Source organism: Oreochromis niloticus, linkage group LG1 (assembly GCF_001858045.2).
Source record: "Oreochromis niloticus isolate F11D_XX linkage group LG1, O_niloticus_UMD_NMBU, whole genome shotgun sequence".
Taxonomy (NCBI): Eukaryota; Metazoa; Chordata; class Actinopteri; order Cichliformes; family Cichlidae; genus Oreochromis; species Oreochromis niloticus.
Window position 1 is genome coordinate 19328586 of NC_031965.2, and position 114813 is coordinate 19443398.

The 114813-nt window shown below is 39.8% G+C and overlaps 6 protein-coding genes and 1 long non-coding RNA gene across 13 annotated transcripts; 3 read left to right on the plus strand and 4 right to left on the minus strand.

Moving 5' to 3' along the window:
• Positions 1–289: 289 nt before the first annotated feature.
• On the minus strand, positions 290–6308 carry sdhaf2 (succinate dehydrogenase complex assembly factor 2). 2 transcript variants are annotated; one of them, XR_268973.4, is made up of 5 exons: positions 6170–6308; positions 3177–3400; positions 2771–2880; positions 523–706; positions 290–418 (listed from the first exon to the last, which is right to left on the minus strand). XR_268973.4 is itself a non-coding variant. In XM_003442301.5 (4 exons), the coding sequence occupies exons 1-4, from the start codon at positions 6194–6196 to the stop codon at positions 576–578; spliced, it is 492 nt and encodes a 163-aa protein (XP_003442349.1). In that variant the 5' UTR covers positions 6197–6308; the 3' UTR covers positions 290–575. The 2 variants fall into 2 exon arrangements, 1 of the variants encoding a protein (XP_003442349.1); XM_003442301.5 differs by having other exon boundaries at positions 290–706.
• On the plus strand, positions 6258–12696 carry LOC100697134 (cleavage and polyadenylation specificity factor subunit 7). Of its 5 annotated transcripts, none has more exons than XM_005466969.4 (10): positions 6258–6390; positions 6840–7010; positions 7467–7670; positions 7997–8100; positions 8191–8336; positions 8448–8784; positions 8996–9099; positions 10472–10616; positions 10755–11081; positions 12298–12696. In XM_005466969.4, exons 2-10 carry the CDS (start codon positions 6921–6923, stop codon positions 12314–12316), a joined length of 1476 nt encoding a protein of 491 aa, XP_005467026.1. In that variant the 5' UTR covers positions 6258–6390; positions 6840–6920; the 3' UTR covers positions 12317–12696. The 5 variants fall into 5 exon arrangements, with proteins under 5 accessions (XP_005467026.1, XP_005467029.1, XP_005467028.1 ...); XM_005466972.4 differs by having other exon boundaries at positions 6300–6376; XM_005466971.4 differs by lacking the exon at positions 6258–6390 and adding an exon at positions 6491–6624.
• Positions 12697–12768: 72 nt separating this feature from the next.
• polr2l (RNA polymerase II, I and III subunit L) lies at positions 12769–13998 on the minus strand. The gene is made up of 3 exons (XM_013269680.3): positions 13847–13998; positions 13291–13395; positions 12769–12991 (listed from the first exon to the last, which is right to left on the minus strand). The coding sequence occupies exons 2-3, from the start codon at positions 13383–13385 to the stop codon at positions 12883–12885; spliced, it is 204 nt and encodes a 67-aa protein (XP_013125134.1). The 5' UTR covers positions 13386–13395; positions 13847–13998; the 3' UTR covers positions 12769–12882.
• A 1332-nt stretch (positions 13999–15330) lies between these two features.
• LOC102076016 (uncharacterized) lies at positions 15331–18417 on the minus strand. Its single transcript, XR_268974.4, has 2 exons — positions 18243–18417; positions 15331–17497 (listed from the first exon to the last, which is right to left on the minus strand). It is a non-coding gene; the product is annotated as an uncharacterized LOC102076016 (long non-coding RNA).
• A 1478-nt stretch (positions 18418–19895) lies between these two features.
• On the plus strand, positions 19896–63269 carry dagla (diacylglycerol lipase, alpha). 2 transcript variants are annotated; one of them, XM_025906062.1, is made up of 21 exons: positions 19896–20792; positions 40336–40437; positions 40595–40806; positions 40964–41065; positions 41151–41289; positions 41449–41536; positions 42210–42344; positions 42440–42517; positions 44147–44271; positions 44614–44764; positions 46653–46736; positions 48279–48356; positions 48627–48707; positions 48975–49117; positions 52958–53026; positions 53112–53184; positions 53460–53668; positions 54015–54141; positions 58143–58309; positions 58570–58587; positions 59683–63269. In XM_025906062.1, exons 2-21 carry the CDS (start codon positions 40343–40345, stop codon positions 60785–60787), a joined length of 3279 nt encoding a protein of 1092 aa, XP_025761847.1. In that variant the 5' UTR covers positions 19896–20792; positions 40336–40342; the 3' UTR covers positions 60788–63269. The 2 variants fall into 2 exon arrangements, with proteins under 2 accessions (XP_025761847.1, XP_019213778.1); XM_019358233.2 differs by lacking the exon at positions 58570–58587.
• Positions 63270–66460: 3191 nt separating this feature from the next.
• On the plus strand, positions 66461–84964 carry ext2 (exostosin glycosyltransferase 2). The gene is made up of 15 exons (XM_003442299.5): positions 66461–66624; positions 67086–67427; positions 67516–67739; positions 68362–68451; positions 69354–69470; positions 69562–69757; positions 69905–70044; positions 70137–70230; positions 74937–75068; positions 78548–78737; positions 81079–81245; positions 81902–82045; positions 82576–82704; positions 83324–83406; positions 83756–84964. The coding sequence occupies exons 2-15, from the start codon at positions 67113–67115 to the stop codon at positions 83892–83894; spliced, it is 2160 nt and encodes a 719-aa protein (XP_003442347.1). The 5' UTR covers positions 66461–66624; positions 67086–67112; the 3' UTR covers positions 83895–84964.
• On the minus strand, positions 83982–105138 carry alx4a (ALX homeobox 4a). Its single transcript, XM_005466978.4, has 5 exons — positions 105003–105138; positions 104442–104795; positions 94122–94441; positions 90071–90199; positions 83982–89379 (listed from the first exon to the last, which is right to left on the minus strand). The coding sequence occupies exons 2-5, from the start codon at positions 104791–104793 to the stop codon at positions 89059–89061; spliced, it is 1122 nt and encodes a 373-aa protein (XP_005467035.1). The 5' UTR covers positions 104794–104795; positions 105003–105138; the 3' UTR covers positions 83982–89058.
• Positions 105139–114813: the final 9675 nt, after the last annotated feature.

A 114813-nucleotide genomic window follows, 5' to 3' on the forward strand; every position in this document is an offset into this window, starting at 1 on the left:
AGCTTATATTTTCACATTGCATCCTGCATTAAAAATAAGGTATGTGAGCTATATGTGTGGTTTCAGGTGAGCCATTCGCCACAGAGATACTAAAATCAGCCGGAGCTTGAATTTGATACTGAAACTGAAGGGATCTGCTTCCCTCTGGTGTCTGTAAACCCACACTGCAGGCTGCACAACCTTCATTATGTAACAATAGTGTCTATACTGCCAGTCATGGCTTCCTGCAGTCACGTGATCCAATACCGTGGCATTATAGGCACAATCACAGTCATGAATGACACAGCAATGCAAAGAGACGAGCATTAACATTTATTAAATAACCCACAATGTCAATAATAGGCACAGTAAAATTGATTTACATATCATCTTGCAGCCATTAGTCAAAGGTGTCTTCTGTAATAAGCCTCTAGCACACCTAGGAATTTGAATATACATCACTGAATCACACATTTATAATACAATATATTCAGAGCAAGTTTCAACTTCTGAAGCATTTCTGTGAAGATTTATCACACTCACATTCACTCTGAGACACACTGAGTCTCTAAAAAAGGCCTGGCAGGCCAAAGACCTCACTGGTTTTCTTTCTCCAAGTACTCCAAGCTGGGCGCATCCAGCCTCTGTTCATGATTGCGGTTTTTTGTGAACTCCTTCAGCATATCCATGACCTCTCCTTGGTAGACGTCAGGGGTGGGCTGAGCCTCTGTAAGTATAAAAAAAACCCAGGATCCATTATTTTCAGCTTTCAACATATTCTTTTAAAGTCTTAATTGAGGGAAAATTAAAAGTGGAAATCCAGATTTATTTCATGCAAATAGCAGTCAGCACACAGACGGATGCTCTTATGATATCACCTCAGTCGATTTTAGAACAATATAGGAGCATAAAATTGAAACTGATGTAGCTTGATGGAACATTTTGCCTCAGTGATAATAAGAAGATGCACAACTGGCATCAACTGAAACTAGATCACTCCCTCTTCATCCCAAAAGTACATCTATGTCACTTAGAAATTAATGGACAGAATTTTCAAAATAAAAAACAAAGGCATTTCAATTAATCGCTTAGTAACAGCTTTGTAATTATTTGTCCCAGTCATGTCAGACTGCCTGCAACAGTTTATTTGTCTAGAGATGCTGCCAGTTTGGTATGCTCAGGCTGTTCTCACAGTGATTTTATTTTCAGCTGTCATACACACACAAAAAGACAAATAACCGAAACAAATTAGAGTAAATTACAAGAGTAAAAAGCCAAGTTATCCAGGAAAAGTAAATGAGTTCCAAGGATAAAGCTCAAAAACAGTAAGTGAAGTGTAGATCAAACCAAAATATTTAAACAAATCAATAATTATAGCCACTGGAGTTTTACACATTTTGTTGTTAGAAGGTGAAAACAAAGTGACTTTTGCTGTTTTCTTTGTTGCTACAAACAAGTCAAAAGCTTTTTAGAGATCTGTAATTGGGGATAAATATTGTTGCAAAGCAGATTTTGCTTAATTAGTTTTTAAGTGTGACGGTAAAGCAAGAAGTATATCTAAGGTATCTGGCCCCAAACTTCCATCTTCTGCTAACTCACTACCTTTTGAATGTCTTTAGTGCTTTAATGTGCACGTTTATTTATCTGTGTAGCACTTTTTCTACAATCTCATTCATTGCTCATCTGGACTCAAACATCCTGCAACATAATAATAAGTAACAATAAAAGAAAAATCAATAATAATAAATGTTACTATGTTACTACAGTTGCCACTATTCTATTTTTTACCATTTTATTTATCCTCGTTTTGCAGCCATTTAGTTGAATTAATATTCTTGATATTTAAATTGAGCTATTTGTATAGATATTAGAGCTTTTTCTTATATTTTGTAAACTTTGTAATATATTGCATAATTTAATTAGTTCAGTCTGTTACTGTTATTGTCTTGGAGCGACTGTAACCCACATAATTTCCTTAGGGATTATTAAAGTATTCTGATTCTGACTGGCAACAGGTCAGTAGCATGATTGAGTATAAAAAGAGCATCTTAGAGAGGCAGATGATGAGCAGAGGTTCCTGAATCCGCACTAAACTGTGGAACATTTTCAGAATAATGTTCCTCAACTTAAAATTGTGAAGACTTGGAATATTTCATCATCTCCAGCATGGCTTTGGAGCAGAAGAGCCCAGGTGCTTAGAGCATCGTGAAATGTAAAATATAACAAAAAAGAGCCAGGACTGTTAAACGTCTAAATCCTAAATAGGACAAGAATGGGACAAGATTCCAGTCCTGAAAGTTCCCCAATGTTCTTCAAAGAAGAGAAAAAAAATGTTGCTGCCAAATCAAATTCAAAAAAAGCCTTATTTATGTTCTTCTTCGGAGTTTAAACATTTTAAATGTTTTCTATGGTTTACTCTGAATAAAACGTGGAGTAATGAGATTTGAAATCTGTTTTAGCTTTATATTTCACACAGCATTCCAGCTTTTTTGGATTTGGGTAAGTGCTATTTGGTTTTACAAATACATGTGGAGGGAGGTAACTGAAGGTGAGTTTGTAAAGACAGCCATTTTTTTAATGCTGGACAGCATTCACAACATTGTCATGGGTTTTAAGAGCAGCTGTGGGGAGGTGTTGGAGGACTTAATGAAGAGAGCTGAGTTTTGGTAAGACATTTGCAAAGCCTTAGAAAAAATTAAAATCATTTCCAAAACAACTAAGAGCTAGAACAGAGACAAAACATGAAAATGAGTCTGCAAAAGTAAAAAGAAAAACACGACTTGGCTCTCACCTGTTGCCCAATAGTAGATGTCCCAGTCGTTACTTGGTTCATTAATCAGCCTGTCATACTGCTTTAGCTGGTTCTCAGTCATTGTGTTCAGGTATCGCTTTGCAAAAAGGCTACAAGACAGAAAATTTATCAGAATCTGAAGCTTCCTTCCTGTTTTCTGAGAAAAAAAATCATTCACAATGGTAAACAAAAACTTAAAACAGCTCTAATGATTGAAAATGCTCAAAATATAGACAGTGATATCAGTCACTGATCACATTTACACTGGATTTGATTAAGGAAGGAGTGATCATGCAGCATGGATCAATGGTAGGCAAACTTACAACTGTGCTTAAAAAAAAATACTGGATGTAAACACAGGCTTGAACAACGCAGGTCACAGACAAAATCAGTACAATTCAGCAACCTTAGCAATATGCAGTTCTCCAACATGCCCCTCTTGCGGCTTTCGTAGAGAAGGCGGCGTTTCTTGATGTCGATGGGCTCGTTTGGATTTTCCTTCCAAGGGGGCAAAGGGATCTCAATCAGGTCAACCTTGGTGTCTTCGGGAGAGTCCCCGCGGTAACCACGAGACGACACCAGCCCTGTGATTGCTGGTCTCCAAGCAGCCTGGCACATCCCGGTTACCAGCTGATGGGACAAGCACACATTAAAAGACAGGTAAAATAATCCACTGTGGCTTCTGAAAATGCTGAGTCAGTACATCAGATTATTGTAGTTACTAACAAATATTGTCTTTGGGCAAGATTGTGGTAGCAATTATTATCTAAAAGCTAATACAGGCATTAGATCTACATGTTAAACTGCCAGTACAGCTTTAGTAAGTTCAAGTTGCATGAGGAACAATTTAGAGACTGTGTTCAGCTGTTTGTATTTTTCAGCTGACGTTGCGTCACTGATAATTGTGAGTGATGCTGAGACTAAATATTCTTAAGTATTTTATGTTCAGGTATCAGCATCCAACTTTATTTACCATTTTCTCATTTTATGATCTAGATCTGTTTAATTTAAATTGGCTTTCAGTCTTCCAATTTAAGTGTTATTGTTTCAAATATTTCATTATTCATTTTATTTATATTTTTACATAGTAGTGTTAGGCATTATAATACAAACACAATATCCTTCATTTACTCACAGGTAGACACATCACAATAAACATGTTCCATGCTTCCTTGTGCTTTTTGACAAATACGAACAAAATGACTAAAAAAAAGATCATCCCACATTTCTTTATCTATTGCTAGTTTAGTGGGAAAGGTGTGCAGTTATTTATGAAAATATGTGGAAATATACATTAAAATACAGGATATAAAAAAATAGAACTAGTACAGTTCTAACAAACCTGGAGGTCAAAACTTGGTAGGACCACCTATATTCATTAGCAGAGCCTGCAGTGTTGAAGAATGACTGATGGTGTTTGTTAGGTCTAATTGTTGAATGTTGCCATTGTGTTTCTTAAATTTGTACAGTCTTAGTTCAAGCAGTATTATCAAAGCTATTCCTTTGATCCTGAGCACCTCTAACCACTTTGTGTTGGGGGAGGTTTTATAGCAGATACATCCTATCTGGAAGATCTACTTCCTTTGATGTAAGCTTCCTGCGTTTACGACCCTTTGGTCAGCAGGAGGACACACACACACACACACACCTGCATGCATATACATACAGTGCCTTGTCTTTGTAACCAAAGGGGGTTGCGAGGGGAGGTGTTTTGTAAACTATTGTTTGAAGTTTGTCAATAAAAGCCAGCGAGAGGAGGCCCTCATCGGGGTCACTTCCATGCTGGACATAGACGAGGCCTCCCTTGCGCAAGTAATCGATCGATCGCTGACTGTCTTGTTTTCATTCATGATGAATAAGTCTCTAGAATTAGCGGGGTTTGTGGGAACAGACCCAACAGTGTTCAGTGAGTATGTGTGTGTGTTTGTTTTAATCAGCTATGCTTATACTGCACTGACAATGTGTTTGGGTTCATTGTCATGATGAAAAATTAAGCTGCCGTCAATCAGACACTTTCCAGATGTTCAATCTTTAAAAAGTTTTTGAGTTTTTAAGGCACTTTATGAGGGGGGGTTGTCCTGGGGGTTATTCAATCCAACTAACTATTCATCAAAGCCTGAAAAATACACAATCAAAATTACGTGGGGAATCACAGTCTGACAGTTCTTTTCTGCTTTCATAATTCCATCAGTTTTGACAAGATCTCCAACACCACTGGCTGAAATGCAGCCCCAGACATGGCATAAGACCTGTTGCCGCCGATCTTCAGTTCAGTCCTTGTGTAACTTGGCAAACTTCAGCCTTTTCTCACGTTTTCCCTTCTTTAACGATGGCTTCTTGACAGCCACCCTTCCACATTCCTGATGAGGCTTCAGTGAATAGTAAATGTGTCAACTGAAGGACCGGATGCATCTCCTGAATCGGGTCTTTGCTGGATTTTTTTCCTGCTTTTCTTAAGGACAGAACTTTCAGACACTGTTCACCTGTTGCGTTTTTTTTTGTTTTGTTTTTTTTTTACCTTTTAGAATTTGCTCAAATTTTGTTTTTAAGGATACACTTGATATCACACTGAGATATGTTAAGTTTTCAGCTAAAAGCTCTCTAGAAATCAACTTGTCATTAGAAAAATACAATTTTATGCCTGTCAAACTGTACTTTCATCAGTTTAACTGAAGAAATAGGACCAAATTATGCGTTTTTGCGTCGGGCTCCTTGATTTAGGTGTATATTTTATGCTTGAATGAATGGTAAGTAAGTATTAAGCGGCTTAGGAAAACAGGTAAAAAGACTGGAGTGAAAATGAGTGGGGTGGGGAATGTTTAAAAAAAAAAAAATGGAAAGACTTCCAAAAAGCTTGGAGAACTATTCCTGACGTCTTCTGACTCTATGGAAGCAAATTATAAAGAAGTGAGGGTTGGTTCAAGGCTTTTTGCACAGTATAGTATATACCAATGCAAATCATATAATATAAAACGTTTCTTTCTCCCCAGTTTCAGTTTTCGCTTTTAGTTATTTATAATAATATTATAATAATAACTATGATGGCTTGGAATCCTAAACATTTGCTGCTAAACTAAAAGACAGAAAGCAGAGGGGAATTGCATAATCTGAGACTCTCGATGCACTGTTGTACAACTGCCCTCCAAGAGGACAACCTCTCTGCATCAGAGCTACATCAACCCTGACAATAATAATGCTACACCATCAGGAAACACTGAACAGTTTGTTTAATACTATTAAGTCTGTTACTGCGTCCTATTATTGAACATTAAACGTACTAGACAGATTTATTAACGCTAAAAATGTTTAGAATTGAACGGCGAGCTCTGACGTTACGACGGCCACGGATTCAGATTTCAAGCAACAAACACACAAATTATTAATTACTCGCTAGCTCACCCTTTTCGCGACAATAGAAGACAACATTTTAACCCAACTTCTTCTAAGGTCCACAAATTTGACGAAGCTCCGTCTCCCCCGTCGAAATGTTTCTGCTGTCTGACAGAAATTACACAAGTACGGTCACAGGAAACTACCGGAGGGAGGGCTGTACACAGCCCACACGTGTCTGTGTTTAACTGCGGGAAAACGCAGCTGGCGTCACAGGTGGACCTTTAGAGGTTATATAGTTAATCTGTGTATTATTATTTTTTTCTTACTCAAAGACAAATGCATTAGCTAAATACATGCTTGACCCTATACCAAAAAGTAAACCAATTTGACTACAGGAACAAAAAGTCGATTGTTGTTTTCAGCCGGTGAATATGTCAGCTGCACCAATTGCCAGAGTAGCAACATTAGCTTTAGCTGAGCAGAAAACGAATGAGAAGTAAACTGGTCGCGCGTGCTAATGTGTATGAAATACCTTGTATGTTTTTGAAAGTTTTCATCAAAATTCAGTTTTCTTATAATTTATTTCCGCAGACTGTATTTTCGGTTTGTCACACTCAGTTTTAGCCACAGTATGCTTATTTTAACAAGTCCAGCGGAACAATAACGTTAGCTAACAAAATAAGGAAAAGAGAAATTTTTGAATTCTAAAAGTGCATCTTTTGTGTTAACTTCTAAGGTGTGCATGTGCGAGCTGCACTTAAAACAAATAATAATTACTAGCTGGATTGCAAGTAATTAATTATCTTCGGCCCACGGGATGGCTGCTGCAGGACCACAACCTGCAACTGGACCAAGCATCGATAACAAGGATATAGATCTATATAGTGACCTGAATCAAAACGATGAGGTGAGTCTGACATTAAAATCAATGCAAAAAAAAAGTCAGTGTATGAAACGATCGCACATAATGTTTAATGAAACTTAAGATGCAGTAGGCACAGAATAAGCAATCAGTCAAAATAAAACTGGGGTACTTATCTTAATAGAAGGAAGGTGCCACATCCTTTAATTTTTTTTAATTTTACGTTATCTAATACTGGAATATATGTTAGCAAGTTTTTGAGCTACTTAACACTCACCTATGACATGAAAAAATACTTAACTAAAAGGATGAAACTTAAAGAACCGATTTGGAATAGTTTCTTTGGGCTTTAGTTGTATATTTTAGTATATTTCTTTAGTTAAATATTTTTTAAAAGACAAAATTAACAGAGTTTGTGTGTTGAAAAGTAAAGGTGGTCATATGCAGCATTGACAAGACTTTTGCCCAGTACTGTAATTATTCTTTTTCTATACTTCACAGGATTTGGATAGAATTGCAGAAGCAAATGAACTTTTTGATGCCGTGCTAACCGGTTCTGTTAATCAAGACAAGAATGTAGCTACCAAGGAGTCCTTACGTAAGGAGACATCAGCTAAAGAAGAGGATAAATCAACAGCAGCAAATACCCCAAAAGGAGCAAACTATCTAAGGAGACTTTCTGTATATGTTGGGCATTTCCCATGGGTGAGTTGAGTTTTGCATTACCAATACATTTTCATCCATTATAGAAACACTGTTAATACCAAAACATTACTGGAAAAATAAATAATAATCTGATTTTAGGTTCTTTATATAATGCCAAGACAGATAGCACACTATACCATGCTTGCCATTTGTTTACACAGTTGGCATTACTTTAGTATGTTATCAGTTTTTGTGACGATATTAAATATTCCAGTACAGCAAATGGCTACATAGATACAGTAGATGATCTGTTATACCTATAAAGCTGAATGACTTTCCCCCTACCAGTTTTTTTTTCTTTTTTACAAACCTTCTCATCCTTGCAGTGGGTAACTGACAAGGACCTAATATCTATGGCCAAAGGGTTGGGTGTGAAGAACATCACAGACATCAAGTTTGCTGAGGACAGAAGTAATGGTGTGTCAAGAGGGTGAGTATTGTGTAAAATATAGAGAAACCTTTACAAAATAAAGCATTTTTGTATTTTCTTTTAAATTTTATCTCCTACTCTGTGATGCAGCTTTGCAGAAGTGGTGATAACGTCAGACGAGTCACTAAAACTAATGTTGGAAAAAGCACCACAGTGTAAAATCAACGGGGAAAGGATAGACTGTCGCTATGCCACTTGTCAGAACCTTGCTTTTTTTGAAGAAGAAGCAAACAAACGTAAGGGGAAGACGACTCTGAAAACCCCCCACTGATATTTAGTTTGTATTACTAAATGTCAGGATAACTATCATTTTTCATGGAGATGTATTTTGTTTTTGGTTTTTTCAGGTGTACCCTTGCGAGCTAACAAAGAAACCAAGGAATCTGAGTCGTCAGATGAGATTCTCTCAGTATTATTAGCACAGAAGACCACCCCGTCTGCTATACCGCCACTTTTTCCATCACATCCACTTGCCAACAGCTTTCCTCCATTACCCGGCCCTTCTTTTGGTCATCCACCTCCCCTGTTTCCACATATGCCACAAACAATCGCTCCGCTCATGGCAACCCCGCTGTTCCCTCCTCATCCAGTCCCTGTCCCAAGCCACCCGCCTCTTGGTATGCATCCCACATACTTCAGCCCAGCACAGGATGGGCACAGCAGCAAAGCTTACAGCCAACAAAAGTGAGAACACATTATTTAATTTTTATAGCCACTGACACACTAAAGGCATTTACAGAGAGATGAGATTAAACCTCCAGTGGAAAGTGAACCAATGAGCAGGATACAGAGAGGCATAAATGAGAATAGAGATTACTTATGACTAGAAGTTACAAAAAAGAAAAGAAAACATTAAAACAATAGTTACTTTTACTAATAACTGTATATTTTACAGAAACACACCTAAAAGTTCCGATCGAGATTTGGAGGAGCTTATGAATAGAAACAGAACCATTGCCAGCAGTGCCATCACAAAAGCTGTGAGTGGTGCAACAGCTGGTAAGTATACATTCATATGGGATACAGTTTTTTATGCTTATTATCTATGATTAACAGACAGTTGGAGAAACACTCAAAATGTAAAGTTGTTCAACACAACTTGCACTTGAATTAAGAAGCACACACATATCATAGTATATTTTTGTCTTAGATATAATTTGAATACATTTTTTTACTAGTGATAAAAAACTAAATACTATGTTGTGTACATAAGTCATTACAGACTTTATTCATTATTTGAAAGGCTCTGAAAATGCTGTTTTAATGCTAATCAGTCTGATCTCTGCAACAAAAAGTACTGTGTATGTTAAAGCATTGAGCCACCCATCATTGTGTGCGGTTTGTTTTGTTTTTTTGTTGTTGGTTTTTTTTTTACAATGTTATCCTTCTAGTGCATTAAAAATTGAAGCCTTTACCTGTTGGATGCTTTCCAGATGGTATTGCATGGTGGATCAAAATCTGATGATACTCATAATTCCATCAGCACTGATTAAAATCCCGACACCTCTGGCAGAAATGAAGCCCCAAATCATGATGGAGCCTCCACCATGTTTTACAGATGGCTGTAGACACTGTGTTCTAGTTCTTTGGTAGATTATTCCTATTTCTTAAGGACATGACTTTTTATAGATAGTTTTTTTTTGGGGGGGGGCTGCCAGTTATTTTTTTTTTTGTTCTCCACTTGTTCAGTTTATTGAAAATACTGCAGTTGCAAAAATTACAAGAAAGACTGGCTCCTTTGAAGAAAAATACAAAGAATAACGAGCGACTCAAGAATTTAGCATATTTGTGGCAAAATAAGAAGAAAATTAAATTAAAAATCTGGAAATAATCATCTTTATTATCAGGACTGTTTGGTTGTGGTTTAATCAGATTTGATTGTCAGTGCTCTTACAACACAACGGGTGTCTTCGGGGCCTTTAGGTTTTTGGTTATGGTTTTTCTAGCTTTGCACACTTTTAATTTCTACTTTCTTCATACATTTTGTTACTTCCTCTAGGTGTATCAGAGTGAAATAAGAGCCTTTCTTAGTTCTAACAATTTCTACTGGAGTTTAAGATGAAGCTTCGGCTGGCACATTTAACAACATGCAGAGATTTATCCCAAAGCCCTCTCAGCCTTGTGTTGGCTGCGTGCTCTGGGTCTCTGTATACACATAGGTGAATCATCACCTCAGGCCAGGTTTTATGTCTTCTCACTCAACAAGCCTCCCTGCTGCTTCTGTTCCGAGATACTTTCCTATCTTTAATGTATTTTGTAGTAACTGTCGCCCATTTTCAAAAACTTTTTATTAAACCTAACCCTAGGAACTTTAAAGTGCTTCGTTACTAAAAAACAAATGCTTCTAATATCTCCTAAATTTCTACATCAGGAGACCTGCAGGTGGCCATGGAAACGCTATTAACTGCCATTGCCATCATTAAGCAGTCCAGAGTGTATGGAGATGAGCGATGCCAGACGCTGGTCACGTCACTCAAGGATTGTCTAGTCTCTATCCAGGGCAACTATGGCTACAGGTTTGTATAACTGCCTATCAAAACGCTATCGTTGTTGTCCGTATATGAACGTATATATACGCATGTATATGAACTAATACTGAGGTTGGACCTAGCATTAGATTTCTTACTTTGTTACAAAACCATATTTCCTTTCAGTGAACAAAGTCGCTCTGGAGAAAGAGACCGGGACAGAAGTCGGGACAGAGAGCGAGAGCGGGACAGAGACAGGGAATGGAGCCGTGACCGAGACCGTGAAAGAGACCTGAAACGGAGTCGAGAGCGTAATAGAGACCGGGAACGGAGTCGTGGCAGAGAGCGTGATAGAGACTGGGACAGGAGTCGTGACAGAGAGCGTGATAGGGACTATTCTTCTGTTTGTGAAGGTGCAGGAATGTCTCGAAGACACCTGGAGCGTTCCTGGAGTGGAGAAAGGGAAAAGGCGTATTCACGGGAACGGGAAAGACACAGAGATCACAGAGACAGGTACCACTAATTAGGTAAGTTTTTCACTAATATTAATTTGTACACTACAATTATATTTTACCATCAGTCGGTTTCACGTTTTTGGAATATCTACTATTTTTCCAGTAAACATTTTGACTTTTGATGGAAGGAAAGCCCAGGTGTGTTCCACATAGGTTGCATCCCAATATTGCTAACTCACTGGAACAACTTACTAGAATAAATGAGCCATTTTTTATTTCACCTTTTGTTTTTCTTGTGGTGACAAGAAAAAACACACGTGGCCTGCTCTCAAGAAGTTCTGTCGTGTTAGGTTTCTTATTACACAGTAATAAGTACAAAAAACTTAAAAAAAGACTTGCAACATCTTTTAGTTTGTTCAGTAAACCTGATAATGCAGATTTATTAATGTAGAGCACAATAACTGTGCTTTACTTCCTTCAACCTTCAACAATTTGTTCAGGAACTCAGCAGCACTTTGTCCTGTGATGTAATAGTAGCTCATTATTTAGTGTCAGTTTTTTCATTTTGGTTTATAAATGTATAAAAGCTTCTTATAGCCAATATCTTCTCATATTAGAAGTACTTTTCATCAGATCTGAGGCATGTACTATGAAAAGAGGTAACTTCAGCAGTAAAGTTCACATCTGTCACTTATGGTTTAATATGAACTTATGAAGATGGTTAAGTGTTACCTGAGTGTATGTTGTCCTGAGAGCAGGAGCTCAGTTACATTTCATAAATGTTTGTAGAAGCAGTCTGCATGACTAGGTGCTTGATTTCATACATCTGTGGCCATGGAAGTGATTGAATATCTGAATTCAATTACGGTATTTGGATCGGTGACTGAATCCTTCTGGCAGTTTACTGTATTATGTATGTGTATATGGTTCATAAAGTGAAACTCGCTAAATTTACTACTATAAATTTACTATATTATAATTTATTAAATCTGCCTGCACCGTGACACTGACAGAGCACGGCTATATTTGATCAAGTAAAATGAATACATTTTACTTGATCAAATGCAGAACTTTTAGTCAAGATATATGTAAGGGGTTAGCACAAATATGCATACTGCTGTGTGAAACGCCACAGGATGCATCCTAAAATGACAGAACTCAGTTAGGAAATGTATTTCTGAAAACATACAAACACTTACTTTTAAGTTCAGTATAGTGTAGATCTGATTTGTAAAATTTGTGGATTTCAAAATGTATTATTTTCCCATCCCTAGACTGAAGTCCTGTGACTGAAGCAGAGCAAAGACAGGCCTTTTTTTGGGGGGACAAAAGTAGAAGAATTCCAGATTAAACTACGGATATGCATCTTCTAAAGTCCAAGGTGTACTTTTTTCTTTTTTAAGTTCTCCAGGATCTGTAATTTTAGATAAAGACTGTAGAATCGTTGCTTCGTTCAAAGCTTGCATGCACAGAAGCGCCTCCTAATTTATGTAACTGTAACATTTATCACTTTTTGTATTAAATGTACAAAAAAAACAAATCCATAAACATAAATCCAAGTTGTTGTTTTATCTGCTTACTGGGGACCACAAAAATCATTTAAACTGCCTGTGTTTGGACTACTGTTAACACATTAAAATGTAAAACTACTGAAAGTCTCTCTACAAGATTTATCATGCTGCTTTGTTTTAATGCATAGAACAAGTGTGGGGACTAAGCTTTGCAACTAGACAAGACAGCAAAGGTATAAGCACATGTAACAATGCCATCAACAGCTTTATTTAGAAAAATGCATCACATTAATAACACAAACTCTCAAAACTTCAGCCTGCACAAAGTCCAAACAGTTCTTCTAGTTTTCATTTCTCCAATGGCGCATAATTCAGCAATTTCTCAATAAGATCCACATGAGAAAGAAGCATCCTCCTGCAGCAGTACCTCTTCAGTCCCAGGGCATCCAGGGCGTCACTTGAGAAGGAAGAAGGAAAAAGTAATGTCAGAGCTAATGTATTATATCCTGAATGAATAAGTACATGGACATTACTGAACACACTGAGGAAAATGGTCTAAATAGCCTCATGCAATTATGATTCACTTAATCCATCAACTCATTTTCAAGTTGACTTCAAACCACTTAACCTCTACAAACGAAAAAAATTCAATGTGCAGCGACTGCACTGCTACTAAGTTGTGTTGCCATAATACAACAGTTATTTACAATTTAAGAGGCAATGTCAGTGGAACAAAACAGAATGTGTTAGTCTTACCCCTCTGTGTACTCGGCTTGAAGAAGACCAAGGTATGCTTCCCATTTGTTACCAACAATCTTGCCACACGTGAAGCAGCGTACAGGGATGATCATGTTTACACACCTGTGAATAGAGACCTGGTTTTTAACTTACCCAATAAAATTACGTATCAAACACCTATGTGATGTTAACGACCCAATTTTGTTTTCATCGATCTACGAAAAACGGCGATAAGTTTAACTTGAAAGTATTAGTAGGTGCCCGGCTAATTCCGAGCTAGCTAGCGTCAATATTATGCTAATACTGTATCTTTGATGTGTAGCTAAGACAACTATAAATTATGCAAGGTGATAAACCCAAACAGTGTTTACCTGTGCGTTGTTTATTGTTATTTTTTGTATCTGTGCGTGTTTTTTCAGGAGCAGTTATCAAATTAATTGAACAAAACACCTAGCTAGCCATTTCAGCATGCGTAACCACGCGCTTAGCATAAATGTAGCTGCTTTAACATGTTGCGAATCGCAGTGTTGGTTGTTTACCACAAAAAGCAGAAGGTCACGTTTTATTTACTCACCGTTGCCACTACCGTTCGCTAAAGCACACAAGTTATGGTCTTCTGAGAGAAACAAACACCGGAGAAGTTGTAACTGCTAGCTTCGCTTTCTCCAGCCGCAACAACAAGAAGACTTCCTGTTAGAATCTTTCAAAATAAACGACTACTTCGGCCTCACTTTTTGTCATCAAGATCCGGAAAAAAAAAATCATCCAGACAAATTTCACGACACTTCTCGGAGAGATGTAGCATGGGTAAAGGTGACTATACGGTTAACTACATTTAGAATCATCTCTAACTTATAAATTTAAAAAAGCCTAAAGTGTATGGACTTTATATTTATATCTATGAACACGTGATGTGGTAAATATCTTGTGCAAATAAGAGAATTTACTTCATGTGTGGAAATGTGTTGTTTCCCTGCTGATGGTTATCCTTTGTTCATCTGCAACAGCGGAGTGAATTTAATTTTATGACGTTTAGAGGTAAAACGAAAAGCTTGATTAGGTGTTTCTTTTCATTATAACGCGTCTTTGTACGCATAAAATTAGACATGCATATCACTTTTCTAGTAAATTATCTTGTACACACACATTAATAAGAGAAACTTATGGGGATATTAGGGGAGAATTCAGTTTCTATGTACCCTTATAGCTTCCATATTACTAATAATATATGTAAATTGTTCATTGGCAAAATGATAGAAAAGCAGCAGCCAAGCTATGAAAATCTCACATATAGCATTGGCATCACATAAGTACAGCTCTAAAAATGACCATAAAGTTGACTCAGCAGACAACAAGCTGCCACCCTAACTATAGAGCAAACTGCAGATGCCTTAAAAACAGACACAATACTTCTCTGCGGTATAACTACATCCTATGTCACATTAAAGAAACATCCTTCTGGGAGGACGTGCTGAGCAAAGTAGACCTGACCACAATAATGGTTTCTGTGAGCCAGCATAGATATTGATTTTGGAGTAAAAATGAATTACATAACAATACACCCTGACCCCAACAATACACCCTAACTAATACTTTACATGAAATGTGCCTTAAATGGGGTAATAAAAGAGTGATTAAAGACGTTCCTGGACACCTGATGCAATCTGATACATTCATGGTGAACTATAAACTTTGTTGTCACAAATAACTGAATAAAATTGAAATGATAATAAAATTCCCAAATAATAAATTATAGTAGTAAATATCACAAATCACAGAATACAGAAAGTAAAATTAAGTCAACCAGAAGTTGATAGATATAGATATAGATATATGTGTGTGTGTGTGTGTATATATATATATATATATATATATATATATATATATATATATATATGAAAAAAAAAAAAAAAAAAACAAGAAAAAGGTTCAACTCTGCCAACATCAATAAACAATTTTTTTTTTAAATAGACATGTAAATATAAAGTTCAGATGAAACTGAGTATCATTTATAATCCATTTAAAGCTGAAGTTGCGATTAAAGACATACTCACTTGGGTTGGTTCACTGCCTTTAATAAAGTTGGGTTTCACTTTCTTTTTACACATTAAGAAGTTTGGGAGCTAAGGGGAGGGTGCATAAGGTAAATATGTTATAAATATATAAAAAATATATCATAACCATCAATACTATCATTACAGCCACCATACTATACCACAGCATACCATCACCCTCATTATCATCATATGTAACATCGCCATCATTTCCATCACTAACATCACACATTATGACAATGTTTATATAATTTAACTTGCTACCGCACGTGTGCTAAATGAGGAGTCCTATCTGAATTATTGCATTTATACGCTGTTGAGATTATGAAAATAGGAATTTTCTTCTTCTTCTTCTTTTTTTTTGGTACACTGTATTGTACAATGTAAGGTGAAGTTTGTTTCAGTGTTGGCGTAGGCCATCTATGTTTTGGACATGCTTGGGGTGCTAAGTGTAGTGATGAGTGCTGAGTGTTAGCACAATGTTAATGGCCAGTAATGTGTAAAATGTATACATATCCTTAAAGTTAAATATGTGTTAGAACTGTCTTATGCATCTACTTATGGAACGGGGGACAATCCCCCCCATGAGCTTTGCAATGTGAGTTGGAAATAATGTGTACAGCTGTACAAGTTAATGAGTGCAGGAACGAAAACCGAGACTGCTTTTTTCCCTTTTGATTAAACTATAGTTCTATCCAACTATAGAACAATAGTTCATGTACACCACACTTTCATTGTATAAGAGTATTCAGGATGCTCTCATTACTAATTCCTAAATGAGGTTGACAAGGTTTAGAAAACATAAGAGGGGCAGAGGGAGGACAGAAAAAACTATCATGTTTTGGCAGCAGGCTTTCAACCTGATACACAACACTAATGGCTGTTCAGCCTGCTACAGCTAAACATCTACTGTAAGATGTAAACAGATTGAAACAGCATGACTGCGGCTGCTGTGTAAGACACGAAAGGTTATTGATTTGTGATATAATTTGACAGTAAAATAAATCTGCTTATTCTACAATAATAAATAACTGCACTATTATACTCTGGTCCACAGTATACATATTTTACATCCAACGACCCTTCACGTGCCATTCCTCGACCCCTGCATACTTATGTGTTCTCTCTGAATTTTTATTGTGTTGTACTTGCTTGTGTTCGCCAGTTCGATGTCTCATACGCTCTATACTTATAGAGGAACTCAGTACCTTCAATTAGGCAATCAATGATTTAGCCAGAGTATTTTCAATACACCACAGTGCACAATCCCAGCTATTCTCTGCTCTTCTCTTCCAACTGTCTCATTTTAAAGTAAAGTAAAAACCTAGAACTCTGATAGCTGCTATTCATATTTCAAAGGTTCAACATTATGATTTCAGGCTTCACGTGTTTCTTTTAGCAAAGTGAACCAAGCTCATTTCTGGTGCAAGAATGTACAAATATTTAAACATTTTTGTCAATATTTGTTCAAATTAGATTAAACCAGACAAAGCAGCTGAATAAGCTACCTTTAAGAGTTCAGGTTTTTAGCTTGGCTTAAGATTTTTTTTTTGTGAGTTTTTTTTTATAATTATATAATTACACTTCAGATGCAGTATTGTAGCAACTTCATGCATATAATATGTGTAATTATGCTCCATATACAGCCTTGATCGAAAATCAAATGACTTGATTCACTACAAGTGAAAGCAGGGCAAAAAAAAAAAAAGAAAAAGTCCCCAATCTTTATCATGATAGTCTGTGAACCAATCAGCAGCGACCATCTAAGTCATCAACCAATAAATACCCTAACTTCAGATAATGATTTGGTTTTAATTTCTCCTTGCCAGTAGCAATACTCCGAGCAAGATGGCTCCCGCAGCAATAACGGCCCCACCAATGAGAAAGGGCTTCAGGTGTTCCAGAGAGTCTGTGCCGGAGGCTGCAGCTTCGTCACCTGCTGCTGCTGTCTCTGTTTCCGCTGCTCCATCCTGCGCAGGAGGGCGATGCTCCGGCTCAGGAGCTGCAGGGGCAGGGTCAGACTTGCGTGGGGCAGCCGGCTCCTTTTTCTCCACTTTAGGTGCTGCCTTTGGAGCTGAAGCCCCAGGCTTGCCTTTGGCTTCCATCGGCTCTGAGACAGAGGTGTGGTCTGGTCACAGGATACTTTATAAGGTCAGCTCTGTGCTGCTTCACTGAGGAAAAAAAAAAGACAGCAAACAGACATAGCCAGATTATCCCTCTAAATTAGGCTCAGACATCATGTCATATGCTCTGTTGAGTGTAAAGCCACTGGCATATGAAAGAGCACCTGATAATCATGGATTCACCTTACAGCAGTGAGCCAGTCGTGAGGCGGTAGGGCCTTAAATGTGACCTTGGAAATATGACATTGATAGGAATACTCCGGTGCTCATAGGGACTTGAAATTGTTTATTTTGATGACAGCTCCTGTGACACGATCTCCCACTGAAGGAAAAAGAAGCCACAGAAGCGTCCTATGTTAATGTTTTTCATGGGACAATCTTCTAGCTTTATAATGGAGGCAAGGGGGGGAGGAAAGCATTGCATCTGCAGAGCTGATGTCAGGCTTAATCTTTACTTCTTTGACCGTGAGAAGAGCCTATAGTGGAAATGCAACATGAAGATTTTATCTTTTTCCCCCTCCTTGTTCTCTATTCTGTAAAGCCTGCATGAGTCATTTGTGCTATAAATGTAGGACAAGATGGAGGAAAGAAATAAGGAGTACAGTCACTGCAACAGAGGAAATCAGGGAAAATGCTAATTAGAACAAACGAAGAGGAATAAATACAAGCCAAGACTAAAAGAACGCATTATTCAGCTTCAATATTACAAAATGCATGTTGGACACAGCTTAACAAAAAAAAGTCCCCTGTTATACAGGAAATATCTAATAGAGGGAATATAGTTTTCACCTACCTATCCAGCAGCACTGTAGATATTACAGGGATAACGGATGGTACAGAAAACACGGCAAAAGTTGAATGTCCTTAATGCAGGAAGGTGGGAGACAGCGGAGAGATGGAGGACACAGAAAGCAGACGGCAGGAAAATAAGAGGGAGAGGACGAGAAACTGGGATGTACCATCAGGTGCTCAAATTAGGGGGAGTCGACTCCTGGATCACGTCTTTTTGAGATTATTGCGCAAGCACAGTCCCGCTGTCTTGTTGTCGGCTAAATAAATGGGATTTCCTTCATTATTTTAATCGAGTTTATATTACTGTGATCATTAAACTAGTCAAATACAGGCTAATACATTTTAACCCTGATACTAAAATTGCCTCTTAAAATAACTTGTTTTTTCGTTTAGAAGCATTAACATTTTTTATTATCTGTCGATAATCAGACACGGCGAACTGCAAATAAAACAGTTTCTGTGGATAAAAGGAGCTGACTTTAATCTTAGAGGATTTTGGGGGGTGTATTGGTATGTCGTTGACAGTATGGCCATCAATTATTAACCCTTTACCCAACCTATAAGACGTAAGAGTGGAGTGACGTAGGCTAGAGACGCTATTCATAACGTAAAGGCAACATCCTCCATAAAGCGGAAAATCAAGGCTTTAGCGTCACTGGGTACATGAACAATAAATAAATTAACAAATAATTACAATAATAAAAGAAATTATATAAATATACATTTATTAAAATGTATAACATATTTATTTAAAAAATTCTAAATATCTCTAATTTATTTTGGTTACATCATAGTTACATCATGGATAATAATAACACTGTGGACAAACGTTTGCATGTGTGTGTGTGCAGATATAGATTTTGAAGTTGAAACAAAAAGAAAAAAATCTATTTTTTTTCTAAAAGCTTCTATTTTTAGATGTTTGCTTAATAACCCCCAGTCCCAGAGCTCAGCTCTTGGTTCACTTTTCGATGTGAAAGTGAAGTCCTGTGGCTGCACTGGCTCTGTGTTCTCACGAGGATTTTCGCTATTATTTCCTCTTTTCAAGACCACGGCAAGCAAAAATGTGCGGATCTTTGGACACAGAGCAGAGGCCCCGACGCCCTTTATACGTCGATCCAAAGACCAAAGTGATATGTCAAGATAGTGACGGGCAAATTAAGAGGCTACCGGTCCGTACCAGCTGACGACACACGCGCACAAATCAAAATGAACCCGAAATACCTGAGACTCGAGACTTGACACATATTATTACATATCAATATACATACATAATACATAATATGGATTTGATTTATTATCTGCAAGGAGCACGTCATATGAGGGGAAAAAGCAGAGATGGGGGAATTGACTTGGGTCATGATGTGATGCAAAATAAATTATTAACGGTGTTTTATGGATTTTTTAGAATGAGGATTAAATACCCAGTGACATTTCTGATCGTGTTCAAACATGGTTATTGTAGGCAAAATCTGTGCAACCCACGGGGAACATGAGGTGTTTAAACTGTCTATAGTACGAGTTTATCCATGTATCCCAGTGTCGTCACTGAGTGTGAGAAAGTGTTCATGCGCAGAACAACCGCTCCCACTTCAGTAAGTTGACGTTTTTGTTGTTTCTTGCTGTGAATCGCGCGCAGAGCTGAAAAGCTTGCTCAAACTATGAACTGAGCGAAGAAAACAAAACAGAAGAAAAAAAAAAAAATCAGTGTCAGATCTCCCCCTGGGTCTTTCTGGATGACATCACAAAGGGGAGCGGCAACCTCTCGGGAAAAAAAAAAAAGCACCGCTCTCTTTGAAAACGTTTGCCGATAATTCACAAACCACCGGTGGCGCCCTTTCTCCACAGCACCTCCACGGAGTCTGTGGTCTGCCATTAACGGGGGGGAACGAGTCAGGTGTGCGTAAACCTAACGCTGCCCTGGGTTTGCGCAGCCAAACACGGAAGGGGAATAGCCAATTCGTACGCGTTTTTCGGTGGGAAAATATCCTAGGGGATGGGCTAAATTCTCGGGAACTGCTGCCGTCCGTGTCGGGATTCGGGAGTTGTCCGGCTGTTGGCACATACACACACAAGCTACAAACAACAACGTGAAACCCGAAGGGCTCGACATGTTCGCCAATCCCAGGGGACTGTAATTCTCTTTCATGGATCGAAATAGTCATGCAGAGCTCGGACGTGAAAACGACCGCCACAGCCGACGACGTGTTGCAATTAAGCGGAGAGCCGAGCCGCCAGTTTCCAGCGCTTTCAAAACGGCCGTGTGATTAATTACAGCTTCGACTGTGCGTCTCAGGATTGCCTGACAGCCGGGAGGTAACCGAGGAAGCTCCCGGTCTTTGATGTCTCCGGGTCCATTCATCTTTCTGTTGTAATGACGTCTGCACGGTTATTTTAATTCCATCGGTGAGGCGTTTGAGTGTTCATCCAGCCCCCAACCCTCAACCGGTGTCGGGGACGACGAGCCTGAGGCGGGTCGACAGTCGCAAGGATATGGGAAAGAGAGCAGAACCGATGCAGTGGGTCTTGGCAAGGCATCGTCAAAACACAGGTGAGCAGTAGCAGCAAACGGATGAGACTTCACTGTAAAGCTGCCTTTAGTTATGTGCACACGCAGGGGCAGCAAAGCCCGCCAGCGCACGGCCAGCGTGACCCGGCTTTTAAATCCACGTCTTAGCGTTGTTTGAGGCACATTTCTTAGGCCGTATCCTCTTTTGCTGGGGCGGCAGGATGTCACCGCAAGCAGCTGTCCTGATTGCATGAGACTGGGTACTACTGCCACTGATGGTGATCGACTTGTTGGAATAACACGTTAAGGTGCTGGAGCAAAATACAAACAACAGCTAACAGCGGTGTGAGTGCTTTTTATTCTTGTGTGTTTCACCTTTATTTGTTAGAAATCACACAGGAAAATCATAGCAGTTTTTTTTTTCACAAGTTACAAGAATAAGTAGAGCAGAAGACCTCTTTACTCTGTGGTGTTTGTTTCCTCATTTAGTAGGTAACTCATCAATCCCCTGTTCTTTAACATTACTACAGAGGAGACTTTCCAACAAGGCTTTAAAGCCTGACCAGTACATTATCCAGACTTTATGCTTGCACGCTTCCCTGCAAAAAAAAAGGGACCTGGCACAGTGACAGTAATGGGGACTGTCACACCTCTTTATCATTCACACTGAATATTTCACAGCTAATTTGGGCCCTTCTTTTCTCACGACTTCCAGTTGTGGATCCATGCTTTTCTCTTTTCTATCTATATTTTCATGCCCACTCAAAGTGCTCTGCCTTTATGAAGCCACGATGGATGAGAGATGACCGCAGGGTGTAAGGAGAATGTCAGGCTGTCCCAAAGTGGATAACAAATGCCTGAAAAATAGCAATATGCTGGTTTAAGAGAATGACACAGTATTTGAACAAAACAAGAGATGAGAGCAGGAAATGTTGGTTATTACTCATACAGTGGCACTCACTGTTGTCAAGATCTGTTGTGGTCTTTGGTTTTATATTAAGGTGTTTAATATGTTGTTTATGAGCTGCAGCGAGGCATGTTTATGACACACAGATAAGTACTGGACTATACCCATGTGTACATATCTCATTTCTTTTATGATTTCTGCACAGGAAACTGCATAGAGGAATTTTTGGCACCCTCCTTCAAAAAAGCTTTTAGCCATCCCCAAAGGAAGTTTCACCCAGCTCTTTCCAGTAATACAATAAAATATATATTTTTTAAACCGCATTTGTTAATTAGGATTTCATCTGCTCCAGCTTAATTGTATAATGTGTCCGAAATAAAAACAAAATGCCCAAATTTCCCTCTAATAGCTAACAGACTTGTTGCCTTTAGTGTGCTATTCAGTCAACCTCTGAAGGCCCATTCTGAGCCAGAAAATCCCTGACCGGGTTCTCTAGGGCAGCGGTCCCCAACCCCCGGGCCTCGGACCGGTACCGGTCCGTGAGTCGTTTGGTACCTGGCCGCGAGAGTTGAGGCTCGGGTGTGAAATGTATGGTTTTCAGGGTTTTTATCGGTTTTCAGCGTTATTTTGTTATCGTTTTTATCGTTAACTCGGTTTTCCTGGGTCTTTTCACGTGTGTTATGAATAAATCTTGTTTTTTTCGGTACCGGTACTAGTTTTATTTTGTTGTATTTATCCGCGACACCTTAAAGGCCGGTCCGTGAAAATATTGTCGGGCATAAACCGGTCCGTGGTGCAAAAAAGGTTGGGGACCGCTGCTCTAGGGTCCTACATTACACCTATAACTTGCATATCCTTTATGTATTTAATCAAATGTAAATTAAGCCATGACAGATTAAAATCTTGCCCATCGATACTATAGTCCACATCCCCACCTTAACCCTCCATGCACACATACATGATTGTAAAGGGTGTGGAAAAGCTTCACACAAACAGGAAAGGAGGGAAAAAACCCAATTAATTTAGGTAGTGCGTGATCTTGTAAGAGTGAAGATTTTTTATTTTTCTTCTCATTCATTTTTAAGCTCATTGCTAGTTTTCCTGAGATCAACTACAGCTAAGTGTTTTTGCAAAATAAGTCAGTCAGGTCATTGCTGGCTATGTCAGGCTGCATCAACACCAGTGTAAACACTTGATTCACTGGTGTCCCTGTGAGGCTTCTCTCCTAATGAAAACCAAGTGCCTCCAGCAGAGTCCTGGTGGATGTGTTGTCTCTTTGTTTTCCCCATCAGTTTTTGCGAGAGTTTCTGTTACGTCACCTCTTCTTGTGCTAGAAAACTGCCTGGCTTCTCGTCTTCACTCTAGACTTATTAATTTAATCTGATGTAACAGGCCTAATTCTGGTGTTTGGTTTTTCACAGCAAGTTAAAGAGTCAAAAGGCTTTTAGATAAAGCAAAGTAGAACATTTGGCAGTGTTTATGGAAGTGACGATAACAAAAAGCATTAATGATGGACCGCATCAATGATCTTTTTGCAGGGGTGTAGATATATTGTTACTCGTTTATGCTTTCTGATTTGGACTTCTGTCTTTAAGAGTTTATGAAATCATACTGGGATGGCTACAGTTTAGACGAAGGGTGGTAAATATATTTCAAGAACTAATTCAGCACCTGCAAATAGAGGCATTGTGTTAATTCAATTCAGTTTTGTTTATATAGCGACAAATCACAACAGCAGTCACTTCAAGCGGGTTTGTATTGTAAGGTGAAGACCATAAAATAATAAAGAGAAAACCCCAACATTCAAATGACCCCTTTGAGCAAGCACTTGGCGACAGTGGGAAGGAAAAAGTCCCTTTTAACAGGAAGAACCCTCTAGCAAAACCAGGCTCAGGGAGGGACAGCCATCTCCCGTGACTGGTAGAGGGTGAGGGGAGGAAGACAGGACAAATGTTACAGTGCAAGGGAGAGGAGGAGGATGAGAACATGCAGTTGACATTTACAGTAATACATTTTATTTTTGGAGTTTACAGTAGGAATGCAAACAGTGTAATGGTAACCAAAGCAGCTGACCGTAATATACTGCAACGTTTATGTTCTGTACAGAGCAGTGCTATACAGTTTGTTACCATTAGGGATTATAGTAGGCAGACTGCAAACACTTGTAATACCGACAAGTCTAGCTGCCAAATCCATCCATCCATTCATCTTCAGACAGGGTACACCCTGGACAGGTTGCCAGTCTGTCGCAGGGCTAAAGCTTGAGTTAAACTTCTGCGGGAAAGCTGCGTCCTAACTGACAATGTAACTGGAAACTCAGTATTGTAACCATCCACGCCATTCAAGTCATTGTGCTACGCATCGACCCAACATGTAGTTACATTTATTGGGACATGCATGTCAGGTTACATAGAAGATAAAAGACTTAAGGTTAAAAGTGGGATCCAGTTATGACGTAAGTTATGGCATGAATGGGACGCAGAAGTATAATTCATGTGTAACACGAAGAGACCATTCGCACACATTCACACCGAAAGGCAATTTAGGATCACCAGTTAACTGTATGTCTTTTAACTGGTATTCAATTTTAATGGTTTTAAACAGAGTTACAAAGATCAAGGTACTGTTATTGATAAGTAGACAGTAAAGTCATAGAGTTAATGTCCTTGGAAGTTGTAAGTTGCTGATGAAATATACATGCATCTTTGAGTGTAAAAATCCGGGGCTTTTAAAAAAAAAAACTAAACTTTTTTAGACTGTCTTGATTAATTTTCAATTTTTGTTTTTTGAAATTCTTATAAGTTTGGCTTTTCATAAATAACTTGTTCATGTGCATGAGTCAGAAGCCAGTAGCTGTGGCTGAGCTGTGATAAACACCTTGTATAAAAGGAAGACTGAGTGGAAGTTTTTTGGATTTACAACGCGTGAAATTTTACGTTTAAACAAGACTTCTGCCGAGTTCTCCAAATCACCTAAACTGAGAAATTATATGAGGGCAACAGAACAGTTTTAGTTAAGCTGTAAATATTCAGCTCAAAATGATAATGCCATAGGCCCTTGAAATTGAGTTTCATTTTCCCATGTGTGTCAAGAGTCCATTTCAGCATTAAAGGGTACTTATTTTCCTGTTAGGCTGCATCATGCTACAAGGCAGGATTTTAATAGTGAATACTTTTCTTTGAAATGAGCTGAAACTTGCAGTAGTTCACAACAGGGTGGAAATGTGTTCCAGTGACCGCTGTGTATTTGCCTGACATGGCGTTGGAAGTGCAAATTCACAAATGATCCAGCACAATTAAGATTTTCAAATCTGCTATTTTAAGTCCCTGTTATCGCCATTATATATGTAAGACTTTGCATGTGCCTGAATTTTAGGTTTTATCTTCTTCACTGTGAATCGTTGGCGATCCAAATAACCCATAAATAAAAGGGAATCATTCACACATAAATGAGCTAGTACTGATTATCTGGCAGGTGTTGTTTGTCGGTGTCCCCTCCCAAACAGACGTGTATGCTTTCCAAAATCTGCAAGCCGCACCCGTGATCAGACAGCTGTTCAGTGGAAGTACGTGGAAGAACGTCTATTTGATGTTCCCCAAGAAATGCAACATTGCTATGGCTGCAGTAGAGTGTTGCATGGGGAGAATTGATGAAGTCACTATATGATCGCATATGATGAAAAACACATTCGTATATAGTATGTGGCAGCATGCCACAGACAGGTTGGCAGACCACATATGTTACCAGCCGAACACACAAACACATAAAAGCATCATCATGTATACACAAACACACGCATGCAATCTGCGGCGCACATACTATCACATCAAGTGGAAGAAGAGAAAATGGAGTGGGAAGAGGTGAAAGGGATTGAGTGGGCGGCGGTGGGAGAAAAAGATGGAGAAAGAGGCAGAGGGAGAGTAGGAGTGAGTGGCACATGGCTTTTCAGTCTAAAAAAAGATGAGCAACGCGAAACCAAAACCAGAATCTGGATTAGCTTGATAAGGAAGAGGAGGGGGGGGTGTTTGCGAAGGGGAGGGCCGGAGGAGAAAATGTAGGTTTCCTCTGCACCGAAAATGGTGCAGATGCACACGCTCACTATCACGCTCATAAATGTCCTCTAAAATATGAATACTGAATGAGTGTGTGGGTAGGAGAGAGCATGAAGATGGGGAGATGAGAAAGAGAGAGGGTGAGATTCTTTAGGATGGACAGAGTGGTGCTGTCGTGTGACAGAACAGGGAGAGACGGGATCATTAGAGACAGCAGAGTCGGGGATGTGACAAATGCTGGAGAGAATCTTGATCTGAGCAGAGTGTAACACTGACCCAGGCAGAAAAAGAGAGAGACTGGAGCAGATGGATGTATGACAGCGAGCAGAGGAGACGGAGAGATTTGGTTATGTGCCGCAGTCACATAGTCATGCCAACCCAGCATAACCTCAGCATTTTCTGTAGACATTCTTAGTAGCCTGTCTCTCCAGAACTGTGCCCAACACCTCACTACATGCCAAACTCTCTTCAGCCTGCCATGTCTGTCTCGTCAAGTAAATATATATATTTTCTCCTTTCTATCTCATTCCCATTGATTTTGAAGACATAACAAGCTACCTGCTGCATGCCTCTATGCCCAACTGTGTGCCCGCAGAGCTTCTCTTTAATTATAGATCACCCTTTAATGGTGCACTAGTTAAATAACCCTTTCACACATAACCCCAGAAATATCACACAACATTAACGTGAGTCAGTCCGGTCTAGAAAGCAATTCCACTACATAATGTCTTATGGAAGAAATTCCATAATTTATACTTGGCACACAAATGTCACAGATGTTATACCTGTACATTTTGTTTGTACAGTCACAATTTCAGACACACTTGTGTGAATGTACAAAATTTACCTACTTCAAAGATATACATTTTTAATTCAGAAACTGAAGGGGCCACATGAATATTTACATCCTATGTATGAGGATTTGCTGCAGAAACTGTGTGTGTGCTACAGAGAATTTCAGATACCTAGAGGATGCATTTATTGTGCATATTCCCTGCCAGTCCCGAAAGCTGGAATCTCTTTTGGATACACATTAGATCCTCTCCTCTCTCCCACGTCCCACCAAAAGCTAATAGGTAAACTTTTCAAGCAACCCCAGTGGCGTTACCTAATTCTGTTCAAAAGATGTCATGTGAATATATGAAAAGTGGACTGATTAGTTTAGCTTAGTTTAGTAGCAGGCTAAACTTGGATAAAAATTAGATACTATGTTTATCACTCAAAAGTGTGTATTTACTGTCTGTCGCCGTTTTGGATGGACACCCACAAAAACAAACATGTTTCAGACTGGCATCGAGTAGTGTCACCCACTTGACAAAGCATAAATGGAACAATGTTCCATCTTTGTCTCGTGTTATGATGTAAAATACACAGATTACTACACCTGCAAAGCTTCCCAATTTCCCGTCATTCTTTGTAGTGTTAGACTAAAGAAAGGTGTAAACCTGTAAAAGCTCACTTGCTTGTTGTAATCTCATAGGTTTACCCAAAATCTGCTTTTGCTCTGTTGGTTCAAATGTTACCTGTTACTAAGGATCTACTGGTGTTCACACCACAAAGTATCACAGTGTCTGTGAATAGGTAAACCTTTAAGCAGAAGCTATTTCTGTTCTGTCCATGACCGGCTCAGTATGGTGTATTTAAACACTAATTGGAGGCATTGAAAACATGCACTGCTGTAACTATGGAAAAATGAGAAAAGTCAAGTTGCATAAAAACAGCAAAACAAAAACTTTTTACAGTCACCTTTTAAGCACACGGTGTATGATTGCAGAATATGTCAGTGTCAGTTTTCAGGTTTTCATATTTATTAGGGGTGGGAGAAAAAAATCAATACAGCATAGTATCACAATCCATGCAAGGACACCAAATATCAATTTCTTATTAAATAAAGTAACAAAGTAGGGCTCGTTTCACCTGATAGGTGCAAGCAATCACATCTGACTTGGAATCACTGCAGTCACTCTCAGAGAGATTGTCAGAGGTTTGCAAATAATTACTGGCTAATTTGTAAATGCAGACAGATTACCAACACATGACCCCTTTGAGTCACAGACTGACTGCAGACGGATTCTTATGTCAACATTTATGGCAGGTTTTAGTGACGGTGTCGGTATGTGTGACAGTGTCATTTAGTGGCACAAAAGTAACTGCAATGAAATAAAATTATTCTATTGGTTAAAACTTTGAGAATGTAATTTGGTGTTGAAAAGACGTAACAAATTACAATATATCTTATTTCAGTACTCCAGCTATGTTAAAAATGTTAAAAATCACAGTAATATTGTGTCGTAGGGTGCCTGGTGATTCCCACTTCTAATATTTATTATTGTAAAAAAAGAGTGAGTGGTGTTAGAAATGTTTGGTTCAGAGCAGGGAATTGTATTCCTGATCATAATGGATTAATATTTCTCAGCTGTTTGTTTTCAAACCACTCAGTAAGTCCTGCTCTCATCCCTCTGTGTGAGGAGACGCTTGCCTGACGAACTAAATGTTCTTGAGCTTGGTTAGAGTGTTGATAGATGGGGAGGTTGCGCAGGGAGAGGGTGTGATAGAAAATAAAGGGCCTCTAACCAGCGGGCTGTGGGCCACAACTTGGCTTGATGCTGCTGCAGCAGCAGGCTCACTTTGAGGGAGAGGAAGAGTAGGATACTAAAACACCTGCTGCTAGTCATACCAACCAGCAACTTGCTCTCTGTAAAACAAAGAACAGGCAGCGGTGCTCGATTCAGATATGGGGTGTTGTGGTTGCTGTGTGTGCAGATTTTAGATTCAGGTCCAGTATTCGTGACTCACCCAGTGGTGTAGTGTATTGATACGTCAGCAGTGCTCTGGGTAATTATTTCAGCAGTAGGACCTGGTGAGTTGTAACGTTTCCCTTTTTGTTAGCAACAGCTCATTTATGTGTTGAGATGGGAAAACAACTGTAGTTTTTCAAAACATGTACAGGCAATGTCTAAGTCGAGAATGGGGATTTCATTAGGGCTTTGCTTGTAGATAAGATGCATCGTGCAGTTCACACAGAATCAGTCTCTGTGAAGCATTTCAGAGGCTGTGCTGCGCCTATTTAACTTGTTTGTCCTAGTCAAAGACAAAGGCATAGTGACGAAAAGGGAACCCTGTCATTGTTGCTACATCATTGTCATTGCATCGCATGGGTGTGGGCCTAGCCGCGGGGAGCACAAAAGCATTGCTCACATGCATCGATACATTGTCGTCTCCACTGAACGCACGCTGCTCGGATGCAGATGGAATCTGTAGCTCAGGATGAGAGTCGAGAGTTTGCATGACTCATGCTTCATGCAGAATGCATCAATCATAGCAGAGTCAAGAACCGCAGTTCACGCTGGAGCTGTCTGCGTAGTAGAGTTTCTTTTTAGGTCAGGTTTTAGACATTTAGATGCTCTTTTGATCTCAGGTTACGAACACGGCAGGGAGTGTGGCAGCTTCAGGTGCTGCAGCGAAATGCGTTTTATTGCATGAGAAGGTTTAAAGAAGGCTTGAAAATCCAAGCAAAAATGTCAGTTCATTAAGAACCATTAACATCAGCATCAACATTAGATGGGCTTGGCTTTTATCTAGACTAGGCATCATAGTGAATAACATGCATTATGAAGAAAAAGATTTGCAGATTCTATCAATATGCACAGCAATGGAGAAATTGACAATTTGGAGTTGAAAATTTATAGTTTTATTTTGAGAAAGAATAAAAAGCCACCTAGTTTGTGAAGATTTGCTCTGCTTATTGCATCAGTGTACTTTCAAAGTTTAAAAAACAAAACAAAAGCAGAAAGAGAAAAATCAAACAGTGGTTATGTTTCACTGATGGCTGATGTGAAATATGCTACCCCCAGTGCTCACAATATTGAACGCTATATGTACTATATAAAAAGAGAAATCTAATTTGTGTAAGCCTAAGTGTTATGTAATTACATTTTAGGGAAGTCGAGGATTCCGTGAAACAAGGGGAAACGAGGCATGCCGAGCTCACTGCTGAGACAGATCTACGAACCCGCAGGACATCTACGCATTAAAAAAAAAAAAAGTTAATAAAAAGTCATTTCTATGTCAGGCGTGCAACAGTTGTTTATTTTTCACCTTGCTCTGAAGCATTTTCTTTCTCTTTTGGTTATTTTATGGTTAATAAAAATAGCATTCGAAACAATATATGGACTCTGTGCCTTGGTAAGTAAAAATTTATCAAGTAGTAACGTCCAGTAAGCTACATTTAAACTCTACATTGCTGTAGCTGTAGAAGCGCTATGCCGATGACAAGTCCCGATAATGATTTTTTTTTTTTTCATAACATAATTTGTGCTCCAGCAACACTCTGTTCAGGTGTGGCTTGGCTTGAAATAATGGCTTTTTGAGGACAGTGAATTCCTGATGTGTGAAAGTAGGATTAGTCAGCTTAGTCTGTCAGAAAGTGTCTTTTTTTTTGCTGTGTGCTGGTTGTGAAATGATCATTATGTTACCATAAATAACAACAATTTATGGGAGAACCAGGGAGGCTTTTTGTTTGTTTGTTTCGTACTGTAACGTCCCTCACATGGAGTTGGTGTCCTGTTTTTATTTCAGGGATGGGATTTTGCAGCCTTTGTATATCCTTTTTTTTTCTTTTTCTTTTAAAAAAAAAATTTCTTTGAAATGTTTTTGGTTTTCAGGTTCCTTTAAATTTAAACTATCTCCAGCACTCTGGTTTAATCACAGATTCTAAACTAATTAAGGAAGTTAAGTTTACCAGGGGAGCACACTGAACATGGAACATAGTTTGAATTGCTGTGGAGATTTGATATTCGATTTAATGAAGATGCTTTATGAGAATCGATGTGATTTAATCTCCTGAAGCCCAATTGCACATTAGATCCTGAACACATGGGCATAATTCCCTTGAATTTTTTTTTTAAACAATCAGTTTTCAATCTTCTGTTAGATGATGACCCAGAACCTTTTAAACATTAACTGTGATCGAGGTCAACTTCAATTAATCTGTCGCTAACTAATTATACTCCTTACATATGTATTTTCCATTTTCATCGCTCAAATAGCCTGGTGTACCTGTGAAAGGAAGGAGGAATTTAGTGAACATAATATCAGGATGATGTGTTTGCATTTGACTGCGGTGAAAAAATTGTCAAAGTGCATCAGCTAATGCCTATAGTTGAGGCCAAACAGCACCACTAATAGGCTAACGTCCTCTGTGTGATGGATGGGAAAGCCCTTGAGGACGCAGCTGCTGTTTGTGAGGATGTCGAGTTGAGATATGAGAGTGATGGTCATAGATGTCCATGAAATTTGGCTTTCAGAGTTTTGTAGTTGGAGGTCAGCACTGATTAGTTATATGCTGAACTGATTGAAACAGTAATCGGGGGGTTTAGCTTATGTCACTAAGATGAGCACGCTATCGTACTCTCGACTGTTTTGAAAAACCTCTTAAAATGCTTATTACCACAAACGGAAGTTCAAGTCTGGTCTTGAGCAAGTCACATTCCAGTCATTCCCTAATGGACTTAGAAAACACACTGGTGGTTGAAGAGATATTTTGGAGTTGTCTGTACACACTGACCTCTTAAGGTGCCCTGGAGCAAAAGTACTGACTGTCCTTAAAATGTGTCAGATCTTTTGTTGCCAAACAGAAGCCTTGAGAATGACGATACCAATCTGAATATAGATTAAAGATGGGAACAACACAATCCAGCCTGGATGTGGTTGTGCTGACTATTACTAATGAGACTTCAGCCACAAAACAACAGTACTAGTAATGACCACACAGCTCCAAAACCCAACTCATAGAGATGGACTGTTCCAGCTTCTCAGACCTGAAGATTTGCTGTTTTTTCTCAGTCTCATGGTAGTGTAGATAGTAATCACTCAGAATGATTTAAAGGCACCTTGTGTGACTTATTGTGAAAAGTAATCAGCGGTGCCCCTACCAATAAGTTTAAATCAAACAAGATCAGCATGAAAAGGAATAAGAAATTAAAAAAAATGAGTACAAGATTTCTAAAACACTTGAAACTTTCTGATATGCATGAACTCTCTGACTTTGATGTGCTAACAAGAATTAGATTGGACAGATACTCATCACTCTCCCTCAATGCAGCTATTGTGATAAGGTTAATTAAAGTTAGGAACGTGTGTGTGTGTGTGTGTGTGTGTGTGTCATAGTTTTTTAGCTTCAGTGATCTAGGTGACATATAAAATAAACAAGAAATATTTATTTTGATAATGACTCTTGAGATTAAATGTCATTTTTTTGTTGGTTTTTTTGAGTCCTGGAAAACAAGAGGAGCAGTAAAGTCAACAGTGGTTGTGTACGCTAGTAGCGCCCTCATGTATGCTTTCAGCAAAAATACATAAGTACATATGCCAAATGTACAAGTTTTAAAGAGTATAAAAAAAGTAACCAAAACCTTTAAACTTCTGGACCAGTAAAGGCTAAAATATCAGTTAAAGTAATAATCAGACAACCTGCACAATCCTGCAGCTTTTAGATGCATCCCTGCTCCAACACAGCTGAATCAAATGGTTGGATTACTTCTTCAGCATGCCATCAAGTTTGGTAAAGGCCTGGTAAGGTGTGTCAGAACAAGGATGCATCTAAAAGCTGCAGGACAGTAGCTCTCAAGGACTGGAGTTGGAGACCCCTAACTGCCACCAAATTGGAGATCAACAGGTATACAATCACTGCCTGCTGACCAATCAGTTCTTTGGAAAATGCAATCAATGTTCACAGTGAGAATTTTTTTTATTGAATTTTTGCATTGTTTCCTGGCCTCAGACAGACTATACTGTATATAGTAGTGCTTTTCCAAATTACTGACCAAAGCATATAAAGCTCACATGCATCCATACATGCCTTTTAATACTAAATAACTCTACAGCCCACACATGCACACTCATATCACTGCTTGGCCTGCAGCAGCTGTGTTGCTTTCCAACTGTCTCATGTTTTAACTGCTTCACATTTTTCCCATAGTATAGTTTAATCTTCCTTTGTAAACGGAGCCACCCTGCTGCCAGCACTTATTCATAATTGTGATTAGTCTGATGCTGGCAAAGCCTCCCCTTTCGTGTGAGCGTGGAGGGGAAATCCTGAGTTATCTTAGTGAGTTGATAAACAGCTTGGTGTGACCACTTACCCTGATTGCCAGTGTCACGATAAATGAATCCAGATAAGGTAACAATACTTTGGGTATATTGGACTTGTTTCGTAGTAGATGATCCAGCTCCGTCCATCCAGCAAGTTGGTCTTGATTTGGTAGCTGAATGAAGATAGCAGAAGGTATACCAGTCTTTTTTTTTTTTCTTCTTCTTTTTGTGATGAATCTAAGGCCTTTGTGGAGCCTACGACTAACCTATGTAAGTGGCCGACGCTGTTGGTGGCATTTATGTTTGTGCTGGTGCGTTACACATTAACAACCGTGTCTTCGTGTCCTGGTGTTTTAAATCTGGATCTGGCCAATAGAAACAAATAAAATGTTGGAACTTTTTCCCGTCTTGGGTCCTCGCTCTTTATTGTGGTCATTTAATTTTTTTCAAGGGCAATCATATTTGTCCCTCTATTTTTTCCACTCCTTGATACATTCTCTCACATCCATTATGATAGTTTAAGCAATCTCCCTGAAGGAAATTGCTGACATTTGTAAATCCTTATATTGATCATATGATTAGCCTTCATTAACTAAGGCTATGGTGATTATTCTCTCACTGATAAATTTAAGAAATGTTTTGAAATGTAGCTGGAAATGCACAGGAGGAATCAACAGGGCTGAAGAGGCCAAATGACAATAGCTGCAAGCTGCATCGGCCCAGTTTTTAGTTGCATTTCCTGGGAGGTTCAACTACACGACATAGATTTCCCACTGAAGCATAAATCAGGTTTAAGGCAGTTTGCGTACGTCGTGTTTGGATACGTAATTTAGCAAATGCTCGGATGAAGGGAGGGAATTGTTCAGTGGCAATTTTTTTTTTTTTTTTTTTTTTGCAAAACACGATGACATTTGAGGGAAAAAAATACAACAAAGCCCCCAAACAGCAGACAAAAAAGACCTCCATATATCTGACACTTTCACATGAACAAACTTCACAGAGGAGATTTGCACTACACAAAAGCAACTGTCGCTCTCTTACTCCATTCATTTTCTAACCATGCTGTAATGGGTTTTTTTTCCACTTTTGACGCCTCTGCTGGGAGTTTAAGTCTTATCGTACCAGCAGGCCTGGAGGAGAGAGCTGATAAGTGTCCCTGTTGGTGTGGAAGATTTTTCTTGATTTTTTTTTTTTTTTTTTTTTTTTCTTTACTGGCCTGATTGTTTTGGCCTAAATGAGATTTTTGGGGGGAGTTCAGATGTTTCCTTATTTCTGTCCCCTAATTTTTGTTCTCCCTCCCTTCTTCCACTGTCCTCTTTAATGCTACTCCAACCCAGATAGAGTTTCACAACTAGATCTAAGATGACTCCTGGTTCAATTTACATTTTCTTGTTTCCCCACGATCTCTTACACAAAGCTGAGGAGCCACAACGTAGACTGAATATCTATAAAAGCTGGAATCTGCAGATCAACATTTGTGTTACAACTTCTCTCACTTGCCTTTTAGAATAATGTGTTGCCTTTTCTTTTTTGTGTGCATTGCCTCCTTTATGTGAATATTTACTGCATTTATTCAAAACTGTGCATTCAGGCACAGTTTTGTGGGGATAGGTTAATTGGATAATCGAAATTGTCACTAGGTGTGAATGTGCGAGTGAATGTGAGTGTGAATGGTTGTTTGTCCCTGTGTGTTGGCCCTGCGACAGACTGGCGACCTGTCCAGGGTGTACCCTGCCTCTCGCCCTATGACAGCTGGGATAGGCTCCAGCGCCCCCCCACGACCCTGAAAAAGGATAAACGGAAGTGAATGGATGGATGGATGGATGTGCATTCAGGCTATTACACCATTTGCTGTGGAAGACTGAGAGTAAACTTTCTCTTTTTCAGCCAAACACAACAGCAGCTGATTTCACTGTGCTGTCTGTCGTCTAACGTTAAGTGTGCCAATCAGTGAAACCACCTGCTGTAATGCTTTGATTGAAACCAAAACCTTCACACATTTTACTGCTCGTGGTTTGACCCCTTTGCTTTGATGCATTGTCCTCTTTGTAATCCTGTGCCAGCACAGCTCAGGCTGTGTTGCTGTGAAAACATTTTTGTGTCACTGAAACACTGAAGGAATTAGTTGTTCCTGGGCATAAATTTCACTGTAATAATTTTGCCAACTTCACAAGAATTAACTGGGTTTTGTTTTTTTTTTTGGTGTGTTATTTATAAGATTTTGAAGATGAACTTTAAATTAAAAACTTCCTATATCATTGAAATAGCCACAATCTGGTTATTGGTGGGGCTGGAAATGCTGTTGTGAAGGGGTGGGCAGTCAGATGGCCTTACAGTGTGGCATGTAATCCACTATTAGTTAAATTCTGTGGATGATATTAATTACACTCACCAGTCATTTCATTAGGTAACCTGAATGAGTGAAGTTGGCGTTCATTTATGACCAAAGAGTACTAATTTCTTGAACATGACAGTGAGTCCACTATACTCAAATTTCTTTCACAGTCACCAGATCTCAGTCCAGTGGAGCATCTTTGTGATGTGGTGAAACAGGAAATTCACATCATGGATTACAGATGAGAAATCTGCAGCAACTGTGGGGTTGATGTTGCCGTGGACCAAAATCTCGAAATATAATTGGAGCAAAAATAGGACGCAGCACTTCCTAAGTTGGATCTTGAACTAATTTTAGAGGTTATTTTTGCTGGAAATTAATTGTCAAATAATACACTGTGGAAAAAATTAAGTCGACATCATTCAGTGATGAGCTGGTCCTGGTGTTTCTAAACAAGACAAAGAAGACAAGAAGATTCTGGGTTCAACTAGTTTTCATGAAAAGGCAGCAGCAGTGAGAATTTCATGGTTTGTTCCAGGATTTTAAACTGTATCATGATCGCTTTTGCACATACAGTCCCGATCCAAAGTTGAAGACCACTTGAAAAATGCAAAAAAAATCATCTTTTGCATGGTTGGATCTTAACAAGGTTCCAAGTAGACGAAACATTTTTTTGAGCAATTGATTGAAAACAACGCTTAAACTGAAACACACCATTGTACAGCTGATCAAAAGTTTAGGACCACACCTCCAAACAAACCTGTAACCCCCCCCCCCCCCCCCCCCGAAAAAAAAAAAAAAACAGAAATCAAAGTTCCAAACATGAACTCAGTAATGAGTAGCTGCACCGTTATTGTTGATCACTTCAAAAATTTGTTGTGGCATGCTTGATGTAAGCGTTTCCATGAGGTGAGTGGGAACATTTTTCCAAGTGGTGAAGACGGCCACACGAAGGGCAGCTACTGTCTGGAACTGTTGTCCATTTTTGTTAACTTCCCTTGCCATCCATCCCCATAAGTACTCAATTGGATTTAGATCAGGGGAACACGCAGGATGATCCAAAAGAGTGATCTTATTCTCCTGGAAGAAGTCCCTTGTCCTGCGGGCGTTGTGTACTGCAGCAATGTCCTGTTGAAAAACCCAGTTGTTGCTCTCTGCAACATCTGGACATAGCCAGCGGCCGTATGATGCCCCTGCACCTCCTGAACCTCCATTGTTCCACTGAAGGAAAAAGCACTCAGGACCATTATGGTGCCCCCTCCACTGTAGCGCGTAGAAAACATCTCGGGTGGGATCTGCTTGTCATGCCAGTAACGCTGGAAACCATCAGGAACTTTCTTCCACCTTTCAATGTCACATGTTTGGTGCTGTTTTGCAAAGTCCAAAGGGTCAGTTCTGTGGCGTTCAAGGAGACGAGGCATTTGAAGAAGTTTTTTATTTTTGAAGCCCTTCAGTCTCAGATACCGTCTGATGGTTACTGGGCTGCAGTCTGCACCAGTAACACCCTTAATTTGGGTTGAGGATTGTCCAGCGTCTTGAAGGACAGCCAATTAGATCCTCCGGCTCAGTGCTGGTGAAATTCTTTTGGGTTTTCCACTTGACTTTTTTGTTCCATACCCCTCAGTCATTTGGAATTTCTTAAACGATCCTGTTTTACTGCGTCCCACCTCAGCAGCGATGTCACGCTGCGAGAGACCCTGCTTATGCGGTTCAATAAACCCGACCACGTTCAAAAAGGGAAAGTTTTTTTGCTTTTTCCATCAGAACGTCATCACAGTGTGACTGCCTGACAGAAAATGATAATGAATCCACATTTTTGCACATATTTGGCCTTTTAAAGGCATGTAGTCCTAAATTTTTGATCAGCTGTAAAAGCCTGTTTCAGTTTAAGCGTGTTTTCACTAAATTGCATGCTCAAAAAAAAATAAGTTTTGTCTCACTCCAATTTGTTCTTGTTCCATATTGAAGATCTACGTGGAAACTTGTACCGAGTAGGTACTAATGAAAAAGGGGCTTTATTGGCAGAGTTGGGACCATATCTGAGGTTTTTACTGCTTACAGTTGTGTTTGAGCAACATAGTTGCCAACCAAACCTAGCAAAATCGGTGAGGGTCTAACTGCGAACACTATCATGATAGCAGTTCATTGTAGAAAAGATGATCACAACACCTCTTAGCAGCTCAATGCAATTTTTCAAGTAGCTGTCACAGGCATTTCGTGATCTGGTGAAAAGTGGGTACATGCTTGATGAAGACTGTACAAAACTAAACTAGTTCTACTAATCTTAATGTCTACTCAAAGGAAGAGACAGGGAGAGAATTGTGTACTCATCATTTGTAAACCGAAATTGTCTACATTAGTTTTTTTTTTTTCATTTTTTGTTTTTTTGTTGGGTTTTTTTTGCAGTTGCATTTAATCCCAGTTGATGATCTGATAAAGGAACGTTACAAGATTGTAGGAGTAGTATTTTTACGTTTGTCCCAAACAATAAGGGAAACCTTTGATCTATATTCAGACAATGCAAATCAGTGCAGGTGTTTAAGCTCAAAGGGTGCTTATCCACGGACCAAATGGGAGATCTCATTACTGAATAAAGGTGTAGAAAAGTCTGAGATCTGGTTCAGTTTAAAGAGGGCCTATTATGCTTTTCCTTATTCGAATATGGAGCTGGAAATTGATGTAAAAGACTCCTTTAGTTTTAAGTAGATTTAACATGAACACAGGGGAGAACTTTTATCTCTCTATTGTTAAACTATTAGACTGTGAATAGCCTAAATTTTATTCCGAGTTAAAGGTCCATCAGACTTAAAAGAGGAGAAGGGGGCATGGGAATCCATTCTGACAACAGTGTTTCCTGTGTTACTGCTTGTGCGGTAAGAGAATAGTGAAGGTTTTGTTTAACAAAAAACAAGACCTTCTGCAGATCTGCACAGAGAAAATGCCAGTGTTTTGTGTAATACTACACATCCCTGCTGAGAGCTATGTAGGTGGTTGCACAAATGGTTCAATGAATGACTTTTTTTTTCTTCTTTGATTTCTTCCTTCACAGGTAATTAGGTGGATTCTTTTTGTATAAACTGTATGTTGTATGCAAAAGAATTGTTTATATTTTAAGCTTATTTCACAACTTAAGCTTAGCTGGATGCCTCATTTTCATTGTGATGTGCTGAACTACAGTAGTATGTCATTATAACACTTGTAGTATTTTGATATGAAAGTGTGGGTTCTCTCCGAGTGCTCTCACTTCCTCCCACCATCCAAAAACATCGATGGGGTTGGGCCAAATGGTGGTTCTCTTCATTAGCCTTGTGGCTGATTGGCGACCTCTCCAGGGTGTACCCTGCCTTTGGCCCTGCCATCACTGCTGGGATAGGCTCCAGCACCCCGGCGATCCTGAATTGGATAAGAAGGGGAAAATGCATGGGAGTAAACTATTTTGCCGATCACTGAAGAGGCTCCTTGTCTTCAAGTCTTTGACATTTAATTTGACAGTTACCCTTCTATAATACCACTTAGGATTATTAGTGCTGATGGGTTTTTTCCTTCTTCTTTTAAAATCCTTATTCATTTTAGTGCAAGACAGCAACAACTTTTGATAATCTCTGTTAAAAGGAAGTCCTTTCAGAAAATATTATCCGTGAGTCGATCATCGTTATTAGGTCAAGAAGCTTTTAGGCGCATATTACTTTGTTGTTTGCAGTAAAAAGGCCGTATTTGAGAGGACACGGTGCGAAGAATCACATTTCACAAAGTCAGTGTTCGGCAGAGAGGGAGCTTTTCTTTTAATGTTCTTAAACTGTATTTTCGACACCTTGTTAAAGTGCCAGAGGTGGATGCATGCGTCGACTTTAGCTTAAAGATCTAACAGTACGAGGATTGCGGCTCTACATGATCAAGCAAAAAACTTTTTAAGCATTTTCTCCAGTTAACTTTAACTGGAGTGAAGCAGAAGTCATGTGCAGAGCTACAACCACACATATAAAGTCAGGAAACAGAGGTGTGAAAAAACTTGGAAAATATTAACAAAGGAACGCCAAATGAAGAATTTTGTTGCACCACCAAATTGTTGTGCCTGTACTCGGTCCAATCTGACTGGTTGCCACTAGAACAAACTTTATTGCATTAGTACACATGCATGCTTTCTGTGATTCATTTGAGTTGTCAACCCGTTGTGTTCATTTATGATCCAACTGTACTTTTTGCTGCAGTAGTTATTCTTGGCAAACGGGATCTCTTTGCACATTCCTACGTTAACCTTTAAGCAGGATATAATGCAATTTTCTCTGCTATTTTTTGCTGTCACGATTCAATAAGACTTTATCAGCTATTGTTACTGTGCTTTTTTTTTTTTTTTTTTTTAAAGGTGATCTCGGGAGGTGCTGCCAGTTTCTCAATAACTCAAACAAATGTTCTGAAACAATACTAAAAGGCAGAGGAGGGCTGGAACGGCACCAATAAGAAAACTTAAAACTATGTTTCACTTCATAAGTTACGAAGTCACTCACTACACTGATAGATGTACTATAGTTAATGGTTTTGTCATAATGGATGGCATATTTTTTCGACTGAAAGCTGTGTCGCCCTCTCCCTCCCTCCGCTGCTTTTATAGTTCATTTCAGTTTAGCCCAAAGCAGCTTGAGTAATCTCGTAGTGCTTGTGCAACAAAGGAGGACCCCGAATAACATAAAAAATATTCTTTCATATGGCTACAACCAGAATGGTGACATCATATGTTCCAGCTGGTTTTCTTCCTTTTTATACATTAAGTCTTACACGTACACTGCACCCTCCCTCACCCACTCGATCTCCTCGTCTCTACCTTCCATTATCTGTCACTCTTCCCCCTCTGTGAAAAGTCTGTTGTTATTATCTCCACAGCCCTTCTTCACTTTTAGCATGCAGTGCGTTTAAGAAACGGGGGGGGGGAAATTCAGGACAAAGAAACTTCCCTGTGTGGCTGCTGATGCTGAGCTTGGTATGATCTGAATGCTGTTTAGTTCAGAGATGCATGTGTTGTGTTGTGTTCATTGGTGCTTTAGAGTTTTCATTTTGGCTCTGCTTTTTTGAAGCTAAAGACAGAAATTTCCTGTATACTGTGCACCGTGCAAGGTGATGCTGAGTGAATTAGACGTAGTGAATTAAAAATGAAGCAGAGTTCCTTTCCCTCATGTTTCCTCTCTCCCTTTGGTTTTCCTGCAGGGCAGTGATGCCTGGAATGGTGATGTTTCGGCGGCGCTGGTCAGTTGGCAGTGATGACCTGGTGCTGCCTGCCCTCTTCCTCTTTTTGTTACACTGCATATGGTGAGTCAGTGTTTCTTCAGTAGAAATTACGCTATTATTATTATTATTATTATTATTAGTATTATTATTATTATTTTGTTCTTAACTTTTCAGTGTTTGGTTTGTAGATCTCTGAAGAAAGTGCCTGTGTATTTGCTTCCTTCCTCCGGTCTTTTAGGTTGGTGGTTCTGTCTGTAGTTGTGTTCGGCCTTCCATATGGCTCAGACAAGTCCTGTTCGGAAACCCTGGTGGACCATGGCCGAGGGTACCTGGGCATCCTGGTCAGCTGCCTTATATGTGAGAGCGCCATCATGTGGTTGAGCATGAGGGGCAGCATTTTGTACACACAGCCCAGGGAAGCTGTACAGTATGTCCTTTACATACGGCTCGGTAAGACATGCTGAGATGTAAAGTTTTTGTTTTTTGTGGCTGTTTTTTGCGTCCTATGATTAAAAGTGGTGCGTTACTTTTTTGTTTAGTTTGTATAGTTTTTACATTTACTAGTTGATCATGAGTGTCCTCACACGCTCCCTCTTTTTCTCTCCAGCTATTCTGTTGGTTGAGCTTGTGTATGCTGTCGTGGGCATTGCCTGGCTTGTCCAGTATTACAAACCGTGCTCTGATGTCACTGCTAAAAACTTGGCTTTGGGTGAGTGAAACGTGGATATAAAGGAGAATGAGAAAGGTTTAAGTAAAAGGGTTTTGTTTGAATAATGTTTTAATATTCTCTGCAGGAATTGTTGTATGCAACTGGCTGGTAATTTTCAGCGTTTGCATTACCCTCATGTGTACTTTTGATCCCACGGGTCGGACTTTTGTCAAGCTGAAGGCAACCCGTCGGCGTCAGCGCAACCTCACTACTTACACGCTCAGGTATCAACAGGCTGCTGGGGTTGAAAAGCTAATCTCTTTGTTAGATTTGTTAGATTTTACCTATCAGATTTTACCCCTTTTCTTTTCTTTTTTTTCTCTTTTTTTTTTCAAACACTAGTTTGATTGTGAGAGAACTTTTTTTTTTCCCCCCTTGATTAGACACAGGCTAGAGGAAGGCCAAGCCAGCAGCTGGAGCAGGAGACTAAAGTTTTTCATGTGCTGCACAAGAGCCCAAGATACACAATCGGTGAGTCGCAAAACAAAACACACTTAACATTTTTTCCTTGAGTTTGAAAAAATAAAGGAATAAAACCACTGCTTGTGTATAATGTTCAGTAAGACGGCCATTAGAATAAGCCCTGACTGGATTAATCTTGACTGTGGCATACAGCTGCTCTGCTCAGCTGCTTACCAGTGACATTAAGCTTTTAATGTGAAATAAAATGTGAAATAAATTAATTCCAGATAACAAGCAACAAACAAAAAGCCAATCTCGTGTACATTTAAGGGATTTATTTTATTTCTGATTACAATCCCTGCACATCTTAAGTCATGAAATTTAAAAAATTTATGAACACATTTAAAGATACGGTTCACTGGTGAGTAGGTAGCTCCAGCAGATAGGTGGCCATGTGACTGATGCTAATGTGTATTCGTATTCATCAGTTGTTATATGGTATTAGTGATTAAGTTGAGAATCCAAAACCTCACCAGTGACCTGATTATGACATCAGAGACGTTAATTTTTGGTCTCTACGCCTTTCTGGTCATTACTGGCAATAGTGTGTAGTCTGAACTAAGGAATAGACACTTTAAAGATAACATGCTCACAACATGCATCCTTTGCTGCCTTTTGTTGTTCATTTTCCTTTTGTTGCTGTGCTCGACCAGCATTCTCTGATCTATGCTTCTTCCTTCAGGATGCGTATTCAGAGGTGGCCAGCCTCTTTGCAGAGTTCTTCAGAGACCTGGATATTGTGCCTAGTGATATTATTGCTGGTCTGGTACTGCTCCGCCAGAGACAGAGGTCTAAGAGATCTGCTATCCTGGACCAGGTATTACTGTCTATTTTAATAGGTAAAAATATGTAGTTTATAAAGTTTATACATACTCTCATCTTAATAATGTCTTTGTTGTTTTTCTTCCAAAGGCCAACAATGACATTTTAGCCTTCTTATCAGGAATGCCTGTCACTCGTAACACTAGATACCTGGACCTCAAGAACTCGGTGAGTTTTTTCTGTGTGACCAGTGTTGGGAAGGTTACTTTTAAAATGTATTCCACTACAGATTACAGAATACATGCCCCAAAATGTATTTTGTAACATATTCCGTTACGTTACTCAATGAGAGTAAAGTGTTCTGAATACTTTGGATTACTTAATATATTATCATGCTTTTTGCAACTACATTAATGTACTATTGCTGTGTGATTTATTACTATTACTGAAGGTTACTCGCCATACCAATACCAACTAGATTTTTAAATCTTAATATAAAATGAGTAACAGTAGGGTGGACATTAGGTAAGGCTGCACTTTTTGCACCGATCTCGTATAGAAACTATTCCGCGCATATATAAAACAGGTCCGCGGCTCCGAACCGCAGTAAAGGGACCTCTGGCTAATACGTCGGGTTCCATGTCGGGCTCGTAACTGAAAACTAGCTTTACTTTGCTGTCTGGGTCAACTTTGCTACCGAGAGTCAGAGAGAGGCGTTGAAAGGCTGCTTCAAGGGAACTTAATGTTTCGGAGAAAAACACAAACACAGTGTACAGTTGAGTCTTAATAGCTTGCTTACACCTGGGCTACACTGCCCATGAGGCTACATTCTTTAGCGCTATGCCTGTACACTCTGCCTATTGCCTTTAAATTAAAAAAAATTTTGGACAATAATTTTAAAAAATATTTCGTCATGTCATTATGCCGGCTGCAAGTAGAGGTGACATGGGCCGCGAGACACAGGCATTAGAGCCTCTTAATGCATGTTTTGTTTGGGTTTCCACCGGCGTGGAATTGCCAAAAATAGAGAGGGCATAGCCTAACATATGAAACAGGAAAAGACCGCCGTGTAATCCCTTTATTTCAACAAAGTAACTGTATTCTGAATACCACCTTTTTAAACTGTAACTGTAACGGAATACAGTTACTCATATTTTGTATTTTAAATATGTAACGCCGGTACATGTATTCTGTTACTCCCCAACACTGTGTGTGACGCACTTTCAAAAAGTTCTGTGTTTAAATCCCATGCCAAACCCCATGGACTCGTATGAAAGTTAGAATTGATGAAATCATTGCAGAAACTTGACATGCATTTCTTGTTCTTTAAAGCTCTCCTGAGTTATATTTACCCTTGAAAGATGTTTTGTTAATGCAAAGTTATTGCACATGTTGCACAAAGAGAGGGCATTTATAATAAAGGTTTCACAGGATGCCATTATTTTCCTCAAGGTGTTTCAGTTCAAATGACAATGGGAGAAATTGTGACAAATCAAGATGTAGTTTCAGCGTCCCTTAGATGTTGGCTACATAAAACATAGCTTTGTTTATATTTCAGTATACACAGGGAGGGGCACAGTGGTTTTGCATCATGTTCAATGATTAGTCCCATGAGAACTCTTGGTGTAACAGAATTTTTTTTCTGCAGCGTGAACAGTATACGTGTCTCACTGTTAGTGTGTCTACTCGCAAACATACCACACCAACAGCAAACACAGTATGTGTTCAACTGAAATAATATTTGAAGATCTCAATGATGTCTCAAGTTGCTCTGATGCAAGCGCGTGTGTGTGTTTTTGTGTGTGTGTGTGTGTGTGTGTTTGTGTTTGTCCATCTGTCTGCCTTTTCCTCTCTCAGGCTGAGATGAACATGTACAAGGATGTGTGCTATTATATGCTCTTTGCCCTGGCTGCTTATGGTTGGCCCATGTACCTGATGAGGAAGCCTGCCTGTGGGCTGTGCCGCCTCGCCAGCTCCTGCCCGTAAGCACTCAAACATACACCCGCACAGTTTTGATCTATTTGGTTTCTGTGTCTCTTGAGCCTTTCCAGTGCAGATCAAATTTCACATGCGTCAACACTTGCCAAGTGGTAATCCACTGAGACAATACCACTCTACTTAGACCCACTCACTGGCACAAGCAATGTAGAATTAATCACATACTCATATCCAGATTGCCTGCATTGGGATACTAATTATATCCCTGTAATCTTACCAACGTACTGTATTTCTCTCGTGTCTCTTTCACCTATTTTTTTCTTTTTAAACATTGATTTGTTCTGCCTTTGGTTGACATCCTGTTTTCTTCTCATCTTTTTGGACAGCTGTACATCTGTGTCTGGATCTCGGCTGTCTCAGTCCGTGACAGTGGAAGAGGACAATTGTTGCGGCTGTAATGTCCTGGCTATACGCAGGCACTTCCTGGATAATGACCTCAAGCAGGTCCACATTGTCTACACTTCCTGCCACGATGCTGTAAGTGACCAAGTAAATGATTGAAGGTGCAATCAGAGTCTTAGAGCTCACAATGCCCCATAGGACTGATATAGACAATCAAATAATGGGAGCTATCCGCTTGTTATTTAGTTGATTTATTCTGTGGTTTTGGCCATGATTTTTATCCGTTTTGTGTGTTTGATAGTTTTTGCAACATATATATTGCAAAAACTGAGAGATGTGTCAACATCCTCTGCAGTAACTCAAGTGTGTTTTCAGTAGATGATGAACAATCTAAAGCCTGTCACTGATTCTGCTCAAGACTGTCATGCACAGAATCTTAAGGTGCAGCTGTAGAGGGGAAGTGTGCCATTAATGTGCTCGGTACAGCATTTCTGCTCCCAAAATAAAAAACAACACCCACCCTACATCATAATTTACTTCATGTACTTGTCACACTTTGCTTCAGTTCATTATGTGGATGGAGAACATGCATTTAATCTGTTAATGTAGTGACAACAGAGCAACAACTGAGTTCATTCCTGACAAGGAAAGTAATGCTGACAGTTTGTTTAAACCCTGTGTCATGTAACATGTTGGTGGCTTTTCCGCTTCAGATGTAGATTTGCTTTGCAAAACTGTTATGTAATAAGGCAGTTGAGGTGGTGCATAAACATTACTGGATGGACTGTTAGGCCTTAATTTCACAGCCACAAATGTAGTTCTGTGTCCATCCGTCCATCCATTCATTTTCTTCGATGCTTATCTAAATGAAGGTTTCAGGGGCTGAAAGCCTATCCCAGCTATCATAGGACGAGAGGCAGGGTACACCCTCGGAGGGAGGCCAATCCTGTAGCAGGGCCACACCAGCTCACAACCACACCTACAGCCAGTTTAGCATAGTCAGTTAAGCAAATGCCATGCATGGACTATAGGAGGAAGTAAGAGTACCTGAAGAGAACCCACAGAGACACGGAGGGCAAAAATGCAAACTCCACACAGAAAGGCGTCAGAGTAGATTAGAACTTAGGACCTTACTGTGAAGTGCCAACAACTGCGCCACCTTGCTGCCCTAATTCCAAATAATTAAAAAAAATAGATTTGCAATAAGTTTGCAAGTCAAACACACAACATAAAGTATTTTACTTTCTTACAGCTGGTGGGGTATTATCGTCATCCTGCTGGGCGGGTGATGTTGACACCCAATTTTGTGCATGCAATGACTCGAGAACGAAACAACATAGGAGTTTCAAATTGATACCATAGGTGTATCCACAAAAAATCTGTGACGAGTTCAAATCTTAGTCACCCCGACCTCAAGGTCAAAGGTCAGGTTTTCTGAAAATCTTGTGAATGCAATAACTTGAAAATTAGGATTTTGAACGCAAAGCAGGATTTTGAAATTCATACCACTGGTGCATCCACTCGGAGGCTGAGGGGTGCCACTGGCTGCTGCCAGTATTTTCTTACAGTAGGTCCACTTTGGCTCTTAGTGGAATGAATTACACTCCAGTTATGCATTGGTCCCCGATACTCTGCTTTAAACGCATGTCTTGTAAAACAGTTTAGGAAAAAGTAGTTGTTCGATTAGTTTCCTAATGACAGTGAAAATTAATTTTCATCATAATTATGTTTGTTTAAATTCCAGCAGCTCTCAAACTTGGAGTTGAGCTATAACACGTCGATGATTTGTAATGCAGAGTGCAGCCAGCCTGCGCTGACTTTCCATCTATAAATTTCTTTTATGAGCATGCACTGTGCCAAGTAGAAAGGTTTGATGACAATGACTGTGCTGTGGTTGCTGGGCTCCAAGTGAAACAGTGATGCACAACTCTTAGCCCTCCCCTCATTTTCTCCACTCACGATCCTCTCACGTTCTAACCAGTTTTCACTGTGCGCTCTGCTTCAATCTGCATCTTTCATACAGGTTTACGAGACTCCATTTTTTGTGGCAGTGGATCACGCAAAAAAGAAAGTTGTCATCAGTATCAGAGGAACTCTTTCTCCAAAGGTGACTTTCTTTCTTAAATTTCTGTGATTATTTAAATCTTTCTCTAAGGCTCTCAAAATATTGTCCGACCCCATTTTCTTCAGTTCCTCACAACACCACCACCTCCAAAGCAGGTGAAGTTCTCATGGTTTAGTGTTCTCAAACTCCTACACCTTTTCACACATAGAGCAGAAACAGGACTGTCCACCTTCAGAGATAAATGTCCTATCTGCTTTTTTTACATAAGCATTTGTGAAAATTCCTGAGCTGTGTTCAAACTGAACTGAACCATCAGCTGAGAGATTAATCATGGTTTTATAATAAAAGCAAATTGGCTTTTAAGAGGCAGCTCACTACTCATCCCATTGAGCTTTGCTCCCAGCTAGCCAAAAACATCCAGTTTATCAGTGTAAAAAACAAGAACGCATGCAGAGTGGAACATTTACAAGAACGCCACAAAGATTAAAGAAGCATTTGCAGTATTTATGAACATCCAGAGTCCCCAATGATTACTGCAGCATTATTTTCATACACTGTTATAAAAGATGGATGTCGCTGCTATGATGTTTCCGATTCATTTTTGAAGCCTGGAGATAAGGGTGCCCAATCCATCTTGATGTTTTGAAACCAGATGTAGTCAGAGAGAGGCAGGTCTGACTGTGAAACCACACTTGCACTGGCTAACAATGAGCTCATTGGCTAACGTACCGCGTACAGTCCTCCTGTCTGAAACATATTTACAAAAGGACCAAAAAGGAGTGACCGAGTCCATAAAATAAGCAGACAATTGTTTCCAGCGGTCAAGTTGGAAAGCTGGTTTCTTATTGACTTGTAAAGAATTGCAAGTTTGTTTGTTTTTTTGGGGGGGGTTTTTTGCAACTGTAGGCGTTGCCCCCTGGTGGCCTCTAAATACAACGCAGGTTTAAGGCACTTAACCTTTGCTTTATTTTCATACCTGGTGTTTTTGCCCATCCTGTAGTAGACCATCTATTTACTGATTAGTTTGAGCTTGCACCTGATCATGCAGGTGTGTAGTACCTCTGCAGGAGGTAGTGTAGCATTTCACCCAAAATTCAAGAATGTACCTTGCATTCAGAAAAAATACAGTATTTGCATATTTTAAAATGGATAACTGACACAACTTTTTTGTTAATGAATAGAATAGTTGGGCTGCTTTTGCAACAGCAGAAGTGGTACATCAGGACTGTCTGCGTGTTTGAGAAATGGTTCTGTGGTTCAAATCATCATTTTTTTGTTGTGAATGGAAGTGATGAAACATTATCACAATCGTGACTTCTTAAATATAAAGTTGAAGTGAGTCAGACACTTTAATCATGTAATCTCTATGAGCTTACAGTCTTATTGCTCTTGGTGTATCCACATACAGTTATATAACAAATAGTCACGTTTTCAGAGGGGACTATAATGACTTTTTTCTTTTCATTCCTGTACATAGTTTGGCATCTTTTATTATTAAGGTGTTCTTTTTTATGATCCCCACCTCCACTTGTGGTATTCTGCTTTGTGCCGTCATCACATTTGAATTTGCCTTTTGCGGATCAGGATGCCCTGACTGATCTGACGGGGGACTCTGAACGTTTGCCTGTGGAGGAACAGCAAGGCACCTGGCTTGGCCACAAGGTCAGAAATTAAACGACTCGCCTACGATACACCATCTCAGCGTTACAGTCTCCAGAGATTTTCTCTTTTAACTTTCCTGTGTTCTCCATGGTGCACTTTGAACAAGCAAAGTACATCCTATACTCCAAAGATCATTTACGTTGTTAATAATAGAATAATTACTTTGGGTGTTTTAATGAGGGAGCGATGACACAGACTTCCTGTGCATATTTCTTTCTCGCTCATCATCTTCCATCCACTGAATCCCCCCCCCTCTCTCTTTCCTCCCAGGGAATGGTTTACTCAGCAGAATACATTAAGAAGAAACTGGAGCAGGAAATGATCTTGTCTCAAGCTTTTGGACGAGACTTGGTACATGACTCAGTATACTGTGTAAAGTATGGCAGGCTGAATGATGATCCTTTTTTATAAGAATTTGTACAGTGTATTTTTATTGGCATCACTGTAGTACTTTAGTCAAGGCCACACTGGCTGCGTAACATTACCGTAATATTAGCTGTAGTGTATACAACAATTTATTTGGCAAACAGCAGCAGAGGCAATTTCTTTAAGTGATTGTCTTTGCTGTGGTAACAAGTGTGCTCTTGTGAATGTAATGACTCTCGCTGTCTCACACAGAACAAGGGCACCATGCATTATGGGCTGGTGATAGTCGGGCATTCTCTCGGTGCAGGCACTGCTGCTATTCTTTCCTTCCTGCTGAGACCTCAGTACCCAACACTTCACTGCTACTCTTACTCTCCACCCGGTGGCCTTCTTAGGTGAGTCAATCTGGATCCCAAGTATCAGTACTCCGGTATGAATGCATTACAAAGGAAGTTACTTAAAGCGTGTTTTTGTTTTGTTTTGTTTTTTTGTCACTGGTAATGTTCACAAGTCTGTCACATGTTTAGTTTTACTCCCGCTTGCTTGTTTAGTTGGGGGCTCTTTTATAAAAGTGATCTTGGGTATGGCAGAAAACCATGGATACATAATTTTCAGCCAGCTATATATACTCCACCCAAGAATACGTGTCGGCTGGCATCAATCTCCTCTACCATCGCTGCGATCTCGTCTTCCAAGCAGTTTGCGTCTCTCATTCGGTCAGTTTCTGACTGAACTCATCTGTGCTGGCACTGTGCAGGGGAATGAAAAAACTTTTACTTAATACTTAATATGAAGTTTTTCCATCGCAGCAGGGTTTTGTTTTTTTTTTCTCCCCTGTGCTTCCAGTGAGCATTGGGGTTGACTACTCGTGCAAATGCTACTGGCCTGCATACAGTAAAGCCAGTGACTCTTTTTTTCTTTCTTTTTTTACTGACAGAAATCCTTGTTTTTTCCAGTTGTTTCTGACATTTTGATACAAGTTGGTCAATTATTTTAAGTATATAAAATAAGAAATTATTTTATTTCAGTGCTGTTTCCCTTTGGCTCTGGCTTAAATCTCTTTGCAGGGAGGGGTTTGTGTTTTGTTTTTTTGGATTTGGGGTTTTTCCCCTATCATGTGTGTGAATAAAAAAATCGGATGCTCAGGTTGTGTGACAGAAACACTTTTTCTCTGTAATGCTTACAATCTATTTTTATAAACCAATAACAAGCAGACCATAAGGAATTACTCTAAATTCAGGCATAAATCCAAGAAGATTTTTATCAAGTAGGTCTTTTTCATGTTGTTCTGGGTCTTCTTTTGCAATACACACCAATGCTATTACTCACTTTTTTTTTCAACAGAGCTGAGAAATTTCTGTTTATATGTACAATTCTTGTGATTTTAACCATATCAGTATGAGCAAAGTGGTCCAGTTTGGTTTTTTGTTTGTTTTTCCCAGTTTCCTTTTTTTAACCTTATTTAATTGTAGAGGCAAACAAATAATGAAGAGAGAGGTGGAGAATTGGAAGTAGAAGCCCAAACTCTTTCACTCTCAAGAAACTAGTTCAGGGGAGAGCAACATGAAAGAGGAAATAAAAACCAATATTTTGAGGCTAAACCAAGAGACATTTATTTTTGGGGGTTGCTTTTTAGGACAGGAAAGCAGTGAGAAATTACTGGGGAAATATTTGCAGTAAATGGCCTTCAGGCAGGGTTGAGGATTTGCTTTCTGGGCTTGAGGAATTGGGGTTTTAAATCCTCCTTTAGTTGCCACTGATTGGTCAGAGTATCTTCCTGAAACAGAAAAGAGGAAGCAGGTATCCTGATTGACATTCTGGTAGATGAAACGCAGCTTTGATGGATGAAGCTACAGATTTCTACTAAAATATGTGTAATCCTGTCACAGTTTTCACAGATACTGAATTATTTGAAAATGATGATAGACCTGGCGTATGTAGCAGATCTGCAGAGATGGACATTGCTATAAACATTTTCTTTCTTTTACTCATCACCTCAGGAAGTCTCGTTCCTCAGTCTGAGAAGAATTATATTCTCCTTTAAGTGTAGGTGCAAGTTGGTGCATTTTACTGTGGACAAGTACCCCAAAGCTGTGGTTTGTATTTTCATATCATCTCTTTTTGTAACGATGTAGCCTATTTTTGGTCCAGTGGTTCAGAGTTGATTTTTATTTTGACTGTGCACAGTTAACACTGCATACCACCATGCAGCTGGATAACTGTTTGCTATGCAAATTGTACTGGAAGGAAGTTTGTACCAAGAGGAAATTAAATGGTGCAGTGCACCTTTTAGTATTCTGTTAAAGTCATCACGACACATGGCAGTTCTTAAACTGCTGTCACAAGATTTCACAGAAGAGGGGTGGCTAAAGAAAAGCATGAGTAGAAGTAGTATAAGCCCCACTAAAGCACTGTTTGTTGCCCCACATGTATGCAGATGAGGAAAAAAAGATTAAGCCCCCTTTCATAGTTATAGTTTGTGTCCAAATTTTCCCAAGGGCTTTTTGCCCCTCAGATGTAAAAGGCTCATGGGATATTGTCGTCACCTCACTCGGTGGGTGGGGGGTTTGACAGCTCACAGTATCACAGTGTTTCTAAGTATCAAGAACCAGAATAAGAAGTTTCATCAAGAGCCGTGCAACCCAAACACCACCGTTTCCACCGTGAAACATGGTGGTGAGAGTGTTATGCTATGGGATGTTTCAGTGCCTCCGAAACTGGGAATCTCGTTGAGGTGGAAGAAATCACAATGACAGAAAGATATGTGAAAATTTTAAAGGAGACCTGAAGCAGGCAGAAGCAAAACTGGGTCCGGGTCATCGCTTCGTCTTCCAACACGACAACAACCCAAAACATACGCCGCTCCTGGTGAACAAATACAAATGTGAGACTTGTTGAAAACAAACGACTGCAATAATTTTGACCATGGTAATGTTTGTATTTTGTGAAATAATTTTGTTTCTGTGTGCAAAGCATCCAAAAGAAAACAAGGATGGTTGGAAAAGCTGTTTAAAAAAACCTCCTGGGAAATGTTTGGGATATAATTAGGTACCTGAGGGGGGGAAAGAAAAAGCTTTTTTTCCTCATCTATATAAGTTAATAATATGCTAAACGTGTATTTGTTTCTGCAAATAATACAGTAAACTATATCTGGATGGTATCGCTAGTTGATCTTGCAGGATTTGTATTAACAAAGAACATCCTTTTTAGCTGAATGATCTGATTGTTCTTCTTGATATACTCTTGCATCAAAACTTAATTTTCTTAGTATTAATTACATCACTGAATGCTAAATGAATGCCTCTAATTAGCCATTGCATTCCCCCAATGTGGCATAAACATAGGCTTTCCAGCGCATATGGTGTATGCCACATAATGAGAGCACACTCCACAGTGGCACAGCTGCACTTTCAATTCATCAGACTTGCCAACCATTTTCCAGTCATTAAACCTTAAACTCAAAAGGGTTTTTGTATTAAAACTTTACATTGTGCTGTTTAGTCACATGCTATAGGCTATCACATCACTATTTAAGAGTAACTGCCCACATAGCCAAAGCTTTAAGTTGCTATTTTTGTTTTTCATGGATTCGGCTCATTTATAGGAAACCCATCGTGCATTTCCAAAAACAGGCCTCCTCCATCATCTTCTTTTCGGTAACCTGTTCACATGCAAATCAATTGTAGAAGTGCAGTTCATGTTAAATCCATAAGTTTACATATTAAGGGAGAGATGGGCTAACAGGAAGGGCACTTCTTCTGAAGACATGTAGTTCGTGTTTACCAGCTGCATCACCAGTAGACTTTTTAACCTCCAGAGTGTTCCTGTTTTTCTCTCAGTCTTCATGACGTCATGTGCTCCTGGGGACATGAACTGCAGTGTAAGCACCACAAAGGTGGCTTTGAGGACTTTGGCAGGTGACATCACTCTCAAGGGAGTGTGTGTATATCGTCAGAATTCTGTAAAGGCAGAATTGAAAGACGACGCAGGTCTGAGAACACGCTGGTGTTGCAGCTGGTGTGATCCCATCACGAGATGGTCTCTAATTTTCTTAAAATCTTCTCCCCATGATTTGCAGTGTTATATCAACCAGGGCATTTTATTATGGTCACATAGAGTGCATCCTGTAAATATGTAGCGTGCAGACTGTCCCATTATTTACCCTCTGCGTATCCAGTATTCCGTAATTTAACTTCTTTTCTTTCTTTTTTTTTTTTGTCTTTTTATGCACCCAGTGAGGATGCCATGGAGTACTCCAAAGAGTTTGTCACATCCGTAGTTTTGGGTAAAGACTTGGTGCCAAGGTATCCTCTTTTACTACATCAGTATACTAATGTTACCTTCACCCTTCTGCAGTATTACCCACAGTAGCCTTCTGGTCTGTCGTAGGCTTGGCCTGTCACAACTAGAGGGTTTCCGACGCCACCTTCTGGAAGTTTTACAAAAGAGTAACAAGCCAAAGGTGACTTAACTTCTTGATGTTATAGAAGATTACAGACTTTTAGAGCATTTGCTGTATGAAATCATCTGGAAGAAAAAAACAAATGAGATTGTTTCACGAAAAGCATGCAGTAACAAGAGAAGGCTGATCGTTGCTGTTTTTTAATCTATTAAATTCAGCATTATAAAACCTGTAGCATTTCTCATTTTTATTTCTGAAAGTTTTGTTATGAAAGAATGCATACAAATAAAGAAATGCATACGTTTTTTTTAAAAAAAACAATTTTTTCCCTACAGTGGAGGATCATTGCGGGAGGCACTAAATGCATCCCAAAATCAGAGCTTCCACTAGAGGATGATGATCCTCAGTCTCAGCCTGCAGCACCCCCAAGCAGTCGCTTGTGGCTACATCCCAGTGACCTCAGCATCGCCTTGTCAGCCTCCACACCCCTCTACCCACCTGGCAGGATCATCCACGTGGTACACAACCATCCTCCAGAGACATGGTAAGAAAACTGGTTTGAAAGCTGCTGCAATTAAATGCAAACATGCGTTTTCTTTTTTTGTTTTACCGTGTCTAAAGGTAAAACAGAAAGTTCATCCTTATATATTTTTCTTCTTCATGCTGCAGTACTTTTTAAAGCGTCTTGGAGTCCTTTTGCTTTTTGCTTTTTAATCTTTTACCCCAACGTATGAGTTTTTTGACTTGATACAAAAATATTCCACTTAGTGGTGTGATACAGTGCCCCCCCATGTTCTGTATTATGAGGAAAATATGTTAAGTCAACCTGTGTGTTTACTACTTCTCATTTTGACTGACAGATTCTCCCTCTTTCTCCCTCTCCCTTTTAGCTGTGGTCAGGAAGAGCCAACCTACTCAGCATTGTGGGGGGACAACAAGGCTTTCAATGAGGTCATCATATCACCTGCCATGCTTAATGAGCACATGCCCCACATGGTGATGGAGGGTCTCAACAAGGTCTGTTTTTTAAATCTGCGTGCATGCATTATTTTGAGGGGGGTGTATTTGAAATTGTGCAAAAACGGCTTTTTAATTTTGTTCTTGATTTCCAACACTGGGTAACGGATTAGACGGGTGATGCTTACATGGGGATTGGCTCTAACAATTAAAGAAAATAAACAAAAGAGATGTGGGTCTTAATAAAGGCTGGAATACTTACAATTACAGGTTGTTTTATTGAAAATAGAGGCCAGTAGCAATTTTATGTTTTACTTTTAGTTTATCTTCTTATTCTGGAGATAAGGTTAATCTTAGTTAAAAATTCACTAAAAGCATTTTAGTAAATTGAGAGCTTAATTGTGTGAAATTTATCTGGAAACATGCCCATAAAAATATTTAAATATAAGTTTTTCTACAGACATTTGCAGGTATTGTTACTAATAAACCCTGCGAAGAATGATGACATCTAGAGATAACTTAATCGAAAATTGAAGATTTCCTCATCCTTTAAATCTACCCATCTTGTGGCTTTCAATAACACTGGGGACTCGAACTAGAAATTATCATATTTTGGTTATTGTCATTTAGTTCCTGTAGTTGCACCATACAAAAAAATGTGCAAATTCAAAGGTAAAGGTCTTAGGATCGTCAAGCTTTAATTTAAGTGGAGTTAAGAATTCATTTTGAGGCATTGCAAAAAATTTAATGCGACTCAGTTGTTACTTTATGCATGTGACCAATCATTAACCTACAACTCACCACACCTTTTTGTTTTTCTCCACATTGCTCCTGTCTCAAAGCATGGGAATTGTTCACTCGTGGCTGGTTTCATGGTCTTTCTTTGGTCTTTTTGAGCCTGTTCGTCATGGACGTTGAACATCTGTTTTGATAACAGGGTATTAATGTGAATGTTTGCATGTGATGGACTGATTTTGGGGGACTGCACTTGTTGTGGCTGAGGACTTCATGTTGTCTGGTGTTTTTCCTGTCTGTATATGGTGTTTTTCAGCTTGGTTTTGCCTTTGTGTTTGTCTCTCTAGATGAACGTTTAAAGTTAAGTATGTGTGTATTTGTGAAGTGTGTGCGTGTATAGGATGTAGTGGTGTGATATATTTGGTGTTTCTGCAGGTACTGGAACCATTTTGTCCCCTGTCTGAGCAGGAATACTTGGAAGCAGAGGAACTGGGAATCAGTCAACCTACATCCAGTACCACTGAGTTAATACTCTCCCAAACAGAACTAAACGCTAATCCTCCTCCCTCCAACTCTTCATCTGCCAACCACAAAGACCTGTCTTGCACTGGCTCCCTTGCAGAGACTGAAACTGTCTCTACACCACTCGCTGTCACTTCTTCTTCAGTTCCAGATGCTGAGTCTTTTCTCCCACCTCCTCTGTCAGACTCTACCTCTGTCTTTCAGCCATGCATGGTGTCTGTCCCTTCCAACACTCAGTCAGGAGTTCTTCCAGCTGAAGATGATTCATGCGTTTTACCACAACCTCAGTCAGAACCACGCGTCTCTCACCACCATCAAGAGGAAATCCGATCTAACAAGTCTAACAGTCCTCAGATAGAAAACTCTCCTCCCAAGATAAAAGTGCCAAACAATCTTTTTGAATCTGTTGTCTAAACTTTATCACATTTAGACGCTGAAAAATTCTAGTACTATGTACATTGCTAGTCTACATATTCTAAGGAGATGCTAATCGTAAGACTGAATGCAACTTTTACTTGTTGCATTCAGTGTTGGAAACATTTCTGCATTATGTGTAAAACTTAGATGTTGGCCAGTCTTAGGACAAAGGCTAGAGCCAAAAGTCGTAGTAAAGCTGCTATTTTTTTTATTATTATTTTTTTTTTTACTGATTTTAGAGCAACCACAAATGACCAGTATGTAAAGAATCTTCTTTAACCACCAACTGGCATTTTTACTCTATAAGCTTGCTGGATCCAACAAGTCCAGGCGATTTATTGGTTGCCTTTAAAAGGTGTTTCTCCAAAAGCATTAAGCATGACATTGAAACTCGACTGAATAGCTGGCACATCAAGTTTTATGGGGTAAAGAAATGCACATCCACAAGGCAATGTGGTCAAATTTTATCAATAACCATTTCCATTAATACGTCACTGGTTAATGATGTGTACAATGGTACAGGAGCATGCGATGGCTTTAAACCGTGGAGTCAGAAACGATGAGTCCAAACTCACCTGGACTCCTTTACTTGTTAATGAGGTTCATCATCCAGCTTTCCTCAAACCAACCCTTCATTCTTTTTCCGTTCCTCTCTCAGCTGCAGTGCCTGTGGTCAAGTGCTTTGGCACGAACTTTCTAATCCTGGTCCTCGACGTAACAAGTTTTCTTTGTATTCACAAAGTTTCTATGGTAACCTAATTTCTTCCACATTAACTGCTCTTTCTTGCTTCCTGCCTGGGTTTTTCAGTAGCTGCAGCTCTTCTCTGTGAATGTGTGTTCCCCTTTTTATTTTGCTCTTTGAAAGCACACATTCAGCACATAATCCCCTGGAAAAAAAACCCCAAACTGTCAATTACTCATCAGCAGCAGATGAAGCAGCAAGGGGGAATGAATGTGTAAATACAGTGTTCAACTATGCTGTAAAATTTATGCTCACAGTGTCTTTTCAAATTTAAAGATTTTGGTTTTCTTATTACTGGCATGCAGGATAGTGAGTTTACTATTAAAAATAAATTTGTAGTTTACACAATTTTATATCCTACTTTGTACACTTCATATATCAGTGTGCTTTTATTAATTCTATACGCTAATGCTGTTGAGATATGCAATGCAAAAAACCGTCCAAGTATAAATTTGATGTATTTTGTCATCATTTGTAGTTGTTGTGTCTACAGTCATAGATATGTTTGCTGTTGTTGGTGCCAGTTATTTAATGTGGTTTACTACTTGCAGAAGCATGTTCTCTTGTGTCTTTAAACTCACCCATGTAACACATTGTTTACACTTGTCATCCATAACCAATTTGCACAATATAACCATAATAAATATATTAGCTTTTGTCTTTTTGTTATTTTCTCTTTTAATCACCTCATTCCATTGTCACATGTATTTTTTTGTGTGTGTTCATGTCCTCTAATATTTCCACCTGTTTTGATACCACAATGTGTTATCTTTTAAGTCATTAAAGTTAACCAAACAATTGCGTGCTGATTTGTGGCTTGCCATTAATGTTTTGGGGTTTTGTTTTGTTTTTTGTTCTGTTCTCATTTACGTCAGTGAACATAACACGGTTCATATTTTGTTGGACAAACCTTGTGTTGAATGTGTTTCCAAGATGGGTAAAACAGTCATATGGTTTGTTATTCCCTATAGTGGTAACGCAGGTCTTGCGTAGTTCTTGCTCAGGCATCATGACTCTGTTGTGGGTGTTTAATGTCAGCTGGAGTAGGTGTGAGCTCACCTTTAGATTGCACTTATATGTAACTGAACTACACTGCTTTTTAACACTATATTACAAGCACTTGTGTGCTTATAAATATAGTTGTAGTGGTGACCCACATAATATTTTTGAAACCATTATAACATTACTGAAATTGATCCAAATGCATACCTGGCATTTGTTATTTCTATCTTTTGGTTCTGTTCTTGATCATTTTGGTTAGTGACGGTGCATGACACAGTCTCGGTTATTGCCCAGCTCATTCAATGGCAATTTGGTGATATACCAGTTTCTTCAGGAATTTTTTTTTTTTCCTCATGTTTTGCTGACGAAGAGGAAGAAAACACCTCAGCATATTTCTGTTTGAATCTAGAAAATGAATAAAGGAAAAACAGTAGGAAGGGTTTTAAAAACTACAAAATCATTGGGTGTCTGCTAGCATAGGAAAGTTTAGAAACATTTCACATATAAAACATGATTAATCAATTAACTTTTTCCAGTTATATATTTTTATGAAGTCATCCTGTTTATTTTGAAACGGATCCTCCCTGGTCGTCCCTCTATCAGTCAAGTTATGTATCTGTTTATACTCCTGTGCTTGTGACAGGTGCTGGAGAACTACAACAAAGGGAAAACTGCTTTGCTGTCAGCAGCCAAGATCATGGTGAGCCCCACAGAAGTGGACTTGAACCCAGAGACCTTGTTCGTGGATACATCAACAACCTCTCAGCAGCCAACGCCTACAACCCACCACCGCAGGAACAGCAGTGTTCGGTTAGTACACCAGGCACCACTGTGGGCGTGTTTAAGCCTGAAAGGATATATAAAATAGTTTGATCTTTATGTTCAGCTTTCACTCTTACCTAGTATGTAATAGTAGCAAATCTCTAAGTATAGGAGAAATCACTGGGAAATTATGCCTTATAATGTAGCTATATAACCAGTACTAAAAAAAAATACAACTGCTACTAACTGCTACTTTATTTTCTCAAAATTATTTTTGTTTGTTCTGTATGTTTAAAAAAAAAAAAAAGACAAAAAACATTGTTACGGTAAGCAAAGCATGCCAATACTAATTTTGCATAATGTCCTCCCTTCTCTCATGCACGCATGCACGCTGTCTGAACACAGAGCCGTTGCAACGTATGGTAGTATTCAGTTCCCACCTCGCCCTCTCTGGTTTAGCCCCTGTCCAAAGTCAGTGTGAACTCCTGGTACAAATGGTTAAATTACGAAGGTACTATCACAAAGTTTTATGACTCTGTCCACAAAAAGTAAAAACCATACCAGATTTAAATTGGACCAATTTCGTTTTCAAGGCGGTCTCCTTGTGGACCTTTGGACACCACTCTGACCACTTGCCTGTTTTCTCATGGTCCCTCTGCTGTGCCATGAAAGAGGACGCCTATTGATGCAACCAAGCTCAAGTTATATGCACTAAATGTCCTCCCTCTGGTACCTCAGGAAATTATAGGTATAGTAGAACTCCACTTTGACAGTCTGTTAGTAGCAGGCACATTCACTGTGAACGACCCCACGAAGGGATGCTTGGCTACTGGCTGGAATCGTCCACTGAAGAGTGCTGCTTGAGTTTTACCCTGAGAATCGGCTCTCAACAGCAGTAAACATGTAATATGTAGGCTGGATGATGGTTTTTACCATCTGCACAAGTGTACATGCAAGCAGTCACAATGGGACTGTAAAGGAGTGAGCAGCAGTCCAAAGGTACACAGGAAGTTGATCTTGAGGGTTTATTAAACGATTCTTAAGTGAAATACGTTTTCTTTTTCTTTTTGTGGACAGACTCACAGAACCTTTTGATCCCACCTTGTACTTTACCTCTCCTGTATTATAAGCCAATACAAGAGCACATGCACTTGGATACACTCCTGCCCTTCCAGTCTCTTTCTCTTGTTTTTTTTTTTTTTTTATCTTTCCTCCATCTATGTAGTATTTTGCAATGTTCACCTGCTCTGTAGACTCTAGATACCTGTAGTTTCAGTACTAACACTTTTCATTTCTATCCTTTTTCTTTAACCTTCCGTGAGTTATTTTGACTCGTTTTCATGTCTGTCTTGTGTTTTGAATCCCCTCTCCTCTCTTTTCCCTTTCATTATGCTCCAACCCATTCTTCTCCTCTCCTCTAGCTCGTGTGCCCAGTCTGAAATATCTCTGGATGGTTTCTCTGAGTGCCCCCCTCCTCCAGTGCCTGTAGTACTGCGTGGAGCACGAGAACGTTTGGCAGTGGAGCTGAGGGATCGCAAAGCACCCTTAGCTGTCATGGAGAGTCTCTCAGATGCAGAGTCCCTGTATAGTCTGGATTCCCGACGGTCCTCCGCTGCATTAAGGGGTTCACCAATGCTGGGTAGCCTCCCGTTCCCTTTGGATGCCCCAATCCCAGAGGAGAACCCATCTCTGAGCTCTCGCACTGAGCTACTATCTGCAGATGTCCTCTGCCAAGCAACAACAGAGCATCTGGGTGAGGTTGGGCCCTTCTTTACCCCGCTGGAATCCAGATCAACCCCAGATTATCCTATGAGGCTGTCCCCTGCCACACCTCGCTACAGTGGACTGCATTCCCCAGCTCTGCTAAACCAGAGTGTCTTGGCTAAGTCTTACAAACCTGAGACTAATGCCAACTTGAAAATGCTTCCTGATGAGGATCACCAACAAATGCCTGGTGTCTACAGCCCAGGGAGCACACCTGTTGCTCCCCTAAGTCCACATATTGGTACTAGACCAATGGATAGAGAAAAGGAAGACTGGGAGCTGGAAACGGCAGAGAAACAGTTAAGTGCAGAGACCAGACCAGCGGCTTCTACGCCTCCACCCCATCTATCCAATGGAAACCCCAGCCAGGCAGTGCTGGAGTTCGCCCAGTACTTAGACTCACTTTTCAGACTGGATGGCAGCAGCTCACCAACTCTGGACCTTTCTGATGGGGAGTCAGAATCAGGCCGGGGCTCCTTTGGGCAGGGTGAGTGTCTTGGAGATGAGCAGCGGTTGGATGACAAACAACTTCTGGCCAGGGCAACAGTGGAGCCTAATCTAGTTCCCAAGCCTCCGCGCACTTTTGCTGGATCCGCTGACCCCTCTTCGGGCATATCTTTGTCACCCTCCTTCCCTCTCTCTTCATCTGAGGAACTCAACGACCTTTCTCCTAGCGAGGGTGCCCCATCAGCCATACACTCCCTACGAACATCTCCCCCTTGCCACTGCCCTGAAGAGAACACACTATCGTCTATGGTGTAGAGTGCACTCTGAAGTCTCCAATGCCCTTTGCTCTGATTGAGAGGTGCAGTCAATTTCAGATTTTAAAACATATCACAGTACATGCATGCAATGGAATGCAGTTACTCATCGGAGATCCAGTGACAGAATTTGACTGACCAACTCACACAATATTCCCATTCTTCAGGTGTACCCCCTCGAACTCTGTTTATAGCATTTTCACACTATTGCAATGACTAAGAAAAAAAAGGATACCTCTCTCTGCATGCCAGGGGGCTGTGCTGCTTTTGGGTGAATATAAATAACTGTAGCTTCACAATGCCATTTGAAAATGTTGTCTCACCCACATGGGAATGCGTCCACATTACATCGATTCCCTGAAGTAACCAAATCAAAGGGAGAATATTTAACTGAGCAGGGATTCAAAAATTAACACTGTAGAAGAGGTTAGCATAGGCACATCATCTGGGTTGATGTACTGTACGACTTCCTGCACACTCAGCAGCTCCGGAAATTTGTCCAGCTTTTATTTTTGTTTGATTTCTTTAAATCAGAAATGTGAAGATGGACATTTTGTTAATAAATAGAAGTGATAAGATTTCAAGAAATGTTCCTCAGGTCTACAAAGAATTGACTTTGAGAAAGAGAGTAAGTGTGTTACATTGGTGAGAATCCATGTGTCTTAAACATTTAGTGATTGTGACAAAGTTATTTCAGATGCCTATGGATGTTTTTGAGTCTTTTGGTTACTCTTTATAATGCATGATGATGTTTTTTTTAATTATTTATTTATTCTTCAAGAGAAATCATCATTAAACCACCTTAGACTGACATTTGGTTACTTGCGCACATCATTGCTCAATTTACCCCTGTTGCCAAAAAAAATTTAATACATCGTCTTGCCAAATGTATTTATGAGATGTAATTTTGTATATGTATATGGATATTGCTTTATTTAAAAACAAGCTAAGTTCATTATCTCCTTCCCTAGCCATCCTGTTGATTACCCACATAGACTGTTACACAGCAACTCCAGAAAAGATGTCATCCTGACCTTAAAACACTGCCATGGCTTTCATTTCCAAAACACAGCCTCTGTACACCGGAGTTTATAGGAATATCAAACTTGCTAATAGTTGTCCTGGTTTCATAATAATTACTGTACAGTTCTTCTTGGAGAGCTCTTAGAAACAGGTCAGTCTGCATGCATTCCAGAGTAGCATGGCTGGTATAGAACATGTCTTGTCATTAAGCCACAGTAAAGAAGCTCTAAACATGTCCAGAAATTACCATCGTATGTAAACTCAAACTTTTGAGAGGTTTAATAGTCGCCGAGGTCATCAGACAGGACCAAATTATATATCCTACAGCTCTCTCGGGATAGATTTCTCTTGTTCTGAAGGTGCTCTGTCATTTTGGACGTCAAGGCGTTTGCTTCCCTTTAATACGGTTCATCTCAAACATGCTTGAGGTTGGACTGAATGAATAAATGTACTCGAACATTGCATTTGCCGACTCTAAATGCTGTGTGCAGCACAGTATCTTCCATATCACTCTGGGTGTAACCGATGGGTCACGATTTGAATTATTACACTAAATGTTGTTATCACTTTTATTGCTATATCTGCTGGTATTATTATCCTTATTGCTCTTGCAACAGATTGGTTTGACGTCAGTGGTTTTTATCTCAGTTTTTAAGGAAAGTATGGAGAACTTTTTCGACTTTCCCAGATGTAAGGAGTTAAATATTTCAGGTTTTTTTCCCCCCCTGTCTTGAGTGGAAAAAAATTTGACATTCTGCCATGCCACTGGTAACAATATGCTTTTTGTTTTTTGCAAATGTGTCATGGTGGTGAGACATGCTGCAGAGTGACAGCTTTCTCACAGTGAGTGACCTTTGGTGGAGCGCCACCATCAAGCCTGGAGTCACCATAGTGATCTGCACAGTCTCTCCAATTGGAATAAGATTTGCTGTGGTTACTCACAGCAGACCAGCCAGCCAGTTTACAGTCTGACACTACTGAAATCATGCTGCCAGTCCCAGTAGACACACTAAGGTTGGGCCAATAATTTCCTACATTCAGTAGCTTTGCTTGCAGCTGGTCATGCACTAAACAAACTGAAAGAAAGCACCAATATTTTCCACCATGATGTGTATAGCACCATCTTCTATGTGTAATTATTTATACAGATGTCTAAAAAAAGATGAATTCCAATAGAGTCATGTAGAAAACAACTATATAACAATAAGGAGATAATTACTATATTAAAAAGATATCAGTATTGACATATATATTAAAAAAAAGATTTCATCTGACAGTTATTTATTAAAACTATTGGCAGATTTAAGAATTGGTCTTTATTTAAAGGAATAATTCAACTATGTCTTGTCCATGTTTACCTGGTTTGCTTCCCGTCCTTTCCTGCCCCACAATGAGAATGTATTTAATCCCTCTCCCTTACTACCCCGCCTGTAATGAAATAAACTACAAACTGAAAAATATCCATTTGTGTCTTAACCTTTTCATTCCCCAATATGTGCTGCTGATATGTCTGTTTAAATGAGCCATTAATGTATATATTCAATTTGCTTGTCTTTATTTTTTAAAATAAAGTTTTGATTGTGTTTGTTTGCTCATGCATGAATACACAAAGGATTTGGGTCCCTTAGATTTGATGTAAAGGATGGATCATTGGTTTTAGAAGTGCTGAGAGGCCAGATATATTTTGTGTAAAGATGAGATGTTTGAGCTATTATAAGCCCAGGTGTAGGTGCATTGTATTATGAGTGTACAGTAGGTCAGATTAGAGGCTAGAATCTACTGCTGAGCCTTTAAAGAGGCGTCAACGGTCAAATGATGTGAAGTGGATGTGAGTTGTTGATAAGACCAAGGATCCACATCCACTCCCACTAATATTTGGTTGAATGTCCTTTAGCAAACTGCACCTCGACCAGATGCTTTTGATAGCCATCAGCAAGCTGGTGGTATAATTCTGGTTGGATCTTTGAACACTTTTTATGGCAGAATTCGTAGAGTTAATGTTAGATTTTTAAATGTAAACCACACATTTGAGGTCGGAGCTTTGGGAAGGTCATTCTGGAAGGTTAATGTTAGTCTGCTTTATCTATTCCAAAAGCAGTGTTGATGTTTGGGATCATTGTCCCCATTGAAACAATAAAATAGTATCCAAGTTTCAGATGTTTAACTGTTGTTTTGAGCGAAATTTGAAGAATTTGGAGATTATCCTCCTTCATCATTTTATCAACTTTGCGCAATGTATCAGAACCACTTCAGCTAAACAGCCCCAGAGCATAATACTACCACCACCATGCATGAAGGTTGTAGCAGTTATTGCCTGTTACATTTGAAAGCCTCATCTTTATTCCTCTAAACATAGTTTTTGTTATTGTGGCCAAATAGCAAAATCTTTGTCTCGTATTATATAAGAACTTTAATCCAGAAGCCATTTGACTTGTCCATGTGGGCAGCTGCAAATTTCAATCTTAATGCTACACCAGAAATTACGATTAAGCCCATCTGCTTCAAGGTTCAACATGTTGAGAATTCAGAGATGCTCTTCCGCATGCCTTGGTTACAACAAGTGGTTATCTGACCTAATATTGGCTTCCTATCATCTCAAAGCAGTCTGACCATTCTTCTTTGACCTCCAGCATCAACAAGTCATCGTCACCTTATTACTGTATGTATTCTTTTATTTCTGACAACTCTCCCAACACTGTACAGATGGTTGGGGGGAGGTGATAGACCAGCGTTTCTGAAATACTCAAACCAGCCCATCTGGTACCAACAACTATGCCATGTTCCAAATCTCTTAAATCAACTTTCTTCTTCATTCTGATACTCAGTTTTAACGTCAGCTGGTCGTCTGTATGTCTAAATGCACTGCCATGTGATTGATTTATTCGATATTGGCCTTAACAAGCCATTAAAAAGGTGTACCTAACAAAGTGGCCAGTGTGAACTGTGGGTTCCTTTATATTACTTCTCTGAATATTGCCTAATCGAAAGTGAAAAGCAGAGAAAAGAGGAAATCCCATACACACACTAGCTGTATTTGTGAGTAGTAGAGTGCCTGCTTGTGTGAGACATTTCTGATAATTTCCACAATACCCACTTGTGCTGAAGTGTGGGTTTATTATACAGTATTCTGGCACTTTTCCAGACTGTGACACACTACCTGTAGGCTCACACACTTAAGTGTTCGCCACAGTTGCGGGTACTGGAATAGACCCAGCACTGAGGAGGTGTTTCAGAGTATCAGTACGGATATGAGGCAGAGGGAAAAACTGTACTGACAGGCAAAAAGACCATGAATAGTTCTTGCATCATTAGCCAAAGACAAAAGAAATTGGCTTAACAATGGAAATGCTTCTACTTACAGCAAGTCGACTGTTTTAAGGTGTAAAATCTAATTCTACAAAATATTTTCAACCAACTTAAATAAAACCTCTTCAGTTTTCACTTTGATTGCATTTATTTTTCTGACTTAACTGTGGAAGTTTTTGTTAACATGGTACACAAATGAAAACTTGTGAGCAAACAAAGCAATGCCTACTTATGTTTTCCTTCCTTTTTCAATTTGCCCTTCACCCTGTCCCTCCATCTTCCTCTGTCACACCAATGATCTGTATGTCCTCCTTCACTACATCTATCAATTTTCTCTGTGGTCGTCTTCTTTTCCTCCTGTCTAGCAGCTCCATATTCAACATCCATTGCCCGGTATATTTACTATCCCTCCACTGCACATGTCCAAACCATCTCAGTCGTGTCTCTCTAACTTTGTACTCATTTCTGTGTCCATCCTGGTCACTCACTGCTAGTTCCACCTCGTGTCTTTTTCTTAGTGCTACTGTCTCCAAACCATACAGCAGATCTCATTATCATCTTGTAAGCCTTCACTTTCACTCTTCCTGCTATCCTTCTGCTGCCCCTCATACCCTTTTTCAACATTAAGCCATCACCTTTGTTCTAGAAAATCATTATCAGTACACTTCTCCATTCCTCAGGGATCCTGTCACTCAAGACTGTGTAAAAAAGTCTACTCACTTTTTTCCTAACATCTCCATACTTCCACGGGTTTTTCATCTATACCAATCACCCTTCCTTTTTTTATCCGCTTTTTATCCACTTCTACATTAATTAACCTAAAGCATGCAAAATTTTTCCATATTTCTACATAGTTATATGTATTTGTGTAACTTGCTATGACAAAAATAACAAACCATTGCTATTTTAGCTTTTTAATTCATTAACTTGCCCTTTTTTTTTTTATTATACTCCCACTTTAATTCCGTCAGGTAAAGTGGGACTAATCTTCATATGCTTCTGGTTCAAATTATAGATAAGATTTAGAATATTTTTAAGGCACTAGTAGCAAGAACTTTTTTTCAATCAATTAAAAAATTTCTCCTATTGAATTTTATTATGCAGTTGGTTTGTTTTTTGTTAGTTTGTTAAGCATGAAATCTGAGCACTCATTATAAGGGGCCATTGAAAGCTCAGTGAAAGCACATGGTAGTAAATTTAGAATTTTTTTTTTTTTTTAAACTATCATCATTATTATTATTTTCTTAAATAATATCAGAGGTCTCAACCTTTGATATTAGTAAAATGTGTTCTTATACCTCCAATCCCGCTAGAGAGAAGCAAAACACGTCTCTTCTGGGTCTCTGAGGAAGCAAAGAAGAACAACTTCCGCAAATCACTGAAAGACTACCTAGGGGTGTTAGCTGCTAGCTCAAAGCTAGGATAGCACTGTATGCATATGTGCAGTCTGTTCTCTAAATGTTGCCATGATTTAAGACCAAAGTCCCCTCTCCGACTAACGACATCTCGGTAGGTAGAACATATACGTTTATTGTTAGGCATTTACTCCTTTTCTGGTCGGTTTCTAATGGCTGAAACACCTATTAATGTTAGTGAACTCAGTTAGCATGAATGTTTACAGAGCTAGTGTAGCTTACTAGTGGTTTACGTTAGCTGCTGTTAGGAAAGATAGTTTCTTGGCTAATTTCTGCAAATTTGGCGTTTGTTTAACGACGTTTTCTCTCTCGCTCGCTCTTTATGTTATGGTTGTTATCGTGGACATTGTGGTTTGGTGGCATCAACTTGATAGTGTTAACATTCCCGTTATCTAGCTTCGAGTCACTGGCAGCAAATGCATTGAAATCGGCATATAATCTAGTGATTTTTGCCAATCACTCGACAGAAGACTGGTTTTAAACTGATGCCTAGTGTGCTTCGTGTTGTCTGAACAATTCCTGAAGTTGCCATTGATCCGAAACCTGTGTTTACAGCGGCTGGTTAACGAAGAGGTGTCAGACATGTATACCTCTGGGAAATACAGTTCGCGGGGCCCTGCTCTCATCCCTCGGATGAAAACCAAGCACCGCATCTACTACATCACCCTGTTTTCTGTGGTGCTGCTTGGACTAATCGCCACAGGGATGTTTCAGTTTTGGCCGCATTCCATTGAGTCCACAGCTGATTGGACCCTCGACAAGCGCAGTGTTCACGACGCACCTCTGATCAGACTTCCCGTCTCCAGTCCCATACCTGAGAGGGGTGACCTGAGCTGTCGCATGCACACCTGCTTTGATGTATACAGGTGTGGCTACAACCCTAAGAATAGAATCAAGGTAACATTACCTGGAAACACTCCCCACACACAGACACTCAATTTTCTTACGTAGAAGTCACGAACAGCTGTTGAAATTGTGCTTGCAGGTTTATATCTACCCTCTGCAGAGGTTTGTAGATGAATTGGGGGTCCCCATCAGCAGCACCGGCCTGTCTCGAGAATACAACGATCTGCTTAGCGCCATCTCTGACAGTGACTTTTACACAGACGATGTTACAAGGGCTTGCCTTTTCATCCCATCTATTGATGTACTAAATCAGAACTCCCTCCGTATAAGAGAGACAGCCCAGGCTCTGGCAATGTTACCCAGGTACTCAGTTTTTATTTTAATTCAGATCCCCGAAACAAGTCTGAAACACCTCCTGGTAATTACTTTGAAATATTATCTAACATACCATAGTTTCAGTGGTGATCAGGACACAAAAACTCCACGTGTGGAATAATGAATCAAAATTGATTTAAAATTTTTTTTTAAATTGCTGACTTTCCCCAAAATTAATGTCTCAAAAATCCCTTTCCCTCCCAAAGTTATACTTTGTACTGCTGTAAAATACTATAATAGATTTCATTTCGGCCTTATTTGATCACAATAGGTCTCTGTTGTGATGCCTCTGATTTTAAACACGTATTGGAGTTTAACTGTTTTGGTAGTTTTTAATCTGTAAAAGATTTACATATTGTCTCTTAAATATGTGCAATATTCTGTTTAATCAGTATTTTTTTTTTTTATACCAAATAATACATTGATAAATTTTGAACTTCTTAAAACTGCTAAATGCTAACAGCTTAAAGTCAAATAAGGCTTTTCTTTTTAAAATGAGCAGTTATTTATTCAGGTAATTAGAAAAACTTCATTCAGATTTCCATTGTTCAAATAATCTTCAAAGTGAGAAGTTGTTACAGCTCTGAGCTTGATGATGATGTTTTGTTAGATGGGACAAAGGGATGAATCATCTGCTTTTCAACATGTTACCTGGAGGCCCTCCTGACTACAACACTGCCTTGGATGTGCCCAGAGACAGGTAAATAGAACACATCTTAACAGAATTAGTTTGCTGTGATTGAAGTCATTGAGAAATTTTTAAAAAAGAACATAATTTGAATTTACAGCACCGTAGTATTGTATGTTTAACTAATGCAATGGAACTGATTATATTAATGACTGATAATAGTAAACAAGATGCTCATATTTCGATCAAAGCTTTGTCACTTCCGTAGTCTTTGTTCATTAATTCCATTAATTAATCCTCATCAGCTGAGGTTGTACTAGTACTGGTACAGCATAAAAGCTATATGGAAATATGATAAATAAGCTTTCATGTTGTCCAAAAGACTCTTGTTTTTATGATTTCTGTCAACAGCCTCCTGCTTGGAGGTAAAAATGGATTCAACTAGAAAACAATGTTAATCAATTTTTGTGCAGAAATTATCAAAGTTCAAACAAGTATTTATCAAAACTGCAGTCATTCACAAAGTGTTAAGAGTAATATTTTGATGCAGATGAAAGATCTACTTACAAGCAGGTAAGAGAGAACATGTTTTCCAGACCCTTTAAGGTGACTGAGTGAGAGTGATTGTTAAGGATGCAAGAGGTTGGGTTTATTACCACATGTTTGAGACACTGAACACTATCTTAGCTGTAAGGAATTTCCTGTGCTCATCCACAGTGTATTTGGCATGGAGCCTCATCAGAACCAGGTGTGCATGTCAGCATGGTTTCACTTTATAGAATAGTGAAACCATGAACTTGAACCTTGAACCATGAACAGAATCCATATCATTGGGAACTGTTTAACAATATAACCACAAGCAAATCAGCATTGCTGGTAACAAAATGTAAATTTGAATGAATGAATTTGTGTCGAGCGTGTTAAGGTTCCTCTTTTCTGGAAACAGCGCTACAACCCAGATCTGTTTGTTTCAGAGCGTTGCTGGCTGGAGGTGGTTTCTCTACATGGACCTACAGACAAGGTTATGATGTGAGCATTCCAGTTTACAGCCCCCTTTCTGCAGATGTTGACCTGCCCGAGAGACAACCTGGGTAAACACATGTCACACACTGACTACATTACAGTCATTTCCTAATTTATCTTCTCTAATAACTGGTTTCCATATCTTCTGTCTCCACCCAGGCCTCGGCGCTACTTTATTCTTTCTTCACAAACTGCTATTCACCGAGAGTACAGAGCCGAACTGGAGCGATTGAAGGAAGAAAATGGAGAAGCCCTGCTTCTTTTGGACAAGTGTAGCAACCTCTCCCAGGGTGCTGCCTCTGCACGAAAACGATGCTACAAAGGGCAGGTGTACGACTACCCACAGATCCTGCAGGTGGGAAACATAACAATCTGCACTCAAAGAGTCGTATTTTTCTCGTTAAGTGCACTCATTTAAAATCTACTTAGTTTATTTATGTTCAGAATGCAGTTAAAGTTTTTTCCTTGTAATTAATAGTTTGTTCCCAACATTTCTCTGCAGGAGTCGTCATTCTGTGTGGTCTTGAGGGGGGCACGTTTGGGTCAGGCTGCCCTCAGTGATGTACTGCAGGCTGGCTGTGTTCCCGTCATTCTGGCTGACTCCTACATTCTGCCGTTCTCTGAAGTACTTGACTGGAAAAGGTCTACCTACATCTTAATACAGTGGAAAAATAAATCGTTTGAAAGCCTGTCATTTCAACTTTGCATATTTAATGCTTTTTTTTTCTGCACAGGGCATCTGTGGTTATTCCTGAGGAGAAGCTGTCAGAGATGTACACAATCCTGAAGAGTATCCCTCACCGACAGGTTGAAGAAATGCAGAGACAGGTACAAGTCACAGTGTTTAACATCTCTCAGCAAACCTCTGCAAAACTAAAGAACATTTGGTTGCAGTTTATATTTGGTTTGCACTATACATTTAGATGTCAATCTGATATCCACCATGTCGGATTGACATGCTGGTTGCTGGGTTTTACAGCACTTGCATGTCGTGTCTGAGATCAGCCTAGTCCTTAACCAGCTAGCCAACCAATCAAGCCCTTGAAAACCAAAACAAATTTTATGTCATGTGCAAAAGACAGAAATTTGGCTGGCAGTTTTCCTTTTTGTGAGTTTCTTCCTTTGCTTAGGCTGGATTTTTAAAAGGCTCTCTGAGGACTTTATGTTGATTCTAGCTTGAATGAAAAGGACAGAGACGGCTCACTCGCTTTCCATTTGCTATCTGCATTGAGCCACAATAAACAAAAGTGAAAGCAGCCACGAGAGAAGTGCACCAGTTCAGCTGCTCCTCATTCACTTGTATCAACCCAAGTCCATTTACCAATTATAGTAGCCAAACAGACGTTTTGGGCCAAGGGCTCAAAGATGGGGTTGGTGTTGGATTACGCCAGACATACTCTAAAACATGGTTTGCTTGTCAGGTTGCTAGGTTTTTCTCGGGGGTGTGGTACTATGCTGTGGACATCTAACAGCTAGCATGGAAGCATACATTTGATATTTTTTATTCACTGGTCACAGAAGTGCTCTTCTGCCTTCTCTGATGGTGTATAGATGGATCAAACTGATCACCACTTCAGTTTTTTTCTGTTACATTTCTCTATCTAAGTTTTTTATCATGACTTAAATCATTTATCAGACTGAAAGAAGTAATTTTGAGACAGAATTTTACTTTTATGTTCAGGAAAAATGCTTGATAAAGCATGTTTCTAATATCCTTCTATTCTTATTTGTTGATAAGTGCACCATGGGCCTGTACATTCCCATGTTTAAAAAAACAACAACTAAAAACACAAAGCTTATTTACCAGAATCGGAGCATCATAGTTTTGGGATGTATTTGCATTCACAGCCACAGAGACTAAGTGCCAAAATTAGCAAAGATGTGAACTTTTATTATAGGTCACTGGGGCACTTTTGCTTAATGTACGATTATCCCGATTATTCCCAAATAAGAATACTGCACATTGTTCTAGATAAACCATAGAGTAAAGTTCATGCTGATTTTTTTTAAAGCACATGTATAACAGAGCTTGAAAGGGACCTATTGTGCTGATTTCCAGCTCCATACTTTTATTGTGAACTCTACTGCAGTTCAAAATAAGTTCATGTATCTTAGACTGGGCTTTGTTGCAGCCCTTCAGTTAATCTGCTGTCCAGACATATTAGTTCCTCTCCCTTTAGGATCACCCTGATTTTAATCCTACTTCCTTCTGATTGGCCCCTCCTCCCAAACAGGAAGAAAAGCAGATGAGTGAGATTTCTGAAGTGACAGGCAGATATTAAGGATGTCCCCGCTTGTTGACATCATACAAAGCTAAAAGTGAACTAAAACTTGGTCTGAAAACAAGCGACCAGTCTGAAGTTAGAAAGGTTCAGAGGTTAATTAAACATACACTGACCTCCATATGTGAAACTTAGGTGTTGTTTAATAAAAAACTTCAATTGTTGCAAAGGGAAAACTCAGTGGGTCCATTTAAACTTTTGAGATAATGTATTTTGTTAGATCTGCCAGCAGAGGGCTCAGCAACCCTTGATTTCAGAGTGTGTAAATCTTGGCGTGATTTGTACTTAAATATAAAAACAGGAATCAACAGTGCATACCTGTGTCAATGAAAATGAATGAACAACTAAGCTTAAGATTAAGGTTTGTTAAATATTGTAGCTATTCCCTTTAAGAGTCAGAGATAAGGGAAGTAATTGTCATATTGCGTGGGGTGGGGGTTGGGGGGTCCAAGCAAGAAAGGAAATCGGGAAAGAGAGGGAGATTTGATAAGAAAACAAATCAGACTAAGATAAGCTACTTTTGTTTAATTTTGTCTCATTCTAGATCTAGTCAAAGTGCAACAGGCTACTGTTGAGCCTCCGCGGACTTTGTTCAAGCTGCAGAACTCATTTTCAAATTTGAGATGATGTAATTGCATCAAATTAGGTCACATTTAAAAAGGCCACATACTAAACAGCTGTGAGATGTTAACAGTGCTCAATTGAGGCCACTCCAGAGCCAGTGTTTGTGTATTTACTCCCGTTGTTTTCCTTGGGTCATACCCTCAAAATAGGACACATAGACTGCTGATCTTTATTAAATTAGCACAGCCAAATCAATTCTGTCATTAAATTAGAATACATAAGAGAGATGGAGGGAGTTACTGCCAGTGAGTTTAAGTTAAACTTACTCCTCATCCTTTCCTTAGACTGTTTCTGGTTTGCTGACCCTGCCCGTCGTCCCAACTTGCAATAGTCTCACTGTATAGGTATTACTGTAGTCTCCTTCTTACATGCAAGCCTTCATACAGAACTGAGCAGTCAGAACAATGACAGTGGCTTCACTGGCTTTTTTTTGGTCATTTATTTGTTGCCCATTAAATTTAGTAGCAGGTTGTTAATTTTACCAATAGAGTTGCAAATTTAATCTCAGCTGAGGTGCTCCAACAGGTTCCTGTTTTCTTTCCTAAACACAAACCCAGGAGTTATCTGAACTTTACAGCTTAAGGTTAAACAAAACATGAAAACACAGGTGAAACAAAGGAAAATGGGGATCATTGCATTGCGTGCCTCTTTGTTACCCTACAAAATGTTTTAGAGCCGCACAAACATGCTGATAAAACTGGAATGGAAAGGTTTTCCCAGTAAGCGTGATTTGAACAGACTTCAGGTTTCACTGCTGTTTTTGATTATATCAAAAACACTAATGACTGCCTATTTCTGTACACAACTCAGTGACTGCCAATTCTGGTCTACAGGTTAATTCATGTGTCAGGCACTTGAGAGCTACAGCTGATTTAAACAAAGCCATGCAGACTACCGTCAGCTTAACTGTTATTGTGCACTGCTTTGACATTTTAATGATTATAAACAACAAAAAAGCAAGAGCTGCTGGGGAGTATTTTAAACCAGCCATTACATCAGATTACTGTTACATCATACATGAATTATTTTTCACCATTTGCAGCAGCCTCATAGTTAAAACTTACATTACACCAGTATTTAAAAAAAAAAAAAAAAAAAAAAAAAAAATATTGGAGAAGTAATTTTTGTTCAGCTTACGGATTATTTGGTTGGACGTATTTGTACTGCTGTACTTTTTGTTTTAAGCAGTAGAACCAACAGGGACCAAGTATAGACTATAGACTTGCTGCACGGTTACTGCTCCAGTTGGAAGACGTAGAAAGGGTTTCTCTTCTCCCTTGCAATGATGTCTGTTCTTCCCTGCTCATAAAAATTCCTCCAGGCGCTGGGAGAGGGTGGAGGGGAGGGGAATGGGCCCTCAGGCCAGCACAGTTTGCTTTTTGCCTCCTCCCGGTCGGAAAAGAAACTTTCATCACTGGCTGATTTATGGACCGTTGGGATTCCCCCTTGAGATTAGAAAGTCTTTTTGGATTCTCCTCAGCTCCTCTGTAAAAATATAGGCTGTTTTTGTTGTTCTACATCTCCAATCTTTCATCCCATGACATCGACATTGGCGATATAGGGAAATGTCTCATGGTTATGTGTTAACAAGCTCTTTGTTTAACATTGAGCATCCACAAAATGCAGTAATGCTCATTTACGCATCCATTAGGAGGGCAGACTCTAAGATATTTACGTCCTTCACCCCAAATCTTTCGGAAATTCAGATTGGGTGGAGTCATATAAGTGTAACATGGCACTGTCCCTTGAAGTTTCATAACAGTCAGATCTTGAAGCAATTTTCATGATTATAGAAATTTAACACATAGATGACTTCCATGCTTCCAATATTGACAAAAACACAAAAGCTATGTGAAGTCAATGGTAAATGAGAGCACAGGAGATTCCAGAGTCCGTTGCTGTAGCATTAAGATATGGGTTAAGAGTTCACTTATCATAAAGTCAAAGCAGAGATGTGTTGAAGGAAAACAGACGCAGTCAAAAGAGATTTCATTGGGCTTCAAAAGAAGAGTCGTTGAAGGACAAAGACGTTGGAGAGGGCTGCAAAATTGTCTTCAAAGATGTGGACCAGGGAATATCTGGATTTTACATTTATGACCATGCTCTGGTGTTATTTTTTATAACTGCTCCACTCTGTAGGTTAATATGAGAATCAAAAATGTTTTTGGAGGACATAATATCATTTCATGTGGCCAGTGAAATAACAGATTTACCTTAAAGTTAGTTGTTCTAGATTTACAGTTCTGCTGTGAAAAGAACATTTTTTTATATGCACTGAGATATCTTACATCTATTTGCAGCATTTTTTTTTGGTTCACCTCCTCATAAAAGCACGTCTTTATTACATCTAAGTGCGTTCTATCAAACATTAATTTTCCAATGAAAGCCTCGGCGAACATCTTGGGTTTAGTCTCTTGTCTAAGGATACTTTGGAATGTAGACTGGATCATCCAGGGATCGAGCCATTGACCTTCTGTTTAGTAGATGACCTGCTCTACCTCCTGAGCTACATGAGACGATTGAATATACGTAACACTGAATGTGAATGCACTGACCCTAGGCATGTCATGTTTTTACTCTGGTTTGTCTGTTTCCAGTTTTAAGTAGTTTTGTGCCATTTGTCTACAGGCACGCTGGTTCTGGGAGGCCTACTTCAGCTCCATGAAGGCTATTGGCTTGACAACTCTCCAGATCATCAACGATCGCATCTACCCATATGCTGCGCGTACTTATGAGCAGTGGAACAATCCACCTGTGGTGGTATGTAACTGTCTACACTTGACATTGACGTGCGTTTTGCAAATGTTTGTAACTTTTAGTCACCAAGCAAGATATTTAATGTTCCATTATTATCTTTTACTTTTGTGCTGTTGCTTTTTTTTTTAAGTTCTTTTGCAGCAAACATCTGTATAACCTATAAAGTCCTTGGCTATTATGTGCTGAGCTGCTCAGTTGTATTCCTAGAAGTTTTTTTTTTCTTTTTTTTTTTTTTTGAAGACATCTGAGTGACACTCGTCCAAAATAGAGCTTTGGCTGTACAGACGCTCACAGTACCACATAAGCTTTCCCACTCTCCTGTGCCTTATAAATCAAAGCCTCTGTAGTAGAGTGACAGTAGATGCCTTCCCTCTTTCTGAAACACCACAGATGCAGCGCTTCACAGTTTGGTATACACCCAGATAGCTTTGAGGGAGCCAGTTTGTGTCAGCAGTTCTGCGCTCAGAGGATGCCTCCATTGTGGTGAAAACTAAGTTCCCGTACGCCTGAGTCATTGTGTTTGTAGCGAGAACGCTGGATGTGAAAGAATGGTCTCTGTGTGTGTGCATGTGTGTGCTTAGCATCCCTGTGGTTATAAGAGTTTGTGGCTGCCGACATCTTGGCTGGGGCGACCATCTCTCAGGAGTTGTTAATCAGCTCGGTCTGATCTAGAGTCTCCTCCATCCTCCGCCTGTGGTGTAGAGGCGTGTGCATGTCAGCTTGTGTGTAGATGCATAATAATGGCCTTGGATCTGTCAGATGTCTACAAGTACCACATTTTAAGTAGATCCACTAAAATGGCAAGATTAGAGGTGGCACTTGCAATCAGGATGCGTGGATGTAAACAGTCAACACTTTGAGCGGTGGGGGGGACTCCCTTTCCAGTTCTGCTTAAGTATGTATAGTATTTCAGGATTAACTGGTTATCCAGCTGTTCACTCTCAACCACGACTTCACTCTGAACCAGCTCGCAATCAATAGCTTCACTTGACATTTGCCTCTTGTGTCAAAATGTTTTGTATTAGCATCTAAGCCACCAGTCCAGCCCATCAGAATTACTCTGGTCTCAAAGTTTGTCCCGATCCAGAGGGTGTTGACTGTGTCACAGGACAGGTCTTTAGATGTTCCTGCCTGAAATGGGAGATAAAGTGTTGTCTGTATGAATTCTGTGAATGGATGGTGAGGAGAACTTGCACACAGCACTAAATACATCAGGCAGACATTTTCCCCCTCTCCTCCCCTAGTCTTTTGGTGGTAATTGAAAGCACATTGCCCAGGACTGCTGGTGCCTTTGGAAAGGGGGTTTCAGAATAAGGGACAAGCTGCTTTTTGTTTGGGATTTGTAGGTAGGGGGCATACTTGTAAGGTTTTTACATTACAAGAACTGAGGCATCTCAGACTTTATAATTTGCCACAGTTTAAAATGTTTTTGTGGTGATTGGGACCCGGGCATAGGAAAGTCTTTTTCTCGTTTTTTCTTAAAGTTAGAGTACACTCTTTGAGTATTTGGGCATTACTCTTTTTGAAAAAAAGTTAAATATGAAAGAAAAGAACTGCTATGAGGTCGAAGTGCTGACTTTGAACGACATACTGAAAGTGTTTAGGCTGTCTGTGAAATGCCATGCTGAAATAGTATTTTATATGCTAAAGTAAGGTTTTGTTTTTTTTATAAGTTAACTGAGTACTATGTTAGGTGCATGCTATTTTGGAGAGAAAATTTTAATATCTGGTCACGGGTCAACACACCACCTTAAATATCCCACAGTGTAATGCAGTATATGGCAACATGGCTTGATGACAATGACGACACTAAGATCTAACACTAACAATGCTTCAGTTTAAAAAAACTGACATGAATGCACCAAGTAGTGTCTCAGAGGGAGTCCTAGGACTTTTTAAATGGTTGAACCAGTGTGTAAATAATCAACAAGTCCATCACATGTGTATAAAGAGAAGTTAAATATTTAAAAATACAGTTTTGGGCCCATCAGAAAATGATTAAATTCCTTGGATGAGAAAAAAATGCTACAAGTAACTCAAATAATGAAATGCTAACAGAAGTTGTGTAGCAGTTCTCAGATGTCCTGATGTCTAAGATTAGAAATAACCACCTAAGCAGTTCAAACAGCCAAATAAAATTCTTCTTCTTAGTGACTCCTACCACTATCTGATGGTTGATATTTGAGCTGTGGCTTTCTTTGTATCTAATCTTTTCAGTTTGACAAATGACTAAAGTGCACACAGCGTCTTTTAGTCTGTTTTCATGCAACTGTGCTGCCTATATGTGTTAGTTTAATTGTTTCCCCCTCTTTTTATTTGACAATGTGACAACGACCACAGTGAAGTTTCCACTTGCCAGTAAAGTGCTTTTTTTTTTTTATTGTGATGGAGTGAGTGATGTTGTGTAAAAGGCAGTGGCCGTGTCTCTGTTGACAGACTTGTGTTGATGCTGTGGAAGCAGCCACATAATCACACTGTGGCCACCTGGGACCAGAGAAGAAACGGGGTTTATATGTACTTCAAACAGACCACGGATTTACTGTGTTAGATGCGCTCTCTTTGCTGTGCTCAAACACAGTGGAACTTTTTTGGAGCTGTTGATGAAGTTTATCAAGGGTGCCCTGAAGGTCTTATATTTGCCAGTAGCACACGCTTGTTAAGTGAAAGATATGGTTTGGTTTTATTTCCCCTATAAAAACTCCCTTTAGAAACACAACTTGTTGTTTGAGACTGGTTTCCTTAAATTTAAAAGGAGCATAGATTTTAAAGAAACTAATCCCACTCCATGTATTTTATTTATACTTTTATAAATAGGTAAAAAGTTTTAAGCAGTTTACTAATGATTGCATTCTGTTCTTATTTACTTTGTACACACCATTGCAGGTTTTTTTGGAGGTCAGTTTATGTGAGCAATTTTTTAATCTAACTATCGGATTTATGTCCAGGATTACGTTCCACACTGACTTTAGATGGCCGCTAGTCGCAACTGGGAAAACTCTTTTCATTTTTATTACTGTTCCATCCCATCCCGTCCTCCCTGTCCAGCCCACTTTCTCCTACATTTTCCTACCTTAATCTCACTTGTCACAATAGCATCACAAGATCAGTAGGCACGAGAGGATGGACACCTGTCTCAATTTCCAGCTCCTTTCTTGTCCTCGTGCGCTACTGCTTCTGTAGGGTTTACTTGGCACTGTCACTGGAAGCTTTTGGCTTTAAGTACTCAGCCTCTGCTAGGCCCTTTGAGACACTGTTGGACGATTCTTGCTCCATTATAAAAAGTGACCTCACTCACCACTAAAGCACTGTTATTGGGCATTCAATCATGGAAACCATGACAGGCTGGTTTGACACAGAATTCATGAGACTAGCGCTACAGTGGCTTTGCTTGGAAAGGAAAAAAAGAGTGAATGATAAAGAATTGAAAAAGATGCTCCAGGCATTAAAAGCTTATGTCTTTCTTTGTCTCCTTTCTTGTACAGAAGTGGTCCAGTGTAAACAGCCCCCTGTTCTTACCACTCATCCCACCAAGGGCTCCTGGATTCACAGCAGTGGTGCTAACCTACGATCGCGTTGAGAGTCTTTTCCGGGTCATCACAGAAATCTCCAAGGTGCCTAGCTTAGCTAAACTGCTGGTGGTGTGGAATAACCAGAACAAGAGTCCTCCTGAGGGTGAGTGGAAAACATTCAAGGTCATGAAACTTTTCAAAAGCCTATACCCACTTTGATGTTTACTGGGTCAAACCAAACTAGCTAGGTAATGGGAAGCAATCTTGTAGAAGAGACTGTGATTTGTATTCTTGTTCAATTGTGTTAAATTGAGAGGGGTTTCTATTATTTACTTCTGCCCTAAATTACCAGTCTAACCACAACAGCCCTCAACTGCACTTCTATTGTGATACCATATAATACTGAGTGTTAAGTGTGTTGTTTATAACTCACAAAACAATCTCTGCTCTCTATCATGATAACTGCCAGAGGACTGTAAATATCGTCAGATAGACACTGACAAGTGTGGGTGAGTAGGGAGCATCACAAAAATGATCTATGAACTACACGAGTGGTTCTAGTTTTCTTTTTCCCCTTAATGAACCAATTACACAAACCTAGAGACCAGTTGGGAACTGCCAGGCAACCACCAGTCACTGTGGGAAAAATGAAATTATCATCAATGGAGTTTGATGGCACTCGCTGTGAAATTAGTTTCTAAATTCCCGGTCACACATGCCTACAGTCTGATCATCTACAACCTGGTACAGACCAGTCTCTCGGCTTTACGAACAGGTTTTTGGTGCCGCATTCGCTTTTCAACCAGTTTCACCCAGCGACAGCCAGCAGTCACTCACCAACTGGTCAGGACGAGTCTGCAATCAGAGGATATTATTAATTGGTCTCTCGGCCTGTGTGACTGAGCAATAAATATGTCTTCTGTACAACAGATAAGTGATAATGGAGAGAGCAGCCAAAACTCATCTGCCCACAAACAGTTTCATGCTCTCTGGTTGCACAGAGGGTGTTAAAAAAATAAATAAATAAATAAAAAAGTAGAGCGGATTGGCAAAACACTGCCCCTAGAAAGAGAAGTGTATTAATGATATGCAGATTATCTAGTTGCTACTAATTTACTGATTGCTCAGTGCTCCAGTCATCGTCACACATAGAGTAAATAAATGTGTTGGTGTTAATAAAAAAAGAACATGTTATTAGGATTTGGTACCAACCAACTCTGTTTAACTTTTTCTTCCTTTCTCTCAGACTATTTATCATCATTAGTTCTTTACAGATTTTTGATAGTAAGGTCTTATTAGTGGTTATTTATGGCACAGTGCCCTATAATTATTTACCCTTATTAGGCAGTTAAGTATAAAGTGGTTAGCTCCTTATCCCACCGACAGCTTAATTCAGATGAAGGTGTTTTATACCGAGAATTAAGTCTGTCTTTCTGCTGTAAGAGTTGGCTAATGTACTCAAGTAGTGAATGGCTTTGAAGTGCTCCCTCATGGCTGTTAGTTGCCTTTTCATTAGAGGCATCAGCGGGGCCTGGTTCGATGGAGCTTTGTGTCCTATTAGACTTAACGAGGGGCCATTGATGGGTCAGACTCATGGGGCACAAGCCACCATTCACACCTAGCCTAGATTTGATGTGTTAATGGCTTACTGTTTTTGCTCGCCCCCTTTTTTTTTTCTTTTTTTTTAAATTTGTTTTTCTTATGCACAATCTAGCATTACATCTATTTTTACCAGTAATTTGTTTTATAGGAAATAATCTTTTGACTTTTATTGTCTTGTTTATAAGCCTGGGGGAAAAAAAAGATCAAAAACTGATGACAGATCCAAAGAGAGTGTGAAAAAAGAAACTCAGGGCATTAAACTCGGCTTATTTTTGACAATAGCTTTTGACAGGAGACCTCAGACGTGGTTAGGAGGACCTGGAGCTCCTCTCATAGGCTTCCAGGCCTCAGTTACTCCATTAATGGGGGAACACATTCTGTGTGATCTGTCTGTGCCATAGTCCGTGCCATGGACACTGCCCAAGATCTTTGAAATGCTCCCCTGTTGGTCTGCCTCCTGAAGAATCGCAGTGTGGTTAGATTTGCATGTGCTTGAGGTTAGTATAGCGATACGAGTCAGTGAGGGAAGTTAAGCTCCCACAGCACTATTTTTCCACTGCCAGCAAAGATTTCAAAACCTCTTTCAGGGGTAAATGATCTCAAATGATATCTTCACACACTGATTTTTTTTCTAATCATTTTCATCCCCTAAATGTCTTCCACACAGATCTCATTTTTATTTGCAGTCATTTAATTTGATTATTCAGTGACCCAAAAATAGCCAACTCATTATCACATAACGCGAAATCAGCAATTTTTTTCTTTAAAAGTACATTTTTGGAATTTTTGCTTGACAAATGTTTTAATCACTCAGAATTGTTGATGTTTGTCGCCCTGATTTTTCTTTCTGTTTAAAAAAAAAATATATATATAAATTTGTTTTGTTTTTTCACCCCTGATAGAAACTCTTTGGCCGAAGATCAGCGTCCCACTCAAAGTCGTGCGAACCAAAGAGAACAAACTGAGCAACCGTTTCTTCCCCTATGATGAGATCGAGACCGAAGCTGTGCTAGCGATCGATGATGACATCATCATGCTAACATCTGATGAACTGCAGTTTGGCTACGAGGTGAGGAAAAGCAAAAGAAGAATTTAACCTTGGCTATACTTTCCAGTCATCTCCCTGATGGCAGGTATTGCAGGGAACCACTTCAAGTTGATCCCAGAGTTTAAAGCCATTGAGTGAGATTACAGTGTTTATTCTCTACTGGTTGGGGATTTGACTGCCTGTTTAATGTGTTTGATGTGTGAAGAACGACGACAGGGCTGGAGCTGATGCTTTCCATACTCGCATACCTGTCCAGCTCTTTTTAGTCATGCACACTCACCTGAATCCATTTAAAAACCATTTAATAAAATTATGCTCAGTTAAAGGGTAATTACGCTGAATTACAGGCAGTATAGAGGAGGAGTTTCACTGTTGGTGACTCTGCTTATAGAGGGAGGTCAGATTGACTGCTGGTGTTGAGCCAGCAGCCTGTTGAAATATTCAGCTTGTCATGAATCAATTTCTGCCTGAAAGCGTTCCCTTTGTTTTCCAAGTTTTTGACTTTGAGTAGTCATTTTTGGAAAAGCATCAGACGCTGATATTTGGACATGTAAGATTAGAACTTCAATTTTGAACTTTGTTCTGAATATTTCGTTTTTAATGCAAGTCCTTAATTCTTATCTCGGTTCGCTTTAGCTGAGTGTTAGACAATCTGTCTTCTCTTCTGCTCTTTCCAGGTTTGGAGGGAGTTCCCAGACAGGCTGGTGGGCTACCCTGGGCGGCTGCACCTCTGGGACCATGAAATGGGAAAGTGGAAGTATGAGTCGGAGTGGACCAACGAGGTCTCCATGGTTCTAACTGGAGCTGCCTTCTACCACAAGGTGATCTGAGACAGGTTGCTTGAAAACAAGTTGAGCTTTAATTTCCTTTGTTTTAATTTCTTTCCGCGTTTGTTTTCCTTTGGCATCGAGCCCCTCTGGTTCATAGCACGAATGAGCCCATGTTTCAACATGTTTTACAAGAAGTATGTAACAATTGAGCAAAAGTTGGGGTAATTTCTGTGGGAAGATGATAAAGCATAGACTTTGGGTTGCAAGTCATTTTTGGATTTTGTGCCCTCGTGGTCCCAGCATTGCTATGTTTTTGTATTGCTGCAACTATTTTCTACACTAGTAATTTTTCAGTGAAAATGTGTGAAGCTCATCTTAGATTAGACCACCGCATCAGTAGTGCATTGATGTAAAAGAAGTATTGAAGGTACTGATGGTACTTTTGCTTAACAGTAATGCAAAAAGCTAGTCTTTGAAAGGCATTTGTGCGTTGAGTTTAAAGAAAATTAGCAAAACAATAGTTCTCCTTACATGCTGCTGGTTCACTATGTTAAACTGTCAGCTCTTTTCTTTCCTTTCAGTACTTCAACTATTTGTACACATACAAGATGCCGGGAGACATCAAGAACTGGGTGGACGCTCACATGAACTGTGAAGATATTGCCATGAATTTCCTGGTGGCTAACATCACTGGGAAAGCCCCCATAAAGGTATGTTCATGGCTGTCTGGTCTGGGTGTTAAACGTTTGTGTGGGGAGTCTGTAGCCTGACACAGCAGACCAGCATCTCTGGGTCTGATCAGCTCTCACCCTTCAACATCACAGCCTCTCCCCCTCCCCATCACCCCAACTCTCTCCAGGTGCAGGGGCCCTGAGCTAAAGCCCGACCTTAACCTCCCTTATCTGGGAGTCACTCACTGACACTCCCCCTCCCAGTGTGTTTTTCTAAGCTCACTAGGGCTTATGCACACTCTGCTGTCAAATCACAGGCTGCACACTTTCCTACACCTGCACCCCTGGTCATACCTCCCACAACATCTCCAACAGGTTCCTTAACTTACCCTCTTTGACCAACAATATCTGTCTTCCCCTTCCTTCTACACACGTACATTCAAATGTTCACATGTTCATGACAAAAGTCAAGAGTAGGAAATGTCCTGCCGATAAGAATTAAAAAGTAATTCTTCACGCTGTCTGCAACAAAAGTTCTCTTTGGATGTCACAGACTTCCTTCATTTGACCAAACTGCTCCTGTTTAGGATGCTGAGCTTTAACAAACCCTGAGGTGAGCAAATATCACTGGTGTGACTGTAACTGTGCTTCTGTTTAGGTGACTCCAAGGAAGAAGTTCAAGTGCCCTGAATGTACTGCCATAGATGGACTGTCGCTGGATCAGACACACATGGTGGAGAGGTATTTGTTTTCCAAATGATCAACAAAGAGCAGCTGAAATTTCCTCAGATCATTTTAGTTTGGTGCAGTTTCAGAACATCAGTAGTAGACTGTGTTTATTGTACTGTTTGTTTTCTAACAGTCTAAAAAAAACAAGAAAATAATTTTGTACAGAGACTGAAAATGAGTGAAAAAGTAGCCAATATCCAAAAACAAACATTATAAAAACTGTCATGTAGCAAATGTATAAAATGTCGAAATAATCTAAGTGACCTTAATGTACCCAATCTCAGTATTGAGTATATTAAGGGTCAGATGCTATATGAATGATTTTATCATGCTTGTTGATAAAATGTCTCCCGCTCCGTAGATCTGAGTGCATCAACAAGTTTGCCTCCGTTTTCGGGACGATGCCTCTGAAAGTGGTGGAACACCGCGCAGACCCGGTGCTCTATAAAGATGACTTCCCAGAGAAGCTGAAGAGCTTCCCCAACATCGGCAGCCTCTGACCAGCCAGCAGAGGATGTTTGGACCCCATCGCAGCCTCAGCACTCAAACACGCATAACCAACAATGTTTTCTGACTGAAGCGGGATGTTCTCATGTCCCCTCTCAGTTCAAGTGAATTTTACCTTGAATTTAATGACATCGGGCTAATATTTTAAATCAGAGTTAAACCAAAATCTGAGGTGGCTGTGAAGTAGTCTGATGTTTGACGGACAGGCCGACTGACTCCAGGTTTTTGGTCCCTCACTGTTACCGTTTTGGAGCTGGTTGCTTTGGGCTCCAGCTACTCTTGATTCAGTGTATACAGTGTATATATTTGTATTTTGCAGCAGTGCTGTATAATTTATGATTCTCCAACACAAACTTTCTCTTCTATGTTTTTCCTTCTTTCCAAAAAGCTGACATGGGACATTAATTCTTACAGCTGTACAACACAAAAAGAGTAATAAATGTTAAAGTTAACACGATAAATATCAAAACGATTCAAGGACACATCCGTGTACACTTTATTCATGATGTACAGTGCTTTATGCAATCAGAGCGGACCATCCGACAAAGCTGGCACCGTAAATCTAAGATTTAGAGTGAGTAGGTGATTTGGAAACAGGCATGTCGAGCTACTGGAGCGTTTTACTGCAACTGTAATTTTATACCGCCTGAGCGAGCCTTTCTTTGTATTTATGCGTAGAAATGTAAGAAAACTGTGATGCTTATTAAAGCATCTACTAAGTCACTTCATGAATTGTCTATGAACACTACATTAGAATAGAAGACTGGCTGACAAATCCACATTTTTCAAAACAGACGTGTATAAAAGGTTTGTTTTTCCTGTTTTTTAAAAAAAATCTAACCTATTATGTATGTTTCACTTTTTGACCTTTTTTGTCACTAATTTCTCCAGTTGCATCAATAAGGCAGCAAATCTGAGAGCAGTGCGGTCTTTTAAGATGGTTTTGTTTGTTTGTTTTTAATTTCCCTTTCCTGTTGTTTTCATATTTTTTCGACTGGGGTTTATCCATGTAACTGTATATATATGACTTTGTAATACAAGTAAAGCCCTGCACAACCAAGAACCACAGTTTTTTTTTTTATTTTCCTCGATGTGTAAGAGAGGTGGGAAAGAAGATGAGGAAAGACACTTTACTCTTTAACGTCTGCCTCGCGTTGTAATCTGTGACTGTCCAGATCAGCCCCTCCGTGACACGGCCGATCCACTGTTCCCTCCAGGCTGTCACCTGTTGTTAATATAGCTGCCTAATCCACCCTGTTCAATGTCAGCGGTTCAAAAGGGTGCAGTTCGTATTTTTGTCAGCTTCAATTAGTGTGATAGTCTTGCGGGTTGCGCGATCTCATTTCAGCACTCGTGTCCCTTCAAAGGACCTGAAATGCACGGGGATTTCACAATGTGACTACAGGGATGACACAATATTTTGGCACGGTGGTGCGAAGTAATAAGACGGAGCAAATTTTATGGGTTTTCTCAACAGCCTCAGACACTTCTCTGGCCAACCAGCGCCTTTAGCTGACATCTTGAAAGACTTCTCTTGAGACTCGGAGTGACTTGAGCGATCTTTGAACGCTAATAGGAGAATGGTTTTCTTCTGTACCGTGGCTGCAGTCGTTTGAGTTTTCTGGAAGACTCGGTCTGCTGAGAAGCTGCAGGGAGCAGTTACATTTTGCTGCTTCCACCTTATTAAGGCTGTAACGCATTTCAGAACACAGCGACTCTAAATCAAAGTACAATAACTTATGGTATTTTAATCACACAAGCATGAGTAAATTCATACTCTCATTTCCAAAGACAGCTTAAAGCCACACAAACTTGGTAGGAGGGGGAAATTAAAGAATAACATAATGAGAAAACAACGTCCACAAACACTAGGAATACAAACGGATCATCACCAAGTTTAAGAAAAGTTTTACACTCAAATATTTATAAATTGTCCCACAAAATAAAACGGCATCAAATTAGTAAAATGTTTAAGAGTCTCATGACACTTCAATCTGCACGCACAACACTGTACATGCACACAACAGCACGCATTTATCATATATTTACTCCTATACTGATTACCTGACTTCAGTAGTATTAGAAAAATGAGAAAGGGGGACATTATCACTCAAGGCTGGAGTTGTGCAGCATACAGGAGAGATTTTTTTTTTAATATAAAGCTGAATCTTGTGTTAACAGGCTGTGTGTAAATGTAGGAAATTACTTAAAGGGGTAAAAACAGTCCATCTTTGGTTTCCACATGTTAAAGACCTCACTGGAGATTCTCTTAAATGCACAGAAAATGGTAAACCTGAGCGTCTCATTGCCAGTATGTCTGCGTCCAGCTAGACCAACTAGAAGACAGACAGTCCTGTCCATCCTGACACACAATACTGCAGTCCGTAGCCTCCACATGGCTCAGTGTTAATTAAAAAGCCTTCCTCGGTTGCCTGTGTGGCTGTGCCTCAGACCCTGCGATGAGGGGCTGCAGCTTGAGGCTGGTGGACATAGTGGGAGTGAGCGAAAGGAGAGGCGCAGTGCAATGTGTGTGATTGGGGAGGGGGGAGTAGATCTTTGAAAGCAGAGCCATGACAGCTGAGGGGGAAGCATGTGTGAGGCATGTTTGTTTTGCATTTACCCCCTGAGCGCAGCTGTGTGCACTGTCCTTTTCCCAGAACACCGGAACACAGCAGACGCCCTCACAGCTCGCCCTCCGTCCAACCCCTAGGCTAGAGCACAGGGGGCCCCATGTTCACATTCGCAAGGATACCCTCTCACTTCTGGGATACGTCCTCTATGCATGCACATGCCTCGCATTTGGACAGAGGAGCGAAACTGGAGGTGATTTGGACGACTTGAGGGCGATCTGCTCTGCTGACAGGTTTTAGCCCGCACCTCACCTCTCTTACCTACCTACCCAGGAGGAGAGGGAATGTGGTTTAGTTTAGGGAATTAGCGATGGTTGCTCTGCCTCGAGGTGGTACCACAAGGTATCGGGTTTGCTTTCTGAGACCATGAAACCCTTTGTTATGCTTCAGGCCTAAATCAGGCTTTGCAAACAAAGGAAGCCATGTATTACCTCATCTTGCTGCACTTGAAAAGCTCATCGGCTATTTCTGTCACTGCAAGATGCTGTTACCAGGGAAAAATGGAAGTTTGCTTTTTAAATATGCTTAAAAATGTGAATGATATCCCCAGCAAGGTATAAGGTATCTGGTTGGGTCAACCTCTATCTTACACTTCTTTTCTTGGGGGCAAAGGACACAGACACAGGAATAGTGCTTAAGTCCTGATAGAAGTAAACTAGAAGAAAGCAGAGGGAAGACATGGACCTGTCATGTTGGTATCTGATGGGGGAAAAAACTTTTAAAAATATGGTCAAAAACGGATGAAGCTAGGACCAAAGTTTTGTAGCTTTAATCTTTGTCTCCATGCCACAACTTTGTGATGGACACAATTATCCTGCCTTGTTCTGCTGTAGAAAACTTTCAGCCAGTTTTAACCTCATTCCCATCACTCGCTGTAGATGGCAGACTGATCATCGTTGTTTATCCAGAGATGCAGAGATGCACCAGTGGATTTTCTGCCATTTAGTTTGTTTTATGCTACAGTGTCAAATAATTAAGGTGAACTGGATCCGAGAGAGACCTGAGCTTACTCAGTAATACAGAACCCAGCTGATGTACACACTTTAGTGGGGCATCAACCCAAACACATTTGGAGTTAAGCTGAGGACTCACACAGAATTAATTTGAGAGTTTTTGTTGTCCTGGGTCACGGCCCACTGTAACCGAGTGCAAAGGAGACCCTGATTTTACTTCAGCTTTAACACATTCTGCTCCAAATACATTTGAATCTTCACGTATGCACAAGGAAAAGAAGCAGATGTCTTTGCCGGCCACGGGGCCAAAACCTTAAACAGAACCACAGAGGTCACTAATCAGGGTGATGGAGTACTTTGAAAGATTTGCTGATGGTAAAAAAAAAAAAGAAGAGGAAGAATAACAATGACATGTATGCCAGCGCTGCACTGAAAGCCAAATGCAGGCTTGTTAAAGTCCAGAAAAGGCTGCTGAATACTGACATCCATTCAGTGTTTAAGAGCGTCAACACACGGTGTTATCCCCAGTAGCCCGCTCTGTTTCAAAAGAGGCTTCTGCTGGTTCCTGTGTTATTTCTGGCAGTCTGGCTGACTGGTAGGCACTTCTCTTTCTGAGACCTGTGAGACTAGAAATGCAAGGGGCACAGTCATGTCCACTTGGAGTCTTTCTCCTGAAAACAGAGCTGCATCTGTTTGGAGGCTGGCGCTCCCAGGCTCTTCAACCCTGAGAGCAGCAGGCCTGCTGTGCCCCTCTCGTACTCCCATACACCATTTCCTCCTCCTCTTTGGGCATCAGCAGGCTGGGTTTGTGCAGCAGGTGGATCTTTTACCCTTGGCCATACTCAAGAGAACCACTTTTCATCTGTTTTACTTTGTAATGTTAGAGGGAAGAGCCCCGTCTATGTTTTCAGTCACTGGAAGACATACCCAGACTTGGTTACTGTGACGCTTGTATTGATGGTCATCTCAGCACCGGCATGACTTAAGTTAATGCTGACAAAGAGTAAAATGTATGAAGGTTTTTTAAGGGTTTTTTTCAGAATGCTTTTTAAACTAGCTGGGAAATCAAAACTTAAAATTAAATGACGCAAAAAAGGAAAAAAGGTGAAATTTTAAATAACAAGATCAGAATAAAAACAGCACCAAAACAAAGATACCAAAAGCTCTTTACAAACAGAATTGTGTCTGTGTTAGCAAATAAGTGCATGGATTTTTCTTTTTTTTGTCTTTTTTTTTGGATTAATTAAACTTTTTCTAGCATCTTTTTTTAAATTTTTTTTTTTTGCCTATCTTCAGCACTACACTGCAACTCCTGTTATACAGCACACCTTCACCTTCTCACTGGGCTTCCACAGCACTCACTGCTACCGGAGCCACCAAAAACATGGCACTGCCGATTTTGCCAAATCTTTCTCTCTCTTTTTTTCCCACATAATTTGATTGCAGCATTTTTGAAGGTAGTCACTGTTGCCTTAAGAGTTTTGATTTTAGTGCCCCCTCTTACTCCATGCTGGGATTGTTTAGACTTTTCAGGGGTCAACAAGGTCCCCTGTCATCCAGCATGTGTCAACACATCATGTGGCCCAAGATATGGCTGCACTGTGCTCTTTGGCTTTCATGCGCAAAGCGGCGATGCTGGAGGACTTGCGGTCGGGGTCCATGTTGAGATCGTAAGTGTTGATGCCTCCGGCCATGCCAGGAGATCCTCCAAATAGGCTGCCCATGTGAGCCTGCCCCACGTGACCTCCGGGACTCGGTACTCCCAGAAAATCAGACACCCCGCTGGCAGAGTGGGGGTGAGGTGTCATGCACGGAGCCACCGTGTCGCAGGGCACAACGCAGCCCGGCACGGGAGACGCAGCGCTGCTGCCGCCGATCCAGGAAGGGTTCTGGATCTGGAATATTGTTGGGAAATCAACATGAGTGAGGCAGTCACACACCTCGTTATTTTGAATGCACAAAGACTACATTGGCTGTTTATCCCATTAACTAACACTTGTGTATATAATAGATTAGTGCAGGTGTATTTTTCATTTATCTGACTCTAGTTTATCCTTAACTAGTTATCTTCATGTGCCAAATCCTGTAACCCAGCACAGTCCAATCCAAACTCTTACATGCTTAAGGAATTTTGTAATTAGGGTACACTGGAGTTTAAACAGATGTGTTTAAACTCCAGTGGTTTTTAAACTGTGAACCTCCTGAGAAAATTAGATAAAAAACAGCATAGCATGTTAATCAGTACCCTACATAGGTGCTTTGTACAAAATGTGTTACATACTTTGCCCTTTTTCTTCTTAAAGATAATCTTACTATGAAGGAAAAAAGCCAAGCTTCTCAAAAATGTTCAACAACTCCTTGAAAAAGAGATTCTTTTTTTAACTGTTCCCACCTGCAGCAACTTTCCTGACGCAACGGAAGGCAATTAAATGTTGATTTTATTGCAGGCGAATCGTTCCCAGTCTGTAGCAGAAATTAGAGTAACAGCAGTAAAAAAAAAAAAAAAAAATCACCCCTGTCTATGTTTAGCTTTTGGTCGGGGGAGAGAGGTCTGAAAGAACACGTGTTAAAGAGCTCGCACTGTACCTGCGCATAGTTTTCAGGACGAGTCAGGAGAGGCAGCTCGTAAGCTGTGGAGAAGTGTGTTCGGACCTGCTGCATCTGGCCAAAGCGTTCCCTCTTTCGCCATTTCGCTCTCCTGTTCTGGAACCACACCTGCAGAGAAAGGAAAAGGTCCAAATATCACAAAAACCACCAGCAACACTTGAGGTTTTCTTTTCTTTTTTTTTATCTGTGAGCACGAGAAATCTTTACTTTCATCCAGGACGGAGTGTGCAGTCAGAGGAGCCTAAACTCTTAACAGCAGCTTTCCCCTCAAATCTAAAGGAAATACTTTTCTATAGATACAAATCTAAGTTTCCATTTGAAATGGGAAAACGACCCTCATGCGGGTAGACTGCCAACGGCTGAAAGCCTGAATATCACAAATATTATCTGAAGCATATCAAAAATTCAGACTTAGGTGTAAACTTGAAGCACAAAGGAATTATTGTTATTTTTTATTGTTGATTAAAATAGTATGCTGCTGCCTTCACAGAGCTCCGTCTCACCATAGTGCTTACATGCTGACCGCCAAAAACAGACATCTATAATTGTCTTTGACGTCTGAACCCGATGGCGTTGTTTATCGAGAGCATTAGTTTGTTTAAATTATCATCACTGTCTCTGGCACGCTTTAGAGGTCACCTGATTTCCTTTGCAACTCTCAGCTGCCAGCCTGGACAGATTATGTTTTAAATTCGGCACCAAAAAGTTTCCTTCCGATGGGATTTCTCACATTTTGTGCCCAGATATTTCACTATAAATCTATGCAGGCAATAAAGGACATTGAAAGGTGAGATGGGATTATAAGTTGAGGTTTGTTTGCATTTTGCTTTTTAATTTCCTGAAGCCAAAACTCCTGGCTTTCTGATGCTGTCCCCTACTAAATTAAAGAAGCACATGGACCAAACGGCATAATCCTTCTTTCCCTTATGTTTTCATGCATCCTCTTCTACACTGTCCAACTCAGGATGCTCAACCCCAGGCAAGATCACGCTGGCTCTTTTGGACTAATATCGATAATTACACTCCAAAAAATGTTTGTGTGCTACCTCTAAGGCCCAGTATAAGTGTCGCCATCAGCTCGAACCTGCTCAGTCTTTGCTTCGTGCCAAGTCTGTTGGCTATTATACAGCGAGAACATATTTTTGCGTTGCACACGCTGCTTTGTGACAGTAATTGGTAAAGACCTTGACAGCTTAAGTAGCTGGTGGACTTTCAATGAGGCTTTATTTATGTTACTGCCCCAGAGAGAAAGAGCAGAGAAATACCAAACTGGCCCCGGCAGGAGAGCTGTATGGGGCTGAAAACACTTTGAAGTGAGAGACCGGCTCAGAGGATTGATAACCCGCCTCTGCTGTCACTCATGTCAGCTTCCAAGCCAAAGTAAAAAGAAATCCAAGGCTGAGCCTGGCTTCGGTTTTCCAACACTCCTAAGCACTAATAATATCGCTGAAGCGCCTCTGAGCGGTGTTGTTGTTCATTAAATGTGAGTTTGTTCTCGTTTCTCCTCCTCCCACCACATAATGTCTTATTTCCTGTGTCAATTAAAGGTAAGATGAGGACAAGCAGTGGACACAAAACCCAAAGAAATGTAGAATTGAACTTTTTCTATAAGCTAACTGGGAATGTAATGCATGCTGGAAAAGACTGCTGCAGCCTTGACTTGTAATAGGCACAGGATTTGATAACACCATTAATATTATTTATATTACAGGAATTAATAACTAACATTATATTTTCAGCTGCTAGTTTAACATGCAGTTAAACACAATGTTACGTTTAATTATTTGCCTGAAAATGTAAAAGTGTAAAACATAATGATAAAGGTGGGTCACAGTTATAGCAGTCACACCTGCCAACTAAAGTTGACCCTCACTGCCCTCGTTGGACCTGGTCTAAAGTTTGGGTCTTTTTGTTTTTTTGGGTTTTTTTACCAGGCAATGCTAAATCAAATTCCAAGCTATTATCTGAAAACTTGGACTTAATAACTTGAGATTATATTTGAGTAATTTTCTCAGAAGTTAGTAAGAAAAATTTTTTGAGATCCTTAACTCACATTTCTTTTTGAGTGGCAGAAACAAGCTTCCACATGAAGGTGAAGCTTTATCCTGTTTAATTTCTATGTTGTAAACACTTTTGTGTGTTTCCTATTCTGTACCTCTCGCTAACTCAAAGGCTAACAGTCTTGGCAGGGATACTGTTGCAAGACCTGTTAAGTCTTAATGTTGTTAGGTCCTATTTTTATTTTTAAGTAAAGGTAAAATAAACAATACTTACAGGTTTTTTACCTGTTGCTAATTGCAAACACGTCGCCATAAGGAACGCAGCTCAACTCGCAGTATCAGTGTAAACATGATTTCAATTATTTAAAAAAAAAAAGGCTTCATAGTTAAAAAAAAAAAAAAATCTTTATCAGTGTTGTGAGTTAGAGATGGTGACTCCACACCAAATGCCATCTTGATTCTCAGGACCAACAGAGCAGGGAACGATGCTATTGAAACCCTTGACCTTTGACCTCCCTATATTGTGTATAAGAGCTGGGCTCACTGTCTTCCTTTGAAACCCTAAGACTGAAAAAGCAAACAACTCCGATCCCTGATGTTGTTTAACTGAAAGCCCCCTGTTTTCATGCAACGAACTTAAATATGGACTCTCAGTGATTTTTTTCTTTTGTTTTTATAATTAAACAAAAGGTTTTTAAAAGCCGTCGTAGACTGTTTTCCTTTTATCAGCTGATCGACTTTTTTTTCTTCCCATGTTGGTTTTTTCATTCCAGATGTTGAAATGATGAGCTGTGAGGGCTTTTTTGTGCGTGTGTGTGGAGCGCAGAGCCCCGTTCTCTGACTGACAAGGCATCTCGTGTCTTTTATCTTTTTTAACTTGAGCGTTTAAGAAGACCACTGGGAGAGCCGAAGGCTGTAAAAAGCTGCATTCATCTGAAGCGGGCAGGTCCGTGATAGCGCGAGCTGCAGAACAGAGCCGAGCAGCATACCTTGAGAGACTCGGGGTTGAGTTATAACCCTCTGGCTGCGTGGACTTCCTGCGTTTCGCTGTGGAAATTTGCTGGCCACCGCTCCATGTCGAAGATTGGTTTTAATCTAGCTCTTATCTCATCCCATGTATGACAGCCCCACACATCAAAAACTATATCCATAATATTGTCTCCGTACATTGTTGGAAGACATGCCTCCAAATAGATATGAATTCACATATAAATCTCCAGCTCGCTAAAAGCCCACGGGAAAAGTTTCACACCTTACCCCCAGAGACAACAGCAGGGACACATTCTTGTCAGAAGAGGAACTTAATGAAAGAAAAACAGAGAAAATCCAGGGGCTTTTGTAGTCATACACATACACCACACACAGACATGGCACAGAAACGGTGAAGGTTTCCTTCTCTGCCCATTAATGTTAGAATGTATCAAAGCAGTCATAATCGGGCCAGCGAGACACCTCCAGCCAGACAAACGCTGGCAAAGCTAAAATCAGAAATTCAGCAAATTAAACCGTTTAGGTGCAAATGCGAGGGGGGGAAAAATAGAAACAGCGGCGTCGAAGGGGTCTCCTCATATGTTGATGAAAGTCTGCACTCCTAAAACTGCACATATGAGGCCCAGGCAGCTCAAACCTCAGCTACCCCCTGGGCCCCCCTGGCCTCTGTTAGCTCCCACTCCCCCACTCCCTCCCCTGACTCCCACATTACCAGATAAATCTCTCATGTTGTTCTGTGAGTGACGTTATCTGTGTCGAGCTGCAGATGCTCAAAGATCCCTGAGGTTGTGATGTTTGGGGGAAAAAAAGAGTTCAGCTGTGAAAAAGCTCTGTTTTTCTTTTTACACCTCTAAAGGAGAAGTTAACGTGTCTAAAGACACAAAACTGAACAACCACCCTAAATAAAGTTTTTTAATCAGCCTCAGAGTGTTTTTATAAAGTGCAGTGTTTCCTTTTTTCCAGCTCTATCTGCAGTTTGTTTAACCTATTTAGCTTCATGTGAAATCCCCCCTCAGCTGCTGCTGAGTGTGCTGCAGTACCTGCACGCGGGCTTCAGTCAGGTCCGTCCTGAGCGCGAGCTGCTCTCGAGCATAAACATCAGGATAGTGTGTCTTCTGGAAAACCTTCTCGAGCTCTTCCAGTTGGTAGCTCGTGAAGGTCGTGCGGTTGCGCCTCTTTTTGCCTTTGTTGCTTTCGCCACCATCAGCCTTTTCCAGAGGGCTCGCTAAGTCAGTGCCTGGCGTCCTATCGGAGGCCGCCTTGACGCCCTGATCCTTCACAGCCAGGTATCTGGTGTCCATTCCAGGTGTGTCGGAGTCTGGGGCCAAATCAGAATCTGCCAGACCTGAACTGTCTTTACCTAGTAAGTCAGGAAAAGGATGAAAACTGTTAGGAGAGGTTTGTGTTTCTATAATTGTATCAGGACTGATTTTTGTGAATGTCTTAAGTTCAGATTTTTTTTTTAAACCCCCAAATGTATGTAAAGAAAAGTCATTACATGACGCTGCCCAAAAAGGATGTAACTTGACAATTAGACACACAATGTTTCAGTGGAGAGGATATATTAGTTTAATAAAATAAATGTGTTTTTAATGGTGTTTGTCCAAATGCTATTATTCAGAATTTAAGGAAGCAATTCACACTTCACTGATTCAAATCACATGTGGATGAGTATGAACAAGATGAAAGCTTTTATTGCCCCGACCTTTCTTCTGTTCCTCTTTTTGGCACAAAGATTTGAAATGGTTTCTATGCAATATTTTGCAACATTTTTGCTCTTGAAAAATTGAGTTTTAAGACCGTGTATTTCACACGCCCACGGCTACTGAAAGATAAATGCTATTATTTATCAGCGTGGCCTTATTTGGCTTTCTCAAATCACCCTGTTCCCCTTAGAGCCATGCTGATATTAAGTGTTTTCTGATCTGAGACCCTCTCGAAAAGTCAGATAGATATAATCTATTACAGCACTGGGCACTTGGGACAAACATTTTTCATTTTGTCAGCACCCTTTAAAAGTAAATAAATGAAAGAAATGACTGATCCTCTATCCTACTAAACGTCCCAGTCACATGGCTCCTGGCAGCGTGTTCATAAATGATGATTTATGCTTTCGATCGCTGTGATATTTCATGGGGTTTGATTGGGTGGAACAAAGGATTTTCTCGCTCTTTGTGAGGAAATTCTGCGACTTGTGAAATCCGCTGGTGTGCAGAGCCGAGAGTGCGCGTCAGTGTGTTTGTCTGTCTGAGTGTGTAATGGATGGTCTTGATCACTGGCTGCTTACAGGCTCCAGTTGTAGTTCGTAGATCATTCTGCAATGTGTTTGGGGGGGTGAGAGCAGAAACTCAGGCTATAATTTGAGCCTGACAGTAAATTGGAATATTTTTTTTTACAACTTTTTTTTTACCTTCTTAAACCACCTCCAATCCAACACACACACACTGACACACACATACACACAAAATACTTTATCCTCATATTAGTCGTATGTGTAACTGAAGTCATGTGTCATGTGGCTGCAAAGTCACCTGGCAGCAAAACTGTCAAAATGAAATAGCTGCAGAGCGGCTTCTAGCCATGCAAACAAGATAGAGATCTTTGTGCTTTCTTTCTGTCTCAGTTACAAACACGCGCCCTCTTTCTTCATGGCGCAGCTGATCATAAATTTCAACAGCCATGTCTCTGAGTTGGCAGGACTTTTTGGGCCCCGCTGCTGCCTCTCGCTGATCTAATCAATTGTAAACACATCTCTTGGTTAATAACTATTCCCGTCATGGGATTATGATAGCTGAAAGTGTGTGTGTGTGTGTGTGTGTGGGACATGCATTCGGATTGATCACCATGATTGAGCACCGTCCTGCTTGTCGTTTTTTTCTGAGGCAAAGTTATTTTCAGGAACGAGGACGTCTCCGCTCATCTGCTCATCCGACAATTTGTCAGGTTAGAAGTGGGAGGTGTGTGCGTTCATGTAAGCTCCTGCTCAGCGCTCAGTCAGCAAAGAAGGCGTCACACACACCCAGTGACCCCATCTCAGAGCCATTTTGGGTAATGCACTACGAGGTGAGCTGAAGGGACCCTGATTCCCTCCCCTCTCTCTTTCTCTACTCAAGTCTGTCTTCTAATACATTTTTATGAGATAAATTTGTGAGCATCTGTTTATTACTTTTGCTGCAGTTGTTTTCTTGACTGTCGAGTACAATGCTTGACTGTCAGTAGCTAATAGAGACCAAAGTCATAGTTTACAATCCTTATCTTGTTTGCAGGGATATGAATAATAAAAACGAGCATATTTTTCCAATTAATACCAGGCAAAGCATTTGGCTTGGTACTAAAAAAAAATACTGAGGCCCGTTCTGGACAGCAGAAGCCGTGTGGCTCTTATTTTATTTTATCCAGCCTTGCAAAGAAGAAGAAGAAAACGGGAGAAAGTAAAAACCTGCCTTGCTGCACGGTTTGCAGCGTGCATCCGACCAGATGCATTTTAGCTCTACGACGTTCAGAGAACAGAGAAGTCTGGCCTCCTCTGATGGGCTCAGGAGCTGTGTTTTGGTGCAGACCGCTTGCTGGGGGTCCAGTGCTTCCAACATTGCCTCACTGTCCATGACTAACATACCCTGTTGAGCTTGAAGGGAGAAAATGTGTTTTCTCCTAGCATAAATACTATGCAGTTATTTAATCATATTTCCCTGGCCTGCACCCGCAGTCCCTGCAAAGCGAGAGCTGTCAGGCTGTTTGAAATCATGAGGCCTCTCACTGATCAAAGGCAGTTGTTTATATCGCATCACTGAAGTTTTTTTGGCAGGGCGGGATATTGTGACAATCTCCTGCTTGTTATCCATGCAATCTGCTGTAGCACTCCAGCACTGCCCAAGGTGAAGAGCAGTGGGCCCTCCTGCAGGGAATGCCATATGCAGAGAGAGCACAAGAAAGACTGGCTGCAAAGAGTGCTGTCAGGATCAAATCTCCTCTCAGAGAGGCAGGAAAGGAGCGACTGTGAAAAACATGTGCTCCATCAAATCCTCTATCACAGTGCTCATGACTTCAGCTGTTCTCTACCCAAAAGGCTCCTTCGCAGTTTTAGCTTACACCTGCACTTCTGCGTGCAGCGTCTCTAACTCAAGTAGACCAGAACAGTCCAGCAAATGCACGCACCAAAATTATTCTCTTTTAGATGAAAATGCCATGAAAATGTTTTTAGCCACGACCACAGAATATTCTATTTTCAATGCAGTGGCTCTACCAGCCAGCATCTGTTCAAATTACTGTGCAGCTCTGTGCTGCGCTCACAGAGAACGGTCTGCAGACATAAAATAAAACTCCGAAAATTCTTCCGAACGAGATGAGGAGGGATTTACATCTCAATAGAAAATAACAGTTACACACTTGAATAAAAGTTTTGCTGCGTCTCACACACTTGCAATTTTGCAAGGCCAGCGGAGCACAACAGACTCTCTTGTGGGCTAGATGGGGACGTGGCGTGGGCTGCTTAATTCGAAGCTGAAAACGAGGGGCAACATCAAAGTGTAAATTTAACAGGGCTGTAAAGTGACAGGGCACTTTTCCTGGCCTCTTTATTGACTGGGATGACTGGGGTCAGCGTGGTGTGTTTAGAGGAAACACAATAAATCATACACCCCACGAAGGCTGAGAGAGATTAACAACGTGTCATTCAAAGTGAAAAGGAAATATCTCAAAAAGTAGAGAAAGAAAGAAAGACGTGGGAAACAAAGGTAGGAAAGGAAACACTAGCAGAGTATATTTGGATTACATTTGTAAAAGAGAAATTAAACTGGGGTCATCAGAAGAGCCCAGCCGTGCACGCTGGGCAGTCAAACTAAAGCCTTAAAGATCGATGTAAAATATGATGATGTTTTCAGATGCCCTTTGGTTTTACTCATCATCGGCTTTACCTCCATAACAGATCACAAAATGCAGACCTAAGCAAACTGCTGCTACTTCTGTGCTTCTAGATAGAGGTAAATGAAAGATTTGCTATATAATGTGTAAAATAAAGTATTTTATCATTAGTTTATTACACAGACCCGAGACTTATTTTTTGTAATGAATTATTGTTTCATATTTGTACTTTTAGTTAAAGCTAAAGTATTTTTAATTGTTGCTGTTTTCTTTTTTTGTGACATGTGGGAGCAGCAAAAACAGAGCTTATAAAGTTTTTTAATCAGCCTCAGAGTGTTATTATAAAGTGAAGTGTTTCCTTTTTTCCAGCTCTATCTGCAGTTTGTTTAACCCATTTAGCTTCATGTGAAATTTACTTATTTACATATTCAGCAGTCTGAAAGCACATCAGCACTAAATTTAAGTTTCATGCAGCGTGCCAAATAAATCACTGATATCCTTTCTTAGCTCCGGGTTTGGTCTCAACCAACACGTTTACTCTCCTTCATTATATCCCTGCACTTTGTTTAGTGTCGAAAGCATTAAATATGTGGATCAGACAATTTACCAGCTGTACGTTTTGTTGTGTTGTTTTTACATCATTTAAATAAATTTTTTTTAAAAGAAGTCCAAAAACATCTTCAGGCTGAAGATGAAGCGATCATGGCCTTGTCTCTTTTGGAAGGATATTGCAACACTTTCCTGTAATATCAGGTGCTTACATACATACAAAATGCACTTTTACACCACTGCTGTACACTGGGAAAACCTAATACTAAAAAAAAAGAAGCATGAACACATTTCTGTTTGTTCAGTGTTTGTAACCATGCAACAGGTAGCCATTAACCTCTCTGCACCAGCTGAATGCCGAATGATCAGAGCAATAAGCCATCTCAGCAGGCTGTGAAAAATTCAGACTGTGAAAAAAAAAATCCCATAAAGACAAAGGTTGATAAATCACCTCTCACGCAATCTTTGTCTTTCTCGCTCTCACCCCCCTCTGCATCGCTCTCTCTGTCTCTCGCCCACCAGCTCTCTTCCAAATGTTTCTCCCAGACTTTGGAACAAAACAGAATTTCCTCCATCTTATGTTTTTGTTGTGTGATCGAAACAGAACATTCCTTCCGAGTGCGAAGAGCTTGCTGGTCTACATTTTTTTGTTTTGTTTTTTTCTTGGGAATGCACAGACATAAAATGAAAAAAAAAAAAAAAAAAAAACCCTTGTTGAAAACATGCGTGATGGCTTTTTTTCCACTCAAGGATTCAATAACTGCAAGTGAATTTGAGAACACAACGTGCAACCAGTTTGCACCAGCTAAACATCCAAAATGCTTCAGTCCTAACAAAGCGCTCTGCAGCAGCTCTCTTTGGAAATTAAAAACTCCCAAACTGCCTCACCTCTTTTGTTTAGGAAATATTAATTACCCAGCAGCAGGAATACTACAAATACCACAACTGATCAGACCGACAAAAGACGCTGACACTGACAGAAAAACTGGGAAATCCTACTAAATCATAAGCAAAATTAAAATAGGGTTATAAGTCTGCTAAATTTTAACATTAAAAAAGAACCACAAAGTTTCAATAATATGATATGTAGAATAAATAATAAATAAACTGAAGAAAAAGTCTATTTTTGTGTGTATTTTAGTTGAACTTTATGTTTACATCATCACCAGAGTTTCAGAAAGTGCCCGGCCTTCAAAAAGCAGAAATCACAACAGAAAAACATCTTGAAAAGAAAAAAACCCAACAAGTTATTGATTTGGAAATTTGAACCGTTTGCCATAATTCACCTCACTAAACAATAAGTGTACAAAAGATTTCAGAACCAATCTGGAGTTTTCTAGTTCTGCGTAAGCGGTCAGTTTACATGAAGCAGTGACAAAGAGACCAAAGGAAGTCCTGGTCCTCATGAGCCTTTTTCTTTTGCCCTGCTGCTCTCACTCGGCCATGCAAACCGAGCCTAATGTAAATTACCCTGCCAAACTTTAAGCTAAATGGTAAAATGATCCGGAGTCCTTGTCACCTCCACTCATGTCACCGAGTTGCTGAAGTGTGCCTCAGTTGTCTGGGCTGCGTGGCTGGTTCCCATTATGCCCTGCTCGAACCAATCAGCACAGATTGCCATTACGAGTGGCTGAAATTGTTGTAGTGGGGCTAAAAATGGTTAAGGAATATAAAACATGTAAAAAGGCTGAAGAGTAGAGGGACAAAGACTCACGAGGCAATGAAAGCATTATGTAAATGATGGTCCTACTGAAGATAATTTCCTTAACTGCCTGTTTAGGTTATGAAATATTATTACCTGCAGGGCAGCGGAGCAGTATTTAATTCTCGCTGTGCAAAGAACTCAGTTTAACAAACAGCAAATTTTTATAGCTTTCAACTGCACCAGCGACATGTCTTTAGTGAATAATGTTATTGCCTAGCACACCTAAAGAAAAAAAAGTATATCTAAGAAGGCCTGCAGTCCTCCATGCAACAGCACAGATTAGTGACAAATTACAGGAAAAAACTCAACTGTCCCCTACAAGGAAGATATGTGGTGGGAGTTCTGAATGACCACCTTTACTCTCTAATGGACGATAACCCTCAACCCACTCCAACTCATAAGGCACAAGGAGTTCACTGAGTGGTGATAAGGATGAAGCTCATCATATGGTACGGCCTAAAGCCTATGATGGCAGATTCTGGATTGGCACTCTCCACCATCAGAACACAAAATGAGGTAAACATCTTCTTTCATCCCTCCAGTGCGACATTTCAGACATTTCAGATTACTAATAACCATTTTCTTTTCCTTTAAATTGTCACCCATCTGTCATGCTGGGGTAGTTAACCATGCACCGTGTAAAGCTCGAGTCCAATTCTAAATGTTGCAAAGAGCTCTGTTTTGACACCAGAGCGTTTCGGATGGGGGGGGGTTCAAATGGATTTTCTCTGCTGTGCGCTTGCAGGGGAGCTCCCGCTCCTCTCCAAACACATGAGGGCAGGAACGCCGAGCTAAAGGTCAGCACCCTGAGACACTGAGAGAAGACGTGGACACATCAAAAGAGGAAGAGGATCACAAAGACATGTATGTGGTTGTTTTAAGACTACGAAGTGACCTACTGGGTCCCAAGATTTCTATTTCTTCACCGTTTTTGAAAGTTTTTCATATGGTAGAGAACGTGAATCACATGCATCTTTTTCTGGTTTTGGTGGTGACAAGATTTCTTTAAAAAAAAAAAAGAAGTGCATTATCTGTGATGGAAAATAATTACCAATTTTCAAGGTTCTTTATTTTTAGTATTTCAAGTTTCTGCAGCTTGTTTAACCTATTGAAAAACCATACACCACTGAAATTGCAAATATTATAATACTTTGCCTGTAAAATCTTATACATTATGCTGTGAAACTAATGACCTACAACATTAGGAAAAATCCAGCAGTCCAGAAACACTCATTAATCTCCATATGGAATATTTTCGCCAGTATATTCAATTTGGGGGATTATTTTAAAAAAATAAAAATTTATTAATTCTTTATTTTTTAAAGGAATGTGAACCCACAACTTTGGCTCTTTTTTTAATAGCAATTTTAATATTATTAAATCTGACATATAGCCTGACTGTTGCTTTAAATCAGCCTTCAAACAGTGTTTTTAACCACACACTGGTCTTTCAGCGCGCTCTCTCATATTCTTCTCCCAGCCTATCAGTCGGTCTCAGGCTGTCAGCCCTCAGCCTGAGCTGAAAGCTCTCTTCGGGCTCCAAGAGCTGCCTTGTTGATTTGCTGTAACAATATGATTGGCAGTGTGCTGAGTATAAACAACATAGCCGTGTTTGCAGTTCCTCTAATGTAAGTAAATGTTTATTAGACGGTTACGCAGCTCTGTGTCTCAGAGCAGCCTACGCTTCAGACAGCTCGGAGACCAGTCATCACATCACCTTTGACTGAAGGGATCAAGCCGCAAATTATAACAACACAGCAAATCTCTGACAATTTGAGTGAGTGTGTAAAATACAGGTTTGATAAAAGAAATGAGCCAGGAAGTAAAACAGTCCAGCATTTTCCAATAAAAACATCAGGGATCGTTTATAAATTCTTCCCTTGGCTCGCGAGTTCAGCATATTTTACTGCTGCGTTCAATTTATGTCGAGTCAGTGAGCGCTGCAGAAATCAGTGAAAAACCTGCAGCCACTGATAAGCACAGGGAGCCCCCTCCCACCACCCACACCACCACCCAGACACACAGTTTACCTCCAGTATTTTAGGAATTATGCGTTTAAACAGGGAATTAGATTTTATTTCTACAACTGTAACGTCGATTAAAAAACAACACAGGCGATCTGCAAATATCAAGCAGGATGTCACGTGTTTCCAAACTGGAGACTTAAAGGAGGATTGGCTCTCTGAGGGTCAAGCCTGAGCAGAGAAATAAAAGCAAACAGAGGAGGTTGACATCTGAGTCGTATTAATGCCCGAGCACTGATAGCGTGGAGATGTGGGGGGTTTTTTCTTGCTTTCCTCGCTGTGAATTTGGACGTTACTGAGTCGCAGAAAGAAGCAGAATCCACGACAACCTGAAAACCTGACAGAGGTTTTTCACTTTCAGTTTTTAAAGCTAGCTATAAAATGATAAAGTACCAAAGAAAAGTGAAACCGAAAAGTTGGAATAAAATTTTATGTCATTAGAAAAAAAAATGCTTTATGGGTATCTGCAGCAAATATGATATCAAGATTCCTCTTTAAGCCTTTAATTTAAAAAAAACAAACATAATAATCCATTTTTTGTATTTATATAAATAAGTTTATCATAAAAATGATTTTGGTTCTTTAGTCGTTCATAGCTCTTACTGAAGAAAAAAAAGTGTAGTTTAAGTATCGGTCTAATGACTGCGGCTCACAACATTACATAAAAAATTTTATTTCGATTTTTATTCTCGATCCATCAGATCTACGCCAAAGTTAACGAGTAATAAAAAGGTTAAGAGCCATTTTAAAGGAGCAGAATGCCTTTTTGAAAAGACTGTTCTATGTTGTTGACATTATGAAGCTATAAAGAGGCCGACATCCGGAAACTGTCAAAACATCCTTAAACCCCATCGAATTAAAAAAAAAAAAGGTAAACAGATTGTGTTTGTGGACGATCCTGGAGGGATGACTTCATGCGTAAAGGCGACACAACAGAGGCCTCCCATCAAACAATTATTGTTGTTTGAATTTATTTTATTGTTTATTTTATTAATTTTCTGCAACGTTAGCTGGCTTTTTTTTTTTTTTTATTACAGTATTTTATTTATTACGTTTAAGCACAGATATCTGCGGAGCTATAAATATAGAAAGCGCGAGAACGAAACTGAGTCAAGACAATATATATTTCATTCAGAGAGATAGAGATATGCCTACTGTGATGATGATGATGATGATGCAATGATAAGGGATGTTCTTCCAAACTTTGGGCCAACAGTGAACACTGAGTACTTGCTGTCAGGTCATTGCTTTGGTTCTGTGTTTGTTTTGTACGAGTCCAAACCAGCCAGTTTCTTTTTGTTAACCAAAAAATGACGTACCTGTTTTTGAACAACAGATAATACCAAAGGAAGTTCTCAATATCGTTTCTCGTTTAGTTCGCTGTCGGTTAAAGGCGTTTTATGCGCGGAGAAAATGCTGTTTAAAAGTGGCCGCCAGCCTAACGAGGGTCAAAGTTTTATTCACACCCTCATCATTCACCAATTACAGCAGCGCCACTTCGCAATTAAACTAATTGGATCCAATCAGGCGGTGCAATGAAATGAAAATATCATCAGTTTGGGGCTCACTATTTGTGCCATCTGAAAACCTGTTAATTCAATTGTCCGACTCAACTCCAATATTAAGGATTGTAGTGCAGATTATCGCATTAAATTCGCCCTAATTTAATTTTGATGGCCAAAGAGACAATTTGATAGTCGGGAAGATTATTGCTCTCCTTAACCGCGTTACGCACAGAACCGCTGCCTCTTTGAGAGCCTGCATATGTTGCAGTTGACACTTTTAATGCTTCAGAGTTTCACCTCTCTGCGGATGACAGAAAGTTAGAAAAAAACCCAGTTTTGGATAAATGGTTTGATTAATCCGAACACTCCTCCATTCACGCCGATCTGCGCTCTGCTTGCTCACTTGTGCATCCGTGCCATTGGTGATCAAATCTCCTAAACCCTTAATAGCTACCCGCGGAGTTTGTGGGAAGAAGCGGAGCAGTGAGTGACAGGTTCAAAGCAAGTGTGCCTAATCGAGAAATCAGACGTAAAACTAACGCCGCGCTGACTCCCTCCGGAGAAAACACCCTGATGCTGAGCGATCGCGGTGGTTTTTATTTGCACAGCGTGCCCTTTGATACACAGGCCCTTTCGATTTCTCCCCTTTAAACTGAAAACACAAGATTAAAACTCTGATCTGGTTTTTTTTCTCATCTTAATTATTTCCCCACTCACCGTAGCAAGAGATGAGCGATCCGTTGTGTCCCCTCTCCTGGTGCAGTTTGTCCTCCTCGGGGGGTGTTTTGCAAGAAGACCTCTGCATGAAGAGGTGGTATTTGCTGAAAGTGCCTTGCCCAGCTGCGGCGGCATCCAATGACTGGCACTCCTGTTGGAAGGGGCTCCTGGACTTTTCTCCGTAACCCTGACCTTTGTTGGGCAGGAAGGCAGCGGGGCTGTATTTGGTATCAGTTGCATGGAATGTCCTAAAGTGGTCCGTCTGGTGATCCCTACCTTGCGCAGCAGAGGAGCTATAATATGAATCCATGGATGTCATATCGCTGTATGAAACGCAGGTCTCAGTGTTCATGCCTAAAAAAAAAAGAGTGAAAGGGAGAACAAGACCAAACTTTTCTCTCTCTCTCTCTCTCTCTGTCTCTCTCCCCCCCCCCCCCCACTCTTCCTATCTCTCCCTCTATTGGAAAGGGAAGCGCAGAAACCCCTTCCTCTCCTTCTACCTCATTCAGATGAAAATAGACACACTCACATATACATCCACACGCACGCACGCACACATACATGCACGCGGAGACTGCAGCGCACACCAGACCGCAGCTGGGTTTGGTTATAAAACGATTCAGATCTTTTCCAGGAAGCACTGTCGTTGACCAAACACTCCACAACTCCCCTCAGGTTTGAGGAGAGTTACACAAACCCGTCTTCCCTTAGAGGATGGGACACAGATCTCCTGCCTTCGAGACCTCTCCCAAGTGATTATGTTGATGACATGAACGAGTTAGTGCGCTCATTTGCTTTTTTTTTCTTTAAAAAAAAAGAAAAAGGAAAAGGAGTTTGCAAGAAGAGGGGCGTGGGGCTTAACACGTAACAATAAAGCAATTTGGATATGAATATATAGCCTGCGAGTGATGGCACCGGGGCGGAGAGGAGACAATTTTATGCTTCATTCGCAATGGTTCATCAAGGGCAAATCATCCATATTCAGCCGACAGATCCAAGTATGTGGCTTCGGAATAACCCGAGTATTGCTTTAAAAGATCTTTTTGTTTTTCATCTCTGAAATATCAACTGAAACGGATTTCGGAGTCACTTGCATCCTATTAATTTCAGCTAAAAAAAACCGTTTGATTTGTGGCGATAACTATTTCAGCTTTATTAGACTTTTTTATTAGACATTTCAGTTAAATACGATTATGTGACAGAAAATCTAATAAGCTATATACCAAAATAGAATTACAGTCTTACTAAATAATACACCAGCATCCAGGTAGATTATGTGCACAAACCACCAAAAGATTTGAGTTATTACTGATACTAATTTATATATTTGTTTTGTCATGCTGACCGACAGCTTTAATAGCATGCCAGAAATACTTTCCCTCTGAATAAAAGAGTTCAAAATTCAATTTTCGAATTAGTTTCCTTATGTTTGTTGTTTTTTGTTTGTTGTTTTTTAGGAGATATAATTTTACGCCCAGAGAAAAGCTTGGAAGTAAAATAATATTTGTTTTATAATTCGTCTTTTTATGTTTTCATGGTGTATATAATATAAAAGTTTGAACATCTTACACAAAGACCGTTCTTAAGGATTACTTATAAGCGAGTATATTTCCGGTCTGCTTTAGCTAACCTTTCTATTAACCTGACCAGTATAAAAACATCCTGTTGGCTTATTGAGGTTTCCTACTTTAATCTACAGCTCAATATTTGGAAGACCCTTTGTGGCTCAGTCCTGTTTAACCCGTTTATAATCATTTATAATCATTTATAATTATTATCTGAATTAATTAAGTACATAATGACATTTTACCTGTCATCATGTACAGTACAGTTCAAGCCCTGCTGTATTTACGAATGAAATTTCTGTAGACTATGAATTTTTCTCAGAGAAAAAATATTTTTGATGATAATAAAAAAAATGTAATCATTTTACTCCAATTATTTCACAGTTTCAAAATGAGTCTGTTATATTTGATTCAGGATATTTTGAATATTGATATTTTCCATTATCCATAGACACCCAAGCTAAATGGAAGTATGTATGTGTGTATATATATATATATATATATGTGTGTGTGTGTGTGTGTGTGTGTGTATGTTAGTTGCTCTTCCAGTGCACATTTGTTTTGCATATACTCACAGAGCTTATGAGCAAGCAGCAGAAAGAAAAACGGATGAACTGCTCGCTTCACATTATATGCGGATACACACTGCATTCAAGGCACAAGTAAGCTCATACTGTCACACACACATGGTGCACACATGCACACACGCGTTTTATGTCCAAGGGAAGAAAAGAAAGCAAGCGAGTGAAAGATGAGTAGAAATCTGCTGCTTTGACTTGATTGGATTTCAAATTAAATCCATGAGAATGAAAGGTGTCCATAGTTGCATGTCTGATGCAATGTTCATGCTCTGAAAACCTGGCTCACACTCTGCTGTAAACCGACTGTCCTTAGGGAAGAGATAAAGTGACTTTACAACAGTTTATGTTGCATCTTTTGCTGTCAAACAAATATCTAATTGCTTTGAACTCACTCCTCTTTTGCCAGAAGGACGATTTATGGCAGTGAACCAGAGTTCATGATCACTTACACTAATCGTCAACCTGCTAGAACAGTATACTTCTGTCTGGGCTTTTTCTTAGCAGAGAACCTGACGATAACTGATGAGCTTGTGGCTTCTTGTACACTGCATGCAAATCAAGAAAGCATCAATTAATTAATGAATCCTTTCAGTGATAAAAACTTGTATCTTAGGATATTACCTAATGTGATGGCTGTAAACAAAGATGAAATGTAGCATAATTTATTATTCGTTTTTAATTTTCTTGGTGTGTTTAGAGGGTGCTTCATGCTTTGGCCACAAACACAATCTGGTCTCCTTTTATTCAGCGGACAAAAAACAGAAAAAGTATCCACAGTTTTACTAACTGATCTTACAAGAACCTTGGACACTTTTTGCAGCCCAGGAAGGTCAGAGTGAGAGCTTGTGTCGGTCTGTGGTCCTCACTGCTAAAAAATTATTTACATGTCAGTTTTCTGGCACCGTGAGTGGAAGCGTCCCCCTAACAGTAGGCCCACCTGCAGTGAATAATGGAGCATTACAGCACACAACACACACACATACACAATGAATGCATTCACGCATGGATCATATTTTACTTCCAAAAACTCGGCTTGCATCTGTCTTTATAAAGTCCAGCATTTAGTCAAATTCCTTTAGAGAGAAGTGACGACTGATGACAGAAGTTTAACTAAGTAACTATAATGAGCATCACATGGTTAGAGCCCCTTGATGAACATTAATTTGACCAAATCCACTATAGTTTTAATTGCATGTTATTACAAGTACATTAACCAGCACCAGAAAGACGTGCAGTTTTGTATGAGGACTGACTTTTAAGAATCTATTCCATGATTTATAGCATTTTTTCTACTTACTTTAGCTATAATTTCACACTTAACTTGGGGGAAAAATGGGGATTTATGACTGTAAAATTCATGTCTTATGTTAATTTTGTGCACTTAGTGGATGCATTGCTCAAAACATTTCCCAAATCAAGTAGCAGATGGAACTGAAAGGTTAAAGTTTAATTAGGACTGATACAAAGCCCAATATTCCACTCAGGAAGTGAAAATGTCAGCAGACAGTCGGCAGCTTCTTCATAAACATTTATTATAGCCGGATACTTTGAAACCACGAGTCTACTGACTCATAGCCGTGACTAATTTTTTAGGAAGCCCTGTGTAATTATGTTATATTTAATGAATTTTCCGCTTTCCCAGTGAAACATATGAAGACATTGTCCTAATGGCACAATGAAAAAGGCTGTTGTCATAGTCAGTGACCCTGAAATGGCACTTTCAGCGAGTGCTGTTTTTTCAGACGCCTCATTCCACTAACTGGACTTACCAGATATCTGTGGATGTTGGGGTTAAAAATAAACTCCAGGACATGGAAGAGACATGAGCCCACATCCTCGCTGCACTGACAGCATTAAACTTTAGCCTCTCCAGTTTGACTTTAGCCTGTGGCAAAGCAACTTGATTGAGGCCTTTGATGGGCATTAATACACCGTGGAGAGACGGCTTTGTCCGGGAGTGGAAATGAACATAAAACGGAAAGCGGAACAGGAAGGAGAGAGGCCCACAAGAAGATCTTATTTAATTTCACATAAAAGACAAATTCCGTGTTCCCAACAATCTGAGGATCATAACTCTCTCTCTCTCTGTGTGTTTGTGTGTGCACAGCAGAAATATGCAGAGGATTTCTGAAGTCATAGCAGCTCGGCCCGTGCCATTTTGAGCATGTTGCCTGTGACAATTTAAAAACATGCGCTTGAAATAACATTTTCGGTGGCGGTGGACAAATCAGAAGTGAAGAACAAGTTGAGCCCCTACCTGGCGCGATGACGAGAGCCAGAGGCAAAATATCTGCAATTAGTCTTTGTTTAAAAATTATTTAAGCTCTACTCAACTCTTCATCTGTAATCAATCTGCCTGAGTAAGAGATTATTTGTGTCACATACGTCACAATACGTCTGTAGCATATTTCTGTATATATTTTTATTATATACACTGACACGTCTTTCATTTTTTTATGCTTTGATCTGTATTCTTTGTTCTTGTTTTATTCTCTATGCTTTAAATTAATTTTACTTTATCAAAACCATATGAAAAGTGCTTTGGAGGACGAAGTTCTGGAAGAGCCAATAGAGCCAGTGGCATGGATTGCAGGAATTAAAAAGGACCTATTCTATTTAATGACAGGCTTCAGAGAACAACCAGAACAGCGACATCTATACGCTTGAAGTACTTTTCTTGTGCTAACGCCAAACAAAAGCATGATACTTGATACTTCCTTTGGTCACTTCATCAGTGGTGTGTATAGATAGTTTAGTGGGATTAAATAGCTCTCTATTTTTACCTGCAGAATAAGTCAGAACCACTGTGAGCATATTAGCAGACTTTTCCAGCATATAGTGTTTAAATAATATCAAAAATATATTTAGAATTAGGTTATTGAGCATTCAAGTTTTGGTTGCACGTAAAAATAAATAGATATTAGTTTTCACTCTTGTGCAGATGACACGCAGCAGTGCATTTCTTTAAATCCCAATGATACTTGTGAAATAAACACGCTGAGTGTATCTCACATATGAAATGCTGCAGCTGACCCACTGAATGTGCTCAGGCAAGGCTCTGCTGGCCACCCCATAATCTGATCTGAGGACCATGGGTGACCGGGCTTTTTCTGTCAGGGCCCCGGCTCTCTGGAACAACCACCCCAAGGAGATCAGATTGGCGAGCACCTTATGTTCTATGATCTAAGACACATTTTTTTCCCTTTGAGTTATTTTATGTTGGCTTCAATGATTTTTTAATCATTTCTTCTCAGTGATCGCTTTAAAACACTTTATATTTGTCCTTAATTTACCTGTTTTTACATTCTTACATTCTTACATTTCATCTCCCCTTTTTCAACCACAGCTTTTGTCAAATGTTTTATTGCTGGTTGATTTTCTATCTTGTGAATCACTTTTTAAGTCTGTTTTAAGATGTGCTGCATAAATTTAGTTTATTATTATTTATCATTTTATATCATATCCCTAATTCTGAGATTTAGTCTTGAAAGTGACCTCCTTTTCATAGCCATTGTTTTTCTATAAGTAATAGTAAAGGTGGTCATGACTCTGTTTTATTTTAAAATCAAACAGATTTTTCTTTGCCAGCATATCATCTCTCTGTGCAAGTCACAGAGGATTTTGTCAGTGCTATTGCTTTTGTTCGTGTGACGGTCTGGTTGATTATGTGAACCGGCATCTCTTCCTTCTCTGTATCCTCTGTGCAGTCGAAGGTGGCGAGGACAAACCGGCAGGTTCGCGCATCTCTGGACAGTTTCAGTGTCCTTCTGGGTCTGCTGATCTGCTTGCTTGAAACGTGCTGCTTCAAATTGATTTCACATGAGCGAGGCACTGATCTGCGTCAGCAGATGTTCCAATGAAATTAAATGAAGAAAGAATGAAAAGAAAATGCAGTGGCATTAATCTTGAATTGAATTTTAAAAAGCCCAGAAGGCGGTAAAGATAGAAAGAGCATCTGTTTTACTAAGAGGTCAGGTTAGCGTATAATCTTAGGGTATACTGTGCTGACCTCCAGTGCACACAGTGCCAGTGATTCATCTGCTGGACTTCTGGAGGGTTAAACATCTGGCACCTTATGTCAGGTTTAAAGATAACAGGTAAAGTCACTGTGGGCTGTGGCTGTTGTTTTTCTCATAAGTATAAAATTTTATTTCCAAATGTTCTTTCATGGTTCACTAAATAAGCATGTAATGTGAATGTGAGCATAAATCACTGATTTATGTTATGTACCTCTTAGGCAGTCTCTTCTCCTCAGTCTTCAATGTTTTAGCATGCTTGTACACCGTGTACAAGAACTAGAGTGTGGATTCAATCCAGAGAGATCATTTTCCATCTGCCTTCTTTAAAAACACCTTGACTTTTGGGCGCTGCAGCTCTTGTAGGAAGCCTAGAGATTGTGTCTGGTCCATCCGAACCCACAACATGCACAAAATCCACAGATGAAAGTGTGTTAGGATCTGGAAATATGTGTCCCATATGTGACTACCTCCAGAATCTGGTGTTGATCTTGGGATTCCTCCTTTACTGATATGATCGGTTGAGAGAATAATCCTGCTTCATTAAATTCAGGGCACACCCAGCTAGCACGCAAAGCTTGCAACAGAGACGTGTGCACTTGTGTATTTCTGGAGAGAGCGGTTTAATTAAAATGAGGACATTCCTGCAATGAAATAGCCTCTGTGAGGGATTATTGATCCACCTGTGTAATTCTGAGACACTGGCACAAATGGTTTACGGTCCACTGCACTGTCCAAAGCTGTTGCTGTTTTCATGTGTGCCTGTATGTGAGTAGTTGGTAGTAGGAACATTTTATTACTGACCTTCATGCATTTGTGAAAACAAACAAACAAAGAAAATAACACTATCTGCAGAGAAGTGATGGATCAGGTTCAGACTTGACCTTTTTATGCTGTTTCATACTCACATGGACTGAGAGGGGACTGACATGAGGAAATGAGAATAATATAATGTGCAGTAGAGCTGGGCCATATTATACCGTTCACGGTAATACCGACACAATGTTAAACAACGATAAGAAAATAAAGTATCGAATATGGGTAAAACGTGCATGCGCAGTGCCTTCGTTTTCATATGCACATGGCCGAAAAAGCATGGCGGCAACGGAAAATGAGAATGGGGAAATGGTGCAACTTCAGTGATGTGGAACTGGTTTAGTGTTTGTCCGTTAGATACCCACCAAAGCACATTTTTTTGTAGCACATGCAAGCGGGCCCTAGTTATTACCGTATTTGTTGGACTATATGATGCTCGTAAAAGCCTTCAATTATAAATATAATCCAGTGTGCCTTATGTATTGTTGTGTTTACTGACCTCAAACCAATTTTATGTGGTACACGGAGCTCAAAAATCTGTCAAAAAATGTTTTACTACGACTTTGGTAAGCTACGAAGCCACACCGCTTATTGGATTGTCTGAGCATTACGGCTACCGTAGTCAGGAGCCTCGCGGAGCAATCTGGGTCCAAAGCTCCGTCTTCTTCAGGTCCCAAAGTCAAACGAGCACTGCGGCACACTGAGAGTTAAAAACTGTCTAAATCCTTTCATCTTTAATAAAATGATCAGGATTGCTACTTTACTAGGTGTAACAATTAAGTTTAACATCCAGGCATCCATGAAAACAGAATTTATTACATTTAACGGCGTTAGAAGTTAGCAGGAAGTTAGCTCGCTAGTTTCGCTAGTTACCCAAACATGATACCCAAACATGATGTTCTGACTGAGAGATTTCTGAAAAAATTAAAACGTAGAAATTAAGTCAATTTTCACCACTATGCTGTGAATGTGTTTAATTTTATTTGCTGTTCAGTTTAGCATCTTACAATAATCTATGGTGATGGGTTCACTTCTTGAACATAGACTGTATCAAAAAGATGGACAAGATGGAAATAACTCAGACCTCTTCCAGAGGTTTGTGAACCCCTGCCTTGTAGTTGAATATTTTGGTCAATGTGTTTTAAAACCAGACTTGAGGACCAAATATGGATGTGAGTAAGAAACAGGAGATACTGCATCATTATTTGGTTACAACATACAATAATGTAGGCCTAACCTGAAGCATACTTGCATTATAACCTGTTCAACTATTATTAAGACTAGACTTTACAAAATTAACATTATCTTCACCCAACTAGTTGCGTGGGTGTTTGCCCCTGTCTGAACCTGGTCCTTCTTGAGGTTTCTTCCTGTTAAAAGGGAGTTTTTCCTTCCTACCATTGCCAGGTACTTGCTCATAGAGGATCATGTGGTTGTGGGGTTTTCTTCTAATACGGCAGATGGCAACGCTGGTCTTTAGTACTGTCCTGCTGATTGCCACAGATGGACGACTGATGGTGAGGTGTAGGTGTGTAACCAAGAGAAACAGCCAGAACAGGAATAACTCACATGGATCATGACATGTATGGTCTTTACTTCACATTCCAAAGTGCTTTGAGGTGACTGTTATTGTGATTTGGCACTACATGTATATAAAACTGAACTGAGTGTTGTATTCAGTAAGTGAGAAACTAGTGACTGAGACCATTTGAGCATTCAAAGCGCTTTATACAGCATGCCTCATGCCTATGACCTGCTCTCCTTTCTGAGCTGAGCTACAGCCACCCCAGATTGCTGTAGAGCTAGTGAGCTGAATTTACTCCGATTGACTTTTTATTTGTTCTTAAACCGGAAGCATTGCCCCCTGCTGGACATTAGAAGGAATGTAGCTTTTCTGTGCTTTTGCTTTGGCTTTACACTTCAGACCTGAGATACAGTTGCTTGTGAAAGTGTTTCTGAATCATTGTACAGTTATTAGGAATCCATGAGACAGAAAAAAAGCTGTGGCCCTAATTAAATTCATGGCTATTTGGGAGTCACCCACAGGTATTTAAATGGCTGAGGCTTGACATATTTGGTAACCTCTCTTGCCAAGTGGGTACCCCTACCTATAATTTAATTCCCCTGAGCTGCTGTAATGGCTTGGCTTTATAATCTGTGGAAACCACGGCCACAAATATGTCCATATAGAGGTCCTCAGAGGATAAAGATGCTTGGAGATGATGACTGCTAAGCTGACTCAGTATTATTGAGGCCAGGATGACCATGATGTTAAAATTACATGAATGATTTTTATGTCACTTGAGCAATAACGTGAAGGCATTATGATACTGAGTGTTATTATCATTATTTGTTCTGGTAAAGCTTGTCATTGACTGATTCATATACACAATACTGTTACCACTTCCTACTTCCTCGATAGAAATGAGCAACAGTGCTCACAGAAAAACTGAAGTGATGCTTCTTTTTTTGTTTTAGGTATACAGCAAGTTGGAAACAGGCAGTGGATACATGTGATAATAATGTGTAACAGTATGAAGAGACTTCAGAAACTGGCACCTCACCCAATCCAACCACTTCTGAGAGATAATGCTGTGCAAATAGGTTGCAGGCTGCAATTTAGAGGGAACTGTATTCTGAATAAATTACACAAATGTCCAGTAATTTGTTGTCTCCCTCCCCGTCCTCCTGTCTTGGTAAATGTCTACATGCTGTGTGGGTCAGCACTGTCAGTGTATTAGTTCCACTGGGTCCTTTTTCAGTGTGCAACTGCAACAATACATTGTCTTTTTGTATTTTTCCAAATTTATACTCAGTATAAAAATAAAAATTTATAGACAAACAAGAAAAGTTGGATGTTCCCTGAACTGTCAGCTGTGTTAAACCCAGATTTATTCGCAGTATATTATATTGAGAGTCTTGAAAACCATAAAGTTACAGTTTCCTGCCAAAAAAGCGTTAAATGTCAGTTCGTTCTTTAAGTTAATTGGAAAAGATTGAGTTTTTACTGACAGCCAGTGAAACCAAATGTCTTTAATTTGGACTTAGCACACAGACAGATGGGTCATTAACTGGAGCTCTTCTGCCTCAAACTAACCTCAGTCTTATTACTAAGATTTCAGTACTCCACCATAAAACTGAAAAATGAAAGCTGATATAAAACCATAATGTATCTGGCCCGGTCCTTTGAGGTTTTCCAACTGATTTGCTTCAATAGCACGAAGCTTATTTGATCAGCGACCCTTATTGGTTTATGAAAGCCTGGTCATATGAAACACGCACTACAGAGTTTCATGTTTGTGCGACATTTTATTGTCGTGCCACAAACACTGATCTCTAATTTAAATTTGTAGTTATTTATATATTTATCAGCACAGGGGAATTAAAAAGTCCT

Coding starts and splice junctions, on each gene's coding strand:
- sdhaf2 (XM_003442301.5), bottom strand. CDS start 6,196: ATGTTGTCTTCTATTGTCGCGAAAAGG. Junction 3,401..6,169: donor CTTCTATTGTCGCGAAAAGG/GTGAGCTAGCGA, acceptor TTGTCCCATCAG/CTGGTAACCGGGATGTGCCA. Junction 2,881..3,176: donor GAGAACTGCATATTGCTAAG/GTTGCTGAATTG, acceptor TCTGTCTTGTAG/CCTTTTTGCAAAGCGATACC.
- LOC100697134 (XM_005466969.4), top strand. CDS start 6,921: ATGGCTGCTGCAGGACCACAACCTGCAACTGGACCAAGCATCGATAAC. Junction 7,671..7,996: donor ATGTTGGGCATTTCCCATGG/GTGAGTTGAGTT, acceptor TCATCCTTGCAG/TGGGTAACTGACAAGGACCT. Junction 8,785..8,995: donor AAAGCTTACAGCCAACAAAA/GTGAGAACACAT, acceptor TATATTTTACAG/AAACACACCTAAAAGTTCCG.
- polr2l (XM_013269680.3), bottom strand. CDS start 13,385: ATGATCATCCCTGTACGCTGCTTCACGTGTGGCAAGATTGTTGGTAAC. Junction 12,992..13,290: donor CAAGCCGAGTACACAGAGGG/GTAAGACTAACA, acceptor TTCCTTCTCAAG/TGACGCCCTGGATGCCCTGG.
- dagla (XM_025906062.1), top strand. CDS start 40,343: ATGCCTGGAATGGTGATGTTTCGGCGGCGCTGGTCAGTTGGCAGTGAT. Junction 40,438..40,594: donor TTTTTGTTACACTGCATATG/GTGAGTCAGTGT, acceptor CCGGTCTTTTAG/GTTGGTGGTTCTGTCTGTAG. Junction 48,357..48,626: donor GCACCTGGCTTGGCCACAAG/GTCAGAAATTAA, acceptor CTTTCCTCCCAG/GGAATGGTTTACTCAGCAGA.
- ext2 (XM_003442299.5), top strand. CDS start 67,113: ATGTATACCTCTGGGAAATACAGTTCGCGGGGCCCTGCTCTCATCCCT. Junction 67,428..67,515: donor ACCCTAAGAATAGAATCAAG/GTAACATTACCT, acceptor TTGTGCTTGCAG/GTTTATATCTACCCTCTGCA. Junction 82,046..82,575: donor GAGCTGCCTTCTACCACAAG/GTGATCTGAGAC, acceptor CTTTCCTTTCAG/TACTTCAACTATTTGTACAC.
- alx4a (XM_005466978.4), bottom strand. CDS start 104,793: ATGAACACTGAGACCTGCGTTTCATACAGCGATATGACATCCATGGAT. Junction 94,442..104,441: donor ATCGCTCATCTCTTGCTACG/GTGAGTGGGGAA, acceptor CTGACTTACTAG/GTAAAGACAGTTCAGGTCTG. Junction 89,380..90,070: donor GTCCTGAAAACTATGCGCAG/GTACAGTGCGAG, acceptor ACAATATTCCAG/ATCCAGAACCCTTCCTGGAT.